At 41.4% G+C, this 117,851-nt stretch overlaps 10 protein-coding genes and 1 long non-coding RNA gene across 12 annotated transcripts; 4 read left to right on the top strand and 7 right to left on the bottom strand.

Moving 5' to 3' along the window:
• Nucleotides 1-34,690: 34,690 nt before the first annotated feature.
• Nucleotides 34,691-64,902, bottom strand: LOC135490413 (DNA ligase 1-like). Its single transcript, XM_064775745.1, has 22 exons — nucleotides 64,828-64,902; nucleotides 64,691-64,747; nucleotides 62,736-62,997; nucleotides 62,291-62,390; nucleotides 61,647-61,816; nucleotides 61,315-61,408; nucleotides 60,844-60,909; nucleotides 53,003-53,486; nucleotides 45,597-45,710; nucleotides 45,108-45,164; nucleotides 44,450-44,687; nucleotides 43,948-44,049; nucleotides 43,591-43,759; nucleotides 43,274-43,373; nucleotides 40,365-40,566; nucleotides 39,830-40,036; nucleotides 39,221-39,520; nucleotides 38,527-38,679; nucleotides 38,170-38,367; nucleotides 37,898-37,990; nucleotides 37,519-37,613; nucleotides 34,691-36,199 (listed from the first exon to the last, which is right to left on the bottom strand). Exons 1-21 carry the CDS (start codon nucleotides 64,845-64,847, stop codon nucleotides 37,521-37,523), a joined length of 3,279 nt encoding a protein of 1,092 aa, XP_064631815.1. The 5' UTR covers nucleotides 64,848-64,902; the 3' UTR covers nucleotides 34,691-36,199; nucleotides 37,519-37,520.
• On the bottom strand, nucleotides 41,325-42,828 carry LOC135496653 (TNF receptor-associated factor 6-like). Its single transcript, XM_064786087.1, has one exon. It carries the CDS (start codon nucleotides 42,741-42,743, stop codon nucleotides 41,430-41,432), a length of 1,314 nt encoding a protein of 437 aa, XP_064642157.1. The 5' UTR covers nucleotides 42,744-42,828; the 3' UTR covers nucleotides 41,325-41,429.
• LOC135490429 (inner ear-specific collagen-like) lies at nucleotides 46,945-51,495 on the top strand. Of its 2 annotated transcripts, none has more exons than XM_064775747.1 (3): nucleotides 46,945-47,107; nucleotides 49,430-49,700; nucleotides 50,086-51,495. In XM_064775747.1, exons 1-3 carry the CDS (start codon nucleotides 47,093-47,095, stop codon nucleotides 50,628-50,630), a joined length of 831 nt encoding a protein of 276 aa, XP_064631817.1. In that variant the 5' UTR covers nucleotides 46,945-47,092; the 3' UTR covers nucleotides 50,631-51,495. The 2 variants fall into 2 exon arrangements, with proteins under 2 accessions (XP_064631817.1, XP_064631816.1); XM_064775746.1 differs by lacking the exon at nucleotides 46,945-47,107 and adding an exon at nucleotides 49,053-49,120.
• A 235-nt stretch (nucleotides 64,903-65,137) lies between the features above and the next one.
• On the top strand, nucleotides 65,138-70,585 carry LOC135494299 (conserved oligomeric Golgi complex subunit 8-like). The gene is made up of 12 exons (XM_064782242.1): nucleotides 65,138-65,201; nucleotides 65,625-65,696; nucleotides 65,826-65,950; nucleotides 66,165-66,268; nucleotides 66,498-66,669; nucleotides 67,009-67,170; nucleotides 67,326-67,377; nucleotides 67,583-67,743; nucleotides 67,950-68,225; nucleotides 68,407-68,591; nucleotides 69,059-69,227; nucleotides 69,557-70,585. Exons 1-12 carry the CDS (start codon nucleotides 65,138-65,140, stop codon nucleotides 70,190-70,192), a joined length of 2,178 nt encoding a protein of 725 aa, XP_064638312.1. The 3' UTR covers nucleotides 70,193-70,585.
• A 1,644-nt stretch (nucleotides 70,586-72,229) lies between these two features.
• Nucleotides 72,230-79,987, top strand: LOC135490370 (uncharacterized). The gene is made up of 14 exons (XM_064775743.1): nucleotides 72,230-72,239; nucleotides 72,734-72,845; nucleotides 73,139-73,273; nucleotides 73,578-73,724; nucleotides 74,091-74,234; nucleotides 74,496-74,660; nucleotides 75,019-75,174; nucleotides 75,401-75,568; nucleotides 75,973-76,202; nucleotides 76,701-76,852; nucleotides 77,346-77,591; nucleotides 77,857-78,013; nucleotides 78,409-78,589; nucleotides 78,734-79,987. Exons 2-14 carry the CDS (start codon nucleotides 72,776-72,778, stop codon nucleotides 78,898-78,900), a joined length of 2,118 nt encoding a protein of 705 aa, XP_064631813.1. The 5' UTR covers nucleotides 72,230-72,239; nucleotides 72,734-72,775; the 3' UTR covers nucleotides 78,901-79,987.
• Nucleotides 79,988-80,300: 313 nt separating this feature from the next.
• LOC135490386 (secretory phospholipase A2 receptor-like) lies at nucleotides 80,301-85,449 on the bottom strand. Its single transcript, XM_064775744.1, has 10 exons — nucleotides 85,429-85,449; nucleotides 84,860-85,119; nucleotides 84,533-84,574; nucleotides 84,076-84,241; nucleotides 83,500-83,741; nucleotides 83,051-83,210; nucleotides 82,356-82,636; nucleotides 81,688-81,756; nucleotides 80,912-81,485; nucleotides 80,301-80,569 (listed from the first exon to the last, which is right to left on the bottom strand). The coding sequence occupies exons 2-10, from the start codon at nucleotides 85,089-85,091 to the stop codon at nucleotides 80,311-80,313; spliced, it is 2,025 nt and encodes a 674-aa protein (XP_064631814.1). The 5' UTR covers nucleotides 85,092-85,119; nucleotides 85,429-85,449; the 3' UTR covers nucleotides 80,301-80,310.
• A 3-nt stretch (nucleotides 85,450-85,452) lies between these two features.
• Nucleotides 85,453-86,560, bottom strand: LOC135490402 (uncharacterized). The gene is made up of 3 exons (XR_010447610.1): nucleotides 86,468-86,560; nucleotides 86,089-86,124; nucleotides 85,453-85,588 (listed from the first exon to the last, which is right to left on the bottom strand). It is a non-coding gene; the product is annotated as an uncharacterized LOC135490402 (long non-coding RNA).
• A 14-nt stretch (nucleotides 86,561-86,574) lies between these two features.
• On the bottom strand, nucleotides 86,575-87,946 carry LOC135486322 (type-2 ice-structuring protein-like). The gene is made up of 5 exons (XM_064769068.1): nucleotides 87,882-87,946; nucleotides 87,553-87,728; nucleotides 87,079-87,238; nucleotides 86,635-86,706; nucleotides 86,575-86,587 (listed from the first exon to the last, which is right to left on the bottom strand). Exons 1-5 carry the CDS (start codon nucleotides 87,944-87,946, stop codon nucleotides 86,575-86,577), a joined length of 486 nt encoding a protein of 161 aa, XP_064625138.1.
• Nucleotides 87,947-93,832: 5,886 nt separating this feature from the next.
• On the bottom strand, nucleotides 93,833-104,056 carry LOC135490338 (C-type mannose receptor 2-like). The gene is made up of 17 exons (XM_064775740.1): nucleotides 103,914-104,056; nucleotides 103,537-103,705; nucleotides 102,942-103,111; nucleotides 102,248-102,319; nucleotides 101,200-101,374; nucleotides 100,861-101,036; nucleotides 100,180-100,212; nucleotides 99,668-99,839; nucleotides 99,165-99,340; nucleotides 98,826-98,985; nucleotides 98,193-98,449; nucleotides 97,458-97,532; nucleotides 96,814-96,985; nucleotides 96,237-96,487; nucleotides 95,586-95,807; nucleotides 94,844-95,015; nucleotides 93,833-94,690 (listed from the first exon to the last, which is right to left on the bottom strand). The coding sequence occupies exons 1-17, from the start codon at nucleotides 103,972-103,974 to the stop codon at nucleotides 94,417-94,419; spliced, it is 2,787 nt and encodes a 928-aa protein (XP_064631810.1). The 5' UTR covers nucleotides 103,975-104,056; the 3' UTR covers nucleotides 93,833-94,416.
• Nucleotides 104,057-104,210: 154 nt separating this feature from the next.
• Nucleotides 104,211-106,806, bottom strand: LOC135490354 (G-protein coupled receptor daf-37-like). The gene has a single exon (XM_064775741.1). The coding sequence runs from the start codon at nucleotides 106,223-106,225 to the stop codon at nucleotides 105,158-105,160; it is 1,068 nt and encodes a 355-aa protein (XP_064631811.1). The 5' UTR covers nucleotides 106,226-106,806; the 3' UTR covers nucleotides 104,211-105,157.
• A 4,360-nt stretch (nucleotides 106,807-111,166) lies between these two features.
• On the top strand, nucleotides 111,167-117,493 carry LOC135490322 (uncharacterized). Its single transcript, XM_064775739.1, has 2 exons — nucleotides 111,167-112,027; nucleotides 112,440-117,493. The coding sequence occupies exons 1-2, from the start codon at nucleotides 112,003-112,005 to the stop codon at nucleotides 115,367-115,369; spliced, it is 2,955 nt and encodes a 984-aa protein (XP_064631809.1). The 5' UTR covers nucleotides 111,167-112,002; the 3' UTR covers nucleotides 115,370-117,493.
• The last annotated feature ends 358 nt before the right edge of the window (nucleotides 117,494-117,851 follow it).

Here is a 117,851-nt window from a genome sequence, read left to right as displayed (position 1 = left end):
TGGGAAGGCGATTGTTCAGCCTGGTGGCGAACAGATCTACCTTCGGAGATTGCCAAAGGCGACAAAGGTCGTCTACAATCTCCTGATGGAGTGTCCACTCTGTCTGAACTAGCTTGTTCTGACGGGACAGGGCGTCGGCAAGGATGTTGCGATTGCCCGGTATGTGTCTGGCACATATCGATACTCCAAGGTCGGCACAAAGATGGTAAAGCTCCCAAGTTAGCTGGCAAAGAATGCCGGACTTTGTGCCTCCCTGTCTCCTGACATATGCTACTACTGTAGAATTGTCGGAGAACAGGGTTACTCTCCGATTCTTCAGGCGAAGGGAAAGAGCCCTCACGGCAAGAAGGACAGCCTTCATTTCCAATATATTTATTGGAAGAATGGTCTCCTCCCTTGTCCATAGACCTCTTATGGACATGTCCCCGTTGTTCAGATGTGCTCCCCACCCTAGTAGGGAAGCATCTGTGAACAGGGACACTTCTGGGGGCGGTGGAGCAAGATCTACACCGCTTTGGAGACGAGTCTCCGACTCCCAGAAGTTCCAGACGTTCTTGAGTAGGTATTGAGGTATCAATACCAACTTGTCTAATGGGTCCCTGTGGGGTTTCCATAGAGACATTAGAAACATCTGGATGGGACGCATATATAGACGGCCAAGGGGGATTTGGTCTGCTGCCGAATTCAGAAGTCCCAAAAGGCTCAAGCATCGCCTTGCGGGAGCTTGAGTCCTTCCTCTGAATTCTGCGACGAGATGAAGAATTTTCTTTATCCTGTCTAGGGGGGGCAGCATTTTCCCTATGGCCGTAAGGAACCGAACTCCAACGTAAACGAAGTCTTGGGATGGTATGAATTCTGACTTTGTTTCGTTGATAATCCAACCTGCGGAAACTACTTTTTGCTTTAGAACCTGAAGTTGTTGCAGTAGTAGTTCCCGCGATTTGCAACGGAGTAGCCAATCGTCTAGGTAGTGATGGAGCTTGAACCCCATCACGTGAAAGGGAGCGACGAAGGCTGTGACTATCATCGTAAAAATTAGGGGTGCCGATGCCAGACCGAACGGCAGGGCCCTGAATTGATACGTCTTTCCTTCGTAATGGAATCGAAGGAAGTGTTGATAGTCTGGATGGATCGGTACATGTAAGTACGCATCCATTAAATCCATCGATACCGCCCAATCGTTGGGCTGTATCGCCGTTGCTATAGACCTGGTGGTTTCCATCTTGAAATGAGGAACATTCAAGAAGGTGTTTAACCTGGAAAGGTCTATGATCAGCCTCCATGTCCCTGCTTTCTTGGGAACCAAGAAAACGTGGCTGTAAAAGCCGGGGGAGCATGGATCTTGAAGGACCTGGATAGCTTGCTTCTCCAGTAATGTCGCGACCTCTGCTTGGAGGGCAGAGGCCTTGACTGGGTCCTTCGGTGGCTGAACTGGGGTTGGATATATGGTAGTCGGGGGGGTACGGTTGAAATCTAGTTTCACTTCGTACCTCAACATGTTTGGGACTGGGGACCCCTTTGGGCACCAATCGTCCCAAATGTCTGCAAATTTTTGCAGACGGCCCCCGACTACCGGAGTCGGCTCCTTTTTGCGTCCGGGAGGAGAAAGGAGGGGGGAGTCACCTCTTCCGGCCAGCACCCCTTGGGCGAAAGGAGTGCTTAGTCGGACCGGATCCACCCTGGTTAGAGGAAGTATTTTTCCTCTTTCCAGTCCGGCGACCCTCCGCTTCCCGTCGGAAGGATCCAGCAGGAGCAGGCTGACTAGGCGGGGTAGGCCTAGGCAGGACCTGCCTGGCGTACGGGATTGAACCCGATGCCTGCTGGGGCCTCTCTATCTTTCTAGCGTTAGGTAGAGAGGTCTTGGCCCTCTGTGTCGCAGTGGGGGCATATAATTTGTCCCAATCTTTCTGTGCTTGAGCCGCCTCTTGTACAGAATCTGCGAACAGGAAAGAACCGTCCATAGGAGCGGTTCTTAAGGCCCCTTCCAGCTGGAGGGATCTGATGACATTGAGAGAGCCCAGTGCGGCGTCTCTACGGAGTAGGACGCTATTTGCTGCGGTCTTGGCGGACAGCGCAATAGCGTGCCTAATCGAATGTGACAAGGATGTCACAAGCGATTTTGTGTCATCAGATAGTGACTCATTATCTTTTAGGGATCTGGCTAGGGCCAGGTTAGTGTGCTCTGCGTAGGAGAGCACCGCTAACGTGTTTTTGGCCAGACCCTCTTGTGCTCTAAGGTCTCGGTAAGCCGAGGAGGAAGTCACCCTAGGCACGAGTTGGTCCAGCTGTACATCGTCCTTTAATATGGAAGTCGATGCTGCAGCTGGACAGCCGGCCGAGCTGACTCGATAATAGTCAGCGCGGTACTGCCTAACGGGAGGAAGTTGTGCCGTGAACAACTTCCCCGGTTTACACCAAGCTTCCGGTCCGACTGCCGGAAGGACAGGGATGGAAGTACGTTGGTGGGCGCCTTGTGAGTCTCTGATTGTACGCTCCAAAAGTTCAGAGACTGCTAACACCGACGGGGAGGGAGGAAGGAATTCAAGTGCCCGAGTGGAGCCTTGAGAAACCTGTGGATTGGGATCCACTTCCTGTCCCCAGAGTGAAAAGGTCGGTGTTGACAAGGCTGGCAGTTCCGGCGGGGTAGGGCACAGATCCTGCGGGAGGTACGCTCTGATCAAGGATCTGAGTGTCCTCATATCCGACAGGATACTGGCCTCCTCTGGTGACAGCTCCTCCTGATTGGGGGAGCGGTAGCCTGGCTGAGAACTCTCGTTCTCAGAAAATTCCTCTAAAATAGAGGAGTCGGATGGTGGGTATCCGATGGGACCAGGCGCACCAGAGGAACCGGAACCCTGCTCCAGATGGCTAAGTCTATCAGAAAGACCTGCTACCATCTGGATGAGCTGGGACAGTTGCTGTCCCGACTCGGGTTCCGGACCCGACGTGCGGCTTCTCTCAACGACGGGCGGTTGAGGCGAGGGTGAGCGCATAAGCGAACCCTGGAAGCCGTATGTGCGGGCGAATGGGTCTTCCGGAAGCGGAAGTTGCCCATATTCTGAACTAGAGTTCAGATGTCCTCTCTGCGTAGCTCGTTCCATGGGAACGACGCCTCTGCTACGAGGAGGGGGTGGCACTTCCGGTTGGTTCCACCCAAGAGGTTGGCCAACGTAGGAAGGTGCCTGCATTTCCGGTAGGACGAAGTCCGAAACCGGAAATGCCCGTAACTCCTTCGCCGGTATGGAGCTACCGGAAGCCCTTTTAGAAGGAGGTACGGAGGGCGGAAACGCTGTTACCGAAGACGCATGGCGTTTCGGAGGTGGCGTTATAAGGTCCGGCCCTACTCTACTGTGTCCGTGAGGACTGGGGTTATTTCGCAGTAAAGACTGAGAAAAACCCCCAGTAGAGTCTTCGGTTACTGAAAAACGGGAACCCGCGTCAGTAACCGGAACTGCAATCGGCGGACCGGAAGCAGGGTGCTCCCGCGGGTACAAAGGGCTTGTACTCGGGGGAGCGGACGACAGGGGAACCGGAAGGTTCCCTGAGGTCCGGGGTATATTAAACCCTTGGAGACTTATTGGATGTAAGTCTCCCTTGGGACCACAGACATTAATAATGTCAGATCCCGCATCCTTCGCAGCCGCGGCCGGAACCGGAACTCGGCTGACGGAAGGGGTGGTGGCGGGAGGTTTGCTAGACCTCCGGGTTATATGCCCGGAAACGGAACCGGAAGAGGGTTTAGGCGTCTTCGCGGCCCGTTTCCCGCCACCAGACGCATTCCTTTGTGGTGAGACAAAGGATGCCGTCGGAGGGGTACGCCATATAAAAAATGGTACCAATGACAATAAAAACACTGGGAACCCCAAGTAGGCCAGAAAGGACGCAATAATTAATGGAAAGGAAAACATGCCTACTTGAATTAAACACTATTGCAATGGATCTGAGTCTTGTTCATTACAATAGAGCGGAGAATAGCCTACTTAACTCTACCCTACCAAGATCAAAATAATGGAGCCGGGTCGACTAAGCTAGCTAAGAAAATGTCTATAATTAAATAGACTGGACAATACTAATGCCAAGATTAGTTTGGCGGTCTACTCCGTAGGTGAATGAACCCAAAAATCGTCTAGACTTGGCTGGTTGAATTTGGTTTTAAATCGAATTCACGGCAGCTTTGAAAAAACGATGTGCTTCGTAGAAGCACAAGAGTAAAGACTGAATATGGCGGCATGAGATCGGCGCGATCTCGCGGGATCGGTCAGGGCGCCGCCTGGCGGCCGAGCTGTTAACTCAGTTCTCCCTTTAGAAAATTAAAGGGATACTCTTGTGTTTGAGCCCAAATGGAGTAACATGCAAAAGTGTTCCATAGGTAAGTTTGAATGACACAAAATGATCGTTTTGTGTATCAGAATGATGTTGTAGTCGTCAAGAGCATCGGTAAATACAACAGATTTCCTAAGGGTATCAGACATTCCTTCTGTATCTTGATTCATTTACTACTAATTGTCTATAAGTCACGGGGAACCAGAAAGAAAGATGAAACAAAATACATGAATGACCATGACAAACAGCTTTATTAGACATTTAGTCACATATTATGTGAAGATAGCCACTTTTTTTTCTTCAGTGATATTGGTTTTACACTGAAAGAGAATTCGGCCATTGTAAAGGCCATCATACCCACAAACATTCACCATTACCATGATATGATGAAGTTCTTCAAATTCTGCAAGACAGCAGATCAATTCTTGAACTAACCGATATTGTTGGTTGTTGGAATTTCTTAAGGAAAGAATTACATTCAAGGCATATCAAAGGTCACATTAGCCGCCATCTCCACCCACAAGATGGCCATGGAATTTATAATCCAGCGGAAATGCCTTGGGCTTGATCATCATTGATATAGTTGATATCAGCAGTGTGTATAAGCGATATTCAGATTGAGGGTAAGAATTAGCAAGATTACTATTTTCATGGTGGCAAAGATTGACATTTTTTTAAACTTGTGTCTACCTCACAATTTTTCACAAGTTTGTTTTTATCAAAAGAAAGCTTTACTTGGTAAATATGAATGGAAGTCACAAGAGAGGTTTCTCTTTCAAAGTAACTCTGATGCTAGTACCAACAGGTTGCAAAGATGAGTATGAGAAAGTGGGTGATGTGAACAAAGTCTTGTTGATACTTTTATTTAACACCTGGTGTACGTTTACACAAGGCCTTTTGGTACAGCAGTAAAGTCAAAAGCTGCGCTTACACCACGAAATATTGGTGGACCAATTGCACGTACACCACCACATTGCCGCGACAAATTGGTTCGGCAATCCATTGCCGATACAAATTGCCGGGCAAATTTGTCCCACCAAGCTTGATGGTCCAAATTCGCCCGGCTTGTTAAAAGCTCGGCTTTGTCGTGGTGTACGCGCAAATGGATCGGCAATTAGCTAGTTAGATGGTTCGGCTCCAGGCGGCGCTTTCGAAATGGCGCTTTCTGCTTATTGTTTGCGAGCCATCTGTTGCCGGATTTTATAACTAGCTGCAGCGCTGGTGTACGCGCTAGGTGGATTTTCAATGGTGCGGCATTGGTTCGCGAACCAAGATTGGTGGTCCATTTTCAGGTGGTGTACGTGCGGCTATAGTGTTACTAGTCTTATTCTCATATCACCCAATCTCAATGTCTTACATGTGACTTGTGATTTCATCCCTATAATTCTGTTATGAATCATATGATCAGTATAAAAAGAATCCCTCCAACAGATGTGTTATCCAATCAGCCCATATAAAGGAGAGTCAAGCCTTATCAATAACCACCAGTATATCGTGGGCTGCATGATTTATTTGACGTCTCCTATGATTAGATAAATCTACCGGTATAGAATCAATGGAACCAATCAATTCGTATATTATGTGGTATACATATTGTACACATCACATACATTCTGTAGTGAAAATAAAGATGAGAGGCCTACTGTTTGAACGATTTTTAGTCGGCAGTCAAATGTTGCTTCAGGCAAGCCACGAGAAGATCAGCTCACCAGCACTCTATTAAACACACAATCAAAAGCTATAGTACCAAGATGAAACCTTAGATGACATATGGAACAATCTCTTTTTATATCATGATCATGAACAACATGTCTTATTTCCCTGTCTTACAACGACAGCATCACTGCATGCATCTCTCATTACTAGATCCAGGGACCAACAATTACAGCCAACAACAAGGGCTACAAATGTTTTACAATGGAAATGTCGCAGGAAGGGACCATCCATCTACTTTCTGTAGACCTCGGAAAGGATGGAAAAAAGGTGTACAACGAGTGTGTAACTGAGGGGGAGGGTGAGGTGGGGCGTGGCTCAAACAACCAGCTTACATATGCCAACTCACATGCAAGCTGGTTTAAGTGTCTGACTGGTACCATATGGCTTTGCCAGCAGATTTCAAAATATTCATAATTGTGAATTACCACAGTGAACATTGAAAATGTGAATCGGAATTTGATTTCCCATGAAATGGCTAAACCTCCCACACGACAGACATTTCAATTTATCAATTGTCTTGCTTACTAGGCACTGAACATATCATATGATCTGGATATGGTCTGGTTGGACATGTGCTGCAATCCAGGCCCGAGCAACACAGCTGTAACTTAACGGATGTATGGAGGATGGGCAACTGGATCGAAATGTCTTTCACTTTCGATGCATAAAGGGGAAATAAAGACACCAGACCTGGATGATCATTATCTAGGCATCTAAACAATAGTGTAGGTATGAATGGATACAATCTCATCATGATCGTATGATATCTCGGCATATATGAGAGCTGCAATAAATCTAACCATAGAAGATACTACCAGGACAGAAATAACGTACATTATTACCATTCCTTGTTACAGCTGGTGTATATCTTTTGCTGACGTTCCCACTTATATCATGAATAGCTGTCAAGCTGTCAAGGAGAAAACTGAGCCAGATATTCCAGTGGCTACACACTATAAGGTCCCCCTCTCAGCTATGGTTGAAAACAACAAACTGGACCATCTCTGGTGACTCCTACATCCAACACCACACCTTCAACTGGAGAGCAACCAAATCAGACCTCTTAGTATTCCTTAGGGGTTAATCCAATAAAGAACATATCACGTTCCTATCATCACCAACCACCTCTGACATTTCTCATTCTTTACCAAGTTGATCATCAGGGTAGTCGATGCTCACAATCAAAAAAGTTGCTGCTCACATTTTCTTTGTTGGATCCTGACAGAACTGTCAGGTACCAGTAGCCCGGGGTGATGAGGTTATTAATTTCTCACCCTCATTATATTTCTACAGAAAATCCACAGTTTATTAATTAGGAATTCGATGGCTTACTTTCCATTGACATGAAGTGAGGAATTGAATCCGTTTTTTCTTCAGAGGCTTAAATTCGTGGCTGGAAATAACTTTGCGAGATCAAAATAGATATATGGGGAGAGATGACATTCTATGACGTGTGGGAGTGATGGCAATTTTAATTTAGCTTTTCAAATTTATCAAAACTTTAAACATAAAGATTATTTCAATCATCTTACGTAGCGTTTTCAAGTATGTATACATATCAGTTTACACAACGGCATAGTTGAAATTTATATTCAGTACATATTTTAGAAAATTTGAATGTTTTAAGTTGGAGTTCAATTTCAAAACGTTTGAACGATAGGAGTAGGCCTTTAAAGAGACGGACTAAATACTGACCCTGAACACCAGAAGACAACAGAGTGGAGAACTGATACATGACCATATTCTTCAGCCGAGAGTGAAGAGCTAGCATTTGCCTTACCAATCTTTCCCTGCTGTCAATTAGAAAGCCAGAAGTATAAACCTAGTCCCACATAATTCAAGAGGCAACTATAAACGGTTGTTTAGTCTCGCCATGTTGGATGTAACAGAAGCTGCGGAAGTGCTACAGGTGGCCGGGTTGGGGAACTCCTATAAAGATAACTCTACATGTCACAGGAGCTAGGAGGAGTCTGTTCAGAAGTCATCTGGTGACTATTATACACAGTTAATGGCCTGGGTTGTGTTCCTTACAATGATATATTCTTCATACAAGCACGAATAGCTATGATGCACTGTGAGATAGGAGAGTCCTCTCTGACTACGTTGTGTAACAACGTATCTGGTTCCTGCCTTTTAACTCCCTTTAACCAACCAGCAATACACTATAGTCCTTGACAATGACATAAAGCACTCCTGAGACAAGAATTGTTTAGCACCGCTTAAAAGACCTTTGACCTTTGCCCAGGTAGATGCTATGGTCAAGAGATGATGACGAGTTGGTGGTTTCAGGGATTTCACGGTTCCATAACATCCATTAGTTGATTGAAAGACTGCGGGACAAAAATCGGCTCATCAGATTTCATCACAACAACAAGAAGCCTCCTTAACAGAAGATGTGTTCTTTTGGCGAGGTGAATATCTGACCTTTGAGTTCTATAAAGAACCTAATGAGCAGCAAGCCTACTTCGACGATTCTTTCACAGGATGTGGGGGTAGAAAGATCTTTTTCTGCCCTCTCACCGCAAGACCTTCTTCTTCAGTGTTGGCTCTGCAGGGCACTTAATTTTCAAGATGAGGCCTGGCGGCCAAATTGGTCAATGGATTTTACTGAAAATCAAGGATGTTATAGAGGGTACATAGATATACCATCACATGAAATTTGGTTGCAATCCAACTTTGTTAAATTTTCAAGATGGCCGCCTGTCTGAGCAGGAAATTTTTTTTGGGGGGTAGAAAACCTTCTAGCTCAAATAGAAATGAAACGTGCCACCTAGCGGTGATTTGGTGAACAATAATCTGACTGATGCTATAGAGAAATATCGATATCAATGCTAATTAACCGTTTATTCTTCTAAATATCACGGAAATGACAACTTGGACATGTTCTAAAATTATCAAAAAAATTTCTGAAAACCAAGATATCGGGTGAAAACATCAAAGTTCTGTTGATTGAGAGGGAATATCGTTTTCGTGATATTTTGAAGAAATACTGCCAAACTAGCATTGATATAAAAATTTCACTTTAACGTCTATCAAATTATGTATCTATCATTAATATCCCGCATTTTCAATGTTATATCACGCACAGTTTGCGGATGCAGAGCACTTTAAAAATACCTTGTACCCAGGTCTAATAGGCTTTTTAGTCCTATACATTCATGCTCATGGATGGTCATATGGGGCCTGGATCCAAGGCCCCTTTTAGAGTTTGATGGCAGAATTTTGCAAAAATTTACCAAATTTTTGAAAAACCATGAAGCAGTTGGAATTTTGAGCTGATTTTTGCATGCAGCATCTGTACGACATCAACAACTACATTTACAGTGTTTTATTGTTTTTGACATGTCTAGATATCAATTATAACAATATATCATTTGTGTCATTTTAAGATGGATTTTCAGGGCAATCATGAGCGACGCTATGATGTTGAAAATTTTGGAGCGCAGTGATAGATACATGCAATGGTCCAGGGATCATGTGCTCACCTCGGGTAATGTAATGGGCAGAGACCTGTATTCATCCACGACCGGAAGTGTGGCACAGTCACATAGAGCTTATCAAAATGTGAAGTTGTGGTAAATACATGGCTGGGATGGACCAAAGTGGAATTAATTCTCAATCTGTGGTTGATTCTTAATCTACAGAGTCAGGCCATCACAGAAATATGCTTTTTGATAATATATTTAAGAAAATGTGGTCTCACTGGTCAGTTTAGAACTTGTACTTTGACAGGGCCATATCAATGCGCCAGTGACGTTTTGATGGATATGGTGTACGGAAATCTTTTTTTCTCAGGCAATCGGTATTGGAATTTTTTAAAACTTTATTATGCTATTGGCAAAGGGTTCTTCTTGACACGTATAAAATTTTGTGCAGATTGATTGGTCCAATGAGTACTTTTTTCACCAAAACCTATGCACAACAATGTACACGTAATGTACACATGTTTTAATAGAGGACTCTGGCCTAATGCATGTCATTTGCAGGGATATGGGGATAACAGTTTCTGGCTAGTTCCACCAGTTTTGATTCCATTGAATACTACGCACGACGACGGACGCCATGGTATCGTATGAGCTCCCCAGAGGTGAGCTAAAAAGGAAATTTGATCATAGAAATGATACTATTATTGCTTCTACTGAAAACAGAGGCTGCACAAGTTCAAAAAAGAACATACCGGGTAATATGTTCCGCTATAATCATATTGTAAGGCGCAGCATGGAAAACAATAACATGGAACAGTGTGCTCAATCAGTCTGGTCTCAAGCAGACGAGGCACTTTCCAAGAAACCCTAGCAATTCTATGGAAGTGATGCTGATGCAACAAACAAATATCAGCCAACAATCATGGTAATAATAAGAACCCTTAATACACATACTAGGTGACACAAAAAAGATGGAGTACTTTTCATATTGAATACCAAATGGGTGTTCCAATATATTTTGACCTCGGTAATCAGGACACTAATGGTCCTGAGTAATGAGGTTCTACTGTTAAGCAAGTTTTATAGAATGTCTTTCGTCACCAATTAAAAGTATCTGCTTGTTATTGTGTTGCGTAGTACTTTACTGCTGGTGAATGTACCTGGTGTGCCAAAGAAATGGTTGTTTTGAGGATTGGATAAACCATGTTTATATCTTACCAAAATGTCATCTTTGCAAGAAATTGTTGATCTAGCTGAGGACAATCAATGATTTGAACAGATTAGACTTGCAACACTATCAGGGGCTGCATGTAGTTCTATGGAATCAGAAAGGATTCGCATAATACCAAGATACAATATTGCGATAGTGGAAAGTCCATTTTTTGAGGGGTAATTTCTTGTATTGCTTAATTAATTCTAGAGAAGTGCAAAGAATTGATGTTGACCTTATATCTAGTATCTTTGTTTGATTTTCCAGAGAACTCATCTTTTATTTCTTGAAAGGCAGAACATTTTTTGCAAGGAGTGTTAAATTTCTGACTATTGACGCCATCTTGACCTACCTTCCTAAAAAGATGCGCTGCTCCAGAAAGCTACAGGAAGATGATCAATTATGAGAGATATCAAGTATGTATTTTTATACTTTTATTCTACAGGTGGGGGGGGGGGGGGTGAAGGCAAACGAAAACATGTTGATTACAAGTTAGCACAAATGGAACACACTGTACAAATAGATATCTATTTAATCTCAAAAGCTTGTCTTCCAGGCCCCCAGACAAAAGGTGTGTCCTAACCAAAGAAAAAAACCCAGAAAATAGCTCCCCATGTGGTTTGTTTCTCAAGACAGAGAAGATGGGAGTGTGAAGGTCATCCTAATCTAGACCAATATGATACCCAAGCCCAGCTTATGACCACAAAGAGAGGATTACCCTTCCATGCCTTTCACACCCTCAGTAGGGGGACTGGGGAGAGTACTAAGATTAGCATCCCTCCTTTGTGACGGCCTCAGTAATTGCTTGCCTCATTAATTGGACAACAAAATAATCATGAGTTCTTCTGATCTAAGGATGGGGATGGCAGACGTTTAATAAGGTTGTCTGTCCTGGCACAAGGTTGGAAAACAAATAACATTTACTGAGAACTGGATATAATGCCTCTGAAGGGTGGGTGGGGTGGGGGATGGGGGGTTGCACTTCCTACTCCATCAGAAAATGGAAATTGAGGGTAAAATTGATATCTCTTTGAAATTAGCAGTGTCAGGTTGAATCTTGGTGAAATAGATCTTAGTCAATCCTGGGCTATGGAAATGTCAAACAGAAAATAGTAAAGGGGGCAGGTCATCGCCTGTGTACATGTAGAGGGCAGGGCAGTTCATTTGCACCAACATCCTACATTCTCAGACTGCAGCATTGAGTAAATAAGAGTTCAGATGAGTAGATGAGACTTCTGTTAAATTAAACGCAACCGCTTCCAAAAGCTTAGGTATGGGTTTGGTTCCACCTGACATTGTCGGTATTTGCCAGCTTCCCAGTCGTTCTTTAGAGTCAGCTTTTACAAGAGGGTGTTTAACATGCGCTTCTGGCCCTCATTGTGATACAAAGACTTGAGGAGGAATGCATACGACAGGTTTGTCACCAGATGGATCGATCTATGAATACCATCCCAATGAATGACAACCAAATGAAAATCATTATTCGTCTTAATATGCTTTGGTATGGTTTCATCAATCTGGCAGATGGGTCGATAGTAAATGGATGCTGCAGTGTGATCATAACAAGGAAGAGATGAGTAGTTCGATGAGCTTCCTGGTGATGTACACGACTGGAGTATTTTGGGGTCATCTCCAGGGAAAGGGAAGGTCCAAAGCTGATTTATGTCATCCTGGTACACTCTGCCACTCAGCGATATGGGTTTGAGTCAGCATTTTCTCTCAGCGGCCTTGATTTGACCACCAAGAACTGCTGGTAAGCTATCATATAAATTCCTTTAAACAACCATCACTCATTCTATGAACCAAAATCCCTTTCAGTTCCGGCATCTGTCGGGCAAGCAATCACCTTCCAGTCCAGTCAACGATACCATAATATGCACGTGGTAAGTGTACTCCTCCTAAGTAACATCCATTCTCCCTCCTTTAACGACACAACGGAGACCTCTAACCTGTTTATGGTCTATTTTTAGGCCAAATCATCTAAACTTGGAAGCCACACAAAAGTTTCTGGCTATTTGCAGGCAGATATAATTACAGCCACGCGACAGTCATACAAGTCTGCTCGACAACAACAAGGCTGAAATTTCCATTTAAATTGTCTATTTATGGAATGTGATGTACTGTCAGGAAACCTTTTTAACAGAAAATCTATTGATTTTTATAATGAGGCAGTAGTCAACACCACGCAAATAATGTCAACTTGAAATATGAAAGCTTTGAATAATGACAGGTTAAATTCAGTAACATTGATAGAATACCACATCATAATCAATCTAGTATATTTTTTTATTAAAACATTCAATTATTCTTAACTGAGGTGACAGAAACTGCAGGCAGTCACGACTGGCTGTGAAAAGGTTACATATAAGCAAACCCCTTTATTTTTGCAGTCCTACATGTTTGCAACATCAGTTGCAGAATTGGCGTCCATTTATTTCAGCACTGTTATATTGTGAGAGATCGTCTACCTGTTGATTATCCTCCTGTATTCTCCACTAACCACCAAATTGCCCGGCAGCCACGATCTCACTCACAACACGTAACAGAATCCCCACCACACTATCCCCACCCTCCCTCAGGATATTCAAACGCGATGATATTTCTAGATATTTCCTGAGTAGGAAGCTATTTAACAGTTATTCTTCCTGCTTGTAGTCATCTTACATCGTTCGATATTTGACCTTGCCCTCAAGTCACCTTTCATCGCGCCTCGCATAGAAATCATGAAAAGGGCAAAACACGTTGAAAATAAAGTCCATCAGCAACCAATTGAGTGTAAAATTAGTGACCAGTTGTGTCTTCGATGCCAGACTGGACCCTAAGGTCACCTCTCATTGCATCATGCATAGAATTCATAGGAAATGAATAGCATTTTGGTTTGTCAGATGGGAGAGACCCCTATTGGTGACCTTGTGTAACTTTTAACAGGATCTCCTGGCTCTTGTCTGAAGACTCCCTTTAAAGTGCTTCATTTTGACACTGAACCACCACCTTCAATCAGCAAGGGAAGAGAAGCAATGCTATTTTTGTCTCCTGTTGCTTCCGTGGATCGAGGTAGCAATTATCCTGCTGCTTCCTTTTGATAATCACCTATTCCTGCTTCAACCTGGTGATTCTTCAATGTCAGTCCTTCCTCAATGATCATATGCTGACAGACGTTGAAAGAGATTGGTATAATTACTTCATCATTGCCTCAGAGTGCCTTCAAGGTCACTGGAATTATGAATTTTCCTTTAGAACGTCAATGAGCAATGATATTTTTGTTGGTGCCATGCCATCTAAAAGAAAGTGGAGGATAGAATATACTGTGATTTTAATTAAGCCAGAGTAAATACTTTCCAAACATTATCACCTATTTAGAATATTTTCAACCTAATTTGAACCACAATGGCAGTAGACTGAGAATGGAAAAGCATAGCAGATATACAGTGTTTAGTTCCCTAGGGAGAGGATAATGGTCTCTGATAGAACAGTGGGTCCTCCCACACCAAATAACACTAGAATTCATGCCAATATTATTCCAAATTTGGTCTATCAGATGCTGACGACAATATGGTCAATACATATTGATACGTATTAAGGTTTCACAAGTTTATATGTTGTGAAAACATGTAAAGTTCAGGTTTTGCCTGAGGTGAGTAAAAGTGGTTTTAAGGTGAACAGAATAACAGTTAATTTCCAGTATTGTAGTAGAACAGTTTTTAGGTTTAAAATACTCAAAACCAAATTAAATGAAAGGCCAGGAGCCATTGTGCTCCCCGTATAGTCATTTGGTGGTTAGGAATTCACGCTGATTAAGAAACATGCTATATGAAGGTCAAATCAAAAACGCGTAGGATGTGTGATGTATCCTTGTTCAGAGTACCTACCATAAAATTCTATCGAAAAAAGAGTCACTTATAAGAGAGATATCACACTTTTAAGGTTTCCACTTTTGGCCTCCTGGAGGCCAAGTCAAGAATCAGATCAGACAGAAATTCAGTGCCAGAGATCACCTGACCTGGGGTCCTGTGTACAAAATTTCAAGTTCATAGCCCTAGCGGTTAAGAAATGTGCCACTGTTTTTGACGACAACAGATGACATTGGACAACGGACACTGCGGTATTGTATAGACTCTCCTACGGTGAGCCATAAAGCTAGGAATTGAAGACCTCAGGGTGGCAATCCATACATCCCACCTCAAGATTATTTAACATCTATAGAATCAGATACTATACATCCTCCACCAGTCAATTCACTTCTCCTCAAAACTGATTTGCACATCTTCATTATGAACTGGCATTACCTATTCGGTACAACACACAAGAATGATTTTGAATTAAACCAGTAATTCTCTTGCTTTGAAGTTAGATTGCCCTTTTTTTGGTTCTAATTAAAATCGGATTAAAACTTAGAAATTGAATCAAGCCTTCTGATGAAGAGCTTCATCCGAAAATGTGCCATGTATCGGCATAAAATTTTGTCAATATGAGGATAATGAAACCAAACTGAATTTTGGAAAATTTATTAGAAACTTTGTGGATATGTAAAATCATAGTGTTGGCCCGACACTGCAATATTTTCGTTGACACACAGTTTCGTACGAGGGGACTGCTGGATTACCTGTTATCTTGTGGGTACTGCTGAATCCTGTTCTGTTATCTTGACACACAAGGCACAGAGTATGTTATTAGGTAGGGATTGGACTTGTTTGGTAAACTATTTAGGAGATCATTTACAACTTCACCGAAAAATGTCATGGAAGCCATATAGAGATAAAAAATACGAAATTATATGCCAATGGCACATGGCCAAAGCCCACTCCATCGATTCATTCCGAGACCATTCATATCAATAACACCAGCAGTAAGAGGACGCTGGGACTCAAAGGAACATGTCACTCTGTCAGTGGCAGACACTTCATTATTCACTTGTTGATTGGCGAGTAATATTCTTAAAGCGTTTGAAGGTCAGCATACGCAGCCAAGCAGTTATGAACGCCCTCCACTAGTTGCATCATAGACTTCTTCCGTTTTTCCATCAATCCTATTCAGATGTCAGAGAGATGAGATATTTCTGTTATCATAAGTAAAGTGTGCAACTGTACACAAAGCCCCTGGATACGGGGTATCCAGAAACCCTGCTGTCGGTACACAACCTCCCTTAGCGGACACCTCTCTATTTTAATAAGGACAGTGCATTTGGTTCCAAATTGATCATTTCGTAATCTCATCTTGAGAAGGCACACCCAAAGGTCAACGGAAGGGAAAACCATCACTATGACGCTCACAAGGGATTTCCTGTGACTAAAATTCATGTCATCTTTGGGTGAATCAGGCGGCTCTCCCAAAGGTCAAGAAGGGAATGTCCTGAAACATGATCAAGAGTTCTTTTGATACCAGTAACTTAAAGGTGAGGGTGAATAAGGTGACCAAAGGTCAGATGAATGGGTTCTTTTAACAATGACGACAAAATGCCAAAGGAATGAACAACCAATGCAGAAAAAGTCACAGCCGTCACAAAGAAGCATCTTTAGAGTCGGATACAGTTGCTTCCATTGAGGGATGATAGTTACAATAAAAAGTGAATCATTGGGGATACCCAAAGGTCAAAAGGCTGCAAGAATAAAGCACTTCATTATTGTTAAAATAATCAAGAGAATACTGGCCATACGATTCATGAAATGTCTGTAATGAATCATTCAGGGTAACCTTTGGGTTGAAGAAGGTGGCTGCAAAGGATTTGAAAGGTGACAGAATCATACGCATACTACACATCATGGCAATGGAGGATTTTATTTTCAAATTTCAATAATCACATAATCTATGAAAATAAAATGCTTGTGCAAGAAATGTCCCCATATATGTAACCATAAAACAATGGTCTGGTATCATTCCCAATCTAGAGAGATCATATTAATGAATCTGATGCCTCGACTGATTGCTGGAGAAAAGGATCAGGTGTTAGTCCATCACAACCGACTAGTAACCATAGATACTACTAATTATTTGTTTGTTATTTGGTTAATGGGGACTGTGGTGAGACTGAACTGCAGACACTTTGGCCAACTTCTGTGTGTCATCAATTGTCTGGAGTCAAGCAATTTAAATAGCTTGCTTATGCAGTGTTTTATATAACAGAGAATGCAACTTACTTCTAGAATATGATAACTCTAATGATAAATAAAAGAAAGCCTTTCATCTATATCTTATACCGCTGGTCATTTTTACTAACCGGGGAAAGCTTCCCCCGCCTGTTCCATTAACACTAATAATACAGAATAAAAACGTCCACTCCCTGTGATTAGGGGAGAACCTCCTCCCTGCTGATTCACTTCTGCACCAAAAAAGGGCATCATTGTTTTTCTCCTCGACATGAGAAAGTAGCCAGTGTCCGATCCTTCATCCCTTTCATCTACATCATGTTTTTCTTGACAAGCACAGCAGGAATAAAGCACAACATTTAGCTCGGAAGGCACCTTGGGGACGCCGCACGCAATCGCTGATTTGTCCAAGTTTCTCACGAGGGTGTAATGAGCTCTAGATTGTCACATAAGAATGCCTAAATGGGATGGAGAAATAGATTATATTTGTCAGGCACACCGGAAGGAAACGAGATTAGATGACACGCAAAGGTCCATGGATGGCTTCTTTTGCCCGTAACAGGGGTAATTTGGACACATGACAATCTAATATTAGCCATGGCTGGGGAGCTTGGTAAGCTTCCAGGGGAGGGGATCAAGGCGCTTCACTCTCGGTTTCAAAGAAATCTTTGACGTTTCTCTAAATGCTGATCTGCTTCTGCCCCTTAATGGGATGTTGAAAATAGATTATTTTTAACAGGCACACCGGCAGGAAACATGTATGACAAACAGGATACTCAGACTAAAAGCGAAGACACTGGGTCATTTTTAGCAACAAACTGACAATGATAATATGCCCCAGGCAGTGGGTGGGAGAGAAGATAAATATAGCAACTGAAATGGGTTCCTATGCAGTAAAACATATAGACATGAGTAGGCTTTTTAGCACTTTTTTAGACATTTATCTTTAAACCCCAGATATGATGAGTCAAATAGCTCTTTGCTTTTACGCGACAATAATCATCATCTCCTCAAAGTCATTTGTTCCACTCAAACGCATTTGAAATTCAACAGAGAAAAGACATTGCTTTTGAAGCCACTTTGTTTTCTTTGCCCTTTGAATGTATTTTTCTGTTTCATCGGATCCTTTTCTATGTACTCAAAACAAAATTCACATGCAACAACATGGCAAACTTTGATCATAAATGTCAGTTGATCAATTTATTTTTAAGTAAAGAACACTGCAAACAAGTGATTTTTATCACCGCAACCAACAACATAGCCATGACAATACGATGTTTACCATATTGGCGGCCATTATCTAATCAGAATCGCCATGGCTACTTTGATTGTTGCTGCGTCAAAAATCGCTCATTTGAGAACGCTTTAAAGGACAAGAACTGTATTTTCCTAAGTAAATTATCACTGTAATGGATCTAAACTATGATAATATTTGTTTTGTCAAAAACTTTTCTTCATGTTAGAATTTGCATTTTACAAAAATTGTGAAAATGTTATGATTAACAGCACATTTTGAAGCCATTCACTTCCGCTAAGTCACATGAAAAATGTTATACGGCTAATTAACCAGAGCAAAAACCATTGTTACCTTACTTAAGACACAACAACAAGAACATCGAACACACTTCAAAGCTACGCCCACACATTTCTGCACTTTGAAGTGGGAACATATCATACAGAAAGCTAATAGCCTTTGTTATCTTTTTTCAACCAGCGTGATCATTTCCATGAGTATCTGGCATTGGTGCAAATGACTTTTATACAGAAGCATTGAAGATATTAAGGCTGAAATCACTGATTTTAATGCTGCAAACTACATTCTGACTTACCGAACTTCATTGGCAGACAGCCTACACATAAGGAGAGACACCTATCAACAACTCAGTAAGAAATTATCTTGCCTACCTGGCCCAAATCTACAGTCACCCTTTGACAGTGAGCCAATTCATCACTTCACAATAGCAATGTTTGCTTAAAGCCAATAACTTCAAATGCACAAGGCTGCTTAGTATTAGAAACTGGTACCTGTACAAGACAACTGCTGACAAGATTGAAACGTTTTTCGGAACCACAATGTGCGTCATTCGTGTAACGAAAGGCACGTTATCTTTTTCAATGATTTCTCCCATCACCGCAAGGAATTCAATTTAAAAATCGCTTTAGATCTTCTTGCTTATCAATAAGGTTTGTATGACTTTGATAACAAGGTCTACAAAATGTCTTAGGGTAGTTTTCATGACAGAAGTGGTCTGATTGCATCTGTGACATTTTAAAGGTTGCCACAGATATTTAACACCAAATAAAATAATGCCCAAGCACAAATAAGGAGATGCATTTGTGCTCATTTGTTTGATAATAAAAGTCTTATCACAGCAGAACATCTCTATTAAAGGGTAAGCAGATTAGAACAGCATTGCTTTTGATTTTTAGAGGCACAGTGAGCATTGAGAACGTCAACATGGCATTTTTCACCGGGATAGGTACCCTCCTCCCCTCTTTTAACAAAGTCGGGAGACTTTTACCAGCTGATCAGAGCTAAAAATAGTTACAAGGTTATGAACATAACATAAGTTTCGATATCATCTGTTTCTAAAACGTCATTATATTACTTAATCTGAGCACTACTTGCATTAAGAGACTACATGTAGCAAGGGTAGAAGTCTAAATGTATTGACACTTTTATCTATTTTTAAATGTTATTTTATTCCTTTTCAGCATTATGTTAGAAATAACAAACCGAAACAACAAAGAGTAAAGGTCTTAATGTATCTCTAATATAATTCCAATACCGCAAATGGATATGATTTCACATATATCGTGTCTTATTCAATCTTTAAACATCAAGTGCTATCACAATTGTTTGAAATTTCAGACCTTGAATGCATGATTTGAGATAATTGGGCAATATCTTCTGAAAGCTTACACACAATGGATGAAATTTACCATGTCGGGTACAATTTCTCTACAGTAATGTGAATAAATCTTGGCTCAATCACATCAGGGCTATCTCAATATCTTGATATAAAGGTAGATGACTTTAAGGAGTCAGTGTCAGAGTCAAGGATTTTAGTTTGATAATAATAATGTTGAACTGGCAACACAAATGAATTGAAGATACATGCATGTATTTTAAAGCAGGAGTTCTGTTTTTGTGGATTTCACAAATAACCTTATATTTCTTTTTTTAAAAATAAAAATTGCAAAAAAAATATTTTTGACTTAACAACTGAAGGAATCTTTGTAATCCCCCAAATAAAAATTGTGAGTTTTTAAATCTTAGTATAGAACAGACCAAGATAAGCTTTGGTTTCTGATACCCGTGTCTGATATACTTTCATTTGATCGGTGATTGTAAACTATACACAAAACAAGAGTCTGGCAATCCTGCCATTACACTGGCCGCCTTCTTTTAAAGGAATCCCATTGACGTCATTCTGTGGGAGTCATTTCAAACAACTCTTAGTGAGGATTATCCATGTCATCCGGGAAGTATGGCCTTGAGCAGGAATGTAGCAGTTATACGAGTATCTTAAATCAAGAGTAACCCTTATTGATTAGACCTGATAATGATACAATTTAACTTTGATGGGAGGATATCTCAATGACGTCATTAACCATTAGTAATTTAACCAAATATCCCAAAGGAGTTGTTCATATAACATCCAGGCAAGAAGGCCCTGGATGACATTTGATTTTAACTTTAGAGTAGTCTTCCAAAGAAGGAGGCCCATCATTGAAATATACAGGCTGCTTTTATAGTTCAGTTGGTGGTTCATTGGAAAATACCCAACTGATGTCATTCTCTTACCCCTGCGCAGTGCTGCTTAATGGCAAACTTTGTACCCGCTCCTCCCCCTCTGGACATGCACAGAGTGTCCTGGGTCAAAAGTTGGTCTTAGATGACATGAATGCCATTTTGAAGTTAAAGGAGACAAAGTACTTTTTGTACAAATATACATGTATCAAGAAACTTTGAGGCTATTTACTTTTTCATTGTTAAATCTTTCAAGGGAAGTAAATGAGAAACTACCCGAATGATGTCATTTGCCTTTAGTCATGCGACCCCTTACGATATATAAAGCATTTCATGTCGCAAGACCCTGGATGACATTTTGAAGGAAAACTGTGTCAGAGGCAACCGGAATAGGAAGACCCCTGTTGACGTCACGATATACCAAGGGTTTAATTATTTCAGGCACATCATGTCGATTATTACCAAAGGTCCATAGAAATTGATTCCTAAGAATATATGATAGTCTAACCTTTATGAATATGAAAGTATTCATTTTTCTAGAATCGGAGTGGAAAACCCGATTGTAAGGACACATCAATTTTTCGATTTTCTGCATTTGTATACATATGTAATCAAATTGGATTTTTCTCCAAAAATTGGGTAAACTGATGAAAATGAGTCATCAAAATCGTATATGGTATTTCTGTTCAATCTGATATCTATTTCAATCCTCTTCGATCAAAATACTGTGTAAGGGTTTACTGTGTACGCCCGAGGCCAGGTTGTTTGGTCGATGGTATTTGTTACTATTTTGTTATGTTTATTTGGCTTTGATGCAACTGGGTTCAAACGGGAAATGGAAAGTCCATTAGGATAGCCTGTTATTTGAGTTTCTTTACAACAAATGGGAAGAAAACAATAATCAAAGATATATATGGTCTAAAGGCAGTATCAGTCCATCGAGATTTGTTATTAGGTCTGGTTTGATGTGATACGGAAATATCCTCAGACGAGCCTAGTAGAGACACCTGTGTATGCTTTGTAAACCCTAATTTGGCCCACCTGGCTCCTACCTTTTATCTCCTTTGAATTCAAAACAGCATCCAAAAGCATGTTTATTTTGAGCTTTTGTAGATATCTCAAACGAGAAGTGAATCCTACATCTATTCACAATACCAAACATCATTTCAATCCCTAAGACTTTTTCCATCCGGAAATGTCATGTCATCATGATACCAAAACTCAAAGAACATTTTTTATACAGGTTCAAAGATCAATAGAAATCGGTTCCATTTGTTGAAGGTATCATATCTTTGATATTCAATATCTGCCAATGACATTACAGCAATCCCAGGGAGACAATTGATACTGTTTACTTTGTTAACTTTAGGCACTTCAAAAGTTTCGAAGCTTCAAAGGCATATTTTCATACAAACATACATCCTACAATTAACAGCAGCTGATGATACTGGATTCTAAAGCAGCCTACATATTGACAGAAAATGAAACTATTTAAAATCCTTTCCGCATATTGCTTTGAGGACTTGGAATAAACACCTCAGTCAGTGGAAAATGGAACAAAATGTCCAGACTTAGTATCCTAGCTGTCAGGCATGTTAACAGGTAGTGCTAAACCATTGAGTTATGAGGCTTCTTCATTGTCACCTGTAATGACATCTCACGCAGGTTGAGAGGAAAGGTGACAAGACCTGCCAAGGGCAATTGACACTAATTGAAATTGCTAATTATAGCAAATGGATTTAATAAGATCAGGTTGGTGAAGAAACAAAAGCCCTTCTTAATGCTGTTCATCAAGATCGGATCTGAATTAATCTGGTTGAGATTTGTGTCAGTTGAAGTGCCTAACAAATGAGCCATCTAAATCACAGCAACCCACGATCATGATTGCACACTCACGACAAAAATTGCTCAACAGTGGTGTCACAGGTGCCTGTGACAAGAATTTGTGATCAACCTGGTATCAATATCAAACCTTTTGCCAGGAATTTTAGTTCCTTGAATGCCACACCAGCTCATCCAGAAACACAATCTGGGTTTTGGTCCCAGAATGGAACCAGGGCCCTATTTCTTGGTGAACAGCAGTATTAACCACGAGGCTATAAGGTTCCTCCTCTTAAATATGGATGAGATTCCGGCATTCGAATTTTCATCAAGCTTTCTTCAGCAAAGACATGATGTGCTAAGTGTCCTAGCCATTGGGTTTACTTACTTCCTTGCATCAAGAAACATATGTTTACCCAATATGCCAAGGAGCAGTAAGTTAACCCAAACATGTTTTAAAATGTGATGAGAAGCGTTTATCACTTGACAGTAACTCCATTGGCTATTTTGATGACCTGAAACACTGCTAAGGTAGAGCAGACATTTGGACCAAAACCTTTTATTTCATCATGTTCAGGACAGCTAGAGGAGTCTTTCCAGAAGGAACGTGGGGAAATTGTCAATGCCAATGAAGTAACAATCGCTCGTACTGCTCAAGTGATTGGAATCCTTTTCGCCATTCCTTAGTTGTCACATCGAAATTCCCAACGGATAATTCTTTATTTCCTAAAAGTCGACATCCGGCACGACTGGTATCAAGTTGATATTAACTTGATATCCAGACTGCCTGATGTTAGCTGGACATTAGGAAACCCATAATGTGCGGAATAGATCATTATCATAATCATCATCATCATCATCATCATCATCATCATCATCATCGGTTGCACAGCAGACGGCCACAAGTTTCCTCCATCTAACCCTTTCCTCAATTTGTCATCGTACCAGAAGTGACCTCAGCTCCTAGCACTGATTGGATGTGTGACAGGAACAATACAAATTACATCTCAAAGACGAGTTTCGGAAAGCACTATTTTTCATGAAAAGGACATGTTATCTGCATGACATCATGCATCTGCTGTAAATTATCAATTTATTTCATTCTATTCAGGCAATTACAAAGCAGTGTTCTGATGTCCCCTCTAAATTTTCGACAAGCAAGACAGTAGATGTAAAAATTTACAGAGGGATTTATAAATAAGAACAAAACTTCTATTTCATACACAACTTTCCGTAGCTTGACGTCTAATCCATGGGACGAGTTGAGTAGTCCTAGATCCCAAATCCATTGGTCGACGGACCATGGGATATTCGTAACGAAAAATATCATAGTTATGATGAAAAGCAGGACGGTAATATGTCCTTCTTTTTTGTCGACATTTTGAACCTGAAGCTTAGTGCTTCCCATACGCTGCTCAATGAGCGTCAAGATTATCAAAATGTTGAGGATAAGAATGGTAAAGAAGGGGATGGTGAACATACAGGAAGAATGAATTAACGCCATAGTTTTGTCCCACCATGGCGGAAAAGGATCAGAAACTGTGCATATCTCTCGTTGGACGACAGCATCTTTACTTCTGGAATTACGAAAGGAATGAGGAATCGTCAAAAGGAACGAAATAACGAAATTGATTGCGACTGACACTTTACATTTGTGTATAGTGCACAACGACGCTGCTTTCAATGGAAACTTCACCGCGATGAAACGGTCCAATGTCATGACTGCAATGGTCCAGTTTGAAAAGCCAAAGGTGCAATTGACAAAAGCATTAGCCGGGCAGATGTACGGCCATAATCCAGGACCCAATAAAAGTCCCTGGTTGTAATTTATTGCCGTCCGAAGTGTGACCTTCAGCAGGAGAATTGAGCTGTCGAATACTGCTAAGGCCCTCATGTAAAAGCACGTTGTCTGCTTTGCATGCTGGGGCTGACTTAGCAAAAGAAAAGACAAAAAATTACCGATTAAGCCAAATATAATCAGCAATGGCGGTATAACTATGTCGACGACGAACAAGATGGCATCAAATAGTCTTTCCTCTTCGGACAATGAGACTGGTTTGATATTCGAATATGGTGTCTGCATTGGCAGCAGGCCAAGATTTGGAAAATGCAGCGCACTCATGTTGACTCTTTGATAAATTCAAGCATGTTGGTCAACTTTCTCTGGTAAATTTGAGCATGTTGATCAACTCTGCTCACTCCTCTTGAGTTGAGACCGAGATGACTCTGTCATCAATTCGACAGAAGAAATCGCCAGAGTTCATATCAGAAGTCTTTGTGCAGTTGAGGAACTCCATTTTAAGTCACTACCAAACATCTTTCAGTAGTAACTGTCGAATAATAATAATTTACATGAACCATATATCCGGCCCAATCGGGAATGACTCAGAACTTATGTACTTGGTGTTGACCAGGTACTTCATTGTTCAGGTGCCGTGGAGGCTAATTCGACGTCACTATCGCCAAAATATTTCCTGAATTCGTAGTGCCTACGTTAGCATGATTCCAGCTCAATGTCCGATAACTACTTGTGATAATTCTTCGCATGAATTAATGCCCCTGACACACTTAGACGGAGGGACACTCTAAGACAAAACAGCAGCAACTTCATCATATCAGTGCCGGTAAAAATTCGTTATGAGAAGCTGGCTGGAGCCATTTCCGATTTTCCTTCCCAAATTTGATGGCACCTGATAAGTGCAAGTCCAATAACGTCTTGTGTCAAATCTGTCTTTCAGTGCCAACTCTGCCAACTCCAAACCTTGTGCTGGTGGCATGCCCTAAATAATGACAGAAAGCGGTCCACCAAGCCAATCCCATGAAGGATAAAAAATCTCAAAACAGAAAGTCGAACTCTCTCAAATGTCAATGAGAAAAAAGAAGATATTCTGTCGGTGTAAAATTCAAATTGTGTGGACAAAGGAGTTCTTATTTCATCAAATATAGAAATCAATCTTTGTTTGAAACATATAATGTTACAATTTTCAGAAACTATGTTAAACGGGAAGCCAACATTGGCTACTATAATAATACGTCTCAGAAGCTTTTCGTTTCTTTGACTTGAGAAAAGTTCACTCAGTGACAGTGCATGGATCCAAATGAAATGTACATTTGTCCTGGTTTGAAGCAAAATCAGTTTTATACTCTTGTCTTTGTTGGACTCATCCTGAGGAATTCAGGGGTCTAAGTGTGCTTCTACAGCCCTGCACCATGCAACCCTTGAAACTTTCTCCTCATTGGCTAAAGTACAGGTCGCATCTACACCTTCAAGTTAACATCCGGGGATATTAACTGGCAACTTCGGTACCAGCACTCCTGGTGTTCTTTATATGAATGGAAATGGCACTCAGAAAGCCCCGAGAATCAAGCTTGTTTACGATATTTGGTAGTCAGCGCCGGAAGTTATATTCCCGGAACAAATATAGCATCTGTGGGCATTAATGTGGGTGTGTATTAAAGGATATATGCGAGTTAACATGTCTAAACCAGACAGGAACAAGTCTGCTCCAATGTCTAAAACAAGTAGGGGTTAACAGCATTGTCACCATAGTTGCAAACTCTTCTTAGCTACCACCCTCACTGTGTACTCCCTACAACCATTACCAGCTATATATAAACTAATTTGTCAACAAATACTATATTGTTAATGGGGAAAAAGAAGAGGTTTAGCCGCCTAGAGACTTCCCGATAACAACCTGTGACATTTGCTGATGCTTTATCCCCAGATATTGCAGCCAAATATAACTTCATAGAGTACACTGGACAGGTTCGAAAGAAAGGGTGAACTCATAATTTGCTTTCGACACCCGACAACCTCAGCAAGAGGCAAAAACACGTATCAGGATTATGATCATAGCTTTATTTTTTTTAAAAGCACCGAGGTGTAATCGGATGAATTCACCAAACAAAGTACATCATGAGTTCACGCAACTTTACCAAACGTGCTGTTGCAATCAGTTCACTTGAGTAAACGCGACATGTCCATTACTGTTAGTGTTGCTTTTTCCTCCTCCTAAAAGGACACCACTGTCTCAGCTTTCTGCCAATACTGCTGCCAAATATGGTCAAGTACTTTAAGGCTGAGGTGAAGTCAAGCTCAATATCCAACAACCTCTGGTGAGATGGCTTTCAAACAGGCTTTATTGTTTTTAATATCGAACAAGGCAAGTCACGTGCTGCGCTGCAATCGGGTCACCTAAGAAAACGTGACATATCATTGATGCCGTGTTGTTTTCACTCCTAGTTCTACTGCATGGTAACTAAAGACTGTAATCAGGTAACTAAGACTACATGTAGGTATAATCAGGTAAGTAATACTAAACAAAAGGCACGTGCTGCTAAATCGTGACACCTGCATTAGTTAGTGTCACTTTTTGCTCTTGTTCTACCTTATGTAGAAATAATAATAATCTGAAGTTACTTCAGCAAACATGCAACTCCCAACTAGCAACAACCTATTAGATTTCTTCGGAAATACTTTTACGTCTCGTATCAAAAAGGAAATTACCTTCGTTTTCCAAAATGACGGAATAATTGGTATTATCTAAGCCGGAAGTAGACGCGACTTCTAGGATTGTCACCGATGAAAAAACATCATTAAATGAGAAATAACATCTGATTAAATTGAAAAGCAGAGAGGAGACTTTTGCTTTTTATAAAGCCAATGACAATTTGTCCGTAGACATGTTTTTTGAACGAACATTTTTCAGAGAATATTGTTTTGATAATCAATGTACCTGTGTTTAATTGTTTCACTATCATTAACCGCCTCAAAAAAATTGGCAGTTAAAACAGCCGCCAATGATTTGGCGGTATGAAACAAAAAACAAGACACTCAAATGAAATCAAAAGTTACCCTTTCACTGAGACATGTCACCAAAAAGCAAAGACAAGTAAGGAATTTTCTGATGGCAAGAAAGAAACTTGAAAGCAACTAATCTTTAGATACTAATGTATCTGTCAGAAAAATGAAGCACCAGGCCCGCAGTTTCCAATACTTGACTCTTGGTATTTTCATCTTATCCTATTGGATAACCTGTTTGAACTTTGTTGTTGACATTTCAAATGATCATTCCAACCCCAAAAATACAATATTAGCTACTTAAGAAGCAGATATAAGAAACTGCAGGGGTTGTGCGAAGTCTCAGAAACCTTATAACGTTATTCAGGAGTAGCAACATCGGCTTATGATAAATGCCAGAACAACCGAAACACCAGAACATGCTAAAAAATACCATCACGAGCATGTTCCAGTGTTCTGGTGCTCAAGTCGTTCTGGCCAATATCATAAGTCACTTTGGCTTCCCGCAGAATCTCTGATTGAAGTCAGCATATATAGGCATCAGTTGTTGCTTCAGTTATTTTCAGGACAGCAATTTTTTTTCAACCATCGACCTGTTGCGAAGGTCTACTGATTTATTTATGGCACTGACTGAAGCAGTCAGTGCCATAAAAAAACATCAACTATCCAAGCCTGCTTCTCTTGAAATCCTCTTTCATATTCTCAACCAGCGATGTGTATAATTGACATTCCCTGTGAGGAAGACTCGGGAGTGTCCGAGATGTTACTTCAATCGCAGTAAAGTATTAGTGATGTTTGAGGCAGATACTGATAGCAGGTTGATTAGATCTCCTACTGTGGCCAAGGGGTACGTGTTGTCTTACAGGAAGGAAGAGCCAATGTTCAATGGACCTTTCTTTCCTGTAATATAACAAGTTCCCCACTGGCCACAGTGGGGCTGGTCAAAGAGAATATGGCCCTACATGTAGCTGTCTTCGAGGTCGAAATGTATATTTGTTGCCTTTTTATTCTGTGGTTTCAACAAATTGCAATATTGGTGTAACTTTTATTTCATGTTCTGACAACCCTGTGACAGCAATTTCAATAAGATTTTCTCTTTCACAGTCTTGTTTTTTCCAGCAATTATCTGTAGGTATATAAAAACCAGACCTCTTTTATATCTCATGCAACATGGGATTGAGCGTCACTTTAAATTCAGGCAACTGACTTTCCCTTTAACATACCGTAGATACATTAGACTAATTGAAGCGACATTTTGTTGACTTCCTGAAATCTCTCTCGACATTTCACCCATGGCTGGTCTCAAATGTATCAATCCTTTGATTCAGATCGACTGGTTTTTTTTATAGAAACCGCTAAGACTCATCTCTTTACCGATCGACGGCTTTAAAGGGAATTGCCGACAAGCACATTTTTAGCACAGCAGTTTGCGATGATTATCGCTGCAATGAAAATCACTCACAAAGTCACCGTCATCTGCCACTTAAAGGCCTTCAGCAACCAGTGACCAAAAGATAGTTCTTAGTCTGAGCAAATTATGCAGCCCCCAGGGGCACCACTGTGCCTTTCTTACCCCCAAAATGTACCCTGGCAGAACCACTAAAAATACTAGATTTACTACATGTACTACAGCCATATCTGTTATATAAAACAATGGCCGGGTCTATTTGGCAAGCGGCTCGCCGAACAGGCATCGTTTTTGCCCTGCTTGGAGAGCCGCTTGCCAAACAGCACTAAAAATCAACTCTGTTCGGCAAGCCGGGCTTGCCAAACAGGGCAAAAATACTACCCTCTTTGGCGAGCCGGAGAGGTTATAACATGTTGGCCAATCAGAAAGCAGTGACGTCATATTCGAATTTATATGCGCATATTTAACAATGGCTGACTTCCCGCTCTTGATTCAATTTCTGTTACTAAACTCGGGTTTTGGTCAATAATCCATGAAGAAGCATGTACATGTACATGACTGTATGGATTTACAAAAAAAGTCATAAACGTGATTTAACTGATAAGCATGTTAAATGCATTAGTGTGCATTTCTAAAGGCGTTTCACTGTAACTCCAGTGTTGCTGACGGTGTTGCCACGAATGATAATGAGCTCCTGGATGGTTGAATATGCATGAGTTCGGCTCTCCATCTAGGGCAGAAAAAAGGCACTGTTTGGTAAGCCGGGCTTGCCAAATAGTCACTTCCTAAAACAATAGTTGTATCAGAATGTCGTCATCACCTGTCCATGTAGTACAAATCAGCAAGATGCTTTGCTTATCACCAGTCACTCAAGACAGCTTTGCTTTGAATAGAAAAACCATTCATTTCTGAACAATGACTCATTATCTATATATTCAGCACTGTGTATTGCAGTTGAGACTTTAATTTCTCAAAATCTCTGAAGAAATGCTTTTAGCAGCTCCTGATTTTGCCTAGTAATGAGATTTATAATTGACGTTGCCCTCTGAAGCATGATGCCTGTTGATGAAGTTAAGGAAAACCAATCAAGCGCCATTGACATGATTAGGAATATGCCTTTGATTAACGACATTTGGCTAATAGGAGATCTTGGCTGGCCATGAGTTGGTAAAGATTGGTCTTCCTTTTGGTAATTTGATGAATTTTAAAAGTCATTTACCCAATATATCATCAATTTTCCCTGTAATACTGTATTTGAATGTACATTTGTGTATTTATCTTCTTTGGTTGCCTGATACATCTAGATTGTGTTTTGAGTAATGATTTTAATTTCATTTCATAAACCTATCTTAATCAATTTTAATTCAAAGCCCTGATATGCAGTTTCCCCTAATTACACCGGCAGCATTCTGATTGAGATTTCATCCAATGGCTATGATTGATAGTCATTTTTATGATAGGCATAGCCATCCCACAATTCTCCTATCAAACCCATAACAAAGGGGTATTATCCTGAATGAAATGTCACTGCTCTGCTCCCAGGTTAATAAAGCAGTGACATTTCCAATGATGACATTTTGAGGGCTTCCAGTGACATGAAGGAGTTGACAATGATAGCATGGGCACTGACAAGGTAAAGCCGGGAGGATGTCAAGGCAGTAATTTAAAGACTTCCCAGTGGTAATTCAAAGTGTAAGTAGTCAGCTAATAAAAGTGTTAGGGCGAATTTTGAAAATATATTCATGCTGTAGCACATTAGCACAGCTGAACATCTATTTTAGGGACACCTTCGGGACTGGCAAACGATGTCCATAATAGAGAGGTGTCCTGATTAGAGAGGTCAAATTGAAAGGAACTGACTGACCCATTTGGGACCAAAGTCAGTGTCCTTGATAGAGACGGTGTGCTGCTGAGGGAGGTTCCACTCCATGTTGGTACCATATGGTACCACGAGATCTTACATTCATCAAGGAAGCAAACTGCTATTGCCCCCTGTGAGAATCGACAAGAACTGTACACGTTTCTGCGTTGATTATTGATTTCGCTTTATCTCTATAAGAAGTCATGCACACGTCTCCGCATGATTATCACATCATGGCCCTTCCTTTGATTTAGCATTGCCTCTGAGCTGATTGTATGCGTGGAGGCGGTCATAGCGGGCTCAATCAGAAAAGCATCCAAGATTTTTTAGATGGACATCTTTTTTTAGAACTCGCACTCGAATTACCATGGTGCCCAATCAAATGAATAAACTGGTTACGGGCCACAATAGACTTGTCCGAATATTTCTCAAATTAAATAGTTTATGAATGAAATTGGAGTTCAAAAGTTCAAACGCAATGACGGGAAAAATCTCCCAGGTCCTTTAAATGAATGTTTCTGGTCACAGGCATTTTGAAACAGGCAATGCATTATCGTCATGACAGAGATGTTATGAGGCAACATTTGAGCAGGGAGAATGACTATATTTAGCCATTTTGCCGAGGGTATCTAGTGACTTTTGTAGCAGACAGAGACATCACCACTAAACAGATAAAGGAACATCTTACAATTCATTAATGAGCAAACAACATCCACCTTTAGCTCAGAGTCACTTCAATACTGGGTAAACAGCCATAGTCAGACTGCAATCAAATTGACCGAACTGACAGAATCCACGGACAGCTGTGCTAGTAGAGGCCCATCCCGGGAACCAGATGCCCATCCCTATATAAAGACTTTGAATGAAACATTAATCAATCATCGCTATAACAGCTCCTAGGCCTCGATGCTCAAGTTGTCAATAAGTGATGCGGATATTTGCAATGGTTTTATCTTTCTTGAGTGAATATTGATCAACCATTAATTGATGGATTTCAAGGTCTCTCCTTTCTTGACATTTCTTATCAGGAAAATCTTCTTTCTTGACCTTTATCATCAAAAGCCATCATCCATCTGTTCCAGAGTATTTATCTTCGATCTAAGTAATCAGCAGTACATATGATTAGGTTGCTTGCTTCACAGGGGATCTTGGGAGTAACGGTTAAGGCGCCTATCTCATATCCCAAAAGCTGCAGGTTCAACTCCTGTAGAACCACATGCTGCTTCCGTGTCCTTGGGGAAGACACCAAGGAAGACACTTAACCCTGTAGTTGCTTCTCTAAGGAGTATAAATGGACAAGGGTCAGAAAGGACCAAGTGAATGAGCAGCTTCTTGGAGCCCAGGGTTTCAGAAGCTGACTGAATGTCGCCGAACTCGATAAAAATCACCAGCTTTTCATATTAGTGTCATCTTTCAGTGGGGTTGTCACATAGAGATTGGACAAGCTGTGAACACAACACCAGCAAATGCAATTATCAATATAGCCAGAGGGTGTCCACATATATCATTTCCTTCAGAAGAGATTGTAAACAATTCAAAGTGCCAGATAGGCTTTAAAGAAAAATAAGCCAGCCATTATGAAAACGGACTGCAATTTTCACAAGTGTACGTGGCATGAAAGTCCAGCTGTACAATGTTGATCACGATATCAGTAGCAGTGATCTTGGACAAGCTAGGAGCTTGTATGAAAGTTATCTGTCTATTGTTTCATTCTCTCCTAATGGAATGATGTTATCCGAGGAAAAAGATGCCCTTCAAACGTCGAATTGGACTATGAATACTCTTTTTGTTGACCAATGTTAATGAAAATGTCATTCTCTTGTCATTCTCGGCAAGCCCAAGCTTAATTCAGTCCAATGGCATACACACCTTCCATATGACATCAAACTCTGGACATACACCAAAGACTGATAAAAATCATGGGATAGGCCTCGATCAATTCCTGTTGAGTAGATAATTTCATCATCACCAGATGCTGCCATCACTGTTTGAATGGCTTGTCAAAACAAAATCAGAAGTAGACCATTTTGCCTCTGTCAGCAGCTTTCTATTTGAATTGAGTACACTAGTTCTTATACAGGGACATCAGCCACATATCGAAGCACAGGTGATCAGGATGGTTTTTCAATGCTTTTGTCTGTTCAAACAAACTAATTTGAATATCTCAATATCAAGCCTGAAGGGCTGGGCAAACCTTCAGTGAAAAATTGATTTGAACTGAAGTGACTAGGACTTTAGGATGGTGCAGTATAATAGATTGGTTGCTTTTTGCTGCATACCACTCTCAACTGGGACTAGTGCAGTATAATAGATTGGTTGCTTTTTGCTGCATACCACTCTCAACTGGGACTACCTGCAGTATAATAGATTGGTTGCTTTTTGCTGCATACCACTCTCAACTGGGACTAGTGCAGTATAATAGATTAGTTGCTTTTTGCTGCATACCACTCTCAACTGGGACTAGTGCAGTATAATAGATTGGTTGCTTTTTGCTGCATACCACTCTCAACTGGGACTAGTGCAGTATAATAGATTGGTTGCTTTTTGCTGCATACCACTCTCAACTGGGACTAGTGCAGTATAATAGATTGGTTGCTTTTTGCTGCATACCACTCTCAACTGGGACTAGTGCAGTATAATAGATTGGTTGCTTTTTGCTGCATACCACTCTCAACTGGGACTAGTCATCGACAACAGACAACTAATAACAATAACCCCAAGACCAGACAAGGATGATACTATTCCAAGTGTGCATTTCTTCCAGCACAAATTCTCGACCGACGATAACAAGTTGTGCTAGTGTATATATCTATTCATCCTAAACTTTCAGTCAGCTTTTCCGCTCGAAAAAGTAAAATAATTGCCGAGAATATTCCCAGCATACTATTGTTTCCTTCCGCAGTACGAACCCCAGTTGCTAAATTTGCGCTCCAGGAAGCAGCGTGATTTCCTGCCATGGAGTAGGTGATGTATGACATCAAGATAAAGGGTCTGCCATGCTGGCACTTTGAAGTAACAGGAATCTCTATCTTTAATAAGAGAGGGGAGGCTTTTTTGAGCACTTTGACAAGATATTTTGGAAATTAGCAAAAAAACACGCAGGGTAAACGGAGAAAAAGGGTCGGGTTAGCGTCCTTCTGTAAAAGAAAATGCATAAGCAGTTCTGAAGTAAGGCAGGAGCACTTTTTGAGGGGCAAGGTGCTGCGCAAATCTACTTTCATCTCGAAGAAACACTAGCGCCAACTACCACTGGGGCCAAAACAAGACCAAAGGTGTGTTGGATACAATTAATAACAACTTTTTTTGTCAGATTTAGTTTATTATTACAAAAATACAAAATCTGAGATAACATTGGTATAAAGTATAAAGAGGCAGTGAAATTATGAAAATAGTAACATGCACGATTGACAAATACTTTTTGAACATTTCATTGTGGATGACAACTAGTCGTAACCAACAACATAATTTGTACAACTTTTTTACACAAAACTACAAACTATTCCCGCCAAAACAATGACACCAGTGTACTATGCAAATTTAATTTAGCTCAAGAAGTGGCCAACTGACGGCATTGTTAAGGATTTCCCCATTTCAACACAAGTTAGGGACAGTTTTCTCGAAAATCATTAAACACCTTGTGGCAAAAGATTTAGCGGGAAAACTTTTGTTGAGGTGTTTCATTAGCTTTATATATGGCTCTTTCCCAAAAGGCATGTCTGCTTTCTGAATACCATCGCAAATTTCTTATCATATCTTGCCAATGGTTCACTATTTCAATAGGTACATGTAACAGAATAACAACAAAAGAGCAGAACCAGTTGGGGCAATTTCTGATGAAAAGCAAAAAATATATATTGTTAGAGGACTGAAAAGTCTTTGCCTTCTTATTCAGGTATACTTTTGGGGCGAAAATGGCATTAGATCTCAAATCAGCTCTACCTTTCATATCTGCACCAAAATAAATCAACGAATAATAGCATGAAGACAATCCCATTATAGCGACATGATGGCAGGTGTCTGGATAAATACAGCAGTTCTAAAAATGGCTTCTCCAGTCACATAAACGGCCTCATCCAATTCTTCTCCATTACGCCAAGACTCGGTGAACCATTCTCGGGCTGTTCCATCCTTTGACAAACTCCCACTTCAATATTCTTGGATGAAATAGCCATCCCATATGTTCACGTTTCAGTTTTTGTGATACAGTAGTCCCCTCTGATTTACAAGTCATTCTTAGCTTTCCGACAATTTGAGTCAAAATTTTGAAAATAGAAAGACAACCTTTAACTTAATTGATATATATTCTGATTTATTTACAGATTTCTATCAATTTCACAAGACACATGAATGATGGTCATGTATCAAATTTCTCCATTGCAGGAACTGCAGGAAGTTCTTGCGTGGGATACCATTAAGATACGCAAAACATTGATGGAAAAAAAAATCCATTTGGAAGAGGTGAATTGGTACTTTGGTATTTTTAGACTGGTGTGGTGTAGCCTCAAAATGGATATTAGTCAGGCTACTTATTACATTTACTATTTTAGAAAACATATTCATCATAACGCTTTCAGAATCACAGATATCAAGTATCATAGAGTTTGGCTTCACCACTCCTTTAATAAAAGGCTGAGAAAAAAATAAAACGCAAACCAAAAAATCTTTTACGCCTGTAGGCTGATAAAAAATTCAGTTGTAACTCTGCAGGGAAAACTAAACTTTGTGAATTACAAAATATGAGCACCTACAATCACAAAATTTGGAAAATTTCTGATCAAATTTATGAATTATACGTCAATGGAAGGCAAGTTAACGGGAATGAATGCCCAAGGCTATTGCTTTTTAGCATAAAGCAATCAAACAACTCCCTAGGATAGCCGGTTTTGCAAACATCTTTGAAAGATATTGGACAAATTTCAATATATTTGAGTGCCATCTCTCGTAATGTGATAACCACCTCACAGCTACTTCCAACAAAAAAACAACATGAATGTGATTAAAAACATATTGGTCCAGTGCTTTTTAATCAGGCTTTTATTCCACAGGTTGGGAGTGGATGCTTCCAGCCTGGGGCAAGCTTGGCAATCTCCATGGTGAGTGAAGTGATGTAAGCAGAGACGATTAAAATCACTGCAATGTAACTGACATGGGAACTGATAGCCTTTCTCCCTGTAGCACTTTTTGCTAACCTAAGGCAGAAGGTCAAGGTTGAGATTCCAAAACCCTGGAGGCTAGAGCCAAATTGTAGTCGATAGTTCTAGGTCATGTTAGAAGACATATTCTTTCCCACATTTTTAAAACTGAACACACAGCACATGCACATTTTTCACATTTTAATCATTTCAATACAACGGATCGGTATTTTGGTCCAGAGCGTCATGTCGCATCCTAGGATGGTCAAAATACCAGTCTATTGACATCATGACATAATGTACTACGACGCATTACGAAATGCACAATGTAAATACATCACTACTGCGAATGTATTTTACATCGCCAGGAAAAAGAACTTTTCTCCAGGTCTTCTTATTTCACAAATTTATAAGGCCATTTTTCATGCACACAATAATGAAAGGCCATTTGTGTCAATAACACAAGTCTTTTTCTCCAAGACAACATCCTTCTCTGTAAGTATTGGCCATGAAAACAGTCATTGCACATTGTTCAAATGCAGTAAATAAAACAAGTTTTTCCATGTTCCTAAACCAGTTATTTTGTTCCAGTTTAATCCTTTAGGACACCTCAAGATCTTTGTACACATACAGTTCAAGTTCAACACGTTCATGGTGGATATTATCTGAAAAAACACAAAGGAGAAAAAAATAGGAATTTTTACTTTTGCTCGTCTGAAAAAAATTTATCCGAAAAAGTAAATGGTTTCGAAAAACAACATTTAGATCTGGTTAAAACAAAAAAATTTGGTCTTAAAATGAATAAAAGGACGTATAAGGTCATTATGAATTTTTGAATTAGTGTGATTTGTGTTAAGTATGACAGAGAGTTGGCCGAATTATCGAATAGTCTTATTCCGTTAACAGTTAAACAGTAAAACAGTAAAACAGAAAAACAGTAAAACAGAAAAAAAACAGTAAAACTGTTAAACAGCATTACAGGACTATCAGTGTTTAGAAAAGAGCGGGATGGATGAGTTTGTGAGAGGCGACTGACAGGCCACAACGAACGCGGACAGAACCATGAAGAGAGACAAGATACTAGGAGCCACCTATTGTTCAAACAGAGAACTAACAACCACTCAAAGACAGAAGACAGCAGAAGACAGGCAGACAAGGACCAAAAGCTTGTGATTGGCTGAGAGTGTTACCAAGCCAAGAGTTAGAGAAAGATGACATATTTTCAAAAGTGATAATTGAGGAAAATTGATCGAAGTGACGTCGATGACGATTTTTCCCAAATAATTTGCCCCAGTGAATTGATAGTGCCAACCTCAGGATCAGGTTACCCTTCTTCTATACAACATGCACTGTGCATTTGGGTCAGGGTAGCATCCCTGGAACCGTTACTCATTGAACACCTGGTCTACAATTATGATGGCTTTCAATGCGTGTCTCATGCGACAACCACGAGTGAGAGTAATGTTAGTGCTGTTGTGACATGGGCGCGTGGGAAAGGAAGGGAATGCAGGGAGACTACCGATAAAGTAACAGCTCTTCTGACGGCCCATCAGGGGGAGTTTATCGGCGGTGACGGATGGATATACGCACAACGACGGTGGATCAACATGTAGTGGGTTAATCATATCAAGACAGGAGGAAGGCTATAAAACAACCAGTCGAAAGTCGTCTTTCAACGAGAGCAAATTACCATTACAGCAGAGCGTTTCATCATCCTTGATTTGGCGTACACTCAATTCTGCGTTTGCTGCCAAATTTAATGGCAATCCATTCCAGTTGTAATGTAACAGGGAGTTCAATGTTCGTGTTTGCCTTCCAAGTTGCGAAACTAAAACGATCGCAAATATCTGGTTTACAGTATGCAACAGGGATTGTCCCTAAAGGAGAAACAGGAAATACTGTATCAAAGTCTCCTTTGATTGTTTGAAGACTTGGTGGCTCTCAACAGCCGTGATAATCATGCTTATAATCATGATCAACCTACCATCAGTAGAAATCCTCCTCATCAACATCCTTGTCGTCTGCTGCTGGTTTCGATGTGTTCTTTATCTGCTCCTGGCTGTTGTACATTTCAGCGATCTGGAAAACAGAAGCAGGTATGATCGTTTGATTTGAGACAGCTTTTCCTCTTGTTCTCAAACTTTTCTTGATTACAGCTCGCACATTTGTTGCAGATAGGACCTTGCCCCATGGCATCTTGTGTAACCTGATGAAGAGCACTTTCTGAAGGACCATGGATAAGGTTTGATCCCACTGCCACTGTTAGCACAGTGAGTGGGCCACAGGAGCCATCATCCAGGTATATCAAAGCCTATGATTATAATGAACTATCAGCTTGAGGACCTGCAATCTCCTGAACTTACTTGAGCACTTGAAGTAGCTTCTTCTGGTTTCTTATCATCCCGTATTCGGAGGAAACGTGGAAATCGGAGTGATATACCCTTCTCGGGGTCAACCTGCAGGGAAAAGGAAAACATACAGCTCACAGAAGCACCATGTCATTATGGAACAATGGACACAAGACCCAAGACTTGGATAACATTGGGTCAACACTAAAGCACTGAAAAAATGGGGGCTTAATGGAATGTTAACTGTACAAACCAGAGTTTTTTCTGAGCCTTTGAAGACTACTCACCAGTCCCGCGGCAGCAAAGTGAACAGGAGAGATGGACAAATCAGCTGCCTTTATCTCCCACACCTGGACGGCATCGAACCAGTGGTCTGGTTCGACCCCACGGTCGTACCGATAGTAGGAGCGAGGTTTCTCCAGAACGTGCTCCTTGAAAAACTTGGAATGCTGTTCTAGGTCGTCGTCTTTGAAGCCTGTACCAATCTGTAAAGAAATTGAAACAGGTTTCAGATGTACAAACGTGACATGGACATCTTTCTGCTGAGCTTATAAACACTGTCCTCAGCACTGCTGTCCTAAAAACATTGTGTCAACACCATCTTAGGACGACCATTTCCAAATCCAAAGATTTCCAAGACTTACCTTACATATAGACTGGTACTCTTCATTCTCCTCATCGTAACAGGCCAGTAAGAATCCACCATATTTGCCCGTCCTCTTGCCAGTGCCATGGTAACCACCGATCGGAACCACGTCCAGGGTATCGCCAACACCCTCCAAATAGTCTTTCTTAAGCTGCAAGCAAATACAGGAGGAGTCAAGTAAGATCTAAAATACGAACAACTTTTGGAAATCCCCTTTTGAATGGCGCAAGAGTTGGTATACATTTTTGGAAAAGACATCTTCTTTAGTACTCAGTAAATGACATCATATGCTATTCTTTCCCCAACACCCTCTCAGAGATAACGACTGAGGTTAGATAAGTTAGACTAGAGATAGAATTTTTTCTAAGTGAGGAGGCACACATCCAGGCTTAGGTCATAGAGAAGAGAATTATCATTCCACAAGTCAAATGAGGTGAAATATTACTAATCATTCCAAAGCCATCATTACCCTCACATCTACAATGGTTTTCACTTGTTTCAACTGATAACCCAGTCTTTCCGTGTTGAAAATCGGCATCATTTCCTTCCAAGGCCCAATAAGCCACCAAGTACTTGACTTTGATCACACTGGATAACCGAACAAATGAAATCTTGCAACTTCACTTGGTATAATTATTAGACAGTAGTGCACAGGAAGTTGAAAACTTTCTCTGAATTTTCATTTAACTCACCTTGAGCCAGTTGTGTGAGCGTTTTGCAATCTCGTACGTTGCATCCCTATCAAGCGTCTTCACCATCAGGCCTTCACAGTTGCCCTTGATTGACTCATCCAGGAACTCACTAATCTGGTCCGTGTCAGTAGAATCCATCGCCGTTGCGAACATGAACTCGCCCTCGATCTCATTCAGGCAGGATTTGAGTTTCTCGCGTCTCGTTCGTAACGATTCCCGGACCAGGGATTCTCCGTTCAGGAAGAGGAGATCAAACGCATACAGGCAGACTTGGACCTTGATTTCGGCGGCATCGGCGTCCTGGTGACAAATAGAGACGCACAATTACAAACTGATAACCAAATTTCAATTGGTGTAGTCAAAGAAAGTTTGAAGTTTATCAGGTCTTGATTGATAGATTTGTTAGGTCTTACAGAGTTCCAAGTCCTCGACACTTAGTCTGCAAGAGAAGTTGTTTGGGAACGATAAAGAGGACAAATATCAAAGAGCCTCCTCTGTATGCATGACCATGATCTGTTAGAGAAGTAGATGGTGTTAAGTTTAATCCCACCCTCACTGATCAGGTAACGAAAGTGAGATTCAGTCACCACTGGACAGATCTATACTAACCTTTCGTTTCCGTGTGCTCAGAACTTGGAATGGAAGGATGTGTTTCTGTTCCCTGTCCCAGGCGACCGCCTCAGAGTCGATAATGCAAGACTTGGTCCCCTCCTTCAGCACACTGGGCATCCTGGCAATGATGTCGGGGTATTTGGATGTGTTGTTCTCCGAGTTCCGGCTGTAGATATTGACAGTGCCATCCTCAAGTACATGAATCTGAAAGAGAGACATTGATTCAATGTAGATCGAAATGTGTCAACATCGATTTAACAGTACCTTTTGGAGGGACTGATTGAACAAGGCTTGGGTCATAAAGAAGAAAATTATCATTCGATTAGTCAAATGAGGTGAAATATTACTAATCACTCCCAAGCCATAGCTGAAGATTTATGACGCATTCTTATTTGGTTCAATAATACAGGGTCAGGCAGCCTGTCATGCGCTGAATGTCGACTAGAAGAAGACTTTACTTTACACTGCAGTGACTTCCACAATGTTTAGAATTCAAAAGATCGAAGCATCACCCAGGAATAAAGATACAAACCTGAGCTCTTTCTCCATCATATTTCCATTCACATGTGAAGTCTGAATCCTCAAATCTTTTGAAGATTTCCGTCACACCCTTGGACGGGTGCGCCAGCATCGGCCGGAGAGGGATACCAGGCGTAATCTTACATTTTTCAGGCAGCTTCTCCCATCCATCTTTTAGTAGCACCGGGACGATGGCATCATAGTTTGGACATTCACTGGATAGAAACAATGCATTTTGGTTGAGACAACAACCTGAATAGTTCAGCCTACATGGAAGGAGGGTCCATGAGGATTGGTAACAATGCTTCCTCCTCTCAACAAGGGGTTCTGAAATCAATTAATTATCATCTTCTGGAGTCTGGGACTAGTACAACGGTTTAAAGAACTGGCTGCTCATATCATTAGTTCCAAGAGCCAAGAAAGATGGCAACGTTGTAGGTCCAAAGTAACACATGAGAAGGAATCAAACAAACCTTTGGCACTTGTCAACTTTCTTTAGCCTTCGGATTAAATTTCGTAGTCATCAGACCCTTTAATTCCACAACGGACTAGCTGTACTGCTTAAGATGTGGCCTTGAGATGTCCAGTGAAGAAGACAGATTTAATATGACTATTTTTTATTCCTAAAAATATACCTTTCCTATACACCTCTATACTTTTACATCATAAAGAAAATGGAATCACAATATCAATACAATCACAAGATATTGGGCATGACAACACAATGATAAAAATATTAAGCTAAAAAATATCTTGAAAGATGATAAAATTCAAGAGATTTTATTTCATGTACTTGATAAAAATACATAACACAATTCTAAAAAGGTGAAAAAATTTCATTACGTTTACTTCATAAAAGCTCATAACACCATTCCTTCTCAAAATTCAAAAGATTTTTCAACAAGTTCTTTATAAAAGTTCATAAAACTACGTGTACTTTGGTCATAGAGAAGTGAATTATGTTTTGATGAGTCCAATGAGGTGAAATATTACATATCATTCCGAAGCCATCTAATCACAGATGTACAATGAGTTTGGCTGAAAACAGTTTACAGGATCAAATGGAGCAAGTGTCACTCTACAAGCCATCGGTCATGGGCTGAATATCCACTCTCAATACAACACTACTGTCATGCGAATAGTTCTCTAGCAGATGATCCAACTTGATCAGTTTGTACTTTCTAGCATTATTCTGCAGACATTCGACAAAGTTCTCAGAGTGAGCACGTGGGAGTTCCAGGATGAAGTTCTTCACGTAGGGCACTTGCTCGTCATCGCTGAGGTCAAGGACAGTAACGGTACAGAGTCCGGTAAACGGGAACGGCAGCTGATCATCATGTTCGCCCTTCTGTAAAATCACGGCGATTGTCGAGAAAGTTCCGGACTGGTCGCTCTCAAGATCGCTCAGGTTAATCGCCAAGGCAAACTTGTAGCCGCTGTTATTTGCTCCGACGTTAAACGACTGGCTGCGGAATGCATCGCCCTCTGGTAGTGATATCCGCCAGAATAAGTTTCCCCCGTTTTCTGCAGTAGGTGACGCCGCAGCTTCTAATGTACGAATCTGGTCCCGTTGTGTCGCACAGTCTGCCTGAACTTCCGTTAGTCGTTGTTTCAAGATGTCGATCTCGCCGTCCTGATAGTAGAGCTTGCTTTCTGTGTCGGATAACTTATCACACACAAGACGCAAGTGCTGGTTTATGTTCTCGTCGTAATGTTTCTGCATGTCCTTACGGCAATCTGAAAACTCGCAACCCTTCGTGTAATACTGGCAGTGAACATTGACATTGGGGCAGTCTCCAAGAACGGGATCAACATGATCCCCTAAAAGTTCTCTGACAACATCTGGCCGGCTGCAATAACTGCAAGTCACGGGAAATTTCGGGCAGGCAAGAATCATGTGTTTGAGCGAATCGCCAACTTTGATGTCGTCGTCACAGAGTTTACAAGCTTCCAGACGATTCGGGCAAGCTTGTACGTGTTGTTGCATTGTCAATCTCGAGCACGATCGCTCACATCCTAACGGGCAAGTCTCCGTAACGTATTCACATGAGCGGATATGGCTGGATAGTCCACGGTATTCATCACTCCAGGTACACCCATCATTCTTGTGAGGGCAGGCCACATTGACAGACAAAAGTTCACGTTTAAAAGCAGCATCTTCAAAGACATCCTTATTAGTCGATAGCCACGTATTATCCACGGGACACTTCGTGCGAAAACGATCTCCTGCAGACGTCTTGAAGCAATGGCGACAAAATCGGTGGCCGCATTTCGTTTGGACAGGCTCCTTCAGTACAGACAGACAGACAGGGCAGATGTATTTCTTGTCGATTTCAGGCTCAGTGTTCGAAGCTGGCATTGAATGGTCCCTTGGAGCATTAGCAGACGCCATAACAAGGTCAGAGTTCGTTTCAATATGCAAAGGAATGTCAAAATTGTTGTCTGAAAATATGATGTTCTAGGTCTGTACTGCTCCCTTGGCCACACACACTGAACTGACAAGTTGAGCAAAGGCCCTTCTATAGGCCTACCCAACTGAACAGAACTCACTTTGTTATATAATCAATAATTGAGGCATGACTAGGTGTAATGTTGAACAAAGCATGACAACAAAGTTTGGTCACTGAACCAAAATATACAAAACAAACTTACCAAGAGCAGTGGTAAACAACATTGGGCAATTAGCAAGTTGGTATAATTGATCACACATGACTGAGGTTTATTATCTAAATCAAGATGACAACAGTGCTTGGCTTTATAACAACATGTCACTATTCAACCAGAGACTCATGATATTTACTATTAAGTGTCATATTACATGTATGTCATCAAAAGCCCCGATTCATTATAATATCGAAATAAGGTTATCTCATTTCTGTAATTTCATAGATTCCAAAATCAAGTTTTATATCAATTTCTCACCTGTATGTTGTTTTTACTGTGAGGACAGCCTCCTCTAATCTTTTCTTCAGTGCATCTGCAGAGAGGCCCTTTCCTGCATTCAGGACTTCTGGAGGGTATTCTGAAATTTATATTATATTTCTTATTAATAATGATAGAGGAAGAACGCTTGTGTGTAATTGGCCGACTCTCAAGTCAAGAAAACCCTTTCACTCCCCAATTTATACAAGTTACTTGTACAACGGATTCCAGCGAGTCAATTATCTTTTCAAGCGGCCTGGAACTTCCTTTGCCCTTTCCCCCAAAATGTTATTGGCTGTCAGAGCTAAACCACTTACCTTGCCCAGGGGGTGTGAGGACAACTGCATGACCAAGAGCCACCAGCACGGACTGTTCAGCCAGACCTATCCTCAGCTTCCCACCTAAACACCTAATCAGATATCGTGCTTCAGAGTAGCGACAGGCTATAAACATGGACTTGATCTTGTCAACTTTTTTGTTCATCACCTGAAAGCAAATGGGACAATAATGACCCAATTCTTTCCAGAGGTGGTCCCCTTCAAGACATATCACTCAGCGCATGGTTCAGTCTTTTAAACACCAATGAATACAAGTAAAGAGGCACTCAAATCCAGACACCGCACATGTTTACAGTTCACAAAGATATTTTGAATCAATTTGGAAACAGAACTTACAGCATTTCCAGTTAAGACAGCAATTTCTTTCAACTTGTTAAAGACAGCTCGTGCTGTCAGTTTTGGGGGTGCAAACATTGTTCTTTGGTTACCTCGACTTGCCTGGAATATATCACAAGAAACTTATAATTATCAATTTGATTAACTTTTTGCTTTTTCACAAATATTCCCGGGGTGTGGGTTGATAGCAAAGCTCTTCAAAGTCAGACTATGAGGACAGCATTACTGCTCTTATGAGTATGACAGTATTTTTTACCCTTTTCTCTGGGAAACTGATACGGCAGGCTTAAGTCATTACGAAGAAAATTATCATTCGATGTGTCAAATGAGGTGAAATATTACTAATCATTCCAAAGCCATAGCCTCTGATTTATAATGAGATTTGTTACAAACCCTTTTTTTCTTTCTTGCAAAAGGAATGTTAACACTAGCTTTTTTATTACTATTGCTCCATCACTGTAACTTGACAGAATGGTAGCTCAAGTTGTCTCTATAAACCTACCTCAGCCACCAGGCCTAAATCTCCCTTATTCTGAGCATCACTCTTGACCTTATCCACGCTCCTGCCCGTTGCCTGAGCGATGGCCTTCATGAGGACGGTCTCCCCAAGACCCAGCTCGACGCCCTCGTAAGCGGGCGCCAGTCGGTTGAGGCAGAGGTAGAGGCAGGGAAGAAGATCATCTGGCGAAAGGACAATGATCGACCGGAACAGGTTACAGAGCATTTCAATGTTTTTGAGTCTGAAAACAAAAACACATTTTGAAATCAAACATTGAATAGTTCCCATTTTAAAGTGTTCCTCTGACAGAACTGGACTCGTGGCCTTTCATTTATAATCTTCATGAGGCACTAACTGGTGGCAGCAGTCAACAATTTTGTTGCAGTCTGTCAAATGAGTTATATACTTTCGGCTTAATTAGAAGATGGCAGCACTCTTGTCGGAAAATGGATCTGAAAGGTACAATGTACTTTGGTTCGGAGACCAACACACTAAGGCAGCAGGTGACTGGTCTCTGTTACAGGTTTTCCCCGGCAAGGACAATGCAAGGCAATCAGATACAAGTGACACCAAGGTTTATCATCAAGCCTGGGAAGTTACTGGGAATTTAAGACATTACCAGGAATGGAATTTTTACCAGTATCAGGATTGGAAACCTCACCTAGAGCTCTGAGCTTCGATGTATTCAAATGTCTTGGCACAAGCCAAATATGGCACTCTGGAAGTAAAAAATGAGGAAAAATTGATTTTACAATTTTTAACTCGCCACGCTATGCATTGTGTCATAATGCCACAAACTGCAAATGCTGTCTGTCATAGCGAATGAAGTGGTTAAAAAGCATTTTTATAAAAAAAACTCTTCTCCCCACAGTAGGAAAATAATTAGCATCGCCTGCATGAAAGTTGACTCACAACAGGTCAAGTTACATCTTGTGTCACCAGCTATGACACGCAACACCAAGCTTGTATTATCTGCGGATAGAAAGCGACACTTCGATTTTTTCTGTACGGTTTCAAAAGAAATTGTATTGGTAATGAGTTCAAACAAGGATAGAAAATGTCTTTGAATAATATATGATATGACTTCAGTTTCCTCTTGTTTCTAATTTGGTTTTGGGTTCAAGTTGGCTCGTGCTCGAATAGGACTTACTTTTCTCCTTTCTTCCAGAACGCATCATCAATGGGATGGTACTTGGATACTGATGGATTGTAGCTCTTGCCATCGTCACCAATTGTCGTGGACTTTGCTGGACCACCGAAGAAGCTGCAAAGAGAAATAGAGCACAGCATGGTCATTTTGGGGAATTTTACGCTTGAAATCGTTCATCGTACAGCCCTTTCTTTCAATCTGAGCAAACAGCAACACCCAACAACCAGATTATCCCCACTTCTAGAACAGACTCTAACGGCAGATCACAACACAACCTTTTGATCCTGACACCAAAGATCTTTAATAGCAAGATTCCTTATCAATAGACTTCTTAGGATCATTTTTCTAGAAACCCTACCATGGGATTTTTATCCATATTGGATCCCAATATTAACTCCAATGGTATATTTTTCAGCCGTTTGCCTATGATAATGATAAAAACAACCATACCAATTATTGTGGCAATATCATTTGTTCTCCCTTTGAGTCAATACAGACTCAATTGATCGCGTAATCAAGACCTTTGAACATTTCTTGTCTTTATATTACAATCAAAAGTCTAACAATGTCAAAACACCAAGGTTGTGAATCTGAGCGGATACTTTTTTTGCTCAATTTATCGATTGTTATAGTCTTTGACATAACATTGATCGAAGTAATGTTCCAACAATGCTGTCAGTGAGTAACATATTGCATTTTTATTCGTAATCTAAGGTGCTAGTCTGTATCACTGCGGCTAAGAGGTAAACATACTCTGGGTTAAAAAAAACCCTGTCTGTTTCGGATGTTAGGCCTGTCCAGGGAAGTGTTCAGCCAGTACAGGATGCAAGTACTTTAACAATACACCATGTCACAGTCGGAGTGACAGCAAATGTCACAAGATACAGATCAAGAGCGTAAGAAGATACAAAATGTCAAGAGCCCAAAGATGAACTCTAGATATGGAAACCTGTCTCCTTGTAGAACACCGCTTTATTGACGATGTGTCATAGCAGACAGATTGCATATCCTACACTCCGAAATCAGACGTCAAGATGAAACGGACAGAGACTTGGATTATCAGATTCAGAAGTTATCTCTAGACACACAAGGCTCCAAGACCTCATGCCCTCTGTATAAAGCTCCCTAAAGATATGCGAACACTACAGGCTTGTCTTCGGTGAGTCCAGCATCTCCTAGCTCAGCAGAACAAGGCAATGGAAATAACACCACTCCCGACAGTATCATCCCTCAAGATTAAACAATGCCCGATTACCTCTGCACCAATTACTCTCAAGTGTAAATCACATCCTTTCCCCCAGATCCCGACCAGTCTAATCAGCAGTGCCATAAATTAGCGACACCCTAGAACACTGGGCCGCCCAATAGCGCGCCAGTAAAACACCAACTGTTAAAAGTTGCAATCAATACGGTACATCAGGGAGGAATGACGGGACAGTGATACGTGGCAAGACAAGGAACAAACAAGTTGTGAGAATTAACACCAAGCGTGTAGGATGAAGATTTACAAGGTATGTACTGCCAAGTTTACTTCTGATATTATTGTCATGGTGTTAACTGCAAAATCTTTGCAATTTTTTTTCCAAATGCACTTTCGTCCATCCACTGCTGTCCCTGGTCGCTTTGTGCCAAAACAAAGCTGATTTTCACAAGGTTGTGGGAACTGATTGAAGGCGACAGAAATATATCCACTTTGATAAGATCATAATGCGAGAATAAACACAAACCCAACACATTGTTATCATTAGCGTGGCTAAGTCAAATAGTCAATTACAAGTACGACATTCTATGATATCTTGACACCCTTAAAAATGGATTAGCACCCATTGGAACACTATTAGAACAAAAGCTTATTGACTTAGGTTTAGAGTCAGATTTAGGTTTAAAACTATTAGAAATTTATTCAGTATTCTGAGGACTTAGAAATAGGCTTTTCACGAGGTGTTCAAAAATTACAAGCACTTGATTGAACAAGTTAATAAAGGGTGTTTCTGACAGGCAGTTATGATGTTTATCAACGACAAATTTCTCAAGAATTAATGTCCTTATAAAAATAACTGGAAATCTTTTTTAAAGGAGACAGGACATTTGTTTTAACAGTTGAATATCAACTAGCCAGTAACAAGAGCTTGGCACATAACTTATCCATTCAGATCGAAGGGCTTCCTGCAGTAGGATTCCATAAACTGATAGCGTGGGATGACTGCTTGTTGACAAGTCAGTTATTCAAATAAAAACTTCCATTCCACTTGCTACATCAGGACCAGGTGCTTCCATTGAATTTTGGCACTCTTGGGTCTACTGACACTGGTGACTACAATTATAAGCATCTTCTGATAGACCATGAGGAAGAGCACTTCTCTGTAACTCGTCAACTTGGATTTGCTTGGAATGCCTCAAGCCAGTTTCTAAAATCCAATCCCAAGGTTCCCACCATATTGACATAAGAGCCTGAGCATCCTTCAAGACCACATGGTTAATTCAATCAGATTTTTATTTCCACCCGGTTGACTCTCAACCTGATTAGACAGTGTCATTCATTAGGGATCTGTTAGTCAAGGGCGAGGCACCAAGATTTATGCAGATCTGCCACTGGAATCCGACTCTGTCAGCTGAGTCAAGGAAACACCTACAAACATATTCCTCGACACCCATGAGTAGCGCTGCAGAGATCACCACTGCTATTGATTCTAAGACTAGTTTATTACCAGAATCACCCCTTGATTAAATTTTATTCATTGCTCTCCTCGGAATAGGTGCTGGCCTGGGAGAATTTCTAGTCGTCTAGATTAAATCCACTTCACCCTGGGCAAAGTGCTGGGCTCTCAAACCCTTGAGGGTAAACACAGCATCAAAAACGTTTTGATTTCCTCAGTGAACATACATAACTTGCAATGGTGTTGGCAAAATATACAATTACTTTCCTCTAACTACTAAGTTTTCACTCAACATCAAGCAGCAACTCAGAAGTAAAGGGCTTGATATAAAACTTGGTCCAACTAAGAATATTTTGAGTTATTCAATAGCCCGATGAGGTTCTCCACTTGAAAAACCGGAATCAAAACTGAAAAGAAATGTTAACGGGAGATGACACAGAGAATGACTCTCCAAATCATTACCCTTGGAAACTGCTGAACAACTGCAGTAATTTATTCTCAATTCTGCACCGTTGCAGGTATCATTATATTCTGGTGGCAAACCCTCAGGCGCTGATAATTCCAGCAAGGTCGAAATGATTTTCACCTGATTTTGGAATCATGAGAACTTTTCAAAACTATAACCTAGGGTTCATAATCCAAGCGTAACAACAGCTGAACATTATATGATACCACTACAGCGGTCGAAAAACATTCTTTGTTTTTAAATCATGCTGAAAGAGCAGGATTTAGAACAGTCTATAGAACCCTGTAAGGTTTCTCTGTGATTGTGAGCTGGCAGTCAGTCTTAGCTCGGAAGTCTCGGCATTCATACCGCAGTGGTTTTTTGGATTAGTGGCCAGAATGGAGTTAACGCCTCCAGTTTTGGTGAGTTCAATAACATCTATAGCTTCTTTTCAAAACTTTTAAAATATAATTTTTTCCCTTCTGCTTTATTTCTATTTCATTCATTCTTACAATGCAGACTAAGGGGTCTCATCAATGTTTTCTCTCTAGCAAACCAAAAATGGGGAATAACTTAAAAACTTCCTCGATGGTCTGCAATACTTTTAAGTTTTCAAGTTCTAACAACTAAAAAAACTTGACATCTTTTATTTTGCATAGATTTTTTGCAGGACTTTCAATAATAAGACAAATCACTGTGACTTTATATTAAAATGCTGTTGTTTTATTTAGTTTCAGATCATAACATTCCTGTCCCTGTGCCTGCTGACAATGGGAGGAATGGGCATCACCAACGTCCTAGGGAACATCTTAGGACCGGATGGCAAAACTGACAAGGACACCCGAGACAAGTCCTGCATCAGCGACGCGTGTAAATGTTTCCAAGGGCCTGCGGGGGCACCAGGGGTACCTGGTGTGCCTGGGATGCATGGATCAAGGGGAAGAGACGGATCAAAGGGAGAGAGGGGGGAATTCGGACAGCCTGGTTTACCAGGTGACGTAGGTAAGTCGGAATCATTTTATTCATTCATGTCTTAGGGTAGGGTGCTTCACTATTTGTTCTACTTTCTACCACAGTCTCGGGGGTGGAAGAGATGCACTGCAAAATGATTGCAATGCTCAGTATACTAATATTATGTCTTAAATGCCGTTATTTGTTAATACAACTTGTGATGAGGACCAATCTCTAGCCTGGAGGTGTTGTAGTGATTGGACACCCCGGACTGATGCTATGTGTCAGTGCTGTGACTGAAAGTGCTCAATCAACTAACTCATTACCAGTAAATGGAGATTATCAAGCCAGTTCAACATAATGCTTTGGGAGTGCAAATAAGTTTCAGCCCTTGCCTTGGTGCATTTCAAAATACTGCATTCTTTCCTATCAACAGGTGGACCTGGTCAGGCCGGCATCCGCGGCAAGAAGGGAAACAAGGGTGACAAAGGCGATGCTGGTGCGCAAGGCTACATGGGCAACAAAGGGGAACCTGGCAACTCTGGTTACAACGGCCTCAAGGGGGCCAAGGGAGAGCCTGGGCAGAGTGCAGGTGCAAAGATCGCCTTCTCCGCTAGTAGAGGAAAGAAATTAGGACCAGAACCTCAGGATACTGTTGTAGAATTTGATAAGATTTTTTCAAATGTCGGTGACGGATTCGATGTGCACACGTCGCATTTCGTTTGCCGTCATAACGGAACTTATATTTTCATGACGCATATTCTTGGCCAGGATACGCGGGATGCTTTCGCATGGATTATGGTAAATAAGAATCATCAGTTACCGCTGCATGGAGATGGACGTGCGGGGTACGGGACTGGAAGTAACACGATCATTCTTCACCTCAATGTGGACGATCATGTCTGGATACAGCTGAATAAGAATTCAGCACTTTTGAACGATTATTCCACTTTTTCTGGGTATCTAATTTTTGAGGATTAGCTAGGGAATATGATAGTTTGTATTGTTGAAACGAGATTTGGGGATAAATCATTAAATCCTGAATGAAAACATAATAAAAAGAGGCAATAAAGTGAAAAACAGGACAATGCGTTGAAATCCTAAAATCTTGTTTAGTGTCGATGGAATTTCTATAGAAACAAGAAACACAGAATAGGAAGTAAATGGAATTTAAGCTATTATGTGTATTTGTGGACATGGAGCATCAAATATCTACAAGAATTTATAAACTTTGGCCAGCACTATCTGTACAGCACTTTTTTCAAATGTGTTGTGTGAATTCTAGTATTTTAAAGGAATATGTTGTCGTACATGTGTCATTCAGTCTTTTTCAATCAAAATTATATACATATTCTCGTCGTCGTGCTATGAAGTCAGTGTATGTAAATTTGTAACACAACAGAATGATTCACCTCCACGATGTCATTCAAAACTGCAACTAAGCAGGTGAAAAGCTCGCTGGACAGCTTGGCAAAGAGATAGAAATAGGACACCATTGAATAAAAGGTGATAATGGACGTGGAAGGAGGACACTTCATTGTGTTTGTATAGCTACATTGTGGTAACAGAATCAAGTGCGTCTCGTTGGGTCACTTTCTGACCCGACTCTGGGGTAGTCACGCAAGGGATGGGAGTATGGAGTAGCCCAGAGCAGAGGGTGATTTCTATTGCATCCTGCAGTTTTTATTTATGAAAGAATCTCGTGCAAGAATTTTATGCGACACGTATGATTCTTTGACTCTTGGTATGCAAATCAAACCTTCATGAAGATTTCTTTTGTACAGAATGTTGCCTTGCAATAATCATGTGTCAGTGTGGAAAAAATAAAAATCTTTTTAAAAAGGAATTATACAGAGCAATTGTCACTGATCATTGTGCAGAAAACTGTTGGATGAGTTATGCTCTCCAATCATGCAAAAACCTTGAGCACTTTTCTGTGGGCTGTGAATCGGTCAGTGCTGCTGCCTTCTTCCTCGTTCCTTCAGAAATACACCAAGGAGAGCCTTCATCATGACTGAGGTGAAGGGTCTGAGGTGTTTTTATGTCACTATTTCTTTCATTACAAATCAGTCTTCGGGGGACAACGTCACAACCTGAATCCCTGGGTATGACCACTTTAGAGTTAACATATCACTTAACCCCACAATCTGCTCAATTTCGCAAAGTGAAACCCCTCTATTGTTCCAGTAATCAAGTTAGCATAATCTACCTTGAAGAAAGCACTGTTAGGATTTCAAATTAACCATGTGGCTGTGAGTCATAAACAAATGGTGACAAGACGTCAAACTCTTTTGTGTTTGATTGGGGACAAGACTGATTCATTTGACGACTCCCCAGGGGGTGTCGGAGGACAATGCTTAAATCAGCAGTTGCCACAAAGTTTAATACTTGAAGATGAAACCAGTCATTGGTGCTAATTCTTGGGATTGTACCGTGGATGATATCAGATTTATGACACTATAGAATGACCTTATTTGACAGGGAAGCGTTTAGGCCGTGGGGGAGGAAGGTGTCTTGTCATTTTGAAGAGAGAGGCTAAGATATAATTCATCTAGCATCAAACTAACTTTGAATATGTAGAATTGTAGTGTTTACAGAAAAGCCCAGTTGTCCTCAAAAGAAACAAGATTCAACACGAATCTTAGTTTATTTTCGTTATAGAAAAGTTTTCAATTTTAGTGCAAGGCAGATTGTGAAATACGAAACATCACCCAGCTGTTCCAAGAACAGGAATGGAATGACAAGACAGGCTGTCAGCAAATGGAATCAACAAGATAATCCCTTGGCCTTGTCCGTGGCTGGAGTATTACTGTCAACAACAAAGTGCTCGCCGGACATCATAAATAAAGGCCAACTCCAGCAGCCTAGCAGGGTGATCGAGACATTGTAAAACATCGGACATATGACAAAGAGTAAGACTTTGTCTCGACAGAGGTATTGGGTTGGATAAAGACCACGACACAGGACCAGCCGAGACATATTTCAACCATATCACTTATCAGAAAGATCTCAAGACATAGTAAAACCTCGAATGTCTTGTCGGATCACTGGAAGTGGAGCTATCAAGAAATGTTTGTATACTAAAAATTGCTTTTTCCAATCTTGAAACTGGTGAATTTACTCAATTGGGTCAATTCCAATTGGCTCTGGACAGTTAGTCAGAGGTCACTCGACGACATCAGAAACCAATCTAAATTTTAAAAGGATTGGAGACAGTAGTGAACGCAATATTTCTTTGTACTTTATTGACCCCTCAAGCAAATTAGTACCAATCACCACATATGTACTAACCAGAGGTTTCAAACCTTTTTGAATCTAAATCTATTGGATCCAGGATCAAACACTGAACTTACCTCATAGCCGCCGCCTTATTTTTCTCAGATTCCACTGCAGACTTGACTTGACTTCCAACCTCAACTTTTTCATCACTTTTATCAGTCTCCTTTTTCACTTTATCACTGGCACCCATCTCCTTTTTCACTTCAACTTTCTCAATGCCAGTTTTAGTGTCCGACTCTGAATCAGTCTTTCTCTCAGAATCTTCAGTTTTTACATCTTTCGTATTTTTTTCTGATTTCTTGTCTTCCCTTTTCTTTCGACCTCTCTTTTTCTTTTCTGTCTCAGGTGTTTTAGAACTTTTTGCTGGTTTTTTACCAATGTCTTCACACGCACCATTAGTTTTAGTAGCATCTTTGGTTGCACAATTATCAGCAAGGTCCTTTTTGTTAGCATGGTCAGTTTTTGAATCATCCTTATTGGGACCAGAGTCACTTTTCTCAGTCTCCGAGTTTTTTACACTAGTTTCTTTACTCTTCTTAGCTTGCGTTTGACTTTTACCTGAAAGTATATCAGCCTCAAAAATAACAAGAGAAACAAACTTGTAACTTAACATTTTTTATATTTGAACAAGAAAACAGGTTATAACTCGAGAAAGAAATGTGGCAATCTTCCCCGCATCAATTTGATCATTTGAATTGAATATTTCCTTTTAAAATGTTATCTGCCAAGTTGAATTAAGTGCTGCAGGACATCTAAAGTTAATCCCTACAAGTCCTATAACTGAAGAAACCCAAAGGAATATTTGCAGATGACTAATATATGTAGCAGTGCAGCCCGCAGAGACACCTATCTTTATCAGAACACATTACAGATACAGTGTTGCCCTCTTCAAGCAAAGAACAGAACTGAACTATAAGATCTTTCGGCCTCCCAGTGTCACCTGCTATATTGCAGAGACAAGACCACTAATGAATATTCATAGGTTGGAGGGTCCAGGCCTATCTATTAGACGAGTGCATGTTTTTTACTCTCAAGTACATATTTGGAGAGGTATTGAAAAAATATTTGTTGTGGCAAGTCTACAGATATAAAGGAATTATTTGATGAAAAAATTAATTTCGAATTTTGCTAATTGGGTAATAGGGGGCGTGTTTTGAGTTTTTTCTGCCAGTTGCCTGAAAAGAGTGGAAATATCAAAGTCTGTCTAATTTGTCGATTAAAAAAAAATTTCCGTGGTCAATCACCATTTTATTTTTCACCATTTACTTGCCCGACTGTCCGGAATAACATAATCTAAATTTCAGATTCACAACACCACGCGTTCTTTGATGCGTCGCGGTCAAACATTGACAATTTAACTGCTAAAAGGCTTAAAAAATCAATTGTGGTCTTGTCTCTATTTACACTACATTTTGGGTCAATATAGTGAAAAATTTGAATGTGCTCAAATCACTCTAATTCATTTAGAATATTGTATTGCTGATGATTTAAGGTCAAAACAAGCTAAAATAATGAGAAAAAAACTTAATTTGACCCAAATAAGAGTCAACCTAACCCCGGTCTAAGTTCGGTTTCATTTTTACAAGTCTTGTTGTGTTGCCATTCATTTTGTAATTTCTTTGAAACTACTTAGGCCTTGATTCTGAAAGTTGTGCCCTAAGCAGCAAAGATATTCCTAAATCACATCCTAAAGTTTCAGCTCCATAGCTTGCTTATTCTGGCCAGGGCAGGTCTTTGAATTTGGTGCTGTTGGGTGCAAAATCATGACTTTTTGTCGATTTTGTCCTCTTTCGTCGCTTTGGCACAGTTGTACCACTCTTTGAAATGTCTCTCATTTCTCCAAAAATGTCCAGATATGACTTTCCTTTGTTGGAGAGTTGTGGGATGTCATGTACATTAGTTTGAAAAAAATCTCAAAATGTTAACCCCTGAAATGTACCTTCATTGAGACAAGACCACTAATGAATATTCATAGGTTGGAGGGTCCAGGCCTATCTATTAGACGAGTGCATGTTTTTTACTCTCAAGTACATATTTGGAGAGGTATTGAAAAAATATTTGTTGTGGCAAGTCTACAGATATAAAGGAATTATTTGATGAAAAAATTAATTTCGAATTTTGCTAATTGGGTAATAGGGGGCGTGTTTTGAGTTTTTTCTGCCAGTTGCCTGAAAAGAGTGGAAATATCAAAGTCTGTCTAATTTGTCGATTAAAAAAAAATTTCCGTGGTCAATCACCATTTTATTTTTCACCATTTACTTGCCCGACTGTCCGGAATAACATAATCTAAATTTCAGATTCACAACACCACGCGTTCTTTGATGCGTCGCGGTCAAACATTGACAATTTAACTGCTAAAAGGCTTAAAAAATCAATTGTGGTCTTGTCTCTGCAAGGCCTATTTCTCAGGAACAAGGGCAAACCATCTTCCACAACTTTGCATTTGAATTCCTCGGGTATTTTACATGGACTTTGTTGAACGTGCCCCACTCCTGCCCTGGTATAATCTGGTGCTTGGTCAGGTATCCAAGAGCAACCAGAATATATCAGGACACTAGATAGGATGCATGACTTAGTATTCTCAAACCAGGAGACCGGTCAAAAGTCCTTGCTCCAGCAGACAACATGCTATCCTTGATGTTCCATTAGATGATCAAAATTTAGATACCACCAACTAATGTCTTGTCCATTTACGAGAAGCAACAACAACTAGTTCAGTTGCCCGAGAAACCAACTGGCAAAGCGACATTAGTTTGTCATGCACACTATAAACAGTACCACCTAGTTTGTCTATTACAGTACACTTACTACTTCACCAATGAGCTAGAACTGAAGAATTGCTTAGCGAAATAACCCTCTTGTATTCACATGAAAGGACATTTCAACAGTCACGTGAACAACCACATGGGTAGATGAATATTTCACCAGCGTCATACATTCCACTTGGCAAGTTGTCTTCGGGTTCACAATTTAGGCCTAGTTTTCACAGTGAAACTGGCCACCTAACCTACAAATTGGTTGGGTCAAGCTAACCTACATTTCTCCTAGTATGCGTAGCAATAGCCAAAATGGGCCATAGAATATGTAGCAGCAAGTCTCAATCCGTGTTAATTATTCTGAATCCACTTTTCCTCAATCGCACGGATGACGGGTACTTCCTACTAAACATTTCCTCTTCTCCTGAATATTTTCAATCCACTTCCTTCCTCGGCTGGTCGTCATGCAGACAGTTCACACTGGTATACCGTGGTGCTCTGATACTTAAGACAAACCCACCAGGAGATATCAGTGCAAGTGCCAACAGGTCAAAATGGTTGTCTTTCAGCATCCTTCCTTCTCACATCTTTTTTTCTTCTTGCGACTCGGAGAGGGCATACGTCACCAAAAAGTGAAAGGGGGGTTGGGCAAGATTAGTTTGAAATCCAGCAACAAGAATCAACACGACAGAAGCCACTAACATAGCTCCAGGAAGAGTTCTCCAAGCTACTTTGGCAATCCAGCATGGAGATTTATTAGTTATGGAGTTTACCATCGTCCCATCCTGGTATAACCTGGTGCTTTGCATGAAACCAAATGGCAACCAGAGTATACCAGCCTGGGCAGAGGCGAGGGTACATGCGAGAGTCAGGAGGATGCGGGCATACACATGCTAGTCAGCCGAAGCTGTTGGGCAGGAGAGGTAAACATGTAAGGAAGACATCCGTTCCAATTCATCATCGTTAGTTTTCATTCCATGATTATGTTTCGTTTTTTTTCTTCATGATGGCGCACTTATCAAAATATAAGATCTACCAAATTCTTCCAATGTCTTTTATTTTGTCCTCAAAAATGAATAGTAGTATGCAGCACAAGTAGCAAGGACAAGCATCATTCAAGGCAAGGCAGCATTCTACACTCATTATAGTAGCAGCATCACAAAACGCAAGGGCCAGATTATGAACTGGTATATCCTGGTGCTTTGATCAAATACAAATAGCACACAGGATATTCCAGTGCACAAAACTGGTTGGAAGCCAGGTTCAGGTTACATTGATAAAAGATATTCACAAGCCGACAGGTTCTTTCTAGGTTATCTTCAGGAAACACCTAGAAGGCCACTGGATAACAACCGCATCCCATTCCCATTCACCTATTTTTTTCAAAGACATTCTGAACAGTCACCAACCCCCTCATGATTAACCTTAACAACCACACGCAATGATCTCTCAAATCAAAGAAGAACAGTACAACATGGGGCATGTATATTTACAAAAGTTTTCAAACTCGGTCTTTAGATACAGAGGATAGTAGCACATGTAGGAACGGTGATCACTGCGACCAGGTGAACTGGTATATTCTGGTGCTTTGGAATCGAAGCAAATAGCACACAGAACATACCAGGGCACATGACATGCATGCGACGAGAGGCTGGACAACAGGTTTCATGATAGATGGCGCTACTACAAGCATTGTTAATTACAGTCATTGGATGCAAGAGGGGACATACATTTTCAATGCTTGACCATACAATTAACAACACACCCAAATGCGCCAATGATTTTGACAGATCAAGAATAACTTACCCTTCAAATTTGTAATTTCACCACCACAAACTAGAAAATCCATGTCTATACCATTTTAGATTTCTTATTCTGGGCCTAAACTATCAATGTTCTAAAGCAACACTTACCCCGTATTGAAAAGACACTTTGCTTAAAATTGGTTCTACCTAAAACTGAGTCGGAAGAATGGCTTTCGAAATGGCATGGCATATGTACTGGTATAACCTGGTGCTTTGAATTGATGAACAATAGCACACAAGATACAGCAGGACACAGGACAGCCCGAGCGCCATCCACATTTATTAACACATTAACACAAGTATCTTCTGAAAACTGGAAATTTTATCTGAAATTATGAACATATAAAGCGAACAGCAAGGAATTTAGGCCTAAATATAAACTTCGAACATAAGCAAAATCAGAACAATGCTTATCGACACATTGGAATTTAAAGATGGAAAGGTTAGAAGATTTGCAAACTCAAAGATGGTACAACTTTTTTTAAGTGTCTTCCTTTTTATACCTGTGGCAAAAACAAATGAAGCTTCAAGATGCACTTATACACATGCGAGAGTAGATGCATCAAGATTCCTGGACAATAGCAGACGGTACGAACATGCAATCTGGTATACTCTGGTGCTTTGAGCTTATATACAAATAGAACACAGAGTATAGCAGGACACATGTAGGCGGGGCAAGAAGCAAAGAGGACATACTCAGATGAAGAACAGAGAGAGATCATAATGATGTTCTTGGACACTCCGCAATTGGATTCTGTGAAATGTAGGCAGTTGCAGAGACTTTACAACAGAAGACGAGGTTTGTTTTAGACCTGGTATAACATGGTGCTTTCTCAAATGCAAGAAATGGCACACAGGTGATATCAAGCCTCAAAATAAAGCCAAGCAGGAAGCAGTCACACGTACATGCAGCAAGTTAACAAGCAAGGCACACATGCTGCCGCTTGTTATCAAGACAGGGCACACATGCTACAGCCAGTTTGAGACATCAGGCCAAGGCACACATTTTGTAATAAAGCAGAACGTAGGAGTTGTGATGCAACTGTTTTATGGAATTTCAGCTGGAAAAAGTAAACATGCAAAACATTTTGCGAGTGAATCGAGCAGTGTTGTCCGGTGTTTTGTCATGCAAATATCATAACAGGCCTCATAACTACAGCAGTTCACGAGGACAACGAGACTTAGGACATTTCCAAGTCAAGTCATGCAAGAAGGAACCTCTGTTCTGGGCCAGTGGAGAACCCACATTAAAATTAGCCACACAGCTTCAGGGGCAGAGGGCAAATTTCTGTGGCAATAAAACTCACTGACCAGACTGGAAGAGGACATCTCAAAGTAGAGACTGGTATACTTTGGTGCTTTGTCACACAGACAATTGGCACACAATACATAGCAGTCGCCACATTTCGAGAAGTTTCACCAACAATATTCACAGTGGTGGAAGGGCAGCATTCAAGACGATGACATGCCTTACTGAATGAACTGATATAGTTTGGTGCTTGGTCAACCGACACACCCAGCAGCACACAAACTGTATCAGGCCACAGAGAAGGCTGGCAGAGCACAGGGAAGACGTCACAATCAAGCAGGAATTCCAACACCAATCAGCGACACAAATATTTACAAACTGCAACTAAAGCCATAACGAAATTGTCAAAATTGTTTTTTTTTCTTCAAATTTTCCTCCACAAAAATTGCACATTTCTGATACTGGGTTAGCATTGAAGAACTAGATACAGTCATAGCAAGCAATGCCAAACACACGCACTGATCAAACTTGGTGCTTTGCTTGACCACAGATGGCACGCAAGTTTCACCAGTTCCTGTGAAAGGCACAGCCACATGCCCGAGTGGACAGCAAGCAGATGATTTCTAAAGACATGCTTTACCTACCTGCTTTCTGATTATTTTCATACCCACCTCAGAAGCTGCATCAAATTCATGAATATTTCTCTCACACAGAAGATCTTTTTTTAGGCCTACTACATGCTGAAGGCCTACTGGCGTACTCTGTCCACCAGAGAACTGAAATAGCCTGGTGCTTTGGCAGTAATCACAAATAGCACACATGGTATCCCAGTCCCCTAGACGGACATAAGTTTGTTCCACTTCCTTTTAAAACCTTCTCGGCTTGCGTAGTAAATTTCCCATCACAAAGTTCTCACGGAATCTTAAAGCAATGGCACAAACTGGTCTTCCATAAGCTTACTTTTCCAACAATGGAAATATATCAGGGCAGGTTTCGTAGCTGACCATCTTGTTGGTTGACATTCCAAAGCACATGCTCCAGTCGTACATGCCATGCAAGCACCCTGATATAACCTGGTGCTTGGTTTTGTCACAGCCAAAGCTCACAAGATATAACAGGGTTCAAGAACAGCATGAGCTGAACTAACTGATGGCCGTTTTTACCAATTTTAGGCCAGGAATAAATAAAGCTTTTTGCCAACACAATGGTGGGGTCCATCAGTTTTTTTCTTCCGAATTGGTGTGTCTGGTCTGTTTCTGTATATGACGACATGCGAAAGCCCTGGTATACTGTGGTGCTTGGCCATTTCCCCCCAAGAGCAACCACTGAATACCAGGACACAAAGGCATGCAAAACTTGTACCAGAGCGATTTCTGACTCTACTGCCTGCACGACACATGCTACAGCTGCACCTAATGGTTGAAGAAAGTAAATGATGATTCAGGTAAATGCGTCTCTTCTGACATGGCGACACCTCTTTCCAACTTGGCTATCTTTCCATTCAATTATGGTCGTTTGTAAGCAATCATCTTCACAAATAGTGACATATTCCTTTCTTTTCACCAGCAGAGGCAGATTTCTCATCGCATGAGCATGCAGTTTTCCTAAAGCCTGCGGTCCAACGCATACACTGGTATCACCTGGTGCTAGTCAGTTGCACACAACCACACAGGAGATACCAGTGAATGAGAGGGAGGTATAACTAGCACTAGTAGAAGCTAAAGCACAGGGCGGGCAGCATCATTCTCCACTGCACTATCAGTTGATTTGGTACAGGGCACATGCACAAAGTAGAAAATTGTAGGCCTAAGTATCTTACCTAACTTTGCCTCTGCTTAAAAATTGGCTTGTAATCTTTCTTTCTGAACTCAACTGACAAAAGCAACCAAACATTGATATTTCCTTTATACTTATAGGCCTACAAGTGCTCCATTACAAGAAAGCTCATTTCTTTGTACCAACCATAGTTTTCAGCAGGAACAGAACTTTTAATACAGAGTGTAAACGCTATCATACATGTATGTCAAATACTAGAAAATGTCTTTGCAATCGTGTCTCACACAGACTATACAAAGTTAGAGTTATACCACATGACTTGCACTTACCCCCGAAGAAATTCATAAAAGCTCCTTTCCCAGAACTAGTGGGTTTCTTCTCTGACTTGTCACCATCTGAAAATTAATGAAAATCATAGATTGATGTGAAGTTGGCGGCAATTTCAAATAAATTTTCTGCGATACTACTTTAATTTGTTGTCATCGATTACACCATCTTTCAGTGTTCCTATTTTTGTTTGTCTACCTCAGGAGTTTGTGGTAGCAAGTCTCTCTTCTTAACCTGATCTCTCTAGTACAGCAGACAGTGATTGGTCAACTCAATCAAACTGATAACCTGAATAATCAACTCCTGTATTCGCAAATTTACACTCAGAGATAGAAAAATTCTAAGCGCCAGACAGTGGTTTACAAGTTTTGGAAGCCATCACTCTAACATTTGCAAGCCAACTCGACTGCAAGGCCCTAAAGACTTTGGATGGCATTTGTCTGCTAGCTGATTTTGACGAAACACTACTGTACCAGACTCATCCTCCTTTTTAGATTCTTCCCGTCCAACCTCAGTAGACTCACTCTGCTCCGCTTCCATTATCTCTTCTTTTGCAGGAGACGAACCCTGTAAGAAAATTAACATGTTATGGAAAAGGAAACAACTCATAGTCATGTTCAAGGAAGATTAGTGTTTAAACATGTCATTCTTTCTCCCATTCTTGAATATTACGAGTACTTGTGCATACTTCTTCACAAATCTTTCGAGGCTTGCCTCAATACTAATGGACTGCCACCAACAGCCAGTATTGAATATGAGTTTCAAAACCTCCTGACAGGACCAAAACTCAGTATAAGACGCTTACATTCTTTTCCTCGACCATTGCATCTTTCATGTCCACATCATTACTTTCACATTTCTTCCTTGGAGATGTAGACACCCTGGTTTTCTTTGAAGGCGTTTCCTCACCGATTCCACTATCCTGGCTACTTGATTCCGCCTTCCTCTTCGTGCCATAACTGAAGCTTTTTCTAGCTAAAAAAGAGTTCACTTGGTAAGCAATTATGACTAGTAGAAGTGCATATTTTTTACAATAGATATTTGTTCATTTCAACCTTAGTGACTGCCATTCTGGTGCTTGTCATGTGAAGTAACACAGCGATTCACTTCACTGCGCTGAATTGGCCAATTTCTTTTTTCAGTGTCGTCATCTGAACCACAGAAACTGACAATGCTAGCATAGGTTGTAGGACTATCTGATCGACTGAATTGAATGCCAAATGATTCAATCCACCTATGTATTTCAGTAATCAATCCACCATAATCTATGGGTTAGCATCAACATCACTGTAATAACTTATTCATAATCGTACTCACTATTGATTTTTAATTATGATGTTTTTCTTACTCTATCCTGAATAACAGGCAGGAACAAGAGGCCTCCATCGCCATTGCATGAAAATTAAATTCAGCTCTGGCATAATTTATTATATTAATTGATGCAATCACCTGTTTTCCTGAGAGGTAAACCAGTTGTTGGCGACATGAGTTGAGGAGAGTCAGGAGGTCGAGTTGGCATTGGAGATGCCTTGGCATTGGGTGTTTGGGGCTGGAAAGGAGAACACATATTTCAAACTCTGGAGACTTGTGCCATAATTTTGATGCCCTTTTCTCACTTCCATTCAGACTAAAAAGTAAAACAATTTTCTAACAGAGGACATTCTTTTTTTGTGTAATTCATATAAACAGCAATTATGTCCACATTTCAGGCTTGCAAAACTGATATTCTACTCTCAAGTGTAAGAACTGACATCCGACAGTTTTTAGGCAGTATTGAGGTGCATTCTACTGCAGCCATGTACAATTAACTGCATGTAAGGCATTGCCATTGATAATTCTGTTTAGACACATCAGAAGTCATTACCCACTGCCAAGATGTAAAATTATTACCTACCTGTTTAGCAGGGGTGACCTTTTGGGCTTTTTGTTTAATGGGGAGAACCGTCTCTTCATTCTGATTGTCATCTTTTACCGGCGACTTGACGACGACTTCACAGTCATCCTCGCTGTCACTTTCGATGACACGCCTGGCACGTTTCTTGGTTGATACTTTGATTGGGGAGTCAACTTCACCCACTGTATCAACTGGAAAGTCAATGCCAGCAGCACCACTTTTGTTGACTTTTTCAGGGGTTTTTGGTGGCTTCTTCTTGTCACTAAAATGACAATAGAAGGAATTATTCATTACTATGACTATGTAGGCCTACAATATGTACTAAACTGAATGAATGCCACGTTACTTCTCATGCTTCCTTAGCAACCAGGCCAAGCAATACAACTCCCCTTGCTTTTTCTGGAATTTTTTGCTTGTTTAAGTTTCTGCATTGCATAAGAAGTGTCATGACGAATTATAGAAGGAGGGATTCTAAAATTCACAGGCAATAGCAGCTACAATTATATTTATTCTAAGTTCAGGGTTTCACTCAGGAAAACACCTAAATATGACATTATAAACCTACCCTACTACAACGCAACTTTATTGCATAGGCAGCACAGAGCACGCTGCACTACAATTAAATAACCTACATAGTGCACACTCCTTGATCAATGCATGTGTACACACACGCATACCACCAGATGCATTATAATTTAATATGTCACTACCTTGGGACCACAACCTGCCGTAAACAAAAGCATTCATTCACTAATTTGTATTGCATAATAATTCACTTCAGCCAGATTAGGAACTAAAGCTCGAGACCCACACTACAACTGGCTTAGATTACAAACATTTCGCTCTATTGGCTATCAAAACACTATCTTCACTGATGTGGCTTTGCTTGCTAAATTTTTCATACAGAAAACTTAATAATTGTATGAGCACAAGTTGATATGACCATCGCCAAGGCAACCAGAACAGGAGTCCAACAGCTAGGACAACATCGTTAACACTTTATTATTGTATTTTGTCCTTCACAGCTTATTCCATTCAATGGCACTGCTTGCCCATTCACAAGGCTAATCCCATTTGAATGAGCGGGATTACATCACAATAAGCTGGCCAGGCATTACCACCATTATAATACTACTGTATGACAGCAGGTGTGCAAAGCAAACCAATAAATCAATATTTTCCTGGAAATATTTCAAATAAACTCTTAACTGAAGTTATTGTCACACAGCCAGCCTTGATTTTTTAAAGCAAGTCCAGACACAGTTCGAGAATATTTTTGTTGTTGTGCATGTTGGTCTTAGAATTCCATAGAAACATAAAAAAGAGAGAATTTGGGACTTGCATGCCCCAATGCAAGACCGTGATTGCGTTGTAAAGTCATTTTACGTCATGGTGTAAATGACAATACGCAGTCAAGGTGGGGAGACAATATCGCGCAATGTTAGAACTAACATGACACGCAACCTTTGTGACATAGGCCTACATAAAATGAAAAATGTGAACCTGCGTTTTTTTGGTTCTTTTTTTTATTTCCTAAAATAATCCGAACTTGGATAACTTAGCAAACACACACGTAAAAGGCAACTCAATAAAAGTAAACTGGCCATGAAACACACCACAACACCTGAAAATTAGGTCCTGTCCCAACCCACACACTAAAAGTCTCAATGCATTCAATGTACATGTACATGATGTACTCGGTGGTAAATACACGCAATTCAATGCACTGCACGCTTCAGCACGGGCCATGGATTCGGAGCTTCACAAAATAGATATTTTGAGGTAGTTTTGATGATTTCTTTCATCAATTTCAGGTCAAACACAATGAAGAGCATACTGAGGTACTGAACCGTTTGAAAACTAAATATCAAAACAATCAAATTTGACTAATCTGGGTTATTTTTCATGTTCTAGGTGGAGTCAAAATTGCGCTGCGTGAAAAAATGGCGTCTTACCCGTCACCAGGGTCACTTGCTGGCTTCGCCTTCGGTTTTGGCGGCGAAAAGAACGATCTGAAAAAGAGAGGGGACGCTTGACTATATATTCAGTACAATCTAGGATAACTTAAATACCATATCATCACACAACTTACGTTATAGAAGGCTGCGGCATTCCGTATTGGGGCAAAGCAGGGACGAAATATGTTCGGCGTGCAACTTTCGCGCCAGAAATGTACCCATTTTCGAGTTCAAGGTCACCGCGGACGGTGTCCCCACTGTAACACATTCTTCTCGCATTTACTCCCAAAAACTAACATCAAATTTCAACTAGCTTTGCCAAATTATCAACAAATATCCTTTATTAAAATTATTATGTTATTTTAAATTTATTCTATCCCAATTCTGCTAAAATCTCTACTTTACTTCTGTTATTACAACCAGTGTGGTACATCTGCCGGCAAAATGGCTTCCCTCGACGTGGAAGATGCGGGGATTCTCTCAACTATTTTCAAAGAATCTTTCCCAGGTAGAACTAGAATTGCCCGATTAATTTTTAATGATGTTAATGAATAACATTGTAATGAGTTCTAATGAAATAAGAAATTGTCACCACGATTCGCATTGGAGTTGTTGCTTTTTATCACTCTGAAGACTGAAGTTCAAGTTAGTAGTTACTTGAAATCAGCACTGACAGTGAGTGACAGGACACATAGCTAGGCTACTCACTCACTGACTTAGTCTCTAACTTAGTGACAGCAGTGCAGACTGCAGTGCCAGTGGTGGCAGTGCAGTGCTACAGCAGTGACAGTGTGAGTGACTGTCGGTGTCATGGCATCATCATCTGATCGGTGACAGTACCAAGCCCAGGGCTAGGTAGTGCTAATGGCAAAATCAGTGACGCTGACTTTTGTGATTTTTGCCTATCAACCTTCTATTTTGTTTATTCCAGAAAGTTGGAGAGATAACCCAGACTTTGCTCAATATTTGGCAGAACTGAGTTCCTATGGCGTTGACAAATTGGGTAAGAATTTCTTTACTGCAGCCAACTCATTCATTCATGAACGATCATTTTATTCATTTTAGTTAACATTTTATTTCACAAACGGACAGTTTTAAAAAAATTATCGTTTGATGGAATTCTCTTTTTCAGCCAGAGAACCTGACAGGCTTGCTGAGGAAAGATCTCAGATTTTGGAGCAGACACAGGATCTGGCCTTTCACAACTACAAAACATTCATACAGACTGCAGAATGTTCCAGAGAGATATTCCAAGATGTAAGACATTCTATTGTGATTATGCATATAGCGCAACATATTTATATTGTCAGATCTTTCCATTCATATAACAGGAATGTAAACACCTTATTTTGATAGATTTATTAGAGGACAAACTAATTCGCCAAATTTTATAAGAACTTTAAAAACCCACTAAATTTATATTCTTTTGACTTTTTACCAACTTGAAACACATGTTTCTTCTTGTTTCCAGTTTCAGATCATAGAGAAACATGTCAGTGAACTATTGGACAAGTTGCCGGAATTCTCAAGTGAATGTAATGGCTTCCTGGGCAAAGCTCAAGAAATCAACATCAGGTAAGTGATCGATATTTCATTGCTTTCATTTCAGTAAAAAACTTGGTAGTATCCATTTCTTTTTGAGGTGAATGTGGCAGTAAAACAATTAGTCAGAGCATGGGCCTTTGAGGGATGTGAAGAAAGAACAAAATCAGAAACATTCCGTATATTCTCATAATCATGTTGAGACAACTAAAGAATTTTTTCATCAATGACAAATAAATGATTAATCTTATTGTTTTTCCAGTCGTCGGATGAACTCACTAACCCTGCAGCGTCACACACAGCTCCTTGAGATACTCGAGATGCCCCAGTTGATGGACACCTGTGTGAGGAATGGCTATTATGAAGAGGCTCTAGAGCTAGCCGCTCATGTCAAGAGGCTGGAGAAGAAACATGCTTCAATTCCTGTCATTCAGGTAAATATAAATGGTGAATGGAATGGAACCCCCCCCCCCCCCGAAATGGACACCACTGTCATGCCTCCTCCTGCATCTTTTCTGTTCCCAGCCTACATGCAGAGCTACTACCTGGGTGCATGATGACTTCATATGGAGACAGTCAGAAGTTCTTCAGCAAATGTTTCTTCACTGTGGAACCATTTTCTGGCCCTTCTCAGGAACTGATAATGTCAGTTCCTTAAAGCGGTTGTTGAAGACATGCCTTTTTGAGAAGTTAGTTTAGGATTGGCTCTTCATGACCTTATCAGGATGAAAGGGCACACAAAGAAATGAACATTGATGTATTTCTGTTTACAGGGTATAGTGAATGAAGTGAAAGGCTCCACCCAGCTGATGCTAACCCAGCTCGTCCAACAGTTGAGGACGACAATCCAGCTCCCAGCCTGTCTGCGGGTCATTGGATACCTCAGGAGATTGGATGTCTTCTCTGAAGCTGAACTAAGGATCAAATTTTTACAGGTAGGTTTTTATTGCATTTCAGTCCTGTATCATTTGCAATTTCATGGCCCCAGTCACCTGATCTTATCATTCGGTCTAGTGATCAAAGTCTGCTTTCTTTGGCAAGTAGTACCACAATTTAGCATGTAAATTGCATTTCTCTTGCTTTGTTGCAGGCGAGAGATTCGTGGTTTCAGAGTATATTGAGTGGCATCCCCAAAGATGATGGTAAGTAGCACCGAGTATGATGTTCTTGAAATGATATTTTGTTATATGATGTTACCAGGACATTGCTGAAATATTGGGGTGTTCGGGTGCGGATGAAGGGAGATTTTCATTTGAAGGAGGCTGCCTTTTCTGTGTCTCAGAACAAATCTCCAAAACTCCTTCACTTTACAAATAAACCCATAATGTCTATTCTCTTACTCTACAGCCTACTATCATATCACAAAGACAATAGAAGCAAGTCGTGTGCACTTGTTCGACATCATCACCCAGTATCGTGCCATCTTCTCCGACGATGACCCTCTGATGTCAGCCAGAGATGACAGTACAAACGAAGCCACACTCTTCCATGGTTGGGTTGTCAAGAAGGTAACATTTCTTCTTTCTGATTCGAGGACCGACTCTTTATGTATAAGCATGATCCCTGTGACCATTGCCAACAATAGATCTGATGATACCATACAAAATTGTAGTTGCCAGTGGTTAAGACTGTGTCTGAAGCCAAGTGGTAAGCTCAGTGAGTAGTGACTTATCCACGGTGGCAATATAATTTTTGCATCACTTCTATTCCGCAGGTTTCACAGTTTTTGGACACTCTACAAATGGACCTGAACAAAGGTGTTGGTGGTCGTTTGGACTCCCTCATCGGCCAGTGCATGTACTTTGGCCTCTCCTTCAGCAGAGTGGGTGCGGACTTCAGAGGCCTCCTACCGCCAATCTTTCAGAGAGCGGCGATGGATGGGTTGCACTCTATTCTTGTGGATGCCAATAAGAGGTTTGAGGAGTCGATGCAGTCGTACAGTCTCCTTGCTACGTCTACGGTGTCGTCTCCATATTCATATGCCTCACAGGTGAGACAAGTTTGTTTTGTTTTGCTGGTCAGACATTCTCTCAGTGCTTACACATCTTTCTTTACAAGCCTTTCTTTGTTGTGGTCTGCCTCGTCTGCAATCTTCAAAATCTGTATGTGACGTTCAGTTTTCGTTTTTACGATAGGACTCAATAAACACAATGACAACTTTTCAATTTCAGAGTTTGCACCTGTCTCCTCCTATGATTCTTCTAGATTTCCAACCGTTGGCAGCCTACTGTAACAACATACTGACTGCCTTCAATGACCTGAGGCTGTGTGCTCCCATATCACTTGCTGGTCGTGTTGCTCTGCAGGTACAGAAGTCGCTCCAGGAAGTGGTCAGGATTATACTGGCATTCCACAGGTAGCTCATTTTGACAAATTGATATTTCTAACATATTTCATTGAAATGTAGAATCTAGAACTTTGTGCCTATCTGAAGTGTTGGCACAGTCATTGGCTAATTCATGTGCGTAATATTCTTGAAGAAGAACTTTGGATTGTGAGTCATGTATCATGTACATTAAAGTTTATTGAACTAGAATTAGGTTCACCTCTAAAAATGATATCATGCTAGTTCTTATTTTGCATGATCATGTATCACATCATCGAAGATGGTTTAGGCACACTGTTGGAGAGACAGATAGACTGTATTTGGAGTGCTCAAATCTTGTTGAAAAAGAATATATCAAGGATACATTGCATGCTTGTCTCAAACACAGTTTGAGAATTGCAGCATTTACTTCTGACACGAGAAGTATCTATGACAATTGAAACTTTGCGTGTTGATTTCTAATGAGTTTTTAAAAGTTGTTCTTTGCTTTCTCTCAGGGCTGAAGAGTCTGTATTCGACCACAGAGAGAAGGATGCCTTCGGTCAGTTCTGCCATGTTTTTGCCAGAGAACTTCTCCCATTCATCAATAAGTGTTTACAGGCCTTATTTCCCCCAACCGCAGTGGCTCAGGCTCTTGGGGTGACTGTCTTGGATCTGGCAAAACTAGTAAGTGCCAAATGTGACATTAAAATAAGACTATTTCATTAAAGATTTCTTGACCCTGTTGGAAATGTTTGGAGTGTATACTTGAGGTCAGTCCCTGTGCTATACTATAACATCTCATAGGGAACAAATTTGGTGTGGTGGAACCATCCAATGAACATCTCTACCAAGAGGCTACTGTATCCTTAGGGAGACACCACAGTACTTTGAACACCTCTCAATTGATGAGAGCATTGCGTAGTTCTGTAAAGGATGTCCTTGATCAAGTCTACTAGTATCATGTAGATTTCTTTTTCTTCTGCAGTCCTCAGTTGTCTTGCATTCTATTTCAGGGCAAAATTGGTACTGTGAACATCAACCAGGTGACATCAGCAATGGAGAATTTAGTGCCTGAGAAAGAGGAGATACCACCAGAACCAGTAGCCACTCGGGCAATATCTCCTGTGCCAAGTTCACTGGCGAAGGAGGCTGATACCCCAACAAGTGCAATGGACTCTGACTCTAAACCAGTTACCCTAAATACAGACACTGCATCTGATGATAAACTAGACAGCCAAAAAGTTAATGAACCAGACCTTGAGCCTGCATTGTCTGAGGCCATGGTTGAAAGTGTCGATGACAAACCTATTGAAAGTAGCACTGCTGAAAGTAGTGTAAAACAACAAGAGACAGATATTGTAAAAACTGAGGATACGTCAGTCATTTCTAAATCTGATGTTCCTAAATCTGATGATCTGGTTGGTGCAGCAACTGAAATTGTTGATCATACAGGTTCAGGCAATCATGGAAGTGCATCTGAAACTGTTGATAGTACAGGTTCAGGTGATAATGAAAGTGCTGTTGGGCCAGTTCTTGGAGGCGATTTAGATATAGATTTAGATCTGGACTTAGAAATCACTGAAATGAAGTTGGATGATGCAATGCTCGAATTGCCATCTAGTAAAGGAATGGGTTCGAAAGGAGACTAGAAAAAATCTTAATGAATAGAGATGCACCAATATTGAATTGTGAAAGGAATTCATGCAGAGGCAGAGAATGAAGCTCTGCTGGCAACACCACTGCTGTATTATGTATTCTACAACAAAGTGCCTCTTCAATACCTCTTCTAGTTTTTGGCCAAAAGGCGTAACAATGATGACGTCCTGATGTCAACTGGTCATGTGGCTGCTTGCTACAAAATGGCTAGGAAAGCTGCATTGTCAAGAATGGCCCTTTGATTGTTGGGCTAAAGTAACCATGTACCTATCAATGTTTTTTCTTGTCTGGTTGTTATGGAGTATATGCTTAGACATACTGGAATGTCCTTGGTGTATCTGTGATGTAAATAGTCTGAACATGAAATAAATTATCTAAAAATGACACTCCTTTGTCTGGTAAATCATTGACTCAAAAAGAGAATTTCCGCATAGTGATTCAAGTCATGGGTTAGACCTGCAGATGGATCACCCACAGTGTTGTCAAGGCGTTCTGGCCTTCTGCATGGTGCCCAGACCCCATGGTTCAGAGGATTTGGTCTCCGTCCTCGGCAGGAAATGTAGGTTGTGCCTTTGTCCTCTGCATTGTTGTGGCTAGAAGCTTGCAAGAAGTACCATGGTACAATATTATCTTGCAATGCAGGACTAAAACATGATTCCGAGGATTTGGTCTCCGTCCTCGGCAGGAAATGTAGGTTGTGCCTTTGTCTTCTGCATTGTTGTGGCTAGAAGCTTGCAAGAGGTACCATGCACAATATTATCTTGCAATGCAGGACTAAAACATGATTCCGAGGATTTGGTCTCCGTCCTCGGCAGGAAATGTAGGGTGTGCCTTTGTCCTCTGCATTGTTGTGGCTAGAAGCCTGCAAGAGGTACCATGGTACAATATTATCTTGCAATGCAGGACTAAAACATGATTCCGAGGATTTGGTCTCCGTCCTCGGCAGGAAATGTAGGTTGTGCCTTTGTCTTCTGCATTGTTGTGGCTAGAAGCCTGCAAGAGGTACCATGGTACAATATTATCTTGCAATGCAGGACAAAACATGATTCCGAGGATTCGGTCTCCGTCCTCGGCAGGAAATGTAGGTTGTGCCTTTGTCTTCTGCATTGTTGTGGCGAATGTAAAGCCTGCGTGTTTACCTTCAAATTGGTACAATATTATCCTCCAATGCAGAACTGAAACAAGATTCTTATGATTCAATCTATTCCCTTAGTACATGGAATTAAGACTGTGTCTTCGCCTTCGGTTTATTTGGCATCCCAATCAATACTGGACTTAAAAAGGCCTGTTTTTATGCTTTGGATATTGGCTGTGTAAATTGTCTCACACAGTGCTAAGATTAGGACCCTGTCAGTCGTGGGGAGTTAGGTTTTGTAAAACTGGTCCTCGACTGTCTTGTCTCATCAGATGATTGTGATTTGGTCCTCAGTATGACGGTGGCATCGACTTTGGGTGATATGAATAAAGACTAGCAAATGCTTTTACTCCGGTTTTGTACAGGAAGGCCTAGTGTAAATGTACATGGAGATTTAGATAAAAGCATTTGCTGGTCTTTATTCATATCACCCATTATCATGGCCTACCATATGTAATGCTTCCATTACATCAGTATTTCTAAGCTATCGCCACTTGACTGGCGGAATATATTGCATCATGGAGACAACGACATGGGCGGATATAGGATGCTCCAGGGTCACTTGGTTGAGCACTGTTGCCCTTCGAGATTGGACGTTGTCATTTCCCACAATCTTAGCTCAGATGATTCTTCGACTTATCTACAAGACAGAGGAAGGGCTCTGACATGTCCGGTGCACGCGATTCTTGGAAAACGTCAAGAGATAGTTTTCACATGACACCGGCGTTGCATAACAGTTGCCGGTCTTATGATGTGAATTTTGTTCACCGACAGCTCACTAATGTGTTGATTGTGTCTGAATGTCTGCTTGGAATCTTCCAAGATTACGTCACGAAGACACGGAGTATAAATGCGAGAGCCCGACATATCCGTCATAACAAAACCAGCAGCCGGAATTTACACAGGTGAGTGTCCCTCTCGAGAAAGAAGGCGAGCTTTGAAGACAGAATAAAAATTCTTCACGATTTGCCAAACCTGTCCTAATGGAATTTTTCACCAATATCTGGCCGGAGTGAAATCATGGACACTACGTCGATATTCCAATCACAGAAACAATTATTCTTGAAGATGTCCGAAATTTCGTTGTATCGGAGATGTGTTCTCTGCACCTGAACCCCGCCCAACACAAATGCGGTTGTGCCAGATTTCTACATTTACAACTACACAGTTCTTGATATATCGGTTGTCCCACTCTTTTGTGGGTTTTGCAATGTGAATTGGCATTCTTTCAGTCTATTGGCGGCATTTAGTCTAAACTGCGCGTGTCATCCTCGTTGGTGACTCCCAGCGTCTGTCATGGAACTGTAAACACTCAACAGAGCCGTCCTTCTCCGTTGCGCCACTGCGCCATAATTTCTTTGGTCGTCTTCTGCTCTATAATCCGTATTTATTTTTACAGCATCTCTCCAGTTGGCTAGCCTGTCAGTGTCAGTGTTCAAGAATGTTTCGGGTTTTGATGGTGGTTTTCTTGCACATCATCGTGATAACGAATGCTTCCCATGCAAAACAAGGTAATTTATGTTCGTCAGTCAATTTTCATTATTCATTTTATCCCATAGGATGCATCATAAACATCTTTCATCCACTTAGTCGCAACCCTATATGCTGAATATTCTCTCGTGATCAAGATCATGACAACAGGCCCATGTAAAATATGGTCAGGGGCCGTTGCGGCTGGCAGTGACAGTACTATTGTGCCAGTGGCAGAATGTCGCGCCCATCCGATTGGGCTTCGAACTAAATAGAATATGGGATAAACGGCTCCTGACTGAGTCTATAGCATGGTATTTTTGAATGTTTGCAGTTGGTGACATATGCAAATCTCATGCGGAGTGCAACTCTGGGGAGAATCCCCTTCATCACAGTAAGTGCGAAGAATTAACGTGCCAATGTGTGGCTGGATATTTTGGCGAGACCAATGATGCCATCTGCGCCAAACGTAAGTAATGGTTACCGTATGATATTTGATATCCATAAATATACATGTACTGATTGTGTCGGGATTCCAAAGCAAGGAACACTTGTCATAAAAAGTTTATAAACTGATGAATGATAACTATTTTCTTTTGCCGAGATGGGCCGAAGCGGTGACGTATTATAGTTTTGCGGTGGTGTAGGCTCTCTGGCTCTCCGTGTCGATTCTGTTCGCAATTTTTCGTCCCTTGCTGCTTAAAACTACCCTGGCGGCTCATCAACCGACAAGATCAACATTGACGGCAACTGACAATTCTTTTCTTTTCTAGCTGTTCTTGATGATTCATGCGAAAACAAACCACCTGGGTACTGTTCGGCAGGAGTGGCCAACTCGGAGTGTAATAAGGAAACGAAGTCGTGCGAGTGCGAGGAAAATTACGTCATGGAGGGGGTCAATATTTTCAGATGCATTAAAGGTCCATGCATAATATTAAAAATGTAGCCCAGACATGTGGATTCCACAAGTCACAAGTGAAAAATTGGTTTGATACCATATTCGTTCCATAAAATCCAAGCCGAAATCTTTGCTTCAGTCGTTTTTTTGTAAAACTGCCTTTTTATTTGGCCAATTATAGTTCACCTCATTCGGCCTGCCGAATTCATAACATTCGAGTTGACGGAAGAGCCCTCGGTTTTTTTTAATTAATCGAGGTAAAGGCTTGCACTCCTTGTGACAGAGGATGTGTCTATGATAACTTACTTTCTTCGATCTTGACCTGCCGGAATAAAACAGTTCATTGGTAAATCATGCATTTTTAATTTGACATATTTTTCATCTTCAGTGGAAAGTGGCTCTCCCTGCGACCCCGATGCGGATACTGACGAATGCGCTTCATCCGGGATAGCTGGTCTTTCATGTGACCAAATCAACGAGGAATGTTCGTGTAAAAAGGGATACGTCGTTTCCGATAAATACTCTGCTTGCGGTTAGTAGAGCTCTAAGAGTGAACCGAGCAGCCAAAGTCTTTGATTCTGATCTTGGCTCTTTGTTCCCAGTTTTCCTATATAGGTATACACGATATTTCGTCGTACGGTTTCAGTTTCAGTTTTCCTGCCAGACTTGGCTTCGCGTCTCTGGATGTTAACAATGACAATAAACTAATGATATTTACTACGGCCAGCTATAGTCGAAACAAGGGCGTTCATACTCATGATTTAATGCCTTAATTTTCAGTGTTTTTTTTCAGTGAAACTCGTGAGTGTTCCTGCTGACAAATGCCCACCCTGTTACGAGACGAATGGCCGTTGCATCGACCTTGACGAAAATGGCAAGTGGGATGATTGCATATGCCCAGCTAACAAGCAGATGTCGGACCCAGAAGCTCTCGATCTCGGTTGTAACGTCGGACTAGGTAAGCGGAATAGTCATGGTCAAAAGTAAAAGGAATTACTCCGACCTACGTCTTCATGACGTATCCGTATTTTATTGATTTACGTAGCCGAATAATACGTCACACCGAGCGCTTTTTAGTTTTTCTCTTTATGTCCAGGCCAAATTTATCTTTCCTGATTTTCAGAATTTGCATTAAGGTAGAATGGGGTATTTGTAGCCCCGGTTTAATTGTAACCCCTGCCTATGATATTGATTTATATCCCCATGCATCAAACAATGTAGAGCCTACAAATAAACCGGGGCTACAAATACCCTGTTCTACCATATATTGCACTTCTTGATCTCGCAGTATATATTGTACTATTGATCTGCTTCAGCCGAAATTGGTGATTTCTGCGACGAGGCGGTCATCTGCTATCGGGAAAATTCCGACTGCGTTGAAAGTCCTGGTCTGAGTAAACACACGTTGTGCGCTTGCAATAAAGGCTATACAGCCATTCCAATCGTTGGGGGAAACGGCGACCAACAATGCGGTGAGTTCATTTTCTTGATTTTTTCCGCTTCATTTGAACTTTTCTTTCCCCTCCATGAGAGGATTCGGTCCTAAACGAGGTGTGTCGGTGAAAAAAAAACCCCAATTAGTTCGCCCTTTCTAGGTTTGCAGTTGATCGAGGAAAAAAGGGAAAATGGGAAAATGGGCGGACAAAATGTGAGGCCAGCAGAATGTGCCATGTGAGATGCTATTTACATAACTTTCAGTGCACGCGATCGATACGCGAGTTGATCCTAATTGCGAGACCTGTGAAGGTAACGGTGGCGCTTGTTACGACAGGGATGGGGACACACTGAGAGATGGGTGCCATTGCCCGCACGAGAGGAGCTCAAGCGACCCAGAAGATTACACCAAAGACTGTAACCTGTCTATGTGTAAGTGTTGTGGAACTTTCTTAAGTCTTTTAAAAAATATCCTTTGCCTGTTCTTGCATCGGAGTATGAGGCTCCTCGCCTGGCACCCATTATAGACCAGAAAAAAATGTTGTTGATCGCCTGTCTGCTGAAAAAACTTTGGGCGGTGGTGTTTTTTTATCTTCATGTTATGTTCGTCAACATGCTCGAATACGTCGACATGGGAAATACGAACTGGAAATGGAATTTATCTTCTCGAATGATACTTTATCGCAAAATCATGGTCTCTTAGCCCGGAAACAATGAAACAAATAGTTCACCGGTATTATGCAAGAAGCTGATATTCTGTTGACATTCATTGAAGTTTTTGGCTTTGAAAGGTCAGAGTAACTTGACAGTAAGTTTCTCCCCTCAATTTCTCTTAGTTGCTGTCGACTGCCATCCAAACTCAATGGAAGTGCGCTTCACTCCCTTTAACGATTCCGAGATCACCTCATTCGACCTTTATGAAGGCGAAGCGACAGTCTACATTGAGGGGAAGCAGGACAAAGAGCCCTGCGTTTTTGAATCAAATGGCAACGATAGCTGGTCCTTAAATATATCACTGAAGAACGAGGAATTAAAGCAATGCGGAACTCGGAGGATACATCTTTCGGTAAGCGAGACAGTTAATTTTGTTCTCTAATGGTGAAGCCTGGTCGAGCCTGGTCAACAGTGCTTGCGCGGAGGGGAACGGTCGCGCAAGTGGACGTCTGGTTGACACCCGCCTTGAAAACGATTTTTCGACCTCGCCAGTCTTCGCTCAAAGCAAAGCAATATAGAACTAGTCTAAGATTGTTCGCGGTGAGAACTCGGCAGTTTCAGACAACTTGCTTTGGGCTGATACAATATTGCAAATACATGTAATTGTAATGTGAACTTGAAGCACATTCCTGTGCCTAAACCATTGGATACGCGGCTGTTTTATAAGGAAAAGATTTCGATCTCATTATATAGCCATTTTATCAATTTCTTTGGGGATCTTTATCACTATTTTCGAAGTAATATTTAACAGTCATTCAGAATTTTTCTATATTTGTCGGATTCCCCTCGTCACGACCCGGGCACAGTACAATGAAACTTTAAATTATTTGTTTTGGAAATGCTTCTCAAGGGAAACAAAGAACACTATGAGAACCGTGTGTGGATACGGAAGATTTCTGGTCAACCGAGTAAAAGTGATCTCTGCTTCGATGTCTACTGCTCGTACGAAACCAAAGCACGGGCAAGCAGCGCTGATCTGGGCCGAGGTGTTGCTGTAATCTGGTAAGACACCAATGGCAGATTTTACGTTTGTGTGACACACAATCCGTTGTCAAATCATGCGCGCTCCAGTTAGGGGCCGAACTCCTAACGGTGATATACACTCCGGTCGCGGTGGACCGGCGTCATCCCGGACCTCGCCCGCAAGGAGATGCAATAAGGATGACGCAGTAGACTGTCCCGGGAGTCTACCTCACTCCTGATTATAGTCCCCCTGTAAAGGTCGTCCAATGTGTAGGTTAAGGTGGCATTTAGAATCAGAGGTCGTTTGTTCAAATAGCCGTCTATTTGTAAGAATGTAGCACGCAATTTCATGTACAGTGGCGAGGCTGGCCTAGTGATTCTTAATTCGAATATTTGCAATTTGAAAAATACTACCATAAACCTTGAATGCAGTATAATTCTTAAGTTGAATGACAATTTTCTCCCACTGTCGGGGGGTCTGCCTTTATACGCGTCACGTGACATCATTGCGCCCTACTCTCTTATTTTACAGGGACACGAAAAAGTCGAAGGCGGGTAAAAGAGTGAAACAAGATGTATCTTTGGAGGTCCAAGACGAACATGGGCGGGATGCCACCATCGTCGGGGCAAAACTTGGCAGTCGTGCCACGATTATCATCGCGATGGTTCCTGAAGAAGCACCCGCTTACGTTGGCATGAATGTTGAGAATTGTGTTGCCTCCACTGAACCGTCGCCCACCTCGCCCACAGGAGCATCGGTCCTTATGATAAGAGATGGGTAAGGAAATGAAGGCCCAACATTGGCTACTTTTTTATTTGTTATATCGGGTTGTGCACATGCTAAAGCAATTCATTTACGCAACACTCGTAATTCATGAGGAATCGGGAAAACTTTTTAAAGAGTCTCTAATAAAGTATATTACTCAGTTTACACTTCATCGTTAACTGCTCTTCGTAAGGATTGCTAAACCTGCTTATTGCCGCAATCAATGCTCATATCATTCTTGTGGAAAAGATTGCTTCTGTACCATTTCTCATTTCAGCTGCCCTGTTAAGGGTTTCAATATCTCCATCGAGCTAACTGATGACAACACACGGTTAAGTATTGCCTTCCGCATCTTCTTGATTGGCACAGGCAAAGATGATCTATTCTTCCACTGCTCTGTGAATATGTGTCGCGAGAACGGGCAGTGCGCACGGGTAAGGGCACTATCCAAACTTCTCAAGGAGGCCAAGTTGGTCTGTTCTTCGTTGGAATCATCCTGAACCTCATGGTCTTATAATACTCCCTTTAAACGTAGCCGCGGTATATTTTGAATCTCAATAAGATGCAAAAACATTTACATATTACCTATACATACCGGAAGAAGAGGCCTTGATCTTAACTATTTTTATGCAGGGTAAGCGGTTATGATCGGTACCACGCCGACACATTTTTGTACCGGCTAATACACCATGCAGCTGAGAACTAAACTGTCCCCCCTTCGTCCTTGTATCGCTTGACTGTTCAGGTCTCAGTCTTGCAGTGTGGTACTGTATGCACGAAGCGTTTGTTCACGACACAGTACAATGTACAACTGCTCTTGTTATTACAGAGTAACTGTACGGATGCCTCGCGTCGGCGGAGGATGGCCTTGTCCCCCACACCACAGGTCGACCTGGGCACACTGACCGAGTCTCTTCACAGCCGTGCTGTGAGGGTCCTGCCAAGTGACAAGTTCTATACGGGGGCGAATAAAGAAAGGGTATTCTATTCAGAAGGAGAGAAACAGGAAGGTATGCTTTTTTATTGTCGCGATTCGCAGATATTTCTGAAAACTGCTGGTAAAAATCTGCGCTTCACTGAATCAGTCTTTCTATAAAAGGCCCAGACCACCTCACGTCACTGTTGTCTTTTAACGCCTGATTTTATCTTTCCAGCATTTTTCTCCACCCAAATGGTGACCATAACCATTGCGGTTCTGTTATCAGTCATTGTGACCATCGCAATCGTGGCTGTGGCGGTCATCTTGGTTATAAGGAAATCTGCCGCCGTTTTCCAGTCGCAGCTTACTCCACAGCCATCGCCACCTCCTTCCGAATGCTGAAGTATTTTGTAATCGTACACACGGTGTCTCAGAAAGGCCAGGACTGATTAGATTCAAGGGTGCAGAGATCATCACCGAGAATGCAATGGGAAAGCTCTCGGGGCAGTGATTATTTCGCCCAAAGTGACTTTCTGTGATACTGTATGTAGGAGTAGTGTGGTGCACTGTAATCGCATACGGATGTCGTTTGTTACGGAGTGAGGTTGGTTTGTTGGTTTTGGTATCTTTTTTAGTTGTTCGGCTAGACTTTAAGCCACGGTCGATTTTTCTTTTACTGCCCTTTAGTCGGGGTCGTTTATTGGCTTGCATTGTTATGTGTGGATACATCAAGGTTATGTATGAACTGTTATTACTGAATATTACAATGTTACCACATTTGATGATCATCAATGTTGACTACATTTGAGATGTTACTACTTTTGAAAAGTTATTTCTTACTGAGAAATATCAACTTGTAAATTTTTTTATTTTTTTTTGTTACTGCGTGAAAAGCGTGGTTGTTCTGTAATTGAGTAAGTAAATCAATTGTTACAATCGGACTGACTTGTAGTGCAGCCCGATGTTTTTTTTAACGTGTCGTTCAATGTTTTTCGGACTGAATTTCGATTTTGCTTTTGAACCGAGGCATCGAAATCATTTTATGGGTTCTTCTTTCAAGAATATTGCAAGCATTATTTACCATTCAAAGACTTCTTTGAATGTATGTTTTAGTTTATTTTAGAGATTCGATCAGTGCGCTTTAATATGGCGAGTTTTTAACCTGTCTGGATTAAACTGACGGGGTCACCATGTCCCTTAAAAAGGCCTCTGAATGTTGACTGCAGATCAATTGACGTACTATGCCCCTGATTTCCTGCTCTTCAGTCGGTACCAAAGCATTGATGCATCGATTCATTATATGGAATTCCCCAACGCGAGTTTCCGAATGGAACCCTATACTGAAATTGTCCACACGTTCAGCAGGCCGATCAGCGCCGGACATTTCAACAAGAAATTAGAAGGTCGAGCGAAATTCACTTTCCGTCAATAGTTTTGAATGAAAATTCATCTGTCAATTGCCGTGAATATTTGGTAACAAATTAGAATTAACTTTTATGCAGTAGAACTGTTGAGGTAAAGTTACCTCGGAAGAACCTTTTTATTTCATTGCTTTTACAATAAAAGATTAGTTTGAATACTTTTTGTCTTTTCATAATTCTGTCCTTGAAAGTGCAATCGTTTTCAGGTTGCAGGCTCGACACAACCGTCTTCCCTGGGACACTATTGAATTTGGCCGTGCTTACATGTATGATGTGAATTGTCTGTCTGATTTCTTTAAGTTTCACTGTGTTTTACTGAAGCACAACCGGACTGACAATCCGAAGTCTGACGGGTAAATCACCGATCTGATTCAGCATGCATGGATACATCTTATTTTGTCACTTCGACTGACCTGCATACGAAGTAGTATTTGGAGGCTCCCTTCGTGTCGTGCACCGTCCCGAATAGTGGTCTTGCCCTGGTAATGACTACCCTGGCTGCATTGGCTCCTACGGGGCGTCCGTCCAGTTTCATAGGCAGAGCCTTGTAATCGTCCTTCGTCCCATCCGTCCACGTAAAGCTTATTTCGCCCGTGGCGCTGTGATGGACCCGCATTCCTATCCAGGCTTGAGGATATCGCTCAGTGCGGCTAGGAAGGAAGGGACGTTTTGTGAATCCATTACACCGAAGACATGCGTATGCTTGTCGCGTGTACATGTACTTGTCGTCTGGTTCCAATTCAGACGTTCTCTTGATAAAAACTGCTGTAAAAACGCGTTCAGAAGAAAGTGCATGTATAAACATGTTTTATACGTTTGTTCAGTATGAGACGTTCGGCGAATTTGAAGATCCGAAATCTGAACTGGATTGGAAGAGACGTATATATGTGTTTGAAGGTGGATACTGGAGTCTCGATGAATTTACCGAATTGGGAGGATATGCTATGCAGACTCGGTTATAAGTCTGATTTTCGAGTCCGGCTTATACTTACGGCATCAGTCGCATGACCAACTCGTACTCTTTGTTGCTATGTATACTGACAAGATGGCTACCATATTTCAAGCAACTCTTCTCAGCATCATCAAACGACAGCTTCTCTCGAATGCAGCCGTACAAGTGGTCACGGAATAGGGTCCAGTTAGATGGACGCAATGGGGTGACTGGCGCGGGCATTGTGCTTGTTGTTGGTACTTTTAACTTTGGAGGTTGTGATGTTGTTTCTGGAACATTGGTTGTCCTTTTGGTTGTTGTGACTGCAGGATTAGAATGCTTAGTGGGAGTAGGAGTTGTACTTGTTGTTGTGGTCATGACAGGAGTCGGATTCGTCGTGGGAGTTGTTGTTGTTGTTGTTGTGCTTTGGGTAGTTGTGACGACAGAAGAGGTAGTCGTTGTCGTCGTTTCTTCAGCTGATGTAACCGGAGGCGTTGTCATTTTCATTGTGGCCGTGGACGTTATCTTACTGGTTGTCGTCCCTGTAATGGCATGTTTTGGTGTGGGTCCGCCTATCTTTGGTTTAGTGTATCCTGGCGCTTTTGTGGGCACTTTGTGTACATTTTCACCTGAAGCTGAAACGTGATTGAAAATAATGAGTGTGGGAATGCAAGAACCCTTAAATCTGATAACACTGATGTCATTTGTAAGAATTAAACACTGGAAAGAATAATGCTTTAGGTTATTGAATGCTGAAATCAGACAAAAGGAAAACGAACTCGAAATGAAGATCCAGTGAGCTGAACCAATGAAATATTTTTCGATCATCATACTCACCAATCCCTTGGAGCAGCTTCCTTAGCTTCGAAATTGCCCGAGAACCAATGTCGTTTTTTCTGCGTTCCCCTGAAAATAGATAGGTCGTATCGTCGTTCAAGTTAAAGTTCACCCGTATACCATTAAAGAATCAGAAACTAGGAATATTATATACGTTCTGTCGCAGTCATAGAGGCTTCAGGACCGCCCGTTACGTGATTTGGTCACACCCGAGGCAGGTTGGCCACCATCAATCGTTTTTCAATCTTGTACACATGCGCATCTCCATAAACACGCGTAGTGATACTAAAAAACCTAAAACAAGTCTTGCTAAAAAGCTATAATGCAGGTATGTAGACCTCCATTATAAAAACCAACGTTTTAAAGTTCTTGCAGAAGAAATTCTGCTTCAGATTGCTGTTAGTATCGAAATCATGATATCGAATCACACGGAGGTGATAGATTACAAGACCCGCAGCGAGATTGATATTTGTGCCCAGAAACTGGGGGATGATTGCCTATTCTCCACTTTTCCAAGTAAAATTGACCAGACGTATTCCGTGAGTTTGCTTGTGATTAGTTGGTTTGATTCTGACGAAGCTGCTGCTGAAGCATGAATGGTGGCTTCTGAATGGCCTGTGACCAACAGTAAACGCATCCCAAAGCTAAAAAATGGTTTATCAACTCACCGACTTTCTTTTCGCAGATATAAGGCATCTTATTTCTCATATCCTCGGGCCACAGGAGGAAATGGTGAGCTTTTGCGAGCTTCGCCACCGCAAGCTTGTTCCTTTCCTTATGTATGAACTTGTATTTATGAACCTCCGGGTTATAGAGAGTGGGTGACCCATCCGTCCAGCTGAAGTGTACCTTGTTCGCATCATGAATGACGATGCCAACCCAGGGGCCAACAATTGCGATGTTGTTACCGAACATGTTTAGAATACGCTTTCCTAAACGTTGCTTGTTTCTGTAAAAGAAGATAATGAAATGAAACGCTGAAACTTGCGTGGCACAATGAAGTTGGGCAAACACATGAAAGCATTGATCAGATTTAAGTGTACATGTATGTTGCATAATTACATGCAAGTTGGATACGCACACAATGATGTAGATTCAGTTTCCAGCGCAACCCGAACAAGCACGAGGAGGTTAAATGCAGTGACAAACTGCTTCTTGTAAGGATGCTATAAAGATGATAACGATCAGATTATAGAGAATGGAACTCGAAAACAACATATTGGATTCGGGAAGCTATGCCGTCTGCATCTTCAATGAAAGTACATGTGTAGTTGATATGCTGTAGTGAATGCATCCAATATTTGTTGGGCACTTTCTTAACACCACCATAGGCGCCATTCCAAGGACTGAAATGGATACTGACCTGTACATATCACGCAGGAATTTATACTCGGCATCACTGTTCATGCTGGTCAGATGAGAGTTGTAGCGATGGCAATCGGCTTCAGCGTCAAGGAATGGGCGTCGATTGAGGAAGAGCCGGTAACACCCTCCGTCAAAATGCTGCCACTGATCTTCGCACACTGAGAAAAACCGTTGATACATTTGGCATTGAGAATGATGTCGTGGTGACCAAAGCCATTCGGATTTTTTCCCATCGGTTTCATTACTCAAGAGGTCCTCACAAGTTTACAGAGAAATGTTATCATCATTCTTACAGTAAACTCTACTTTTTCCGACTTTACTAAATCTGCAGAATATATTACAAGCAGTTGTAATACATTTCATCAGCTAGTTCAGCGTGAAAATGGATCTTCCACTTTGAACCAGGCATAAAAACGTGCCAATTCAATGAAGATTTAAGATACTTGCATGCGTTTACCCTCTTCTTACAAACGAAAGGGTACGCGTGTGTCTTGGTGGTGTCAAATGCCCCTTGTGGCTGTCCTTGGTACTTGAGCAGTCTTGCCACATCGGCTCCTCTCGGGACCTCATCAATTGCGTGCTTGAACTTGTAACTGTCCGCTGCTCCATCAGTCCACCTCCAGTGTGCTCCCTTCTCACCTTTCCAGGTTTTCATTCCCACCCAAGCATTCATTATTTCATGCTTGTTGCTGGAAACGTCGACGGAAAAAGTTCGATTGATCAGAATGTATCTTAAATATGATGTATTTCAGAGTAGAGCCGTTGGGCAACTTGTTTACGGTTTGTTACTTCACACTGACCAACAAATAATCATTTCCTCCTTCCCAAATACTGAGCTGGAAGATTCACCGCACAAATCTTTACCAGTCACCTGCGAGCAGGAGCGTATACGTTGCAGTCCACTCAAGCATTTTCTGTCCTTTGTGTTCATCCGGGATGATTGCGTTAAAATATATACGTATGTATGTTGAAAACGAAGATTTTCGCTGATAAATGGTTTCAAGTAGGCAAACGTGGACTCACGGTATTATCTTGTTGACCAATTCATATTCTTCCTTGCTGGTAATGCTTGTTAAGTGTCCTGCATGGAACGTGCATTCCATCTCAGCCCGTGCGAATGACAACGGTCTGGGAAAATATTTGTAACAGAATGTACCGGACCTTAACCAGTCTTCGTCACATTTTTTTACTGAAAAATTGTTTATAATTTCATAAAGGCGGGAGTCGTACACATGCTACGCCATTGCTTATACATGCTGTTCATGTATGTGCGCCTGTGATTGCAGTTTATTTGAAGAAAACAACGTTCCTCAAATTACTGGTAGTTCAACTCTCGATATCGCTGCTTGGCCAATGGTCATCCAGTCATTTTAGGCTAGTCAAAATTCAGCGGCATTGATTACTTCTTCATGTTGATTCCTTGGTAACGAATTTCAGCGGAGCGACCTCCCATACTTTGATGAATTCCCCTGATACGTACCCTTTTCTTTCCCTTTATTTGGATAAGCAACGAAAGGTGTCCCTGCAAAAACAAAAGGTTTATGATAGCCACTCTTTTCATATTACTAGTGTTTCATTCATCATATAACATGCATGTACCGAGCATAAAGGCATGTCAAGTGACAAGTACAATAAAAGTGCTCATGAAAGGCAAAACTGGAGACTGTTTGATGGCAACTTGACGCGTCTCGAAGTCTACTTGTGTCTCTCTTCCCTGTCGCGCCCGACGTTGGTTTGCGTAACGGAGTCATTATACTCCCAAAAGCAATCGGAAGGAGAAGCGACCTTTAACAGAATCATGACTTACGGGGATCCTGTTCACAGAAGAAAGGGTACTTCTTATGCGAATTTGCAAAGCTCAGTTTGAACTGCCTATACTTCTTCGCCACAATGATTAAGCTATCATCATTGTGTCCTCTCGGGATGCGTTGGTTTGACCAGAATTTAGTGCTTGAACCATCCGTCCACGTCAGTATCCCACCATGTAACACTGCTCCGGTCCAGGGTCCGACAACTCCGCGGTGTTTGAAAATATTCATTATTCGCTTACTATATGGGAATTCATGCCTAGAAAAGAAAAAATAGATGACAGCCATATCGAGCATGCCTAAAAATGCTAACATTACTGGAAATTGAACTGCATAAAATGTAATTTAATTTTGGCCCGATTCCAGTTCAGTGAATTACTCACGAATTTGCTTCAAATGTTGCAATGGAGCTAAAACTGCCGTACCGGATAGAGATATATTGGTTTAAATTTTTCGGATTGAAAGATTTTTTTTCATCCAATAGTATACTGGTGCTTTGAGTATGAGGGTCCGGAAATACGTTTCTCTGGTTTTTTGCCCACCCTGTATAACATAATACGCAACTCACTTGTAATCCCTTTTGAGGAAGTTCAATTCCCATAGACTGTTTATACTTGCTAGGTGAGCTTTGTGCTTGTGGCAAAATGCTTCTGCTGCTGTGAAACGTAGGTGGTTCTTAAACAAACCATAACAGTGATGACCGAACTTTTTCCACCCTCTCCCGCAAACTGGAACAAGTACAGAAAATTATGCCTGACATGCAAAAAGACATTCTTCAACATTAGAGCTATATATTTATTTGGCTGCTGGTGGTGATCAGGAGCTTGGATACAAGACTCAGGTGTACACGATGATTACGCACCGGATGCAGTGGACCGGACTCGTCCTGTCGCCCGGTAAAAAAGACGATCAGGATGACGAAATTGACTTCTCTGGGAGTCTAACGATGATGAGCTAAACGTCCTAAACGAACAGTATCGTCTACTCGCTCTTGTACTTTAAGTACATAGTAGAGAGGTTCAGATTTCAATCCGAGAACGAGCCGATTTTTTCTCTCTGGTTGACGTCGTCAAGTCAAGTCGATAGTTTGTTGTAAATTCACATCAAAGGATGACTGTTTTTATTGAATTTCTGAGAACGGGCAACGCGATATCCGTCCCCAAAATCCCACATCGTTCTCGTTCTCAGATGAAAATCTGAATCACTCCGGCGTTGTGTATGTCCTTACCAACGGGCTTCGGAATCAAAGACCATCTCCCAACACCTGGGGTGAAATCATGAAAATTATTGCACATAGACGAAGAGGAAGTGTATAAGAGTTAAACCATACATTATTGCGCGAATACGAAGAGGAAATTCATTAGAGTAACAGAATTACTTTTAAAATACGAAGAGGAAGTTTATCATAGTCAGAGATGGCTATAACACCGAAAAATCTAGCCCATTCTATATCCTCTCACTAGTTGAACTCAAATTGTATCTCATTACTTCGTCAATGTGGACTAACAATTGTTCTAACGGCAAATAATGTTGTTAAATCAATGATAGAAATTACAAGTACATGCATACATGTACGTCACGTGTACGATCTAGTCACATACATATACCTTTGGCTCTCTCGCAGAAAAAAGGTTCATTTCCTGCGCTCACATAGCAAACTCCTTCAAACGGCTCAGGGTGTTTTCTAGTTCTGTGTTGCCGCACCAACTTTCCTCTATAGAGGCTTCCTTTACGTGAACAGAACCTAGATGGTGGTTCGTATTTGCTGCTCGACTTATCCGTCCATGTGATAACACCATTTTTGATAGAAAGACCTATCCACACTCCGTAGTACCGATACGTGCGTCTGGAAATACAACATAGACAGACTGTTCGGAAAGCACTTTTACATGAGGAAGGGAGCGGGTATCGTTGTGGAAAGAAATTCTGTCCACTGGATAAGAGGTCCGGCACCTACGGATTCTACTTATGCGCTTTTGATATCGGCGGCATATCGATATCTTTGATATTCATCAGTTTGCCACCGTACAATAGGGGAGGACACACTTAAGGACAGCTAAAATTATGCAGTTACGGAGCGCGTGATCCACTTGGAACTTTCGTTATTCATTTACGAAGTTCATGATCCATTTGCCATGGATTTTTCGTTATTCAGTTTGGGAATACATGTATCCGTATTTCAATTAAGAAACGCGTGGTCGCAGAAGTGTTTCCATACCTGACATATTTCATAAGGCGATCAAACTCTTCCTTGCTGTGAATACTGGCTAAATGCGAGTTATGCTTGCGGCAGACCGCCTCGGCTGAAAGGAAGTCCCTCCTCGTGCTGAAGTACTCGAAGCAGCGGTTACCAGTTTCTTTCCACCCTTCCCAACAAACTGCAGTGGAAAACGTATACAAAGTCATAATTGACCGTTATCTTGCGCGAGAACCAAGCAGACTACATTAATGATTGTGCAGTCATAGACATCCCGATAAAAAGTAGAGTCGCCCTCAATACCGCAGTTGCAGGGGCGTTCTGATGGAAACCTGTCTAACAGGGGAGGTTCTTTTGGTATCAAACATTTAGATTTGATTCGTTTTTGAAGGACTTTTTGCCCAGTACGATCCGCCGAATGGAGTCTAGCTTTTTCAGTAATCTCCTCAGCTATACGCGTATACGCACAAGGCAAAAAGGATTATATACACAAACCTTGAAAAGATTGTCGTTCACAGATATACGGAGCTTGCTCAGTCGTATTTTCAAACACGCCGATGTTTTTTCCATTGACATGCACTAATCGGGCTGCTAATGCTTCGCCTTTTCTCTCACCATATACTTTTTGAATCGTCAACTTTATCCAAGGGGATCTCCGAAGGTCTGGACCCCTGTAGAAAGAGAGAAAAACGATCAGTGAAGTGTCACTCAGTACAGATAATGCTCTTTCAAGTGATCATCTTGCTGTGGCATTATCACTTGTGATGTTGGCTTAGGTTGTCATGGCCCAGCATCGAGCAACAGAGTGGGTAAAAAACACATACCCAAACGTGTTTAGAAGGTACTCAGCCTCTGCATTGCTGTTAATCTCTGCGATAGAAGAGTTCATACACGCGCATGAGCTATGGGCGTTCTTGAAATTCTTCTGTGGTATCTGGAATAGCTTGTAGCAGCCATCTTGGAATCGTCGCCAACCTGGTCCACAGTAATCACTCGCGGTTATTTTCGGTTGTCCTGCAGTTACAGAGAAAGGCTATAAGAGATTTTTCGAGACTCGTGTCCTATAGACAAGGTTAACACACAGTGATTTGATAGAACATGGCACGCACAGGTTTCAGCCATTGCAGCAAGTCCTATATCTCAGTCCATATATAATCGAGCGTTTCTGCGGGTCATCCGTCGGGCGAGCCATCATGGCCTGGCTCTTTGGATGTGTTTGAACACCTTCTATGTTTTTAAGACCGCAGTAGCCATGCTTATCTGTTGGTTAGTCCCACTTTGAGCCGACAAACACCAGACCAATACTAGTACATGTATATATAACGCTGTGAATTCAAAAAATGTCAGAAATGTTCAGCTTGTTTCGTTGATTAGTTGATCCAATGGGAATAAGCATCGACTAATCTTTGCCGATGAGAAGTCGCTAAATGCGTACATAAAACCATTAAATTTCATTCTAACTGCCGATTAAGACAAGCAGATGCACACCTTTGTCAAAAATCTACTTTACCTTTTAGGTCACCTCTAACTTCTACATCTGAAAAGGTAGCAATAATGAAAAGAAATGCGATTTGTGCAATTTTCCAGCGAACAATGCTGTTCATGGCGACAATCTGCAAAATCTGGCGAATCGAACACCGAACTTTCATCTGAGCGCATCAAAAAAAGAGCCAAATAGAGCAATTAATGTTTTTTTTCCGCTTTGGGTAGGCCTCTTGAGCAGTATCTATAGAACCACCAATTTAGCCCGAGGATGCAGACATTGAGAACAAACCATCAGAACACAACTTGAAGGGAATACGATTTCATATACCTTAAGTGGATGGTAAACTATTAGAGGTGATGTTTTAATTCACGTGATCTTGTTGCGCGGATATACGCCGATGGGGGCATTATTACCAAGCTGTCAGCCGCAAAGCTTTTACACTTATACAGTTAGTTTACATCACTTAACTCAACACGAAAATGGATAAAGAAATAAATCCGACGACATTATCACGTTTCTCTGATCAGAACCGAGTGAGCCCTCCGTACAGCGATCGTTTCTCTGCGGACAGTATAGACATTCATCTCTTGTAATAATCCGTACTAGTCTTGCAGCTTTAAAAACATTATAATTTGTACGATTCGATTCTTTCCCTAGTTTCTTCTTTAGATTACATGTATACGGTGGCCTACGGTGGCCCATAGAGGACATGCGTTTATTTTCAATATGATAGAAATTTTTTTTTTACAATGCGTTTTTTTCTCACGAATTACAACCGCCATCACCGCACTACGGTGGCCCATAGAGGACATGCGTTTATTTTCAATATAATAGAAAATTTTTCTTTTTACAATGCGTTTTTTTTCTCTCGAATTACGACCGCCGTCGGATTTATTTCTCACCGCCGAAAAAATAATTTCCACCGCCGGGTAAAAAATAATAATTCCCACCACCGCGGTGGAAATTAATATCCACCGCGGTGGAAATAATATCCACCGCGGGAGCTAATTCGTTATTGACACCGGGTGGATATTATTTCCACCGCGGTGGATATTATTTCCACCGCGGTGGATATTATTTCCAAATTATTTTTTCGGCGGTGAGAAATAAAACCGACGGCGGTTGTAATTCGAGAGAAAAAAAACGCATTGTAAAAAGAAAATTTTTCTATTATATTGAAAATAAACGCATGTCGTCTATGGGCCACCGTACATGTATGTCAAAGTATATACTACCATAAAGGCTCAGGTTCACGCGTATTGACGTGTGCCTTGTCCAATAAAGACCTAGTGGCGTCGTCATCTTGCGAAAGCGTTCTGGAGGTTCGCTAATGATAGACTATACCCAGGTTATTGTACATCTGTATAAAACACTGCGAGAATAGGCATTTATCCTTTCTAGGTGGCTTACTGGACTTTGCGCAACGAAACAAAACGAGCGAAATGGGGGAGCGACCATTATGATTTACCCGGTACTCTAGCCTGAAAATTTGTTCGGACCTCGATCGAAGAAGGTACGACAAACAATTAATTAATCAAACCCTTATGAGGTTCATTCATTTGAAGTAGAGAGGGTAACGTACATTGTATACACAAGTCAAACACACACGCAGTGCTTGCATGCATTGCAGAGAACGACTTTTGAGTGATGACCCACACCCAACCAGGCAGCTGAAACACATGTCTTGTTGGACATGCCTACCGATTTTTACTAAATAAAAGCATAACTTCATCACACTTTTCGGGGTTGAAAATGTACTCACGTAAATTACCAAAATTACATGCCAAATTCGCATATGACCTGTTATTTCTCAAAGCTTGGAAGCTCAAATGTCTGAATGTAATGTATGCGCGTAATGTATACTCTCAGCAAGCGAATAGTTGTGATCGTCGGTTTTTGATACGAATTGTTTCCTGTATGGCCTTTACAAGCCGTTGTCTGAATATGATGTGAACCTGTTTACCGTTCAATGCTGCTCCCTGTGACGCTGTACCCGCAAATGTTCAATGAAAAAAATGCTGATAATGACTTACACGGCTTGTTCGCATCGTAAACATAGTGGTACCCGGGTTAACTGTCTTTGCGTTTGGCCTAATTTAACAACGATTACTCCCCATGTAACCACGATCTAGGATGGACAGGCTGTGTATTATGAATAGGAAAAGTCACCTAGGGACCGTTGCGTAGAATACTTTTTTGGCGAAATATTGCGCAAAGTCCAGTAAGCCTTTCTAGGTCACCATGTCGCGATTCCCCCAAACCCGACTACATATTCCGGCGTATGTTCAAGTATTGTCAAATCGTAGCAAGTATTTCACGACATAACCCTATTTTGGACATGAGTGCTGAGTCAGCAAACCTTGCACCTAACCTAGAGAAGGTTTGTAACTTGGTTTTCTTGTCGGTAGGATCCTATCATGCGCATGTGTTCCTTGAATTTGTCTGTGGGAGTTGTCTTTGTGAGAGTACATGTAAAATTTAGTCTGTGCATGTCAGCTGGCTTCACCAGTTAACATGTTGTCTGCCGTGCGAAGCTGGCTTGACCAGTTAAGTATAGTCTGCAGTGCGTAATCGCTGGTCCGTGCCGAATATCAGTAATACGCACAACGACGGTGGATCGGCATGCCGCTGGTCCTGCCAGCCATTCTCTAATCTGGGCCCGAGTAGTTTTAGTGTTTGATATTTGGGTGTCCATTTTGATTGTGAGAGTCGTCCGTGGCCATGATTACACCAATTACTGCTTTCCTTTTCCAGTCTACATTACTTAAGACTGGTCGGATCGAACACTTGGAGCACATATTCGAAGATGTGTTGTCTCTAGTAATAGGACATGGACAAGCCGAGATACTGAGGCTTCTTTTAGAAAAGGATCCCAGAACCGAAAAACAAGAAGGACTTTTAAACAATTCACTAAAGGTCGCTTGTGAAAAAGGACACGTACCTATTATCGAGTTGCTTCTAGGTCAAGGAGCCGATGCGTATGTAAAATTAGCAAGTAATAGCATTCCGCGAAGATGACATCACTGCAGCTGCTGCCCTCTATTTCCCCATCGCTGAATTACAGGCAATGTCGGACAAACATGCGGTTTCGTAATGGATTAAGGCTTTATAACTAGGGCAGTTAGATTCAATCCGGCACATGTCCGAGTGTTGGAAATACTACATAATTGTTCTGAATATTTCTCTCTCTGACTCTTTGATATCATTCATGCTAAAAACAATGCAGGGTCAAAGATAATTGACTTTGAAATAAGCTCAAATGCGTAGAAATAAGTGTCGATGTCCGACTGTCACGTGACTAAAACGTCATCAATATCTTATGCAAATGACCTTGTGAGCTATAAATAGTAACTTCGCGGGATGCTATTATAGCAATTCTTTAGCTAACTTGTACGAATACCCCAAACGGTATCGTGCAGACCATTCTTCACATTCGGGTTGCAGCATACTAGAATGGTGTAGCAGACGTAACACTGCAATAACTCGGGTTCTGCTTGATCATGATGACGGCAGGGACGAACCCGCAACACGTGGGGTGGAGGCACTGCTCGCGGCGGTGCAGATAGAAGCAGAGGATGTAACTGAAAGATTGCTCAAACACGGCGTCTATGCAACACCTGAATCTCTGAGAATTGCTATTTATGTTGGTAATGCTTCTCTGGTGAAATTACTTTTAGATAACGGTGCAGATCCCTTTAAGAAGCATTTCAGAGACGCATCACTACTGAGCGCGGTTGAGTTGGCCATCCAAGACACCAATCGTGAAATTGTCCGTGCCTTGCTGGATACGGAGCTTGGGTCACTTAAACAAAACCGTGAATTGGCTCTGCTAGCATCCATATATGTCGGTGACAGGGGGTTGGTGCAGACACTTCTTTTCCATACGTGTCGCCCTGATTTTGATGCCACTTGCCCTCCTGACAGGCAGGAGATTGACCTCGATTGACCTCGACTATGGCCTGTGCGTTCCCGATGGATTCTGCAGATATTCATTGGTTGAGTACTCGGGTAAGTTTGACCCGCGGGATCTCACGCCTGAAAAATTGTCTCATATTTTCACGATAATGCGTAGTTTCATCGAGGCTGGCGCCTCCATAAAGCCAGCAGATATTCAAATGTTGATGTCAAGCCTAACAAAAGCCATACAAGGTTACGACGACGAAAGCGCAGAGATATCAACAGTATTCGAAGATCTCAACCAATTTGTTCGAACATCTGTTCTGTCACGTGTTTGGAAAAAGAAGAAAGTTCAAGAAGTTCAAAACATGATCAGCGAGTTATCAGTTGGAGGTCTCGGTGATGAACTCACGGACTTCCTCCTTAATCTTACAGAGAATGGCTTGACTTTGAAATCTCTTTCTCGTATTCGGCTCCGCCGTTCGATTCGACAGCCTATAAGGATAAATGCCAAGTCAGTTCGGCAAACGTCAAAATTCGGCCTGAGGCAACCGTTGCCGTAAAGTGACACTTCCGGTGAAAACTGACACCACAGCATTGAAAATCATGTGAGCATCGTTCGATTAATTCCGTTTTTTTGGTCACTGCTGAAATGAATTAAAAAACACATATTTTACACACAAATGATTGTAATTTTCCCGTTTTTTACACCATATTATTTTTTTGGATCGATTTGAGTTAATTTTTTGCGAGGGACATGGGACAGGTCGTATCAGTTAGCTGTATTTGAGTAAGTGTATTAGAATTGAACCTCCATCAGTTGGTCTGACGCCACATTTCAGTGGAGGCCATTCTGAAAATTGAGAATTTTCAAAAATGCGTGGATAGACTTACATTTCCTTGGGTAAATATTTAGATCAATACCAGCTGCCCCCTATTAATCTATAATGGAACCCCCGATCGGCAGCGCTCGGCCCCGAAGTTATCGAAGCTGAGGGATGCCGCGTGAGGCATCCGAGGGATGCCGTATAAAGCAACCGTTGCCGTTAACAGCAACGGGGGATTCCTCGAACGGCATCGCTGCCGAATTTTGACGTTTGCCGAACTGAAGTCGGACAGCATTCCATTATCGCCACTACTTAAGGAATACCTTATCGATTTAAGATGCGTTTAGCAGTTCGTTTTGTAGTTGGCTCCAACTTTGGACAAGAAAAACATTTTCGTTAACACAGAGATGTTACGAGGTGCTTTGCATCCGCTCAGAACCTCAAAATATGGTAGTTAGAAGTGAATGTATGACATCAGCGATTTCAGACGTCAAGTTCTACATGTACTTTGCGAAACGTCTTTTTTGCTGTCATATCAGTTACATAGGTGGATAACGTCTGTTCATACATACATCATGATTTATTCTTGTCAAATATTTTTAGGAAGTGACTATTTGGCAAGCCCGGCTTACCAAACAGCGACTTTTTCTTGTCCTGAATGGAGAGCCGAACTCATTAATATTTGTAGTTTTCGAAGAGCTCGCCAAACAGGATTTTTTAGATTTTTTACCTGTTTGGCAAGCCCGGCTGGCCGAACAGGGTGGCTTTTTAGTGCTGTTTGGCAAGCGGCTCTCCAAACAGGACAAAAAAAGATGCCTGTTCGGCGAGCGGCTTGCTAAATAGACCCGGCCATATTTTTATGACAATAATTCGAATTTACATGGACAATCTCTGAACCGTAGGGTTATAACATGTTAAACCTGATCCATACAGTTCTAAGTATGACTAATGGACCTATCCTGATCATGGCCCCGGGGCTTTACATTCCTCTCATTTTAGTGTCCTGTTTCTTGAAGATGTTGCTAAGTTAATATTAAAAGCTGCGGCATTCACAATTTATTCTTAACACAAGCGACAGCCAGTCTACTTATATATCAGTTCTCTTGAATAATCCGTCCAATAAAATTTCATTTCTTGACTTTGTCATTGTTATTTTCCTGGCTTCCTTTTGCAAATATACGGCAACCTGCGCGTCCCAATCGTATCATAAACACCCTTAGACTCCCACTTATCATGCGCCTTGTACAAAATAAGCCGGGCGGCGTTAGCCCCCTGCGGACGAAGGTCTAGCTTTCTGGGAGGTTCGTACGCAGCTGAAGTACCGTCAGTCCACTTCCAAGTGACGTTTCCAGGCTTCTGGCCCTCCGGGATGATCATTCCAACCCAGACCAAGAGAACTCTTCGCTTTGTCGCGTTGGGTCGTCTGAAATATGAGAATGTTTCATATTATTAAAAGCTGTTTACTGTATATGTATGCATTGCAACTTAGGTCAGTAAATTCAGGGGTATGGTGATTTTTAAGGCAACAGGAACAGCTACAGATACGGACCAGTCCGACGCTCAAAACAATACGTACGGTATCATGGCCATTAGCATCTCCAGTTCGTCCCGGCTGTGGATGCTGCTGAGATGAGAGCTTCGGCCGTATTCCCGGCAGTCGGCTTCGGCAGAACGGAATGACAACTTCGTGGCGAAATATTTATAACAGTAGCCTGACCATCTCTTCCAATCCCCTGGACACTTGGATTCTGAAGCAAAGTTTAAATTAGAGACTTTTAAGTTACATTGTACGTCTACATGTACGAGTAGGTTGGAGCAAGGTAGATTAGCTTGAGTTACGCGAAGTTGCGAATAGGGGTCTCTGAGTACCTCACAGTACATCGAAACTATTCGCGCTTGTACGAGGAACATGTTTATCACTGCTGAATCAAACACGACCCAGACTCTTCACTGCTGATTATTACTCGCATGCAGATCATTATTTTGACCCCATAGTTTTTGCCAAAATCAAATAACTTCTGCAGCCGTTTTAAATAATGGCAGACACCTTGCGATGACCTTTAGCTAAAGTATGATTCCCGAGCACAGAAGAGAGAGTAAATATTTTATTGCCGGTTCGTTAGGCGCCGCATGCGCACAATCTGCATGTAGGCCTTTGGCGGCAATTTGGTTGGCAAACTATAGTTGTCTCACGAAGCCTGATACGAGCGCTCTTTCATATCTCGTTTCGTCGTGCCACAGGGCCCGCAAATGGCGTCAGCATTCCGTAAATGTCGCCACTGATATACACAATCTTGGCGAGTTATCTGGAAACTTACCAAGTTCCTCAACCTTTCGTTTGTCACTTCTATCATGTGCCTTCCTGCCGATGACTTTCGCCTTTTTGATATCTTTTTCATGTCTCCTTCCCAGACGGTGTTTTATAGTCTTGGCGTCTGTTTCCTTCTTGTGCCAATTCTTCCTTTTATAAGTTGGGTTATGGCCATGTCGCTGCTTCTTATTCAAGTGCTCCTTTGGATTGCGGGGTTTACTCGTCTTTCCTGGAATCGCACAGAAGAGGATGATTATCATGAGAATCAGAAAGTTCACTCGACCCTTATATGCTGTTAAATTGTTGCATGAATTCGTGTGACGTGCACCTGGATTACTTGCTGGTTGTAAAACTTATCTTTCATTGTCGTCTAATAATTTGCTGATGATGACAAACAAGAAAATTATATTGATAGAAATGCTCGTAAAAGTTCTTAGATTAATGTGTACCACGCCATCCATACGGGGAACATCCATGGGAGAATTTCCGTCCGCGGATGGGCGCGACACGGTCGACCTGGCGACTTTGGCAAAGCCGTAGCACCACCACAAACCTGATGCTTTGGAGTAAGTTTTTAGTGATTTTGTATACGTGGATAAGTACAATCAAGTCGGAATAAATTTCTCGATTAATATCAAGACACGTTTGGGTTACTTACTAGTTTCAGGAACCCTCTCGCAGATAAAGGGATAACTGCGGCTGGGTTCTATATCATTAACCTGACGGCGCTCTTCAAGCAACCGGGCGACAATTTCACCCTTGTCACCCTTATATTCGCCAGGAGGCTTGTATTCCGTTCTGGATCCGTCCGTCCAAGTAAATCGAGAAGGCTTGATTGAGGCGTCTATCTTCATGCCGAGCCATGCGCTAGGTCCTGCCTGACGCCTCGTCCGGTCACGGTGCATCTTGCTGTAAGGGCGAAAACGACACACATCGGAATAATGACAACGTCAAATCTTTCTCGAAACGCGGAACTATCAGTGCATAATTTCTTAAATGGTTGCAGAACTTTTAGGACGCGTAGAAAGCTACCAAACATTTCGTAGTATAGCGATACTACCATAATGAATAAATACACCTGATGTCTAAACGTAGTGTAATATTTCTAAGATGTAGAATATTGCCAGCATGGTGTCAAAGGGCGAAACTGCTCGATGTGCTCGCAAATCGGCGATGCTTCCCTGTCTGACCATTGTGTGCGGTATAGTCTCCACTCTACCAAAGGTTGCACTTACCGTGCGATACGAACAAGGAATCTGAATTCGAGCGCGCTGTTAGCGCTGGCTAGATGACCACCAAGGCGAACACATGTCTTCTCAGCTTCTTTGAACTGTTTCTTTCTTCTGATTACTCGATAACAATGTCCTTGATAACCTCGCCATCCCTTCTCGCAACGTACATGTACATCTGAAACCATGCAGAAATATCATTGTACGTTGCAATCGATACAGAATTCTTGGTCCAAATAAAACGGTCTGGTTGTAGACGGCACGCACTTCAATTCATACGAACATCACATTGCCGATCTGTTACAGCTACTCTACTGTGTACTGTATTCTGTGAGCACGAAAATCGAACCTGTGGGCAGGTTCGTTCAAAGTACGGAGAGTCAGTGGCGTCATCAAAGTCCGCTGTGCTAATTCAATACGCGACACTCGTAAACATGTACATGTACAATCGATTCGATTTAGGCCAGGTCCGTGCGTTAATATAAAACGTTAAACTTTAAAATTGAGTTTGAGATAATTTGTGTTATAACACCGACATAAAAAATAGTTTTATCACGCTGCCATATCTATTTATTGTTCTATACGGCCATGTTTTCTTACAACTACCAGCTGGCTACATTCAATCAATGCGAAAGAATATCCGTGTATACTTTTCATTTTTTTCCCCTCTCTTCGTTTTCTTTTTTCATTCTTTGGTTCCCTTCCTACTTGTCGGCTTCCAATACCTAAAGATAGATGCACCGCTTAACAAAGTGTCTGGTATATCCGTTTGTGGCTTAACTATGACTGTCAGGTCGCCCGTGAGTCTCAGTTTTCCATCCTGAGATCAGGCTTTTTTACTCCTATGTCATGTACATTAAAAAATCGAGAGATGGAGTACATGTATATTGAAAACAACTGGTGCCAGGATGTAATTTTTCTGACATCAACCGATGTCGCGGAGGAAGACATGGGACCTGCATCACCCTGATGAGCCTAAACTCCACAAATTGAAAGCTCGCGGAGTAACGAACAAAAGCATAGACGATACTTCGAAAAGCAATTCCCCAAAATATCAACAATGATCCGAAGTATAGCGAAGTGGCACATAAACATAAGTCTTGGTTTTGATGCGGAAAGTATATGTTCCAGCGCATACCTATACATGTAATGTACCAGTGGCATAATCAGAAATATTTGACGGTGGGCGCGCCCGAACGTGAGCTGCAATTTTTGAAGGAGGGTTGGGTTCTGGGGCCAACCTCACCGAATTGTTTTGGAAATTTATGAGTTAACTGAGGGCTAAGTTATTTGCTCCCTTAATAAGAGGCACCCTGAAAAATCATTGCTCTGCGACAAAGTGAGGGGTGTGTATGTGCGCCACCCCTAAATAATTTTTGTCTTACCTAGCCCTCTTTCGCAAATAAAAGGCTGTTTGTGGGTACCCTCACGCTTGACAACAGCCACACCCTGGAATTGTAACTTCGCCCCCAACGTGGTTCTTTTCCACTTGTTTAATCGTCCCACCAAGCCACGACGTCCTCTCCCGCTAGCTACTCTGGTTGGCGGTTTGTAACTGGTACTGGAGTGGTCAAGCCATGTGAAGGTTTTGTTATTTATCGTCAGCAGACCAATCCAAGGACCACAGCTGTAAGGCGTTGTCCTAAAGAAGCGAAAGAAAATATGAAGCATCAAATGTTGGATGATACTATATAGATGCGCTTCACTTCAATCTTTCAAAAGCTCGGTTATCAATTTAGCTGTTTTCAAAAATGATTCGCCTTTTTCATTTGTTTAGTAGTTACAACTCTTTCATAAGGAACATAGCGTCAGCCTCAGTCATGTCCAGCAAACTTACTAACAAAAATTAGGCCGAGGATATAGGTGAGTCTCTAAACTACAGGCTATACGTTCGGGGTTTTTGCCCGGGGTTTTGCCCTTTCTGAATGAAAGCGATAGAAAAAGTTAAGTTGCAAATGGAACAACTATAGTTTCAGTATGTCTTTCTTTTTACTATTTACTATTTAGCATTTACTTACCAGACATATTTCAAGAGGAAGTCCAGTTCCTGCTTGCTGTTTACACTTGCCAGATGAGCATTGTGTTCCTTACACCAATTCTCTGACCATCGGAATGGATATGTTCCCTTAACGTAGCGGTAGCAGCGATCCTTGAATCGCTCCCAACCCTCCCAGCAGGCTGAAAGAAAAAATGACATCTATTACAAAATACATGTATATAAAGGTAGGAATTTCCAACACCTACGTACCCCAAAATACGTACATGTAATCATTGGTGCCATGCAACGATAACGTAAATCATTACAAATACCAAATCCTTCCATGCTGCTATATGTACAATACCCAGCCGTGACGTACCTGTCCGCGTCTCCCGCTCACAAATGTAGGCAGCCTTTTTTCTTGGGTCGCTCAGCTTGTCCCCATATATCCCGATGTTTTCATTATGAATATGGAACAGGCGCGTTGGGATGGTTTCCATTTTCTTTTCCTTTGCCTCAATTTGCATCTTGACCCACGGTACGGTCCTTGATGGTCTGGAAATTATCCGACAGGGTGTACAACAAATGATACGGACTAAAATTTTGAAAGGTCGGATAAAAGAGACCAAAAACCAAGACCCGGCCGGTACGAAACGCGTCAATGATATCGGTATCAGATTAAATACTAAATGACGAACGTGTGACTTTGGCAAATTTGATAACGAATCAATTTAGTTCGTGATCTGTTGTCGAGACACACCTACATTATCTTAACTATATACAGTAGTATCACCACTCCCCATCCCAACATCATTTCTGTCAGTTTTTGTGTGTTTTCGGCCAATATATTTTAGCATTTAAAGATTACTTAATTTGACGCACCCATAGGTTTTTAGCAGGAAGTCAATCTCTGGCTTGCCGTTAAGTTCCGCAAGACTAGCGTTGTGTTCAGTGCACGCCTGGTGGGCCTTCTCGAAGTTCAAGCCTGATGTAAACAACCTGTAACAGCGGGTTTCGTATTTTGTCCAGCCAACACCACAGTCCTTAACATTGCCTACAAATATGGGAAGAAATACACATAGGGTGTCCCAATTACAGTGACCACGATACCGAACTGGCCAGAATCACAGTTAATGTTTTTACAACGACAGGAAATTGTGGAGTTATTTGCCTTACCAAAGTCGCTCCACACTGATGCATTTCCAGATTTTCATTTTTCCGATCTGTTGCGAAATTTTAAATACATGTACACATTGAATCTTAATTTCAAGACACAAATTGTAACATTTTCAAATTCCAGTTCAGTGTTTAACTGTTGAACGAACAGTACATTACCATTCATTTTGTGACACAAGAGCCGACTTCAACAATAAGATGATATACATGTAACATACCTCCTGATGATTTCTTTTCTTGTGTTGCATGTGCTGGATTTAAAAAAAAAGAAACCAAGTACTGGGGACAGAGTACGAAAAGTACAACAGTATACTAGCTGTCACTAACACGAACAGAACGATCAAAGTTCAAGGGACGCGCATTTTTATTCGATATGATATTCGAGTCACGTTCTGAAAAATCGTGTGAAATCTTTAACTATGGGATTCGTAACAACGGAATTCAGCTGTATATGCGTGTACATGTCTGCATATTTGTAATGAACAAGCGGGTATTTCAATATCTGTCGACTATCACTGATTGTCTGCTGAAATAAAATTGTAGATTACAATTGAGAACGCCTCTGCTGTACTGAGAACTGTGCATTTATCACCGGGGTTTCCAAACGATTGATCCTACTAGAGTAGGGAATAGATTTCCCGTAACAATAGATTCGCCCCAATTTTTAAGATTGGTGAAATTGCCGTGTGTGAGGTGTGCATGCATCACACCCCTCTGAAATTAGTCTGAAAAAAGATTCGGGCGAGTCGACTGTGGCCTCTTCTCGAATATCAGATTCAGTCGTATGCTCCTCGGCCCCTCGCTCAAGTTACTGAGCTCGTTTATTAGTGCGGAGTGTTTCCGGATGACTCTGGCCCGCAACCTGTATTCATTCGTCTCTGCACCGTGTTAATACTTACTGGAGCTTGCAAGTTGTTCACAAACGAACGGCATCCTTTCTCTTCCCCTGATCCCAAACAGACCAACACGGTATTTCGGAAGTTTTGGAACTGGAACGAGTTTTATACTCAAAGTGCCACTTCGTTTCCTGTTGTACATCAATGGTATGCTCACCCAACGTTGAACGTCCGTTTTCCTGTTGAAATATCGAAAAGTATGTAAAATGTAAGTTATTTTAGAATTGCCCTCGTTAGTTTCGATACTAAATTATCAATAATTCCGGCCCGGCGTTAACTTGAGAGACCACTCTTTTAAATCCCTTCTTCAAACCAAGAGTTACTTCTGGAGGGCCTTCTTACCCAAACTTATAGAGCAGATGCCACATTTCGCTTCTACTATTGATATCAGCCAGATGTGCCTTCATCTTGGAGCACGTCTCATGTGCATCTTGGAAACTCCTTTTCTCGTATAACATCTTATAGCAGCTCATTCCCCGTTGAGCCCAGCCTGGTGCACAGTGCTTCCCCTCTGTAGCTGAAAAGGGGCACACACGGGAAGTAGTCATTTATAGATATATATGGCACTGTAATTTCTGCTTCACATAGAGCGTATTCCTCCGGTAACCGCCTTGGCCATCCTATACGCTTGGCCCTATACGTATATATAGCGGGTGTTTGGTGATAAAATTACCCGCAAGCGCGGTTGGTTGGAAGCGGAAGTGACATCAGTAGACACCAGGGGACCGCACCAGCTGATGGAGCGGAACGAGTCAGGGTTTGCTGCTGCAGCCGTCGCAGAAAAAGATCTTAGTATTGAGCACGCACCCATCAAGAACAAAGAGAAAACGGTAGAGCTGGGAAAAACCTTTAAAATTCGGTCACATGAAATTTGATAAGGTGCATCTGGTCGCTAGTCAAATTCTTCAGACTGTAGTAGTCGAAACAATTTGAAAAAAAATGATATTGTAAAATTTTTATACTGCTTCGCTCGGACCTTTGCAAAAAGGTGTTGTTTATTTTCTTTTGAAATGCTTCCAGAGGCTGCCCTTTATTCATGTCAAATGCAAATATTTTCATTTTGATTGACAATGATTGTAAATATCTTCTTTTTTTATTCGATTATTGCAGATTTCACGTAATCCAACATAAGCCATATAGTGAACATCCAGCCGCCTCCGCCAATACGTGCGTTGTCTGGAAGCTGAGCAATGATGCTATACATGTAATACATTGCGGGTCAAGATGACATAAGCCTGTACGCGGCATCATTCTGAGATCAGGTTTGTTTACTCCTTCGTCATGTTTGAAATATCGACAGGTGGAGTATATTGAAAACCACTGGTTATGCCAGGATGATACTCATTAGCCACGGTAATAATTGCTCGTTTTACGACTCAACTGTCCATACCCATTCGCTGCCACCGTCTCTTTTCTCCAGCGTCAGTGTCTTTGCGTTTGTCTTCCTTTTGTTTCCCTTTCGCTAGAAAATGGATTGAAAGGCAGTTCAGTACATTGCAAGTACTGAAGAGATATTCAAGAAAGGGGACGGGTTAATGGGGGAATGTTGGTACGTTTGAACTCCTTTTACCAGCGGACCAATGTGCATTATACACACTCGCAGTTTTTTTATCGACCATAAAATCGCGGCTCTCCCATAGGCTGCGTGTGAGCAAATCATAATAGTCGTTGTTATGCCTTGGCTTTGAGGTGTAAGTAATGTCATCCAATGAAATCGGCCTTGACAACCAGAAAAAGTATTATCTCATATCGGTCAGGGCATGACATATAATTGTACGAATCCTGCATCGTGACACAAAGCGTAAATAAATGCCGCACATTTATAGGAAACTGTAAGGAATCACCCATAAACATGCTAAACAACAATGTTAGGAAGGGGGAGGGGATATATAAAGGGCTTGTGATGATTCACTTTTCAGGTACATGTATCATATACATGTAGGTCCAATATAGAGTTCCTGTAAACATGACGATTGTCAATGTTATGTTAGAACTCGGGGAGGGGGCTGGGGAGTGGGTCAAACTGTTGAATTGTGAAACTACGCTTTGATGTTTATAGCGATCCCTAAAGGCGTATTACCAACCTCCACGGTCCTGTTCGCATATGAGCTGTTTCTTATCATGAATATAGACTCCAATCAGACCCAGGTTATATCTCTTCGCATGGCGAATGATCCTAGCCGGAATCATCCGGGTTCCCTTTCCATTGGCGACAGCTATTCTTACCCAGGCATGGGCATCACCCACGATTGGTCTGATAGATAAAAATGAGACTCGATGAAATTCTTCTTGTGTTCATAAAATCTTCATACAAAACAAAGATCGTCCGTGGGCGGTGTCACTTGGCCCGCATCGATTTTTTAATAGCGCTTTCCTGGAAAGTGTCGAACTTACCAACTGGAGGCATGCATTCAGCTACCTAACCAACACGACACCGACCCTCTCGGAATATTCATTTGTAACCCACGAAGATACTGGAGTTAATCCTAGCGGCATTTCAAAACAACCAATCATAACGGAGCTTACAGCTGGGAAGGAAGAGCCATCCGATTCACGTGCATCCCTCTGTTCAAAACCTGAACTGATAAATGCCACTACGTAAACAGTATTTTTTTGCCTACTTTCTGGTAGTTTTCATTTTAAAACACAAAAATGAGGTGTAATAGGATGCTGACGTACCCGAATGTTTTCACCAGAAACCGACTTTCCCCATTGGTATTTATCTCGGCAAGTTTCGCATCCATACGACGGCAGATTTCATCCGCTTGGCCGTAGTTCATCAACTTGGTGACTGTTGTGTAACAGCTGCTCCTGTAAGCCTTCCAACCCTTGCCACATTTTGTAGTGCCTGAAAATGGAGTTCGAAGACAGAAACTGATGCTTCCTCTTCACCTACCGTACAGTACAATTCTGTGATTATGATGTCAGCATTGTTTCAAGACGTAAGCGTAATCATTACTGAAAGCATGCGAAACCTGTTGCTTGAAGAGCGGAGTGTCATAACACGAAGTCGTGTTGTAAAGAGTTTTGTCAAGTTTTGACTTCAGTACCAATACCTTTAGCCGCTTCTGTTACCACGATGGTACATAGGAGGACCAGAGTCCACGATGTCATCATGACGGCAGATCAGGCCTCAGTGATGAGCCAGCAAGCGCCCCTATCCTATGACAAGACGCAACGTGATCCTTTAATTAAACTGCATTAAAGTTTCAGGTAACATGTATATTTTAATGGAGTTTCAGGTGGTAAACACTGAGGAAGGGCAAGCTGAAGTGTAAAACGACATGGCCTATCCTTTTTTGTTAATGTAAACTGGTAAACGGAATGCAATCCCACCGCAAAAAGTCCAATCATACCTTTAAAACAGTCGGTACAGGACTCGTTAATGGACTGTGCGATCTTGGAGTGTGTCAAGATGTTTGTTACGTGATTGTGTGGTACCAGGAGAGGGGAAGTCATGACGCTAAGTCATATTGCCGTTGTGTATTTCTCTTAACTATACCATGTCCAAATAAGTTTTGAATTGCTCTATGTGGTCATGGACATTTGGAATTGGATTTGAAATTTGAGAGTTCGCAGAAAGACGCACACTTTCTGGCACTGTTTGATCGGATCACATATTTTTTGCTGCTTTTCAATACAAGATAAAAGGATACTCGGGCGCTAGAAATTATTAACACAAGTTTATACATGTAAATACTATTGCAGAATTATGGGTTTAAGAATTATACATGTAGGTATGTGCATGTAGGATGAGGACACTTCATTTCCTCTCCATAAAGGTCTATTCGTTTTTGGGCCACCTGATACGATTTCTACACGTATATCAAGAGTGAGTAAGATGTATACAATACAAAACAATTCATCGAAATTGTATATTTAACGTACAGATAGGTCGATCATGTAACAGAACTGTCTAGTTGCTACTGCCGAACGGGAGAAAAATGCAAAAGTTTCAACTTCTTTTATCGACGATGGTGTGATCTTTTTCCATTGATCAGCTCCGTTAAGGTTAATGTTCCTTTTCCAAGTGTCCTTTCGTATACCCGCAGTAACTTTCAAGGTTACATTTATTCGTCTCAATTATCACAAGGCAGTTGAAAGTGCCGAGTGGCACTTGCCGAACCTCCGCTAACCATCGACTTTAATTTCTGATCACAAGCCGGACGTTCTTTCACTGCGCCACCGCCTTTCCTCAGCTGTAACGTTACCGAGCCCGCCTAGCTCAAGGCTATATTCTCCCTTTAATCCGCCATTCTGCAAAGGACTCCTGTATGCGTATATATACGTATATCTAATTTCATCTCGTCGTCGGGTGAACCTTAGAGAAAGCTTTCATAAATGACATGCGAAATCGCCTTCCCAATAAACAATAGACGTAAAAGTTACAAACGCTGTTTAAGTATCCAAGAAAGTATGTAAAATTCTGAACATAATCGTATTCTATATTGGTCAACTGGATCAGATCGTATTCTTCGAGAATGTCGGCAATCTGCCATATGTTGCTAGGTAACTCCAGAACCACGAAGACAACAACAATAGCAGTCACCCGTACCGTCACCGTTTTTGTCCTATCCGGGCGTTTTTTATCTCCACCAGTCTGCGTTTCACGTGAGAGGCCACTCCTTTTAGCTGCTTCTTTCAGTGCCGAAATTAGTGAATGCGCAAAGAAAGTTAAGGTAACCATCGGAAAAACAGCCATTAGAAGCATGCTAAACAGATTTGTATATAATACTTTATAGTACCGATTTTTCCCAATGGCGGAATATTTCCAGTTGGGTCTATACCCACCTGTACACTCATCATACGTATAGAAAGTGTCGATGTAAAGAAGAGTAGGACTTTGGAATGCAAAGGACAAAATTGCGACGACGGCCACCGCAATTCGGGCGTTCCGTATTGTGCATATAGATGCTACGCGGAGAGGTCTCCTTACAGCTATGTAACGTTCCGCCGCGACGCAGATTGTTATATAAATAGACATAGTTTTTGTGAACCACCTAAATGTCCAAAAATAGCGAAACGATAGTTCGTAGAACTCGATATACTCCTCAAAGACGTCAAAGTAGTCTGGTAAACAGATTAAAGTCCTTACGAATATGTAGCCAATGAGGACTAAGTTATCCACCAGTGCCAATGACCGAAGCAGCACGGAGGTGGACGTGTTGGGCTTCTCGAGCCCGATAAAAATGTATGCAAATGTGTTCCCCAACAGGCCAATGAAGCCGAAGAGCAGAGCCAATGGGAAGAAGATGATGAAATTGTACATGTTATGGGGCTCATTCAGACTCCGATTATGAAGCACTTCGTAAAGACAGCGGCCTGTTGTCGGCAAACTTGCATTTGAAGTCGTCGATGTGTTTGCCATTGTGCTCCTCTTGGTCCCAGTGCTTAGAATGTCACAGCCCAAACCATGGTGCAACGAACAGACGCAAGATTTCCCTGTTGCATTTCACTTTGAATTATGCTGTAGTTACTCCACGACTAGATAGGTGAACACTGTCATGCTGTGAGAGCAAACGCATGTGATATGTGGAACAGATGAGAACTCATCTAAAAAAAGCTATCATCATGCATATTTTTGCATAATTCTGTTCAGTGAATGTCTGATAGTTGTTTAATGCTTTGTCCCAGGACTGCACGTTTTTGAATCTCAGAAGAACAGAATCACAGCTTGTATTCCGGAGCCTAAAGAATTGTTGTCTCCAAATCTTTAGTCAATAACTACATTTACATTCGTCATACGTACGTTCCATCAGATTCAGAACTTCTCCTATCCTTGATTAGCTTCAGCAGTGTATGTAGCTCCGATAGCACAGATGTTGACACATGTCTCCACCAGTTCGATAAGGGTAGTCAATGACACTCGTTATGAGTAAGCATTCTCCAAACGGTTATATGGAGAGAATATTAAGAAGTCATGCCTTCCTCGTCAAGGTAACCCCTCTTATTATGTTATCTTCTACAGTCTCTATGACAACTATGAACAGAACTCTGTTTACTGAGTACTGTGTACTGTTTGCGACCGTAATGTTAACAGTGTTATCGGCCAAGATATTTACTCCTGCCATCTAATTCGGCCAGGAACGTGTCGTCATGACAGGAAACTGTGAACAGAACACATGTTAATGGTATTTTCCAAAAACAGCAAAAAATTAAAAATTCTTTTTTCCGCGTTGTTTGAACATAATCGAGGACACATTGTAGAGGATTTTTAAATAGCTCGTACATTAAAGTACCGCCTGTTTCTATTCTTTCCAAATAGGTTTTAAAAAATCAAATATGACAGGATTTCGTCTGGTGAAAGCTCGCCAGCATTAAAAAACAATTACATCAGTGTTTATACACATTGAGGTATATAAATTACAACGAATGCCATTTTAAACCAAGTCAACGTTCGCTCCCCAATACAATCGCGGACTCCCGAAAATGAGGATGATGTCCGGCGTTCAAACCCTTTTATGTATATGATATCCGGGTGGATTCTTTGAGAAAGTTCACGCGGGCCTACTATAGTTCAAATTGTGAATAGCAGAGAATATTTCACAATCTTTGGGTTGATTTAGAAATAACGTAGACAGGCGCGCTTCACCAATTTGCGCACTTTTCATTTATAATGACGTCAAGAATGCTGTGACGTCATCACGGCACCCCTAACGACGTAGTCGTGACAACGCAATCCATCACTGCACATGTTTTGACAACCAAAGCCCTTCTTCCCCACTGACGGACCTCTTTTGTTGCTGAAAGCTGTCGAATAAATACTATTAGAGGTTAACAGATAAATATCCCAGTGCAGGAGGAGATTCCTGGCGAAGCCAACAGTCATGAAACTTTGCAGTGGGGGAATGGAGTGGGAGGTTGAAGGCAGTGAACATACTGTTGAAGACAGGCCGCAAACCCCGGCACCGCAACGCCTTCTAATGCAGCGCCCAACCACACCTCGCCCCCGTCGGGTCGAAGAAGCGGATGAAAGAAGGCGGCGGCTGTTGAAACGAAGGACGGAGTCACTTCGAGCGCTTAACAATCAAATAAATAGAGTAAGTTGATTGACTGGTTTGGTTTGCGGAAGAGGCTTCGCTGTATTTGAAAAGATAAATGTTTCAGTTTTGATGTCCATGATGCCGATTGGCGATTTGTAGGAAAACCAAACTGACGGCCAAGAACTGAAGAATAAAAAAATGGGAGTTAACACACGAACTCGCCATGATTTTGAACCATTTTTCAATGTCAAGGCAAAGGCGAATTGGCGATAACTCGCTGTCAGGTGACTCTTGTCCGACTGGTAGATTTGTCAGTAAATCATTGATGAAAACCGGTGTATTTATTTACAGGCCAAAGAAAAGAAGAAGACAGATGAGGATACGGCACGAGCGATTGGAAAGAAAGCGCTTGAGGCCAACATGTCCCGGGTCCTGGGGACGAAAGCAAATGTTACACAGAAAAAGAAGGGTCGTGCTGCGACCTACAATCAGGAAGTTGCAAAGAAAGCCGAAGTGGTAAGTGAAATATTATACATTTTGTTATTCGCCAAATGTGTTTTTACCCAAAATTGATTGATGATGTCGCCACTTTTGTAGATGATGTCAACCATATCAATTTGACGATCCCCCCCCCCCCAGCTTTACTCTTGCTAATGTAAAGGTTTCTATACTTCTTGTCACTAGAGTGACCAACCAACCTATATAATATTTCATTGCACTTCTAGTTGTCAGCGGCGGGGGGGGGGCTCCTATCGTTTCTGGTCAGTGGATTGTTTTTGTCACAAGCATTTCTAATATTCAGGCTGCGGAAAAAAAGGTTCCGGTCCTTACACGAGAGGACCCGATGTGTTTTAACAAGTCACATCCCAGGAGACTGCCTCCACTCAGAGGTTTGACGGAAGTTAGCGACGAAAGGGCAGTGTTTGGGTCAAGGCCCCGACTGCTTACAGATGCTGATAGGGTGCGCATCAGAAAGGGAGCGGCCTTATTAGAAGAAACGCCCGTCCTAAGCAGTAGCTCATCACTGCCGGCTGACTTTGCCCACAAGGAAGAATCGCCGGAACCTATGGTATGTTTTTATTGCAGATGATAGCGGGTTAGGAAAACACAGCCTTTGGCAAAAAACCTCATGAAATACATCGATAACTTAGTTTGCTGTTATCAGGGCCATTGCTTTGGACTTGCCAACCGGCACATTCTCTTATATGTATAGACTTATGAGGTGAAATCAACGCGATGAGAGAAATAATATCAAGAACACCTCACGTTGGCCTCATTTAATGTTGTCCGTCAACTACATTCGCAGAATCTGTGTCCTTCCACCGGGAAACTGTGACTTATCAAAAACGATCTGTGCTGTTGATTTAACTATAAATGTGGAGCGAGGATAACAATTGATGCGATACCTTTACGAACGAATTATAAAGTTTTTTTCTGACTAAATTTATTTCTGTTTCAGCCGACAACTAGTAAGCCTACTACTATCTCCTTCCGAGAAAAGGTTCGAAGGTTTTTCCGGAAAGGCAACCGAGTTGGCCCGATGCCTCAGGTAGACCGTTCAGCTCAGGTGGACCATCATGCTCGGGTGGATCATTTAGCTCAGGTGGATCATTCAACTCTGGTGGACCATCATTCAGCTCATTCAGATAACCATTCACATAACGAAACGAAGACTAAGAGAGATGAGAACAAGAAGCACGGCCTCTGGTGTAGGGTGAAAAAAGCCCTCCGCTGCTGCGGCCATTAACTCTTTTCTGAAAATTTATAATTTTTTGTAAGTACTGTAGGAGTGACTTCATTGGCTTCTTCCTGAGTTTTGCAGGAGCACAACAGCAATTCCCAACTGGCGCATCTTTGGCACAAGACCCGCTCGGTTGGCATTTGAATACTTAATGCAGTTATGAATTCAAAATTTCTAGGTGAATCACCAAAAGCAGCAAATCACCAAACAAGACAGCAAAGGGATACAATGTATATACTTGATTAAATTAATAATTTGATTTATATTTTGTACTTAAAAATTTCATTATCTAAATCTTAGATCATGAAATATATATAGACCAAGTTTCCTTATTAAACCTAAATCTTTTTCTTTTGCTCCTTATATTGTAACAAACCATGATAGTAATTTACTTTTTTAACCAATTTGATAAACAATTTCTAATGCTCCAAATTCAATGAATTATGTTAGTAACTCCGGTTTCACTGTACATCATAGTAGAGGTGTATAGTGTTACTGGGTTACATTAAAGAAATTAAAAAAAATCGATAAAAAATATAATTTTAGGTAAATGTACTCATTGAATAAAGAAGAAATTTTATATTATCTTATATTCTAAAATAATTTTGGAGCATATTTTCTGGAGCAAAAGAAGGGTTTTCTGAATGTCATAATATAATAATATATGAAGTAATCATAGTGGAGTTGTAGAGTTTTAACTTGGTCACATTGAAGCAATCCGTTGGTTATACATGATATCCCTGTTGTTTGTGGCGTGATATGCAAGTTTTATTCGTGGTGATATCCTTCCTTAAAGACAGAGCAAGCTTCTAAGAAACAGACCAACTGAGCTTAGTTTTAGTGAATCTCGTTTTTCTCACCTATCTTACATATACCTTCGGTTCCCCTTTTTAATTTTATATAAAATACCGAAGGTTGATTTGCACAACAATCTTAAATCCCATCCTCATCGTCCCAGCATGACATGATGAGGCCATGGTCATCTCATTTTTATCTTTACAAAGTGCCAAGGATGCCTCAGATTCGCGCAGTATAAGTATTAGTCACTCGAACATAAATATTTGGGTCCCCTTTTTCGATTTACATGCATGTGAAATACTGAAGTTCGAATTATTCAAAAAACATTAAAACTCGATCCTCATCGTCCCCGATGACATGATGAGGCCACGGCTATCTCATCCTATAGTCACTCCTACAGTACACGTTTATTTTTTAATTGTTAAATAAAATCAAAAATGTCATTCTTATTGTTTTTCCTTTCGGGTCGTCTAAAAATAGGACTGTGAGTGAAAAACCAATGAATATTCACGCAGTTTGGCTTGCGACGTTCATGTTTGAAATTATGTCATGTCTGAATTTTATAGGAAGGCAGAACATGTAGGCACTAATGGCTGATAACCAAACGAGTTACATGTAGTACTCCATCCAAAGTGGCGTAGTAAAAAGGTTGTGATCAGTACTACATACTTTGTATGCGGGTTTGTTAAAATTTTATTTCATTATATACGCAACATGTTTGCCCAGACGGTTTTTGCAGTTGATACGATTTGCCTCGACTAATATCACTGGGGAATCAAACATAGAATCAATAAGTAATGAAGGAGAACAGCAATAAAATTCGCAAAGTGCCTTTCCCCATAATTTATTGTCCTTTTCGTTATAATTAGAATACTTGCGAGTGGTTTTGCAGTCAAATGACAAATAAATGAAAGGTTTACAATACATATATTCATACACTTGTATCGGATGACGTGAGTTATCACATTTAGGATAGGCCAAATGTATTTTATGGTTGGCGGTGGATATCAAAGTTTGGTCCCATTTTGCCTTTTTTATACATGAAGCCTGTACGATTGTAGAACGTTCTTGGCCAAAGATACTTCTATCTGGGGACTAATCATGGAGTCGGGTAGGGGTGTGTTCGGACGGCGTGTTCATTTTGTAGTTATTTTTCAAGACAAAGTAAGCCTTTCTTGCTCGACAGTAAAAAGGGTCATGTACTGAAAAGGAATTCAGTTTCAGCTTCGCTAGAATGGAGCCAACGCTGTCTACTTATTGTTGTCAGGTGATCGGGATACCTCCCTTACCATCTCTAACAACTCTCCGTCCAAATTCTAGGACGGGAAGTACATTGAAGTCCTTTCATGACGGAAGGAAACGAAAATGGTCATATATAAAATCACATCTGGCTGCTGAACTCCCAAACTCCACTGTTGATCAGACCAGCCATTACAAACAAACAAATTCTCTGGCTTTTGTGGATGATGCACCTTTGGGATTTCCTCGGCTCGTGGGGAATGCGACATAACACCGGACGCCACTATACTTAATCGTTGGATGTTCAGCCATGAGCATTCATGGAACAATTTTCGGTTCGATACAGGATTACTGAATTGAAATTTAACTTTGGATAAACCAAACATGAAAGGTTACTTTCTATTAGTTGGTAAGTTCTGATTCCTTTTTGCCATGCTTTGCGACAGTCACACATGTCAGCTTCTCCACTATTGTGAAGAGCTTCCGTTCCTCATCTAGCTTAACAAGAATGCACAGTTCGCATACCGGTACCTTGATCGGATACGCAAACTGTTGCAGCACGCTAATTATTATGAGCATGTGAATGCTGTTTTTTAGCCGCGGCAGCTCTGACATTTTGAAAACATCACAAAATATACCGTTGAATCTGATTACTCTCACAAGGCACGTTGAATAGTTTCATATTTTCACGTGGCATCGCTTTAACGCGATTCTTTTCTCGGTTCAAGGGCCACGTCCTAGTGAGGGATTTTTCATACTTTTTATCATTGCATCCAATTTAGACAAACTACTCAATTTTTGGATGGTCTCATGTTTTTCAGGTTTTATGATCGCAGTGGTCTTCGAAGATACTAGGGGAGACCATGGAACTCGAGCTAGACATCTGCATCAGAGCACGATTCACTACCCAATCGATCTCTTGGATTCTGAAGGTAAACCCGAACAAAATCAAGTGCGCCTGGGTAGAGATCTGACGGAGGCATACCCCGAAACAGATGACCAAAGCCGAGTTCACAAACGTAGGGACCTACTTGAATCAATTAAGGACATCTTCAAACAAGACAGCGGAAGCAGATTATTCAAATGCCCGCATGTGTCCTGCGATTCTGAGAGCCAGTGTAACGGCCACGTGAGTCAACACGATGACGTCTGCTATTGTGATGAATATTGTGAAACTTTCTCCGATTGTTGCGAAAACTACAAAAGCTGCACCAAGGAAAATAGGAACATAACTGTGTCGTATTTACAGTACATGAATTGCATCAAAATACTTGAAGACATCCCACATTATCTGTATGTTTCTAGCTGCCCTCTCGGCACAAGTGAATACGTCAAGAACAAGTGCGAAAACGACCATATTAGCAGTTCCTTATCTCTGTACGAACGGATACCGGTGATGCACGAAAGGATTCCATTTCAGAATGTATACTGTGCTCAGTGTCATAATGTATCTCTTTCTGAAACTTTAGTCTGGAGAATCAACGCCTGTTATAACCAAAGCAATGATTTTCTCCTCAATCTGCGGGCCGTATTTTCAACCATATTCGACCGTATTTACTGTCCAGTAAAACCGGTTGAAAGCCCAAATTTGCTGTTAAGGAGATGTCCTTCGGTGTTTTCTCGTATGGCCGAGCAGGTTCCTTCTATAGAAGTTGACGGTTGTGGTTCCAAAGGGTCAACAACATTTCGGTATATTTCTGAGTCGAGCCAGGATTCGGAGTCCGATGATGTTGTCAAATGCAGACATCTGTCTTCTCCCGTGTTTGCTTACAGAAATGGCACGTTATTTGGATTCAGAAATATGTACTGCGCGCGTTGCAGTGGCATGTTTAGTGATCTAACTTGCACGGATCGCTTTAAGAACAGTCTTCTCGAACCGTCCACGACGCCGCAAGCAAACGGTGAATACATCGATACTGTTCCGGTAATAGCAAGCCGAGGTGTTGGGTTCGAAATGATTATGAAAAAGATGAGTAAGCCTAAAGTCTATGCATTTCAATGTTACTCCCCACCAGGTAAGAATTATATCTATGACCCACTGACTAAGTCGTGTACGGAGACACGAAGATGTGATATGAGTCACGTTGAGTGGAATGGGACCTGCTTGAGGGACCCACTCGACCAGGCCTATACAAGTCCAACTATGGGGCTCGATAGCTATCATCTCACTGTTGAGGTACAACTGACGCTGAGCAAACCATTGACACTTATCACCACAGAAAACAACTCGACGCGTAACAATTTCGGTGATGCCTTCCAGTATGCGTTCTCGGTTTACTTCAATTTACCTCTAAAGGAAATACTCAACATTACCGTGAGCTTTAATAAAGATTCGTTGGTAGCAGTTCCACTGATTGGAGGCACTGAGCTAACCTTTAAGGCTAACACTACATTCACTGTCATATTTTATAAGTTGAGACATTCTAATGACAATTCTGCTGACATGTTGAATACTCTGTCGTTTATCAAGAGCAATGGGAACTTTCGAAATGTCAATGTCTCTGTGGCTGGAGTCTATAGCCGTCCTGTTAAATTGCCGCTGCAGTGTGACATGGGAGTTCTTGTGCGGTTGGCAGTTGATGATACCTTGATGAGTTACCTGAAACATGTTCACGGCGCCCTCAAGGATCTCCAGCTCGTGTCTGAAACTGATAGCAGTGGGAAAGTAAGCATCATCCTTTGTGATCTCTATGCCGCCAAGTTTAAAGACTGTAACGTAGTTAACCAAAACCTGAGTTCATTTAGACAGGGAAACGTCACAGGGGGATTGGTGTATCTCGGAACAGGAGAGGTTCTCGACACACCATATGCCATCATAGGCAACCAAGTTTACATTTGCATCAGAAGTAGAATGACAGTATTATATTACTCTTCAAAAGTCCAGACTGCTTTAACAACGGCAGGCGTTTCGCTCTCCCTGCTCTTCTTGGCGATGACTCTGATCACACACATAGTCCACAGACCTCTGCGGACTCTACCGGGCCTCATGCTAATGAACCTCTGCGCAACTCTCTTCGTTGCTCAGCTACTCTTCATAACAGCTGTCGGTCACATCTCCCACAAACTCGCATGCCAAATCATGGCCATGATCATCCATTACCTCTGGTTGGCAACATTCTTCTGGATGAATGCCATCGCTCTGAATTTGACCATGACCTTCGCTGGAGGGACGAAATCCGCCCTATCGCGCAATTCGCGCACAAAGGTCCTGAAATATTCTGCCTACGCTTACGGAGCTCCAGCAGTCATTGTCATTACGTGTGCCTTCCTGGACAAACTGGGGAATGTCCCCATAGGTTATGGACCCGGTATAGACGAAGAAGGTGTTTGCTGGTTCACAAAGGAGCAGGGTCTGATTTATGCATTCATCCTTCCCGTAGCCCTCCTCATTGGATTAAACGGTATACTGTTCATCATAACGATCGTAGCCATCGTGAAGGCCAAGAAGCTAGGCAAGAAGGCCAAGGCAGGTACATGTAAAGGAACCAAGCTGGAGTTCGTCATCTACCTAAAATTGTCCCTGCTCATGGGCTTCACTTGGATTTTCGGGTTTGTAGGAACCTTCACGGACAATACGGTCATCTGGTATCTGTTTATCGTTTTCAATACGTTACAAGGAGTTTTTATAGGCGTTGCGTTTGCGTGTAATAAGCGCATTTTTGGAATGTGGCGTGGCGTTACCACCGTGACTACGTCGGGGGCGTCCAATTCAAGATCCACCAGTTCTACGATTCGGTCATCTTATGTGTGAAATTACTTAATTTTAAAGGAAAAGTGCCTTTTGGATACGTTGGCATTTGATTAAGGGAAATGAGGCGATCTGATGATGAACCTGATCAAAACTCTGAATTTAAACATTTGTTAAATGTTTGACGTGTAGATGTCATTTCATCTCCTGGTATTTGAGTCTCACCGTCAGTAAGCAGATTTTGCTTTTCGTTACAACAAGGAGTTACAAGGAAGTGTGCTTCTAATTATATTCTTCTTGTGTTTGCTGCGGAGAAGCTCCCATTAACACTGGCATTATTCAGTCGAGGCTTCTTAGAGAATACTCGCATGAACGACTGGCGAAATCGCTTCCCTAATAGACAGTAGACATAAAAATTTACAACGCTGTCTAGATATCCCAGAAAGTATGCGGCATTATGAACCATCAAATATTGTACTTTCGTCAATTTATTCAAGTCGAATTGCCTTAGAATTGCACTTATCTGCCACAGGCTGCTGGGCGACTCCAAGAGCACGAAAACGACCACGACACCGACTACCCGTACCGTAACGGGCTTTGTCTTATCCTTCCGCTTCGAGGAACCGCTCTGATCCCGGGCGATGGTGCTCTTTGCTGCTGCTCTCAGGGCAGAAACGAGGGAGGCGGTGAAGAAGATCAAGATACAAGTCGGGAGGAACGCCATCAAAAACATGCCAAACACATATGAGTAAATGATCAAATAGTACCGGCTTTGCCCGATCTCCGAATAGTCCCAATAGGGCATCTTCCTACCCGTACACGCATCGTACTGATATTTAGTTTCAGTGTAAAGGAGAGTTGGACTTTGAAAAGCAAAAGACACTATCGTAATGACGGCAACTGCAATGCGGGCGTTCCGTATAGTGCAAATGTTTGCTACCTGTAACGGCCTTTTCACTGCAATATATCGCTCCGCCGCCACGCAGATTGTGATGTAAATTGACATGGTCTTTGTGAACCATCGAAATGTCCATAAGTAGCGGAATGATGCTTCAAAGAATTCGATATAAGCCATAAAGACACCCAAGTAGTCCGGTAAACAAATTAGACTCCTTACCAATATGAACGAGAAAAGTACCAGATTATCCGCCAGCGCCAATGACCGCAACAGCACGGAGGTTGATGTGAATGGTTTTTCACATCCGATGACTATAAACGCGAGGGTGTTCCCAACCAGGCCTATAAAAGCGAACAAGATAGCCAGTGGAAAATAGATGACGAAATTGTAGATATTGTAAGTCCCGCTCAGTGGAATCTGATGAAAATAGGAATAAAAACATTTCACTGTTCCTGTCGTTGAAGTCGACAGGAATTCTGTAGTTGCGTTATCCATGACACCATTCAGAGTCAAGCGTACATGAGTTAGATTATGATTGTCAAGGAATTAGTCGTGCCCAAAACAGGAAATAGCTCGTGAAGTCTTATCACTTAGAATGAAAACGACGATCCTAACATTTTTACAGCATCGTGCGCATTCTTACACTAGTATCGTTTCGTTTTTACATTGTCGTCATGTAAAGGATATCGTCACATTTTGACACTGACTATTGTCACCTGTTTACACTATCGTCACAGCTTCACGTATTTATATAATCGTCACTTTACACTACGTGTACATGTATCTTACACTATCGTCAGGTGTTTGCACTATCGTCACATTCTCACAATATCGTTCCATCTTTATACATGTACAGACATCACATTCTTACCCCACCTTCACCTTATGATGCTATCATCCCGCCGTGTGTTCACTCTCGAAACATTCTAACACTGTCGTCACGATTTTACACTGTCGTTACATGTTCATCGTTTACACTGCCGTCACGTTTCACCAGTTTGGGATGGCTTTAACTACCGAATAAAATGTCAATGAAACACAGTGTTGACTTTTTTACCTTCGAGTTAGAGATGCTTCCACCATATGTTTTCTGAGAACACTCAAATCGCCAATAAGAAGTTACAGTCAAATATACATGTACTGTGTCCACATTCGTGTCAAAGTTAGCCTATACACTCATACTCTCTCTTTGGCGGCAGAAGAAGGTCAGTCCTTTGTCGACATAAGGTTTGGTACAGTATCCATGTGTTGCTGCATAATCTCACAGTCCATGGTTGGCGTCCACAACTGGTCAGTGTTCGGAGCTTGAATGCTGTGAATCGATGTCAGTATCCAATTTATCTTCGGACTTCATGCATAAATCATGCCACTCTCCCAATTCCTATCAAAAGGCCAGCGCCTCATTGCGCCTGTTAACAGCAATCTGTAATAAAAATGTTTGCCTTTTCCCGATACTAATCATAAGGCATCGACCAACAAATCTGAAACTCATTTTTAAAGGATGACTGATTCTATCATTCTGTTTGGTTGGATTTCGGTTCGCGCACAGTCAGTGTTTTCTCTGTAACTCAGTGCAATCTTTCAGATTTAGTTTTTTTCCCAGAACAGCGGACACACCGTAACAAAACCAGAAGGTTGCGACCTGAA

Source organism: Lineus longissimus, chromosome 1 (assembly GCF_910592395.1).
Source record: "Lineus longissimus chromosome 1, tnLinLong1.2, whole genome shotgun sequence".
In the NCBI taxonomy this organism is placed as follows: domain Eukaryota; kingdom Metazoa; phylum Nemertea; class Pilidiophora; order Heteronemertea; family Lineidae; genus Lineus; species Lineus longissimus.
The sequence above is the reverse complement of the archived record's forward strand: the minus strand, read 5'-3'. Positions and strand labels throughout refer to the sequence as shown.

Excerpts from the sequence above, each read along its gene's own strand:
- LOC135496653 (XM_064786087.1), bottom strand. The coding sequence starts at position 42,743 with ATGGCGTCTGCTAATGCTCCAAGGGACCATTCAATGCCAGCTTCGAAC.
- LOC135490429 (XM_064775746.1), top strand. The coding sequence starts at position 49,097 with ATGGAGTTAACGCCTCCAGTTTTG. Across the intron at positions 49,121-49,429 it reads AGTTAACGCCTCCAGTTTTG|TTTCAGATCATAACATTCCT; the intron begins GTGAGTTCAATA and ends TGTTTTATTTAG. Across the intron at positions 49,701-50,085 it reads TGGTTTACCAGGTGACGTAG|GTGGACCTGGTCAGGCCGGC; the intron begins GTAAGTCGGAAT and ends TCCTATCAACAG.
- LOC135490413 (XM_064775745.1), bottom strand. The coding sequence starts at position 64,847 with ATGCCGCAGCCTTCTATAAC. Across the intron at positions 45,165-45,596 it reads TTCTGGAAGAAAGGAGAAAA|AGTGCCATATTTGGCTTGTG; the intron begins GTAAGTCCTATT and ends TTTTACTTCCAG. Across the intron at positions 43,760-43,947 it reads CTGTCTTAACTGGAAATGCT|GTGATGAACAAAAAAGTTGA; the intron begins GTAAGTTCTGTT and ends ATTTGCTTTCAG.
- LOC135494299 (XM_064782242.1), top strand. The coding sequence starts at position 65,138 with ATGGCTTCCCTCGACGTGGAAGATGCGGGGATTCTCTCAACTATTTTC. Across the intron at positions 65,697-65,825 it reads CTATGGCGTTGACAAATTGG|CCAGAGAACCTGACAGGCTT; the intron begins GTAAGAATTTCT and ends TCTCTTTTTCAG. Across the intron at positions 67,744-67,949 it reads ATGGTTGGGTTGTCAAGAAG|GTTTCACAGTTTTTGGACAC; the intron begins GTAACATTTCTT and ends TCTATTCCGCAG.
- LOC135490370 (XM_064775743.1), top strand. The coding sequence starts at position 72,776 with ATGTTTCGGGTTTTGATGGTGGTTTTCTTGCACATCATCGTGATAACG. Across the intron at positions 76,203-76,700 it reads CTCGGAGGATACATCTTTCG|GGAAACAAAGAACACTATGA; the intron begins GTAAGCGAGACA and ends ATGCTTCTCAAG. Across the intron at positions 78,014-78,408 it reads AGAACGGGCAGTGCGCACGG|AGTAACTGTACGGATGCCTC; the intron begins GTAAGGGCACTA and ends TTGTTATTACAG.
- LOC135490386 (XM_064775744.1), bottom strand. The coding sequence starts at position 85,091 with ATGAATATTTTCAAACACCGCGGAGTTGTCGGACCCTGGACCGGAGCA. Across the intron at positions 84,575-84,859 it reads CTTCTGTGAACAGGATCCCC|GGACACCTTTCGTTGCTTAT; the intron begins GTAAGTCATGAT and ends TTGTTTTTGCAG. Across the intron at positions 84,242-84,532 it reads AAATAAAGGGAAAGAAAAGG|TAAAAAAATGTGACGAAGAC; the intron begins GTACGTATCAGG and ends ACAATTTTTCAG.
- LOC135486322 (XM_064769068.1), bottom strand. The coding sequence starts at position 87,946 with ATGAACTCTTCTATCGCAGAGATTAACAGCAATGCAGAGGCTGAGTAC. Across the intron at positions 87,729-87,881 it reads TACCTTCTAAACACGTTTGG|GGGTCCAGACCTTCGGAGAT; the intron begins GTATGTGTTTTT and ends CTCTTTCTACAG. Across the intron at positions 87,239-87,552 it reads TGAACGACAATCTTTTCAAG|TTTGTTGGGAAGGGTGGAAA; the intron begins GTTTGTGTATAT and ends TTTCCACTGCAG.
- LOC135490338 (XM_064775740.1), bottom strand. The coding sequence starts at position 103,974 with ATGATGACATCGTGGACTCTGGTCCTCCTATGTACCATCGTGGTAACA. Across the intron at positions 102,320-102,941 it reads ATGCGAACAGGACCGTGGAG|CGAAAGGGAAACAAAAGGAA; the intron begins GTTGGTAATACG and ends TCCATTTTCTAG. Across the intron at positions 95,808-96,236 it reads CGAGAGGGTTCCTGAAACTA|GAAAGACGAGTAAACCCCGC; the intron begins GTAAGTAACCCA and ends GTGCGATTCCAG.
- LOC135490354 (XM_064775741.1), bottom strand. The coding sequence starts at position 106,225 with ATGGCAAACACATCGACGACTTCAAATGCAAGTTTGCCGACAACAGGC.
- LOC135490322 (XM_064775739.1), top strand. The coding sequence starts at position 112,003 with ATGAAAGGTTACTTTCTATTAGTTG. Across the intron at positions 112,028-112,439 it reads AGGTTACTTTCTATTAGTTG|GTTTTATGATCGCAGTGGTC; the intron begins GTAAGTTCTGAT and ends CATGTTTTTCAG.